The 143054-nt window shown below is 31.2% G+C and overlaps 16 protein-coding genes across 28 annotated transcripts; 7 read left to right on the forward strand and 9 right to left on the reverse strand.

The window, feature by feature from the left end:
* Positions 1-14931: 14931 nt before the first annotated feature.
* Positions 14932-20663, reverse strand: LOC113871084 (polypyrimidine tract-binding protein homolog 3). 4 transcript variants are annotated; one of them, XM_027507845.1, is made up of 15 exons: positions 20455-20530; positions 19804-19870; positions 19388-19459; positions 19211-19287; positions 18955-19033; positions 18535-18658; positions 17966-18030; positions 17829-17878; positions 17651-17692; positions 17493-17544; positions 17325-17382; positions 17214-17227; positions 16658-16765; positions 16435-16578; positions 14932-15752 (listed from the first exon to the last, which is right to left on the reverse strand). In XM_027507845.1, exons 2-15 carry the CDS (start codon positions 19858-19860, stop codon positions 15363-15365), a joined length of 1332 nt encoding a protein of 443 aa, XP_027363646.1. In that variant the 5' UTR covers positions 19861-19870; positions 20455-20530; the 3' UTR covers positions 14932-15362. The 4 variants fall into 4 exon arrangements, with proteins under 4 accessions (XP_027363646.1, XP_027363648.1, XP_027363649.1 ...); XM_027507847.1 differs by lacking the exon at positions 20455-20530 and adding an exon at positions 20606-20663 and having other exon boundaries at positions 14949-15752; XM_027507848.1 differs by lacking the exon at positions 20455-20530 and adding an exon at positions 20016-20111 and having other exon boundaries at positions 14949-15752.
* A 1970-nt stretch (positions 20664-22633) lies between these two features.
* LOC113871053 (polypyrimidine tract-binding protein homolog 3-like) lies at positions 22634-28743 on the reverse strand. 4 transcript variants are annotated; one of them, XM_027507758.1, is made up of 16 exons: positions 28457-28537; positions 28270-28367; positions 27826-27893; positions 27235-27306; positions 27054-27130; positions 26798-26876; positions 26366-26489; positions 25819-25883; positions 25682-25731; positions 25513-25554; positions 25363-25414; positions 25194-25251; positions 25082-25095; positions 24495-24602; positions 24273-24416; positions 22635-23562 (listed from the first exon to the last, which is right to left on the reverse strand). In XM_027507758.1, the coding sequence occupies exons 3-16, from the start codon at positions 27880-27882 to the stop codon at positions 23173-23175; spliced, it is 1332 nt and encodes a 443-aa protein (XP_027363559.1). In that variant the 5' UTR covers positions 27883-27893; positions 28270-28367; positions 28457-28537; the 3' UTR covers positions 22635-23172. The 4 variants fall into 4 exon arrangements, with proteins under 4 accessions (XP_027363557.1, XP_027363559.1, XP_027363560.1 ...); XM_027507759.1 differs by lacking the exon at positions 28270-28367 and having other exon boundaries at positions 28457-28743; XM_027507757.1 differs by having other exon boundaries at positions 28270-28537.
* Positions 28744-29835: 1092 nt separating this feature from the next.
* LOC113871006 (60S ribosomal protein L3-1) lies at positions 29836-33317 on the reverse strand. Of its 2 annotated transcripts, XM_027507660.1 has the most exons (6): positions 33271-33317; positions 32930-33024; positions 32540-32650; positions 31765-32069; positions 30492-30901; positions 29836-30362 (listed from the first exon to the last, which is right to left on the reverse strand). In XM_027507660.1, the coding sequence occupies exons 2-6, from the start codon at positions 33012-33014 to the stop codon at positions 30104-30106; spliced, it is 1170 nt and encodes a 389-aa protein (XP_027363461.1). In that variant the 5' UTR covers positions 33015-33024; positions 33271-33317; the 3' UTR covers positions 29836-30103. The 2 variants fall into 2 exon arrangements, with proteins under 2 accessions (XP_027363461.1, XP_027363462.1); XM_027507661.1 differs by having other exon boundaries at positions 29857-30362; positions 32930-33313.
* Positions 33318-36278: 2961 nt separating this feature from the next.
* Positions 36279-42846, reverse strand: LOC113873576 (cellulose synthase A catalytic subunit 2 [UDP-forming]-like). Of its 3 annotated transcripts, none has more exons than XM_027511745.1 (14): positions 42268-42846; positions 41372-41567; positions 41037-41275; positions 40834-40936; positions 40535-40718; positions 40076-40342; positions 39643-39988; positions 39398-39535; positions 39126-39251; positions 38812-39024; positions 38439-38709; positions 38114-38310; positions 37546-37896; positions 36279-37110 (listed from the first exon to the last, which is right to left on the reverse strand). In XM_027511745.1, exons 1-14 carry the CDS (start codon positions 42346-42348, stop codon positions 36529-36531), a joined length of 3294 nt encoding a protein of 1097 aa, XP_027367546.1. In that variant the 5' UTR covers positions 42349-42846; the 3' UTR covers positions 36279-36528. The 3 variants fall into 3 exon arrangements, with proteins under 3 accessions (XP_027367546.1, XP_027367547.1, XP_027367548.1); XM_027511746.1 differs by having other exon boundaries at positions 38114-38322; XM_027511747.1 differs by having other exon boundaries at positions 42262-42846.
* Positions 42847-49130: 6284 nt separating this feature from the next.
* LOC113871789 (egg cell-secreted protein 1.1) lies at positions 49131-49541 on the forward strand. The gene has a single exon (XM_027508896.1). The coding sequence runs from the start codon at positions 49131-49133 to the stop codon at positions 49539-49541; it is 411 nt and encodes a 136-aa protein (XP_027364697.1).
* A 2655-nt stretch (positions 49542-52196) lies between these two features.
* LOC113873629 lies at positions 52197-53561 on the reverse strand. Its single transcript, XM_027511832.1, has 4 exons — positions 53432-53561; positions 53220-53335; positions 52743-53111; positions 52197-52259 (listed from the first exon to the last, which is right to left on the reverse strand). The coding sequence occupies exons 1-4, from the start codon at positions 53559-53561 to the stop codon at positions 52197-52199; spliced, it is 678 nt and encodes a 225-aa protein (XP_027367633.1).
* Positions 53562-54872: 1311 nt separating this feature from the next.
* On the reverse strand, positions 54873-58888 carry LOC113872712 (G-box-binding factor 4-like). Of its 2 annotated transcripts, XM_027510472.1 has the most exons (5): positions 58742-58865; positions 58158-58702; positions 57983-58054; positions 56614-56643; positions 55578-56135 (listed from the first exon to the last, which is right to left on the reverse strand). In XM_027510472.1, the coding sequence occupies exons 2-5, from the start codon at positions 58686-58688 to the stop codon at positions 56055-56057; spliced, it is 714 nt and encodes a 237-aa protein (XP_027366273.1). In that variant the 5' UTR covers positions 58689-58702; positions 58742-58865; the 3' UTR covers positions 55578-56054. The 2 variants fall into 2 exon arrangements, with proteins under 2 accessions (XP_027366272.1, XP_027366273.1); XM_027510471.1 differs by having other exon boundaries at positions 54873-56135; positions 58158-58888.
* Positions 58889-62729: 3841 nt separating this feature from the next.
* On the forward strand, positions 62730-64431 carry LOC113871790 (UPF0496 protein At1g20180-like). Its single transcript, XM_027508897.1, has 2 exons — positions 62730-62766; positions 63449-64431. Exons 1-2 carry the CDS (start codon positions 62730-62732, stop codon positions 64429-64431), a joined length of 1020 nt encoding a protein of 339 aa, XP_027364698.1.
* Positions 64432-68932: 4501 nt separating this feature from the next.
* On the forward strand, positions 68933-78963 carry LOC113872102 (sterol 3-beta-glucosyltransferase UGT80B1-like). The gene is made up of 14 exons (XM_027509371.1): positions 68933-69566; positions 70296-70444; positions 70799-71038; positions 71745-71856; positions 72867-73037; positions 73564-73627; positions 73882-73939; positions 74051-74228; positions 74728-74858; positions 75716-75818; positions 77519-77595; positions 77845-77892; positions 78053-78202; positions 78420-78963. The coding sequence occupies exons 1-14, from the start codon at positions 69380-69382 to the stop codon at positions 78618-78620; spliced, it is 1869 nt and encodes a 622-aa protein (XP_027365172.1). The 5' UTR covers positions 68933-69379; the 3' UTR covers positions 78621-78963.
* A 2044-nt stretch (positions 78964-81007) lies between these two features.
* On the forward strand, positions 81008-83890 carry LOC113873163. The gene is made up of 4 exons (XM_027511166.1): positions 81008-81360; positions 81948-82342; positions 82908-83101; positions 83217-83890. Exons 1-4 carry the CDS (start codon positions 81062-81064, stop codon positions 83613-83615), a joined length of 1287 nt encoding a protein of 428 aa, XP_027366967.1. The 5' UTR covers positions 81008-81061; the 3' UTR covers positions 83616-83890.
* Positions 83891-84430: 540 nt separating this feature from the next.
* LOC113871021 (thioredoxin Y1, chloroplastic) lies at positions 84431-88314 on the forward strand. The gene is made up of 5 exons (XM_027507692.1): positions 84431-84842; positions 85408-85496; positions 85634-85811; positions 86630-86700; positions 86860-88314. The coding sequence occupies exons 1-4, from the start codon at positions 84645-84647 to the stop codon at positions 86693-86695; spliced, it is 531 nt and encodes a 176-aa protein (XP_027363493.1). The 5' UTR covers positions 84431-84644; the 3' UTR covers positions 86696-86700; positions 86860-88314.
* On the reverse strand, positions 88179-90664 carry LOC113871022 (40S ribosomal protein S18). Its single transcript, XM_027507694.1, has 4 exons — positions 90592-90664; positions 90189-90349; positions 89858-90046; positions 88179-88610 (listed from the first exon to the last, which is right to left on the reverse strand). The coding sequence occupies exons 1-4, from the start codon at positions 90592-90594 to the stop codon at positions 88505-88507; spliced, it is 459 nt and encodes a 152-aa protein (XP_027363495.1). The 5' UTR covers positions 90595-90664; the 3' UTR covers positions 88179-88504.
* A 3769-nt stretch (positions 90665-94433) lies between these two features.
* On the forward strand, positions 94434-96137 carry LOC113872025 (abscisic stress-ripening protein 5-like). Its single transcript, XM_027509190.1, has 2 exons — positions 94434-95214; positions 95717-96137. The coding sequence occupies exons 1-2, from the start codon at positions 94684-94686 to the stop codon at positions 95900-95902; spliced, it is 717 nt and encodes a 238-aa protein (XP_027364991.1). The 5' UTR covers positions 94434-94683; the 3' UTR covers positions 95903-96137.
* A 4441-nt stretch (positions 96138-100578) lies between these two features.
* LOC113873754 (17.8 kDa class I heat shock protein) lies at positions 100579-101303 on the forward strand. The gene is made up of 2 exons (XM_027512053.1): positions 100579-100726; positions 100798-101303. Exons 1-2 carry the CDS (start codon positions 100579-100581, stop codon positions 101301-101303), a joined length of 654 nt encoding a protein of 217 aa, XP_027367854.1.
* A 3437-nt stretch (positions 101304-104740) lies between these two features.
* On the reverse strand, positions 104741-107995 carry LOC113872279 (UPF0496 protein 4-like). The gene has a single exon (XM_027509708.1). It carries the CDS (start codon positions 107424-107426, stop codon positions 106212-106214), a length of 1215 nt encoding a protein of 404 aa, XP_027365509.1. The 5' UTR covers positions 107427-107995; the 3' UTR covers positions 104741-106211.
* A 19916-nt stretch (positions 107996-127911) lies between these two features.
* Positions 127912-131814, reverse strand: LOC113871340 (tubby-like F-box protein 8). 3 transcript variants are annotated; one of them, XM_027508401.1, is made up of 7 exons: positions 131668-131805; positions 131178-131253; positions 130856-130929; positions 130205-130684; positions 129997-130084; positions 128992-129124; positions 127912-128789 (listed from the first exon to the last, which is right to left on the reverse strand). In XM_027508401.1, exons 4-7 carry the CDS (start codon positions 130550-130552, stop codon positions 128072-128074), a joined length of 1287 nt encoding a protein of 428 aa, XP_027364202.1. In that variant the 5' UTR covers positions 130553-130684; positions 130856-130929; positions 131178-131253; positions 131668-131805; the 3' UTR covers positions 127912-128071. The 3 variants fall into 3 exon arrangements, with proteins under 3 accessions (XP_027364202.1, XP_027364201.1, XP_027364203.1); XM_027508400.1 differs by lacking the exon at positions 130856-130929 and having other exon boundaries at positions 131668-131814; XM_027508402.1 differs by lacking the exons at positions 130856-130929; positions 131178-131253; positions 131668-131805 and having other exon boundaries at positions 130205-130453; positions 130484-130552.
* Between the last annotated feature and the right edge of the window lie 11240 nt (positions 131815-143054).

Below are 143054 nucleotides of genomic sequence, written 5' to 3' on the forward strand. Positions count from 1 at the left end.
AAAATGTTAATTTTAGGGGTAGTTTGGCCTGCATCGGTGCATGCTGCAAAAAGGAATGCAGAAGTAGAAGAAACTGCGATCCACGGACTTCTTTCCTAATTCCTATATAAAAGGCTCAGCTAATCGGGTTATTTCAATGTGTGTCATTAATTGTTTATTATCCTGTTGTTATGAGTGCTTTTACACAAAAGCTTATGCCATGTCCCATAAGAAAAGGGACATGTGATTGCATGAAAATAAAATATAGGTATACAAGTTATCACGATTTTAAAATAGATATTTGAACATATAATATTGAGATAAAATTTAAGTACAAAATAAAATTACTAAGTTATTTGTTCTACATTATATAAGTATTTTTAAAGTTGTAAATGGTAACAAAAATTAAAGAGAAGAATAGATATTTCTATTATTAAAAATAAATATTTTATTAGGTAAGAATAAATAATGATAATATTTTCAATGAAAAAAAATGATAGATATATTATTTAAATGAAAACAATCTATCTCTATTGATATGAAGTGTTAAAATTTTAAAAACCAAACTCAATTTGGTGTTGACTATGATTATAATAATTTTGAAGTATAGTTTATCTAATTTTTTAAAATGGAATATAATTTATTAAATTTTAAAATAAATATAAATAACTTTAAGTAATGGTACTTAAAATGAATAAATTTAAAAATAAAAAAAAATTAGATATCTATCATGTGTTTTGATACACATTTTATAATTAAGTGTTTATTAAAAAACTATATGATGACTTGGATCAATTTAATTATAAATTATTCTTATAATTGTTTTCAAAGGGTCATTGTAGGAAAAATCATGTAATTTAATGAAAAATAAAATAAATTTTAAAAAATATATATATTTAAAAGCGAAGACTTTGATTTATAATAAAATATTGATAGATGAAGAAAGTGAATTAAAATGAGATCCCGAATAATTCTAGCATATTATTTTACATTTCTTAAAACTTACATTTGCAAACAAGTAAGTTTAAGATTATTTTATTAAAAATATTTAAACACATTTTTTGAATAAGATTACGTTAGGATATAAAATACATCTTAAAGAATTAAATATTTTTTCTTGAAATGATTAATTATTTTTTGTTTTATAATTAAATAAAACTAATATTAAATTATTAAACATGATTAAAATATACATTTAAATTAACACTACTTTCAAAATTTATACTAAAATATATGTACAATGTGGGAAATGTATTTTACATATAACTCGAAAAAGCACTAATGTTTAGTTGGCTGAGAAGTATTGTTTGAATAAATATAAATAAAACATAATAAAAAAATCATAAAAATTAATAAAAAATTTAATATTATTCATAAAATTAATTGTATTTTTAAAATTTGTGGAAATAATTAAAAAAATTATATTTAACATTTAAAAGTATATCTATTGTTTTTTAATTACATCCATCGAAATCCCAAACATAGTGGAAGGTAAGTTTGGTGGTGGTGTGGGGGAAGCGATGGAATTTGGTCAGGTTCAATGGTAAGGTGTGAAAGGGCCCATAACGAACCCACAGCTTGACGGTGATTAATTTTAAAACCTTGGTGGAGGCATGCCAAATAATAATCATTTTTTAAAATATATATCTAATAAAAATTTATATTTAGTAATTATTATTTTAAAATGACTAAATATAATACATTAGCAATATTGAATGTATTAAAATAATATTTTTTATTATATTGATTTAAATATATGTTAGAAGAATGGAATAATGAATTGGAAGATGTTGTGAATGAATGAAAGGGATGGACCATAAAAAGAAAGAATATAATGATTACTCGTTGGGACAACAGGATTGCCCTTTCACAAGCCGTGGAATCAAAAGTATCATATAGAAAGAAAGAAAGATTATAACCGATGGAAAATATGCTTGTAATTCATTATCCACCTAACTTTCCCTCCTTCAGAAATGAGAATAACATTACCATGTAACTCACTTACGGGCACCTTGAACTTGCACTCGCAGACATGTGTCTTACTTTATCTATGGGAAGATTGAACAGCCACCTGAACCAGCAACGATCCAATCTTTATCACCAAGCTAGTATTAATGTTAATAAGATACCATTTGTATTACAAAATACAAAATCATATTTGTTGCAGGTATGAAGCTGATATTTGTACCAAGAGAATTGTCATTAACTGTGAAACTTTGGTAGTTTATCAAGAAACTTGATAGATTTTTTTATTTTTATTTGCAACTTTTGCCATCAACTGTAAATTTCTATTTAGCAATATACTTGATAGATTTGTATATTTTCACTTGAAACGTGTGTTTTTATCTTGTTTTGGCTTTTTCTTAAGGATTATATTGTTATTTATGATTTAACGTAAACCCCGTAAATTAACCTGTAAATTTGTGGGTACCTGTAGGTTTTATATTGAACCTGCACCCGCGGGTTTGAAGTAAGTTTTAAACTCGCATGAGATTGTGGGGCAGGTTAGGGGGAGGTTAAACCCGCATCCCACCTCTAAACTCACCATCAGATCATAATGTAGACTCAAACACAATTATAATTGTTTAGGGAGAGAAATTAAGAATAATCATAGCTTGTATAAATAAATAAAAATATTAAAAATTATATTTCAAAAGGATACTTTGCCCTTTTCAAGAAAATATACAAATACCTAATCAATTAACATTAGGTGATAAATTTGACAAATTTATATCTTTAATAATTTTTCCAAATATTAAATTGTTAATTTATGTGATATTTTTTTCATAATTATCCATATTAATTTTCCAACAATTATTTTTACTTAATGAAAGCTTTCATTGTAAGGCTACACGGATAAAATTTATCTTTTTAAAAGGTTACTGATAATATAAGTTATGTATAAAATTTAATTATGGATTGCACGTACATATATCTCCTTATATACATGATTAGAGATAGAAATAGGTAAGACTGTTGAATATAAGTCTACTACTTAATTTGATTTGACCTATTTAAATAATAGACTTAATTTAGATTTTTTTATAAATTTAATTAATTAAATAAATCATGTTTGAGTTTAAGAAAATGCTTATTAAATTTATTAGAATAATTTATTTAAAACATAAAATTTATAGTAATGTATTAAATAATTTTATATAAAAATCGTAATATAATATTATATTAAATCAAATAAATTTTAAAATGAATAGAATTTTAAATAAGAAATTTTAATCTTTTTTATTGGAGTTAAAAAGTTTGTTTATTACAGAAAATTCTGTACTGGAGTCTTTTGTGTACTGTTACTTGATTTATGGTGTGTAAAAACTGATCACTGGGCAAGTGTACCCGTTGTCGAAGTAATATTATTAAAATTAAAATTAAAGTATCAAGTGTCGTATCCATAGGGACTGTTATTAAGAAACTTTTTCTTAATTGCGTAATTGTTAATAAATATGAAAAATAAACCTTGTTGATGAAATTGATAAAAGTAAAAGAATAATAATTTAAAAGAAACAGATATTCTTGTGAAAATAAATTATAGAAAATTATAACTAAAGTTATTCAATGTAAAAAGGCAAGTATCTAGACTGTAAATCTCCCTAAGTGTCCAAATAACTGAAATTCTTCTTCAACTACTTAGTTCCAAACTCTTATCGCTGCAGGAAATTCCAAATTAAATCAATACCTTTCTCAAGGATAATGATTCCTAACCCTCAGTTGATTAATCGGAATCTCTTCCTTAATTAATACCCCTAGGCTGCATTAAGTTCATTATGAATTCCATAATTAGGGTTAATCCTAATACAGAAAACTCACGTCTTTCTATCTCTAGAAATACATTCAAGTCTTTTTAATTGAGCAATGTTAAATTCATGCAAGAATTTTACTCAAATTCAAACAAGAAAACAAGATAGAGAAAATTAATACTACTCAATTAAACCCAAGAGAAAAGAACATGAAATAGCATTAGAAGAATTTCAAAAAATTTTGTCAATTAGGATTCATTACGTCTAGATACTCAAAAGAAAGTTAGAACCTAAACATCTTGAAATTAAAATTACAAAAGAGATGAAATAAAATGCTTAATCTCATCCTCTTGCCGTCTCTGAGTCTTTCGTCTCCAAAAACCGCCTCCCTTAGGTTTGAGTTCAGTTCTCCTTTTATAGAAATTATCTTAGGGTTAATTTTCTCGCAAAAGTTAAATTTCTGACGCGCGTAAAAGTACACGCCCAAGTACACGGCCATGTACTTGGCCATGTACATCTCTGTTTTTTAATAGATGCCTTTCAAAGCTTTCCATAAAAGTACACGCTCATGTACACGACCATGTATCTGGCCGTGTACATCTCTGGTCTTGATGATACATTTCAATTGATGCGACCAATGAGATACACGCTCATATACACGGGCATGTACTTGCCCGTGTATATCTCTGGTTTCTTTTTCTTCAATTCTTGATATCTTTAAGGCTTTCACTTCTTGATCCTTTTTCCTGAAATATAAATAAAATGAAATTAATAATAGTAAATTTTTATCAATGAATAGCTTAAAACTCTCAATTATCATTCATGAATTACAATGTAGGATCAAGTATAGAAAACATTTATCAATCTATATTATAACGTTAATTTGCTGTGTTGATTATATTTATCGTTATTTTGTCTCATTCATCATTTTCTTCAATACTTTGTTTATATTATATGTAACTCTTTTTTATTATTTTTTATTTTCAGATTAACAAAATATCTTTTTCAATTAAAAATAATAAAAAATTATTTATTTAAAGATTTCAATACAAAGTAGATTATTAAAAATACTAGTAAGCAGACTTCAACTTAATAAAAAGCTTACATAAATAATAAGTCAAATTTAAACTTTAAAATTTTTAAATAAGTCATGCCTATTTAATCAAAGCTTAACCTATCATAGTCTATTTCCATCCCTACACACCAAATACAAACATACATACAAGATAAAATAATATAATTTAGAGCATCAATTTATTCTACAATGGAATATAGACAGATGAGAATATACCATTTCATTAAAAAAAATTTAAATATATAATCTTTTGAGGACCAAACAATAAATACATTAGCATACAAATATTAAGCTAAAAGAAATAAGTTTAATTAAAATGTATTTACAGTGTAATTTTTTTTCTCACTATCGTCTGATCATAAACTACACATCAGCCATAATATTTGACTTTTGTAATTATATGTAGTATGAATTGATTAATACATGGTTTAAAAGACTCCATACATTGATTAATATATAGTACGAATGATTTAAAAATTCATAGACTTAACTGCAAACCTTTAAATATAAGAATTCATTTATTTATGAATTTTTAAATAATTCAGAGACTTACAGAGTACTTTAATCTCTATATTTATTAAAAATTTATTCTTAAAAATAAAGGAAAGTTTAGTAAAAACAAAGAAAATAAAATTAATAATAGTATCCTTAACTGCTTAATTTTGAATCAGAATTTTGAAAGGATTATCAACAATCAAGGATAAACTTCATACTGATAATGATAAATCGAAGATTACAATTTCTGAAAGACATATTGGATCATGAAAACTAGAACTGGTTTTCATTCGTCCAAAGCTTATGTTACACGAGTACACACCCACGCATGCACTCGCACAAACATTTGGAGAATCATGGTATATGTGTGCTTTGAAATTCCTGTGCTGAGTCACGCTTAAGGTTCTGAGAATAATTAGAATGTTTGGGATACATTTTATTAAATCAAGTTGCACGTTTATTTCCAGAAAGAAATATTCTTTTCCTTTCGTCTTTATCCGGCAATCATATAAGTTTCTCTTTCTTCTCAATTCATTCGTAATAACACCAAACTATAATATTATAGCACTAAGTTGATAATTGACACTACACGCTTTCACTTTTATGAAGTGGCTTCTATATTAATATACGAATATAATTAAGATGGACTTTGATGATCAGGTTGAGACCCTTAATGCAAATAGATGTCGTAGTTAATTTTTGTTCGAAAGAGCTTGTTGATGTGGATTGTGACGTCGTTAGATTTACGATAACCCTGTGGGAGTGCATTTCAATGATGTGGATTGACAAGAAACTTAAAATGGGGTGAAAGTCATCGACAAAAATTTACACAAATAGCAACTAATTTTGATTAACGAGATATGTAAATTGATACGAACTTTAAAAATGCGAGAAATTAACTTGACAAGAGAGGTAGCTTAATGAGAGACAAAAATAAAATTACAATACGAATTAAACAGATTGAAGCAAAAATTAAAAAATTTAAAGTAAAAATGTATGAAATTAAAAGAATTCAAAGAAAATAAATACACGGACGATATTAATAACTGAAGTGTCAAATTAGAATAAACAAGAAATACATAAATGAAATGATAACAAGAAAGAAATAAGAGGGCATAAGATGCAAGAAAAAATAACATTAATAGAAACTTTTAAAGCGCAAGATTTGTAATAGAGAGTTGTAAACAGAAAATTAAACATATTGCATAACGTTGGAAAGTTAAGAGAAATGACTAAGTTTGAAAATAAATATTCTTAATTAGTTACTGTAATCTGAAGTAGGATTTTGAGTATGTTTTAAAGAGTTGTCAACCCTAGTTACAACATAAGAATTGGCATTTGTAAATATATCTAATAACTTCTTTGAATCTTAAATTGATATCACTTATCTCGAATAATTAAATATAATTAAGTTAATTTAGACTAATTATAAAAAAAATATATGCTTAAATGAAAATTTTAAAAATAGCACATCCTAAATAATTAATTAAGAGTGATAGTTTCTTTAAACAAAAACTCTTATTAAAGATTATAATATTTAATATTATTGATTTGAGACAACTCAAGAAAGTTTAAAAATACTCTTTGTAACTTATCAAACTTGTATACGTGCATTTAGTGTTTTGTATACACTTACACAAAAGATAACAACCAAGGGTATCACAATTCATAAATTTTTATGATATGTAACACTAATATATAATAACATATCATCTGACATATATTTAAACGTTAAATTATCTTTATACGTACATCGTTCCTTGTTTGGTGAAAAATTTACACTTATCTATGATTCAAAACTCGTCTCTAAACTTTAGTGAACTCATTTTCATTGGAGTTATAGAGATATGACCAATTAATTATATTTTTCAGCATATTTTTCTTCCTTTATCACGAAGGAGCATGAGAAAATGATTTTCATCAGTAAAAATGCAACGAAACAAGAAAAAGTATGAGATTTTCTTGGAGTTGCAGTGATTTTCGGCGCACTCATGAATCAATCAATTAAAAAAAGAAGTGAACCTATGGGAACTAAAATAAAAATGGCAATCATCTACTCTTCACCGTTGATGGACCATCATTATGTAATGGTAACTAATGGTTACTAATTGTTGATTTGACAAAAAGGCCAAAACACGAGTGCAACTTCACTCGAAAATTCACTACTTTTCGAATTTGCGTGCCCCACAGTTCATATTTTGAACGTGCTTAATTGGACATTAACTCTTGTTATTAAGTAAAGTGCAATATTTAGAAATCTAATGAAATTATATTAAATTACATTTTGGCGTAAATTATTCACTTCTCATTTTCCTTAGTTGACAGGGATAAAATAATGATTGTTTAAAAGCCCACTTTTTGTGAAACTGTACAGTAACAAGCATGTATGTGGCAAATAATAATAGTTTATATTCTTCTTGTCGACTGATCATAATAGCACATTAATGTGCTTTTTCTTAACCTCATCTTCATACTTTTTTTTTATTATTAAAACTTGCTTTGCTTTGCAATATCAAAAAAATATAATTTATTAACAAATTAATTTATTAAGTTTCAGAATATTTTTCGCTACTATATTTTTTTCTCTTAACTTGTTCTGTGCTTCAGCAAACAATTCCACGAATTTGGATATTTCAATTTAGGGATGATTTCTCTGTCCATAAAGTTGGCACTTATGAACATTTGTTTATAAAGCTCGCATATTAGGTTAAGGATAATTTTTTAAACAGTTTTATTAGTTGATTAAATTGAATGTTTATGAGCAACTTTATAGTTAACGCAACAATTGGGTATATTTAAAACATAAAAGGAGGTAGCTTCTAATTAAAGTTGATCTTAGAGTCCCGATACTGAAAAGTGATTGTAGGATACTAACAAAACAAAGGGAATAACATGGAGCAATCAAATATATCAACCTAATCACTTTACACATCATTTGATTGGAGGGGAAGAATGAAAGAGAAAGAGAACAATAACGTTTGCAAGAGGAAAACAGACAAGAGAAAGAATGGGTGGGATTTATTAAAAAAAAAAACTCCTTCCCAAATTGGAGAAAAGGGAAGGTGAAATTATTTATTGATTATTTTATTTTATGATATCTTTAAATAAAATTTTAAATTAAAAATATAATACTTTTTTTTATTATTATCATTTAAAAATATTTTGTAAATTTATTTATTTTTATTTTTTATCTATTTCATTTTATTTGTACTTTTATTTTAGTTCTCTTATTATTTATTTATTTTCATTTATCTGTCATCCAAATATAGTGTTAAAGTTGGAATTGAACACTTCAACCAATAATAACTCTTATGGTAACTAAAAATAAATGAAATTATATATAAATAAAAGAAATATAAATCTAACTTGTTATGATATTTTTTAATAAATAAATCATTTAAGTTAAAACCTTTTAACCTATTATTTCATATATTTAGACATGGCTTACATACTAATTTTAATATCATATAAAATTTATATTCAAGAGAAAATATAAAATAAATAATGAAAGAAAGAAAAAGAAGAGGACTCAAGAAAGGAAAAACCAAAAAAGAATCTAATAAAAAGACAAAGGTGAAAAAAGGAAACTAATTAAACGAAGACAAACCTAAAATTATAAAAATCAATAAAAAAACAAATATAAATAATAAGTGAAATGAAAATAACAACTAAATCAAACTAGTTAAATTTAAAAGTGTTAACAAATAAGTGCTATCTTGTGATGTTAAAACAACAACAAAGTTTTATTTATTAGGTGTGTTCAATTATATAGATAATGTGATATGATTAAATGTGTTAAAAATTAAAATTTTTAAAACATTATCTATTATATTTTTTAATAATTTTTTATTTTTCTCTGACGTACATCAATCACCTTTAGTGGTGTCTGAAATGACTTTTTTCATTCATGCCTAAATCTTCTTAATTGAATTCGTTTTATCTTTTATAGATATTACTACCTCAATCTATCCTTATATATAAATATTTTTATTTTAGTTGTATGATCATCTTAACATTTTTTTTCCATTTTAATGTATTTAAAGTCTAGCATTGACTTAGATAATTAGCCGTATGACAGTTGATATTTTTATAAAAGTTAATAATATTTTACTGTTAAAATAACTTTCAATCAGAAAACACACAACATTAAGACATTTTTAAACAAATAAACTTCATAAACTAAAAGCTTATGTCGCAATCGGGCAGTCACAACGGTATGGCGAAAAATATTTTTAAAAATATCAGAAGAGTCGCCACCAAAGTTTATTTTAATAAAAACCTTGGAAAAACTTAAATATAATACAATCTTTGAAACAAAAAATGAGTTCGGGAATCATTTACGTATAAGGAAGATATTAGCACCCTACAACGTCCGTTTAAAAAATGGTTACCTAAAATTAATTGTGCAAATTCATTTTAATTTTGAAAGATATTTATTTAACCCCTAAACATTAATTATTTTATTTTAAAAGAAGAAATATTATTTATTGAAATATTATTTGAGTTATTTTAAAAATTATTTTGACTTGACGGGTTCGGTTACCGCTCCTACGTATCCCCAGGTGTAATGAAGAACTCAAAGCCATGTAGTTCTATCTAAAAATTATGAAATTAGTTGATTAAAATTAGGTTTAGTAAAAGAAAATTTATTTTAAAATTAAAATTATTTTGTAAAATTATAATATTTAGAATACAAGATAACGTAGTTATACATGTACCCTACGAGAAACAATACAGAAAGTGAAGAAGATCACACAACTATATTGCTTGCAAATCGTTAAAAATATTATATTCGTAAATCAAGTATTTGAATTTGAATTTTGATTATGATCAATGTTGAAAGAGAATTAAAGATAGCGTAAGCTATACGCTAATCTCTTATAATTTTTGGACAATCGAAGGCAATGTAAATCACACATCAACGTTATAAAAAATTATATCATATAATAAAAATGGAGAAATGATTTGTTATTTAATTTATTAAAATTAGAAATATGATTCAAGAAATTTTAAAATATGAAATTAATTTCATTTAATGAAATGAATAAATAAATTTGAATTGATTAAAAAAATATTTAATAATAATGATAATAATAAAAATTAAAACTTTGTTTGATAAATTTATGTTATATAAAACCTAAGGTAACGTTGGTACACGTAGGTTCTAATAATTTATAACATGTAAAGGTAGAGTTGCTACACATTAACATTATAGATTATTATGTTAATAAAATAAAATTATTGATTGATTAGTAAAATAATGATTATAGGAAATACATTTTGATTAGTTATTAAGATAAAATTTTAATTAATTAAAGATAACATATGATTCATTAATATTGCCAAAAACCTCGGTAACGTAGGTACACATAAACTTTATCAGTTTATAACACACAACGATAGAGAAGTTATACGGTAATATTATAAATTGATATAATTATATTTTTTATTATTATTGTAAATATATATATATATATATATATATATAAAGAATTTATAATATAAGAAAAGATAAATCATAAATATAAAATTGAATCATCATCCACATTCTACAAATATACAAAATAAAGAAATAACAACTTTAAATAATAAATAACAAACATAATAATTAAGACATAAACAATGAGATAATATAAAAAATTAGAAAGAATTTACTGCTAATGTTAGAATGAGATAAATTTTACAAATAATAAAAAAACAACAACTCAAAGATTAATAATAATAATAATAATAATTATAAAAATTATATTGCACTTAATAAATTCTTACTTTTTATTATAATTATTCTAATTATTGTTGCTAAAAAATGAAATCAATAAGTGGAATTAAGAACATTAATAAAACAAATAATGAAATAAAATAAAAGATAAAATAATACTAAAGAATAAACTGTATGAATAAAATAAAATCTAGAATATAAATGATAATCTTAAATAATAATTTCTATTTTTTTAGAAATTAAAAAAAGAGCTAAATAGGAATAATAAAAAAAAATGAATGATTAACAACGGAACAACAACAAACTAATTGGACCGAAATAGTAACAATAACAAAATAAAAAGAATAATAAAAAATCTATTTCAGCATCCGAATGCATATTGCTTTCCATACATACATAGAGTCTATTCATTTAATGCATCCATAGGTACTGAACAAAATTTTAATGCATGAATCACGTTTCATTTTTGCAGGTTGCGTGCAACAGGCCCAGCAGCGTAGATCAGCAAATTTCAAATCACTTTATATCAATGATAATAAAAAAATAAATAGTAAAAAAAAATCTAAAAAAGCTGAAAAGTTTTATCACATATTTAAATAATCCTCTCCTTTTCCACTTGTGTTATATTTTAATACTTTTTCAACAAAATTAAAAGAAATGAGGAGTCCATTTCATATTCTGAGAAGAGGAGAATACCTGAGCTACGGTAGAAGATGCTAAAATGACAGAAATGGTAATCAACGGTGGTTTGATCGGTGGTCCATTGCTTTCCTTCTCCGAATAAGAAATCTCCTTCTTGTTAAAGATTTTTGCCGCTCTTTAAGTTTCTTTCTCATTTTTTTTAAGCTATCCGTTTCCAGATTTTTCTTGTGATTTTATACCAGTCATTTTTAGAGTTTTTACAAAATATTAAAAATCTCTAATTTCCTTTCTTATATTTAGAGTTCAGATGCGCTAGGTACACAATGCAAAATTTACGTTTTTAGGGCTAAAATTATTTTCTAAATTTTATATATTTTTTGTGAAAACAAAAGTACAAAATTTTGAGAATAACCGTGAAAAAGATAAAAAAAAATAGTATTTATAGTTGTCTCTTTTTACTCGTTCATATCAATTAGAGATATTTTAAAATTAGAGTTGATTAGAACTGAATAAAAAAATGAATTAATTTTTGTTTAAACCAGATGTACAAAAAATACGAAGATAAATAGCTGTTAAAAAAAATCATAATTTAAAACGATTTGTATTAAATGAAATAGTAAAAAACCTTTAACTAAAAATAAAGGTTGTCAGGAAAATATGTAAATAAAAAAACACACAGCATTAAGACATTTTTAAACAAATAAACTTCGTAAACTAAAAAATTAAAACCTGCAACTCACTTTTTGATGTCAAATCATAAACCCACATAAAAAAAGCCATATTTTAAGGAGTCTTGCAATTTCTCCTTTTCGGCGTCTTCACGTTTAATCATTAATCAAAGTTGTGACACATTTTTTATTCAGTTCTACAAAACAACAATGACTTCTTAGACCATTCTGAACACAAAAGTCTGCAATATCTTGTAAGATAATGATAATCTATGCATGCGGTTGTGACATTAACAAGTCTCTGGTTTCCTTGATTGAAATATTATCAACTGGGAATGCTGAAATCATTAATTAATTAATTAATGCGGCAGTGCTGAGAAAAGACCACCTATATACAGTTTGTGAACTCACTTCAGAATTTGCACAAATAGACAACGGATTTAATAAAAGTTATGAATTATTTCACAAATCCAAAATTGTGATTAGTTTATAGATAGCTTTATCATTATTATATTTTTTTCAAAGACCATACTATTAGGAGTTTGCTTAACTCTAATCACAAGCACTATCAATGAAATTTGAAGTCACACGTGGAACTTGTCGAGAGTAACATAATCGATATTCAATTAGCACTTTGGCTCCTAGTCATGTATGACAAATTCAAGTTGCTTTTAACATGGCAGTGTAGAAACATTGATCCAAATGGCATTCTAAACACTTTTTCCCATTGTTTCGAGAAATAAAATTCGTAAAATTCAAGTGGAAGAAATACTATTTTACACACTTTAGCAGTCCAAGTATACACACGAAGGATTGACATTTAATCACACGATTTTTAATTACAGCCAATTGAGTTCATTAGAAACCATAATTTATATGAAAATTTCAAAATGGGATGCCACCAAGTAGACAACAAAATGGGTATTTTCACCCTCACAAGTCACTGACCCAATAATAACAAAAACGGAAACATACAGAATAAGCATTTGTGCAGCATTGTTCAGATTAGATTCTAACAAGCCTCAATGGCAAAACATTCCTCGTGTGTCCATCAATGCATTCAAGATTTTAAGTAGTGTGTCCACGGGAATTTCTAAAAGAGAATTGAAGAACTTGAACTCAAATATAAAAAATCTTTAAAGGTTTTCAACGCTATATTGCTTGTATCCACGATTGATTTGACTTTGGCAACTAATGAATGAAAAGAAAAATAGTCAATATTCCTTAGTCGGTGTTGAGTGGACAAAATGAGCCATTGGGTTGAACTTCTCATTAGCGTTTTTAAAGATTCAATTTTTAAACTCGTTCAGTCAAAAAAAATTTAAAAAGCAAAAAAAAAAAAGAACAACAGGGCAATTTAAGTGAAGGAAAAAGAATCAAACAAAAAATAAAAAAATGGAAATGCGAAGATACTGAGTTGGGGAGCAGGGGACCAAGGAAGCCCTTGGGATCAATTATTACTCACCCTAGCGAACCCAAATTTGGATTCTTTCCAACCAAACTTTCTGCAGCCTTTCTCCAGCCAAATTTTAATCGTTGATTTATATTTTAAATAGTTAAAATTAGTGAAAGGGAAAATGTGAATGAGTATTAAAATAATACTATAAATGCTTTATAGCTGCTGCACCATCTTGTTGCTGAAGAGAATTTAAATCCTAGCCAACCCTGGTGGCATAAGTATTCACCAGAGGTATCTTTTGGTCGATAATAGAGTTGTCAATATGACTAGACTAATCTAAACTCATGCAAAGTTTAAGCTTTACATTTAAAGTTCACAAATTAAATCAAGTGTTTCTAGTCTTACCTGATTAAAACCGATGTGAGTTTACCTATAAAAGTCCAAAATAGTCGAATGATTGTCAAGCTTAGATGTCATTTTGTGAGCTCAAATTTAAAAGGTCAGGCTCGGTAAAAGCCTCACACATGTTATAAGTTAGCTCAAATAAATCAAGTAGCTAGTTTTGTCACCTTTTAACTGATAATCAGATTATTTTCTTTTGAGATGAAAAGATGATTCCCATAATGGTTAAAAATGTGTGATACCAACTTCGTGGTTGGCCTATTAGTATTCTGCTTGACTTAACAGCTGCAGTTGGACCGACGAGGACAATTGAAATGAGTGAAGATCAGTATTAGCTTATGGGCTACCAACATCATCTGTTTGCTTGCTAGTTTCCAAGTGCAGGTGTGAAAAAGAGCCTTGAAATTTTGTTATAACGCATCACTAGTGAATAATGCCAACAATAATTAAAGCAAATACTTCTAATACATGAGGTAATATAATGTCAATTATTAATTTATTTTCTGTTAACGTAATTGAATTTTTCTTAAATAAATCAATATTTAAACAAGTGTTTGCATTTTTAATTCGCACAATGGCCAAGAACACAAGGTCTTTTATAAACCTCACGTTTCCATTTTTTCCATTATCTAGTTGGGGGTCAAACTGCTCGCTGACTGCGGAAGAAGGGTTGAGAAAATCGTCCAAAGGAGAAGAAAAAGTGTACATGTTCTCAATCCATGTGCATGCAATGAAGCAGGAAGATAGAGATTAGGAGGGAAATATGTAGCTACAAAAGGAGAGAGTAGACCAAAAGATGCTTGAAAAACAGACATAAAGTAGCTTCTTGCTCAGTTGGAGTAGAAAATTTTGATATGGATTGAGAATACAACAGAAAGGGGCCTACTTAGCCTAAATTACAAAACATATACAACAATGATTTTCAATAAAGGCAATAAGAAGGTAGTGATTTGCCCTCCTATCTATTCCATAAGAATCAACCTACACCTTCCCACTGCATTATGTTAACAACCTAAAGAACTAAAAGAGCAATGGAGATGAGAAGGCAAGTGATTAAAAGGGAAAAATCAAAGAGCATATCTTATCAGTAAAGTAGCAAGGAAAGCAACCATTACAAAATAATGAAGATGACCATCATCTGCATAAAAATATCCTTCCCAAATTCAGAGTCCTTGTCCCTATTGTGCATAACAACTGTTGCTCCGGTTGTCCATGAGTCCTTAACAAAGTCTCATCATATATTCTGTAACTGGGAAAAGGAGATACGGATTACTGAGCCAGAAAGTGCGCTTGCATGCTTGCACACAAGGGCTTCCGTAGCCTGTTCCTCAGTCTCAAACTGAACCAGAGCCTGTTTCTTCCCATTCATCTCAAAGACTTTGCTGTTCACAATGGTTCCGTGCTCCTCTACAAGGCTCACAATCTCCTCTTCAGTGATGTCTTGTGGAAGTGTGGACAAATGGATCATCTTTGTGGGGGAGCAGCAATACCGGTAGTTTTTAGCTGCATTGCGATTGAAACGATTGAGATTTGAATTGACGTATTCATGTGTCTCAGCACCTTGGGTTATGTTCGGATGCTTGGAGTAGTTGACCTCTAATCGCTTCCCAAACAACATGGCTCCCTACATCTCAATGTTGAAAATGTTAGTGACCAGCTTAAAGAAGAAAGAAGGTATACAGATTAATCTGAAGGATGACAAAAGGATTCAACAATCCAGTTGAAATGTGCACTTTCACAAAAATTTGCTACCAATCCAGTATAGAAAATGAAGAACAAATTTAACAATTCTATTTTCTTACTGAAGCAACACAACTGATCAATCAAAAAATTTCGTTTTCAAATTTGATGGCATTAATCAATGTCAATTCATCAGGATGTTCAAAAATGATTTTTGTATCAACGTGCATCAATATCAATAATGCAACAGAATCAATGCATGCCAAACAACAAAAACAAAATTATTCATGAACAAAAAATATAGATCAGACGTCAACATCTTTTATAGTGAAAATTTGTTTAGAATAAACACAAAAAACAAACGTTTCCACTCCATATAAAATAGATCCTTCAGTTTCAGTCTTGTTCCATAGAATCGGGGAAATAAAACCACTAACAAATGAAAATAAATTTAAGACTTGGGTGAAAGATATTCATGGACCATTGAAAACAATGAGAAAAGTCATGGTAGCAAATTCCTAGTAGAGGAAAATGTACTTTGATTTGAAGAATAACAAAATATATGCCAACTTGAGTAAGGATATCAAAAAAATATATATGGTGACAAAGGTATAAATGAAACAAACCTTCAGAAAGTGTACAGCCAATTCAGCCTGGAAACCATCTCCCATCTGGATAAGTGCGTGATCTGGTTTATTTCGGAGAAGTTTAATTCTCACAATGTTCCCATAAATGGAGAACAAGTTGAATAGTTTATCCTCATCTATTCTCTGAAATAAACAGATTTCAAGCTAAATAAACTAAAGAAATGGAGAGAACTTTATAGCGGAAGGCAGACAAAGTGCTTACATCAGGATTAAGATTTGAGACAAGAACTGTACACCTGTCATTTGTCCCAGTTATTCCAGGAGGCAAACCTCCTCCAAAAGCAGCTGCAATGGCTGAAGCATTGGGCATCTATAATTCAAAACACACTACTAAATAAGCTTATCTTCTATAAAAAAATGGAAGAAAGAAAACAGCTTGTTTCATGGGTTTCTGTTGTAAGATTACTAAAATATTATTGCAGTAAGATGTTCATATTATCATCTCATTTATCTCAAGAAGCAAAATCCCAAAACACACTCCTCTCTCCCAATCCAACCCAATTAGAAGAGCAAAATCAACTTGAAATCAAAGCCCTAACATGAAGTTCTAATTGTGAGATCAACAAAAAATCCCACAAATTGGTTGGCTACAAATATACAAACTTGATGTCCCATACCTTTCTATTTTAGGAAGATCAGAAAACAAAGAAATCAACCAGCACGCATCTCTAATGCTAGTTTCATAAGATACAAATTGAATGATAATAACTTCTTCCCATATCGAATTGGGACCTCAACTTGATGTGAAAAATACCCACCTGTGGAAATCCAACTGGAAAAGGAGAAAATGGCAAACATCAGTACACTAAAAAAAAACTCAATCCGGAAAATAAAGCAAACCAGAAAAATCAGTTAAAAATTTTTAGCACCTGTCCTGGCCCCAGAACCTTGAGCAGCATACATGTTTCCTGCATCACCGTATCCAGGCTGCTTAACAGAAGATGAAGGGAAAAAGTATATATTAGAAGCGTCTTCGCAAAGATCAATTAGAACATTTAATTATTAAATAGATAAATAAGAAACCAAAGAGAACATACTTGTGAAGGTCTGCCTTTCTGCTCTGTAGGGAGATTTGGGTTTGTGAAGTCCCTGTGAACAATGAGAAAAAAAAAATTAACAACTGTGTGAAGCATAACATATTAAAAAGAAATTAACATGTGAACGAAAACAAATACACAAGAACAGACTGAATCACCTTGAACGGTCATTGTTGTAGTTCACTTGTAATTCATCAAGGCTGCAATTAAAATGAATTAAATTTCTATACAACATAATGTGTTTGGCGGAGGGGGTGTTCAAAGACATGATAGCATAAGTTCTATAAACCCACAAGCCCATACAAAACAAATTTCCTCAGATAAAATTCAACATACTTTGAGAACTGAATGTCAAGCTGACAGCAACCATCATAAATATTGCGTCCCTATAAATTTCCAAAAGTTCCATAACAATTCAGAAGCAATGTCAGAATTAACAAGCCAAGTAAAGCTGAAAGAAAATGTCAAACAACCTGAAGTGTACTTCTTGCTATAACAGCACTCTGACGTGATTGATATTGGATGAGAGCCTGAAAGCCTACAATGTTTGAAATCACATTGACAAAACCATAAGTAGAACACACTAATTATACAGGCACAAATAAAATATTATGATAACTTTGTCCATAAAATGCAAAAATCCTCATAACAGATGACAGGGTAAGGGCATATTGATGTTGAAAAAGAAGAAGCATTGTCCTTCACAATAAAAAACCAGAGCCACTACAAATTCACTTATATTGAAGAACACTGTTCTACTATTTCCCCATTTACACACACAACACAACCAAGTTTTATCCTACTATGTAGATTTGTTACATGGATCAATAGATGAGACTATGGCGCCTTTCAAATACAAAACTTTCAGCAAAATGTTTTTCTGTTCACATAATAAAGGAAAAAAGAAAATATATTTGCATATTTCAAAACAATTAATTGCATGACCAAAATATAACCTCAATCCCCCTAAGTATAGCCAAGAAACACAAAAAGTTAACAGGGAAGAAAAGAAGAGAAATGAAGAAATCTGAGAGAATCTGACCAGCTGACTTCTGAAATGTTACAATCTTTTCCACAGATCCATGGGGAGAAAATACTTGATACAGCACATCCACTGTTATAGGATACAGCATGTGATGAATTGTAACTAAGAGAATTCTGTTTGGCTGTGCATCCAGAGAGTTCCCGACAGCAGGACAGCATAGAGAGAGAAGAGATAGAGAGAAAGGAGAATAAATAGAGAAGTACATGATAAAGAGAAAAAGAAAACTTCAGAATTTAACAATTTAAGACCCCACTGAAATGGAATAGTCTAAGATGACAATACAAAAAATATAGGGAGAATAGCATATATAAAAGAAAAAGTACAAATGCCCAAAAAAGGGCCGATCAATTCTTCTCAACTTCGTAAGCAATCAACAAGATGAAGCATATACAAAATATAAACAATAAAGGGGCCAACCTCATCGCCTCGTCCTTGATTTTGATCCATTGTTGTTAGTTCTTGATGTGAAGAAAACTGAACATACACATTCCTCCCCCTAGAACAAAACAAAAATACAGTAATATTGTTAAGGCAATCTTAATATGCATGGAATTAAATAGAGTAGTACAAATCTCTGAATATGACACCAAAAGGCAAAGATTAAGTTATCAAAACAATAGCCAATGCTGCCATGAACATTATAGAAAAAATGAAATAAACAAGCTATTTGTACCTTATGCTTGGCTGAATATTTGCATAAAATTGTAAAGCATTAACTGCAGTAGGAACATCTTGCATTTGGAGAAGAGCCTGCAAATAAGGCAGATTTACAAGTAAAAAGATGAAATGAAACAACCTTAAGTTTCTTAGGAAAACAGACAGTCTTGTTTAAAGGCATAAAAAAGAAAACCTGATTTTTTGCACGCAGCATCACAAGCTTTGTTATGACACCAAAAGGCTGAAATAGCTGAAGTAAATCATTCTGCAATCAAAGTAGGAAAGTTTATAAATCTTCAAAAACTTCGATAGTAAAAACTACTTGTAAAGGAAACATACTTCACTCTCCCACTAAGACAACAAATACTAAGATTTATAATTATAAATTAAAATACTCATTTCAACTCTGCTAAGACAGTTATTTTCAGATATACAGTTACCCCCATTTTCATTCAACCTCTTGGCCAATGAATAGCTCTCATCACTTAGCCATGCATGATCATAATACCACAGGTACAAAACACAAAGGCATCCAATAATATATATATATATATATATATATATATATATATATATATATAGAGAGAGAGAGAGAGAGAGAGAGAGTACTTCAGATATTTCGTGCCCCACATTTCGAACGTGAATGACTTTGGAAGGTTCAGTCATTGCAAATTAACTGTAAAAAGCAGGGAAAAATTAAAATAAAATCAATAATATTGAACCGTTTTCTTTTTACTTCTTCAGTTTATGGATAGCATCGAACGCCAACAGTTCTCTAATCTGAATCAACCTCAAAGCAAGCAACTGAAGTAAAAGTTCACATTTGGCATGCTCGAAAATTCTCACTCTGCAGTGAATAACACCCCCAAAAAGCTAAAAAGGTATCTTCCATTCCAATATTTTGCAAAACCCAATTGAACTGAATAACGATCGATGCCTATAAATCATAAAGCGAAGGACAGAATCGTGGGGCCTCACGGAAGAAACACAAATCAGGTACGAAGAAGAAGAAAAAAAAAAAGAAGAAATTTTTATCTGTCACACAATCAAACGCAAATGAAAGTCGCAAACCCAATTGGAGACCCGAATCAAGGGAGTGTACAGAACAAAGAACAGTAAAGAAAATCAAAAAGAAGAAAAAGGGTATATCGAAAATCGAGCTCACAGCCCTAAGGTTGCAATAATTTGTGACATCTCAGCAAACAAAACACACAGCACATTCCTCCGTTTAAAATGGAGAAGCAGATAGCGAGAACTTGCCTGATAGAGTGAGAAAGAGAGAGGAAGAGAGAGAGAGAGAGAGAGAGAGAGAGAGAGAGTTTAAAGAGGAGTGACACGCATGATGTGGTGAATGTGTTACCCTATGTTATATTATGTAACTGGCTTGGGCTTAATGTGAGGGAGAGATAACCTTTGATTGAATTTAGGGTTCCAAGTTTGAAGATTTTCCCTGCTTTGTTGGTCACTCTCATCACACTCAACCACTACGAAAACTTATCCGCCTGTTATTGAATTGGCATTTCGTGCCTATTTGGCCATTCCTTTTTTATTTTATTTTATTTTAATAGCTCAGTTTTATAAGGATTGAATCTTAAATTCAACCAAATATTTACTTAATTCGATATAATAATCACCCGATATTGAAGTTAGGAAGATGGTGAGTTCATAAAAAAAATGGAGAGTGAAATATCTTTATTTGCTAAATGGTTCGTTAAGAATAGAAAAATATACTTCATACTTAACAAAATCTTTAATTAATTGAAAAGATGTTTTTTAAATATTTTTATTGATTTAACCTTTCAATTTGAGTTTAAATATTTTAAAAAATCAAGTCTTTGATCCAAATCATGGTTTTAATAGAGGTAATATTTTGTTACTTAGCAGTGGAAAAAAAAACATCAATTTCATATCTATTGTAAAAAAAAGTATTTCCATAATTTAATATTAAAATATTACTTTAATTACATTTTGCATGATTTTATTAAAAACTTCATATCTAGAAGTAATTTTAGTAATATATTGGAATTTCATTATGTTTATTAAAAATATTTTTCTTTAAACTGACATTTAATCAAATTTAATTATACAAAATTAGAATTATCCCCGATCAAGTCATATAGGGTTATAGGACTTATCTTAGCACACACGTATAAGAAAGTTTTATAAGGCATACATAGTGAAAATATCTTATATCTTATAAGAGGAATATATCCTTTTAATTGGAACCACAAATTCATGGGTGAAACTACCTATATAGGGTTATGGGGCTATGCTCTTCCATTGGCTAATTTATTGGATAACATACTTTGAGTTGATGTAGTTAGCTGTTTCCTTGAACTTGTTCTAGTGAGTGCGTTTCCGACTTTAATGCGTAGAAATTTGGTGACTTGACATGTTGCTAACACAAATTAGATTAAGCTATGGAAGCAAAATCACCCATGGTTTACTGGAATGCTTAGCTCTCCCTCATCCTAGGGCAAAAATACCCCTTATGCACCCAAATTCATAAAGGACTAAATTACTAACCAATGTAAAAACCCTTTTCACATAAAGATTTAGTTGCAGTTTTTAAATTAATTGATGACTCTTCATCTTTACCTTTCATTTTAATAAACATATATTTTAAGGGTGGAATTCTGGTAGTCCATAAAAGAAACTGCAAACATGATCCATGTTATGTTTGATAAAACCCTGAATCTGATATAACGGAGACATTTTTTTAGATCCATCAATAAAAAGTAGGTTCTAACAATCAATATGTTTGTAATCTACCAGAATCCTTTATGTAATGTTACCATAGGAAAGTTCCTAGTGTGTCATGGATCTACAACTACAATCCTTTCTGCCGTCATTTTTAGACAAAGGTAATCAATTACAACAATTATGATTTTTACGGCACATTAAATGTCAGTGAAAATGGTTTATCGGGGTATTTTAGTTTTTCTGATTGACAAATAACAGTTCTACAAGATAAATACATTATCTATTTTATTTTATTAGCTTACCACTGCAGGCGTGACAAATAACCTCGAATTTTTCATATAAAGTGTCACGTAAGGATAAAGTTAATAACACTTTCTTTAATACTATCTCTATTTTTTTTAATTTTTTTTAAAATCCCTTTGATTGTCTGGTAAATGAACAACAATTTAAACCAAGTATTTGCTTTCTTAAGATTAAATAATAATTAAAGAAGCGTGTCAAAGTATGTTAAAAAAATGCATTGCTAAAATTGTCCGAATTCATTAATATATGAATTAAATTGTACAATGGCCAATGACATAATAAAGGCCCTTTCTTAACCTCACGCTTCAAATTTCCATTATCTAGTTAGGGGTCGGGCAACCTGCTGACTGGGAAAGAAAGGGATTGAAAAAAGCAACCAAAGAAGGAGGAGGAGAAACAATGTTCTCAATCCATGTGCATGCAATAAAAAGGAAGAATAAAAGTTGAAGTCAGAGATTAGGGGGAAGAGGTAAGTATGTAGATACAAAAGAATAGAGTAGACAAATAGATACTTCAAAAACACACACAAAAAGCAGCTTCTTGCTCAGTTGGAGTGGAAAATTTTGATATGGATTGAGAATACCAAAGAAAGAGGCCTACTTAGCCTGAATTACAAATCATTCATACAACAATGGTTTTAAATAAAGGCAATAAGAAGGTAGTGATTCCCCCTCCTTTCTATTCCTCAAGACTCGACCTATCCGCAAACACAAAATCTACACCTCCCTACCGCATTATGTTAACAACCTAAAAAACTAGTAGAGCAATGGAGATGAGAAGACAAGTGATTAAAAAGAAGAAAAATCAAAAGAGCAGATCATATCAGTAAATTAGCAAGCAAAGAGACCATTACAAGATAATGAAGATGACCACCATCTGCATAAAAATATCCTTCCCAAGTTCAGAGTCCTTGTCCCTATTGTGCTTAACAACCGTTGCTCCGGTTGTCCATGAGTCCTTAACAAAGTCTCATCATATATTCTGTAACTGGGAAAAGGAGATACGGATTACTGAGCCAGAAAGTGAGCTTGCATGCTTGCACACAAGGGCTTCCGTAGCCTGTTCCTCAGTCTCAAACTGAACCAGAGCCTGTTTTTTCCCATTCATCTCAAAGACTTTGCTGTTCACAATGGTTCCGTGCTCCTCTACAAGGCTCACAATCTCATCTTCAGTGATGTCTTGCGGAAGTGTGGACAAATGGATCATCTTTGTCGGGGAGCAGCAATACCGGTAGTTTTTAGCTGCATTGCGATTGAAACGGTTGAGATTTGAATTGACGTATTCATGTGTCTCAGCACCTTGGGTTATGTTCGGATGCTTGGAGTAGTTGACCTCTAATCGCTTCCCAAACAACATGGCTCCCTAAATGTTGAAAATGTTAGTGACCAGTCTAAAAGAAGAAAGAAGGTATATAGATTAATCTGAAGGATGACAAAAGGATTCAACAATCCAGCAGCACTCTCACATAAATTTCCGACCAATCCAGAATAGAAAATGAAGGACATATTTCACAATTCTTCTATTTTCGAACTGAAGCAACCCGGTTCAATCAAAATATTTTCCAATTTGATGGCATTAAACAATGTCAACACGTCGGGATGTTGATGTTCCACTATTATTTTTTTAACCAACATCTATCAATAGATTCAATACCAATAATGCAACAGATTCAATGCACGCCAAACAACACAAACAAAATTATTACTGAACAAAAAATGTAGAGCACACATTAACATATTTTCATTGTGAAAATTCGTTCAGAATAAACAGAAAAAATAAACTTACCTCCCTTTATAAATAGATCCTTCAGTTTCAGTCTTGTTTTATACAACATCCAGAGGCATCAGGAAAATAAAACCACAAACAAATGAAAATAATTTTAAGACTTGGGTGACAAATTTTCATCGACCATTGGAAACAATTGGAAAAGACATGGTAGCAAATTCTTTGCCCGGGAAAATATACTTTGATTTGAAGAATAACAAAATATATGCCAACTTGAGTAAGGATATCACAAAAATATAGCATCATGATATAAAATATATGGTCACGAGGGTACAAATGAAACAAACCTTCAGAAAGTGTACAGCCAATTCAGCCTGGAAACCATCTCCCATCTGGATAAGTGCATGATCTGGTTTATTTCGAAGAAGTTTAATTCTCACAATGTTCCCATAAATGGAGAACAAGTTGAACAGTTTATCCTCGTCTATTCTCTGAAATAAACAGATATCAAGCTTACTAAACTGAGAAATGGAGAGAACTTCACAGCAGAAGCCAGACAAAGTGCTTACATCAGGATTAAGATTTGAGACAAGAACTGTACACCTGTCATTTGTCCCAGTTATTCCGGGAGGCAAACCTCCTCCAAAGGCAGCTGCAATAGCTGCAGCATTGGGCATCTATAATTCAAAAAATACTAAAAAAGTAAGTTTTTTTAAAAAAGAAAAGAAAGAAAACAGCTTGTTTTCGTGGGTTTCTGTAGTAAGATTACTAAAAAATATCATGGTAATATGTTCAAATTATCATGTCATTTATCTCAAAATAGAAAGAAATTCCAGAGTTCAGAAAGCAAAATCCCAAAGCACAAACTCCTATCTCTCCCAATCAAACACAATTGGAAGAGCAAGATCAATGTAAAATCAAAGCCCAAACATGAAGATTTTGTTGTGAGATCAACAAAAATTCCCACAAATTGGTTGGCTACAAATACACAAACTTCTTGTTCCATACCTTTCTATTTTAGGAAGATCAGTAAAAGAAGAAATCAACCAGCACAAGTCTAATGCTAGTTTCATAAGATACAAATTGAATGATAATAACTTCTTCATATATTCAACAAGAATATCAAATTGGGACTTCAACTTGATGTGCAAAATACCTGTGGAAATCCAACTGGAAGGGGGTAAAAGGACAAACATCAGTACACCAAAAAAATAACTGAAGATGACAAATAAAGCAAACCAACAAAAGCAGTTTAAAATGTTTAGCACCTGTCCTGGCTCCAGAACCTTGAGCAGCATACATGTTCCCTGCATCACCATATCCAGGCTGCTTAACAGAAGAGGAAAGGGAAAATATATATATTAGAATGGACTTCACAAAGATCAACTAGAAGATTTGATCCATAAATAGATAAATAAAGAACCAAGGAAAACATACTTGTGAAGGTCTGCCTTTCTGCTCTGTAGGGAGATTTGGGTTTGTGAAGTCCCTGTGAAAGATGAGGAACAAATTAGCAACAGTGTGAATCCTAGTATGTTAAGAATAATATGTAAATGAAAACAGATACACAAGATCCAACTGAATCACCTTGAACGGTCATTATTGAAGTTCACTTGTAATTCATCAAGGCTGCAATTAAGATGAATTAAATTTCCATAAAAGAAAATGTGTTTGGTGAGAGGCAAAAGCATACTATAAGTTATATAAACCCACAAGCCAATATGCAACAAAATTGTTTAAACAAAATTTAACCTACTTTGAGAACTGAATGTCAAGCTGACAGCAACCATCATAAATATTGCGACCCTAGAAATTTCCCAAAGTTCAATCAAAATTCAGAAGCAATATCAGAATAAACAAGCAAAGTAAATCTGAAAGCAAATGTTAAACCACCTGAAGTGTACTTCTCGCAATAACTGCACTCTGATGTGATTGATATTGGATGAGAGCCTGAAACCCTACAATTTTTGCAAACACATGATTAAACAATTAGTAAAAATATACAAACTATAAAACTCAAATAAAATATAATGATCATTTTGTTCCATAAAAAATGCAAGAATCGTTGTATCTGATTATAGGGTAAGAGCATATGCATTTTATGTTGAAAAAGAAGCATTCCCTCACATTAAAAACCCAGAGACACCACAAATTCATTTAAATTAAAGAATCTTGTTTTACTATTTTCCCATTTACAAACACAATACAAACCCAACTTTTATCCTACTATGTGGATTCATTACATGTATCAATAGACGGCACCAAGGGACCTTTTCAAATACAAAATGTTCAATGTTTTGTTATTTACATAATATATATACTCAAAACAAGTTATGGCATGACTAGAATATAATTTCAATCCACCTAATTATAGTCCAGAAACAGAAAAAGTTAATAGGGAAGGAAAGAAGAGAAAGGGAGAAATCTGAGAGAATCTGACCAGCTGACTTCTGAAATGTTACAATCTTTTCCACAGATCCATGGGGAGAAAATACTTGATACAGCACATCCACTGTTATAGGATACAGCATGTGATGAATTGTAACTAAGAGAATTCTGTTTGGCTGTGCATCCAGAGTGTTCCCGACAGCAGGACAGCATAGAGAAAGAGAAGAGATAGAGAGAAAGGAGAATAAATAGAGAAGTACATGATAAAGAGAAAGGAAAAGTACAAAATATAACAATTTAACACACTGACCCCACTGAAATGAACAGTCTATGATGACACTACCATGATATAGGAGGAATATGAATATAAAAGAAAAGGTACAAATGCCCAGAAAAAGGGCTGCTCAATTCTCTCTTCTTTTGTAAGCAATCAACAAGAAGCATACAGTTCTCAATCCAAAATATAAACACAAGAAAGGCCAACCTCATCTCCTCGTCCTTGACTTTGATCCATTGTTGTTAGTTCTTGATGAGACGAAAATTGAACATAAACATTCCTCCCCCTAGAACAAAATAAAAATATAGTAAGACTGTTAAGGCAATCTTAATGTGCATGGAATTAAATAGAGCATTACAAATCTCCAAATATGACACCCAAGAGCAAATATCAAGTTATTAAAGATATAGCTGATGCTATCATGTACATTATTGAAAGACAGAAATAAACAAATTATTTGTACCTTATACTTGGCTGAATATTGGCATAAAATTGTAAAGCATTAACTGCAGAAGGAACATCTTGCATTTGGAGAAGAGCCTGCAAATATGGCCGATTTTATAACCGAAAAAAGATGAAATGAAACAACCTCAAGTTTCTAAGGAAAAACAGAGAGTCTTGTTTAAAGGCATGAAAAAGAAAACCTGATTTTTTGCACGCAGCATCACAAGCTTCGTTATGACACCAAAAGGCTGAAATAGCTGAAGTAAATCATTCTGCAATCAAAGTAAGAAAAATTTATAAATCTTTCAAGAACTTTAAAAGTAAACTCTGCTTGTAAAGGAACATAACTCATTCTCCCACTACGACAAACAGTGAGAGCTATAACTAAGAATTAAATACTCATTTCAACTAGGCCGACAACGTCAACCATATACTCTCTCTATCTCTCTCTCTCTCTCTCTCTCTCTCTCTCTCTCTCTCTCGTTCAGTGCGTGTGTTCAGAATCAATCTATTTTAGGAATGGGGCATCAAAGCCAACACAAAATGTTTGCAATCAATAATTAAAATGGAAAATGTAGAACCATTTCCAAGAAGTTCATAAACAGTTCTTTCGGGATAAACGGTTACCACCTTTTCATTCTCCCTCTTGGCTAATGTACATTTCTTATCACTTCAAAATAAAACTTAGCAATCGAGGCGTAGCTAGCCATGCATGATCATAATACCAAAACAAACAGGTACAAACTACAAAGATATCCAACAATAGAGCCAGAGAAAGAGAGAGAGAGTACTTCAGATATTTCGTGCCCCACATTTCGAACGTGAATGACCTTGGAAGGTTCAGTCATTGCAAATTAACCTGTAAAAAGGAGGAAAAATTTTAAAATCATATTAATAATATGGAACGTTTTTCTTACTTGTCCAACCTATGGATAACATCTAACCCCGACATGTATTTAGCCCGAATCAATTTGAAAGCAAGCAACTGAAGTAAAGTTCACATTCGACATGCTCGAAAATTCTCACTCCGAAACTGAATAACACCTCAAAAAAGCTAAGAAGGTATTATCGATTCCAATATTTTGCAAAACCCAATTGGACTAAATCACGATCGATGCCAATAAATCATAAAGCAAGGGAAAAAACGGTGGGACTTCACAGACGAAACACAAATCATGAAAGAAGAACAAAAAAAGAAAGAAATTTTAATCTGACACTCAATGAAAGTCGCATACCCAATTGGAGACCCGAATCAAGGGAGTGAGAAGAAAAAAGAGCAGTAAAGAAAACCAAGGAGAAGAAAAGGGGTATGTCGAAAATCCAGCTCAGAGCCCTAAACTTGCAATAAATTGAGACATCTCAGCATAGAAAACACAGCACATTTCTCCGTTCAAAACAGAGAAGCAGAGAGAGAGAACTTGCCTGAGAGAGTGAGAGAGCGGAAGAGGGGGAAGAGAGAGAAAGTGGTAGAGAGAGAGAGAGAGAGTTAAAGAAGCGTGGCACGCATGATGTCGTGAATCTGTCACCCTATATTATGATATATGTGATGTTATGTTACGTAATTTACTCCGTCACTTGGGCTTTTATATGAGGGAGAACTTTAAGGTTCCAAGTATGAAAGATTTGCTCCTGCTTTTGGTTTCATCACACTCAACAATCCCCAAAACCTATCCATCTGTTTTTGCGTTGGCATTTCGTGCTTATCTCACCAGTACTTTTTTTTTTTTTTTTCATTTTAAGAGCTCAATCGTAAATTGAACTAAACATGTACTTAATTCGTTATTATAATCACAGGATATTAAACTGAATTATAAGTATACGATAGTAACTAGCAAATTAACGGTGCGTCAGGCAGTTGTATTTTTTTATTTTATAATATAAAAGAAAAAAAAGGTTTAGAGATGATGAGTTTGCACCTGGAACGGCAACTCTTTATGATTGTATAGCTGCCTTCTAAGTTATAGGGTATTTGGAGTCTGATCGGTAACACATATATTTCACTTTCTACGTAACGTAACTCAGACTACAGAAACCAAAATTTGTCCAAATCAGAATGAAATTTCAATTATACTTCGTCTTAAACTATCGGAAAGAAGTTTATTTAGTTTCACACAAGCTTTTTCAAGGTAAAAAAAAAAAAAGTAGAGTCTATTTTTTTAATAATATTGATGTACACGTCTTCAGGTTGAAACGTTTTTTATTAAGATGCTCGCCTACATAGCAATGTTATGTCATGAAAAGAAAAGACCAAAAGTAAAATTGATAAAACCAACATAAATCATTACAAGTCTAAGCACGTCATTTATTTTTCATTGAAGATATTATGATATCATCAAGAAAAATTTGTATGAGCACGTTACTTATTAACACAATCGCTTTAAATTTAAAAAAAAAAAAAAAATTAATTATTTTTCAAAAATTCCATAAAAACATGAAATAAATAATCAGTTTTACTCTAACTGGACAACGAAAAAGTTACAGAATGCACATTATTTCTTTAGCTCCCAACTTCACAGCATAAATCAAAAGAACAATGATTGCTACTTAACTATTTCTTTTTCGTTCTTTCCCGTGTACAAGAGTAACATTCAGATACTTGCAGAACACATTCAAAGAGTCCAGTCCCAATGCTTATTACAATACTCCTAAAATTGTAGATACATCGTATGCCCTCTTTTTAAGTGTTTTATTTAATATCCTATTTATCTTTTTTAAATAAACTATTAATCCCTGAATATAAAATACTCCTCCATTTTAGGAAAGGACTTCATAATTTTTAACCGGCTTCCCGTGGCTAGTTTCAACGAAATATCAGATCATAACGTTAATTCCTTAAAAACAGAAAATATAAAATCATAAAAAAAAGGTACAAATCATAAACAAAATTTGAAGTTGAGACACCACCATCAATCTTCCTTGAAACAAAAGTTGGCACAATTATAGGGGAAAAACTCACTAACCAAGGATGGATCCATAACGTCAAACGGAAACACTACAAAGTTTAAAACAGATGGGTAACGGAATATAATTCTAAAAGTACGTTCCAGCACTTCAATCCAATTCGCATAATTATGCTTTGAGGCGTCCATAGAACTTTTGCTTCTCTTGTGTTGTCTGGAAGCGGCCATGCCCAAACTTTGAAGAGGTGTCAATGAACTTGAGTTTGATCTCCTCCAGTGCAACACGAGAAGTCTGCTTCAGCAGGGATTGGCGCAATGTAAGAACCCTCTTCTTGGGACCAACACAGCATCCCTTGACCATGAGATAATCATCCTTCACAACACCATAGTGTGGGAAACCACCCATTGGTGTAATGTCTTTCTCAGTCCTGGCTCAGAAAACAAATAAAATAAGTTTAGTTTAACATACATATTCGTGTACTTAAATGACCAAATTATTTCTTTCTATCCAACAATCCATTGCACGCCACAATTATTGATAAAAAACAATAACCCACCTATCGAACTCAGTAATAGCAGTGTGAGACTCATCTCCACCTTTGCCAAGCTTGTAGATCTTCTTGTTCAACTCAGTTCTGTGGTGGTATCCATTTTGACCAGCCCTGGCAACAGTGAAGGAAACTCTAGCAGGATGCCAGGCACCAATACATGCCACCTTCCTCAAACCCCTGTGAGTCTTACGGGGAAGGCGGGTAACACCCCAACGGGTGACAACACCTTCATAACCCTTACCCTTGGTCACCCCTATGATATCAATCATCTCATCCTTCTGGAACACAGCATCAATAGGAACCTGCTTCTCAAAGAAACTGTATGCAAAGTCCACCTTCTGAGCAATAGTCCCACCATTAACCTGAATTTCCATGATATGGGCTTTCTTTTGTTTCAACCCCTTCATTTTCCTGATCTGTAAGATTAAGACAGAAAAAGTATTATGTTAGAAAAGTAAGAAAAAAAGTCATGATGATTGGAAAATATGGAATTCAACCCACCACATAGAAGCTATGAAGCATAGACTTTCAACACAAATGTCAGAAATGACAAAGCACATATGTATGTGTATATATCGATATATCCTAATATAATAATAAGCCTCGCATAAAATATTACAAGCCATTGTATTACAGTTTAAACATTGGTCTTGTAGCTCAAATTACAGAAACAAGAAGATAGTATAATTCAACCAAGGTATATTCACCTTCTCAAACCAACGTGCTAAATCTCAACCTATTCTCAACAATAATGAGCCTTAAGAAAAATGTAAGAAGCAGTACATCTTGATTTTAAGCTAACTTTTCTAAAAGTTTAAAAAAAATAAATTTTCATAATCTTGGTTTTGCCCATATATAATGAAGTACTTCTACTCAAGTGTCCAAACCATATGGTAGCATTGGCTAGTGTCTTGCACTGACAAAACAATTGTAACTGGACATTTAATGGAGAGTGGCCAGCTAATGTCAGACAAGTGTCAAGAATTGCTTGAGCCAATAATCACAATTTCTTTTAGGCACAAATTTTCTTGAGATGTTAGAAACAATAGGAGTCAGAAATCTCGTGTGGAAAGTGCCGCTCATAGCACCTGATTCTGTGGTGCTGCGTTAGCACAAGAATTTCATCATTCTCATCTCATAAAAAAACAGGACACATAAAAAGGTGAATGGCAGGAAGATAATGCCACATACAAACAAAATCTAGAATGAATTGCTATCACATATGAAATGAAGATGGATACAAAAACTTATGCAAACAATTTTAACAAGGGAACAGTACCTGAGTGTGAGCCAAAACACGGACAACAGTAGCATACTTCTTCAATTTCTCAAGCTGTGCCTCAATATTTTTCTTCCCTTCTTCTGTTTCATACTGCTTTGAGTATTTGGTGAAAGCCTTCTTCTTGGACTTGCACCAGTTCTTGTAGAACCTTCTCTTGATTTCCTCACTCAAATGCTGAGTCCATACAGTGTTCAAAGTGCGCAGACCGCGAGGAGTTTTCACATAACCCACAACACCAACTATAACCATTGGAGGGGTCTCAATAATTGTAACAGGCTCGCAAGTCTCCTTCTTGTGAAGTTCTGATAAAAAAATACAAAATTAGATAAAACATACCATAATCATGAACATTTCTGATGAAACATGTATAAAATGTATCATCTAACAGTAACTGAATGCAATATATCATTAGCATTATAAATTTCAAACCTAAAATTGGATGAAAGCATGGATTTTAACGGAGCCAAAATACATAACAAAAACTAAATTTTATTGCAGTGAGGCAATTCCAGAAGGGCGCAGAAATTAACTGTGTATGTCAAAAAACATGATCTCAATAATCATCAATTCACTGTGATAATTTGAAGAGAAACAACTGGTTTGAAAAATGAAAAACCTGGGAAACATTATGGCAGAAACAATTGGAAAAACAAATAACACCAATAACATTCCTGCGATTGTTGACCAAGTAAGCAGCTGAGTAAAAAACAAGGTTGACAAGCTAACGTATCCAAGTAATAAAAAAATAATGTTTATTGAGATTAGGACTCACTTGATCCCGGCTTCTCGACCTCACGAACAATGTGAGTCATACCAGCCTTGTAACCCAAGAATGCAGTGAGCTTGGGTGCCTTGGTTGGGTCATCCTTGGGGAATGCCTTCACTGCACGAGCAAAATTTACACAATAACAAGTTATAATTGATAGGACAAACAACCCATTCAAAAAGTAATGAACAAAACATTTACATAAGGCTTCAGGCATGAATGTAGTAAGTACAACAGTCACAATAAACATAATAACCAACATAAAGGCAATATATTATTGGATCGCCTCAACAAAATCGTTTTTCACATAACAACCTCCAAATTTTGCTGTGCAAATGCATAACACCAATACACGACAACTGAAAGAACAAAAGATAACATATAAGTAATACTAACCTTTTCCTCTGTGACGAGCAGCACGCTTCCTAGGGAGAAATCCCAGTGAACCGTGCCTTGGGTGTTCGAACTTCCTGTGAGACATCCTTCTCCTCCTTAAAAAGAAAAACATAAGAAAAAGTGAGTAATCTATCCAATAAATAAGAACAAAAGAAGTTAGAAAACAAATCGCTTTCGTTATTGCAATTATTAACGCATTCAGGTTCGGAAATGCAAAATACTACGTGAGAACAACGAATAGAGAAATGGAGAGTGAAATCAACGAATAAATGTGAAAAGATAATGAAAATAATGGTAGGAAAAATGAGAATGTGAGATTGCAGAAGGGAGAAAAGGAGAACCTGAGGTGGCTGCCGCGAGTGAAGTTGTGAGTGGAGAAGCACTGACCTAAAACCCTAACTCTTCTGTGCCTTTTATAGAGTAGGCCTTTTCTTTTTCTATTTTATGGGCCACATGTTGGATCATTCTCACAAAAGCCCATCCTGTCACCACAACAAAAAATATTGGACAAAAAATTCTTTAAGTTATTTATTATTACTGTTATTATAAATACATTTTCGTTGGGTAAAATGAATTACTTGTTTTAAATTATTCAGTTTTTCATCCAAAAAAATTAACAAAAAATATTAAAAATAAAAATCATTTAATAAAAATTTTAAAAATGTATCATTTAAAAAAACATGTTACAACCACTCTCTTTCATAAATCACATTTAAATCTTATTCAAAAAATTTATAGATAATTTATAAAAATATTTTATAATTCCCGTAATAAATTTTTTATTATAATTTATCAAAACAATCTATTTTCAATTTATTAAAATAAACTTTATTGTTAAATTAATGACATAAATTATTATTTTAAATAATTATTTTTTGCGCTAAATACATATTTAATGTACTAATTTTGTGACTAATCTAAAATATTTTGATTTAAAAATTATATTTATTTTACTTTTATATTCTAAAAGTGATAAATTTTAAAAACTTATCATTTTTAATTGCTTAAATTTAATCATAAAAATTTAAATTAATATTTTTCTTTCATGCATGAGGTATTTTATTATTAGAAAAATTAGTATATTGTTTTTTTTTACTTTATTTATTGTTTTTATTTGATTTATTTTTTCTTTTAACTACATTTCTCTATTAAAAGTAATTTTGTTCAAATTAAAATAACCCTATGCATTTTTTTATGGTCTTTTATTTGCTTTATTTTAGTCCTTTAAATATTAATTAAATAAGTTATATTACATTAATTATGTTAATTACATCACCTAATCATAAGAAAAAAACAATAACGATAATAATAATAATAATAATTAAGAAAATAAAAATAATGATTAATAATATTGAAGTTTAATTATAATTTTGCTATCCTTAATTTGATTTTTTCTCCTATAATTTAATTTAAATTTAACTCGGATCGTGCACTTGAACGTGGTAGATTAGTCTATCACTGAAAATATTTTGCATAAACAAATACTCAAATTAAAAATTTTGTTTAAATAATATTAGACTACTTTTCACTTACTAACTTCCGTCGTTCAAATTTAGACTTTTTCAATTTAGCACCTGTTTGACAATGGCATTTAATTTGAAATTACATCATTTTAGTTTTTCTAAATTTGTTACTATTTTTTTACTTTTGTCCCATATTTATAATTGTTGTTTCCTTTTTTCTATTTTGTATTTATTAACATTAACATGCCATCCAAAATTTAACAAAAGTTAATAAAATTGTCTTTAATTATAATCATTTTGTAGCTAAATATATTGACGTGTGTATGTTAATTATGTTGGCAAGCTTATATGTCTAAGGAAGGAAAAAAAATTGAGATAATTTCATTAGAAAATATAAGAGAAATAAAAAGAAACAAAAAACATTTGAGCATGAAATCAAATAACAAAATAAAACTCATTATTCCATTAAAAAATAAATGACATGTTAATACAATTTTTTTTTTAAAGGATCAAAATTACACAAGTGTCAACCAAAATCGCACAATGACAAATTAAGATACTAAAATTCAACATGTACCAAAGTTAGAAAACTAACTGCAAAATAAAAAAGTGGAAAACTATAATAGAATAAATATCAAACTAAAGCATCATAATTACAATTAAACTTAAAATTAAAAACATTTAACAGAAATATAATTAAAAAAATAAAATAATAAAAAAATTAAATCAAAATAAAAATAGAAGAATAACTTTCTTATTATTATCAGTAGTCTTATAAGACAATGATGATCTTACAATCAAATGAATTCCTGCTTTCACGAGAGGTAGATTTAGTTTTGATATTGAACTCCCTTTTCACGAGATAAGCACCACTCCAAATACTTTTAGGAAAGAAAATAAATAAAGTGCAGACATTTAATTATGCAGCTCATATAGAAAAGCTCCCATGGTGATGATTTCCGAAAGCTTTGTTTCCACACGAATTTTGTTATAGCCGACCATTAAAGCATCTGCAATGCACTTTATTTTCATAGTTTGACTATACACTTTTATTTAAATTTGACAACTATCATGCCTTTTTAATAATTTTTTGAAAATATTAACGACAAATAATATAGTAGTGTCAGTAAACTAATCCAAAAATAAATTATATTAACAAAATATAAAAATTTATAAATATTTTATATTGTACTCAATAGAAACTATCATACCTATAGCCTAATTATTTTTTTTAAAAAAATATCACATTCATGCATTATATTATACACCTTGTACTTATATTGGTGTTCACAGATTCATAATAAAAAACATGATAAAAAATTATTTTTTTGTCATTTAAATTAACAAAAAAAAGCTTTGTTATATCTTTTGATATATATATATTTTTATAATATTTTTATCATCCTATAAAATATTAAATAAAAATACACATGTTTTTATCTTTAAAATATAAAATATTTTTAAAAAGTTACACTTTATAACTTTGAAAATCTATGAATATTGAAAAAAAAATTGTTCAAGAAAAAAAAGAGAATAGATTTGATATCTCTTTTAAAAACTGTTTTAAGTTTTTAAAAATAAAGTATAATATGAATTTGTATTACAATTTTTTTAAAAAAACTGAAAACAGTTTTCAAAAGATAAAACAAACACGCTCTAAATAATTTATTTTGATTCTCCATTTCAAGTTTTCAACCCATCCAAATGGTATTTTAAGGACAGTAAAGGGAGTGTCATAAAAATTACTTAAAATTATTAATGGAACAGAGTGAGAACAAAACCACTGCAGATCCCATTTCTCTATTTCGAATTCAAACACATGGAAATATTTATTATTACAAATGAGATACTTTATTCATAGGGAAATTATAAATTACAACCACCTTACTAATCTCGGATTCAATCTTCTGAATACACAAGTATAACAAAGAATAATGAAGCTCTAAAAACAAATGTGAAATGTGTCAGATCATAGTCCTTTGTATCTACACACGCCTGCTACAATTGCCCTTTTGGCTCCGGTGACTATCACCAAGCACTCTATTGCATGCACGAATGTCTTAGACCAAAATTTGTGCATATTGCAGTCATTTTCTGCATAAAAATATGTATCTAACCATCTAGGACTTGCATTTCCTAGTCACAATTCAACCCACAAAGTTCCAACACAATGTCACCTTTTGACAAAAATGGGTTAATCCTAACCCATAGAAGAGAAAAGATTGAAGCCAGAAGAATAGCCCAAACCAAAATTATGGTAGGAACACCTTCTTGTTTTCCCATAACTCCCTTGAGGAATGGGTAAAGATGGAGAATGACCCAAAGAGCAAAAAACAGCTTACCAAAAAGGGGACCCCATGAATCATAGCCATTGTTTATTGCATCTGAAACACCTACAACAACTCCAATTATGTTTATGATAAGTAAGGTCAAAGGAGGGATCAACAATGATGTCCACTTGAAAAGGTAGAGTTCAGCAAATTCTCCATCATCAGCAGCTTTGGATGTGACGGTGAAGTTTGTGTTAACTCCTGCCAGAACCTTGAGCAAACCTTGAAAGAGAGCAAAGAGGTGTGAAGAGGCTCCACCGATGACCCAGAACTGCTCATTCCTCCACCAGTCATGTATGCCAACACCTCCCCATTGCATTTCCAGGATGCCAGTTGCGGCTATAGAGATGAAGAGTGCCATGAAAACAATACTAGCATAGTTGCTAATCTGTTGACAAGAAACTGAAGCATTAGCTTAAAGCACCACACCATGCAACACAACATTTTAATATGTTATGCTTATGAATTCCTAGAATAAAAAAGCTGCATTAATCTAAAGACACTGTTTGGATATGTAACGAGAGGTCGAATGATATGGAATGGAACATAATAAAATTACTTTACCTTGGGTTTTTTAGACAATCTAAACATTGACAACTATAGCATGTTTGATTTCACATTAGAAGACATATGATTCCACGTTTACTTAAATGCTACTAGTTGTAGCTTCTGTGTTGAATCTACATTTACAAGCTTTCTAAACACGCACTACTATCATTTCATTCCATCCCTTTCCAGCAATCAGACATAGCCTTATATGGTAAATCAACATTCACTTCATGCCATCAAATACAAATACAAACAATAAGTGACTTGATCCTACCTCAGGAACTATGAACTTTCCAGTGAGAAGACAGACAGCTGGCAAGGTGCAATAGGCGATTAAGGGAAGTGATGTCAAAGGGTAAACGACCGAGTTTATGTAAGAAAAGCGCTCTAGCCATTTCAAACCACAACCATATCCATACCATATAGGGCAATGCTTACTCAACAAGATCTCAACAGATCCAAGTGCCCAACGAAGAACTTGATGCAGACGATCTGAAAGATTTATAGGAGCTGAACCCTTAAAAGCAGGCCTTTTAGGCATGCAGTACACAGATCGCCACCCATGACAGTGCATCTTGAAACCTGTTAATATATCTTCTGTAACAGAACCATATATCCATCCAACCTGAAAGATAATTGGAAGTTAGCAGAGTTATATAGAGATGCATACATGTAATAAACTCTAACTTAATTTAGGGCTAACTGTACAGGCGGAGTTAGCAAAGAGGAAGAGATACAACATAAGCACAAGTAAGCGGGTCACAAGGAAGTCGGATTCCAATCACAGTGAGTCAAGCCGCTTTCAGTCCTATCAAAGAGCCAAGAGATGTGTCGTATCATACCTCTTTACCCCATTCTGTCTTATCTTCATAACCACAACTGATGACATGGATGGCCTCCTTCAAGAGTGATGCATAAGTTGCTCCTTTTGGAATGCTCCCATCTTCCATAAGCGTTGAAGCTATGAAAACGGGTGATTGCCCAAATTTTTTCTCAAATTTTAGTTGTGACATTAACCATGACTTCTCACTGTCTATTCCTGAGATTGGGATTTCAAGAGGAACACAAATAAATAAGTCTCCCTAGCAAGCCAAGAAAATTGAAGTATGCAACATTTTGTTATAATAGTGACACAAAAATGCATTGCCAATTTGAGGAATCTTGTACCTTCAATTCCCTCTTCAATATTTTCTAATGCATGTATTTGCTTTGTAGCATCCTTGTTTTTTATCTTCTTTCTTGGACCTGACTTCACTTTCCTGTTCTTGTTCCTAGATCCACAACACAGGCAGCACCATTTGGGCCAACAGTTACATGTCTTCCTTGGCGGTTTTTTCTTAGCAGGGGCATCATATCCATAGAGTGCTTGCCTCCTGAAGACACACCCAGTTCCCACATATATTGGTCCTTGGATGCCATCTAAACCTTTCATGTTGATCTATATAATATATTGAAACATAGATTAGCTTTTCCTCCAAAGCAGTAAGCACAACACATACAAGTACATGTAAGCCCATATCAATAATATATTCTTACTTACATCAAAGAATACAACATTGCGATTTGAGTATCTATCATGACGATCAATCCCATCAAATCTTTGCGGAAACTGTACATAGCATATTTTTTTCCCGGACGTAGGATCCATCATGAAGCACATGGCCTCACGAAGTGCTTTACTGTTGTTTATGTAGTGATCACAATCAACATTCAGTAGGTAAGGAGCATTGGATATGATTGCTGAAACTCGCACCTTCACAATTAATCAACCAATATCATAAAAATTGGTCAGGAAAATAAAAAACACTCAAGAACTCTCAAAATTTTATGTGTGTAAGAGAGGAGATACTTTACCAATGCATTCATAGCACCAGCTTTTTTGTGGTGTTCAAATCCAGGCCTTTTCTCACGTGACACATAGACAAGACGAGGCAACTCATTCCCTTCAAGGTCACGAACACCATTTTGACCAAGGAAAACCTGTACAAGTGCATCAAAGTTGAACTTATCCAAACTAATACAGCATTTTCACAATCTAGACTTCAGACCAAAATACTATCACAATATCTTCACATAATAGTAACAATTCCATTGATTGAACAACTAAAAATAGTTATAGTACTCACCTGAATCATTCCAGGATGATCTCTTACATTATTTCCAGGCCATGGAGTCCCATCTTGCATTGTCCAACCATCCTCAGGAACCTTCTGTGCCATTGCAACCAACGCATTAATCCGCACTTTGAACTCTTCATATTCCCTCTGCCAACAAACAACATTGAAACAACAAATACAATTTATCATTGGCTTTAAGATGATGTCCACAAAGTGAAACAAAACCATAATGAGAACAGGTTCAAAGTTCAAACCTTAATAGCACGACGCTCCCTGATAAAAGTTGCATCCACTTTGTCTTTCAGATAGTCAACCTTCTGAGCAAAGTACCACTCAGGAGCCCGAGGTTCAATGCTAAACTTCTTACAGAATGGAACCCACTTTCTTGCAAACTCGGAAGTCTCTGAAAGGGCTTCAAATGTAAGCATAGCTGCACCATCATCTGAGACATAGCATGCAACTTTATCCACTGGATAATCCACAGCAAGAATCGACAGAACTGTGTTTGCAGTTATAAGTGGAGGTTCTTTCATAGGATCCACTGTACTAACAAATATGTCTATATCAGCTAATTCAGATGGCCTTCCTTCTTTCTCGTACCTGTTAGTTAAGTTGTCTAAAGATTTAACTATTGTTTATTGAATAATTAAGCAAAAAAATTCCAAGGCATCGCAGAAGGGAACATACCTCAGTGACAAACGATCAAGGTAGGTTTCTCTCTCAATTGGACACCATTTTGGGAACTGATCCAATATCCATGACACAGCAAACCAGATTTCACATATTACTGATGTCAGCCATAATGCATATGCATCATTTACTGGATGGAGAATTCTATAATGAAAAAAGAGGCCAAGAATAGCAATCCGAAGTACTATTATAATTCGATATGGGTTTATCTTGCTTGGACTAATTGGCAACTTCCTCCATAGCGGTTGCCTTCCTTCATCCATTCTGTTAACACAGGTTCAAGTCAAATATTCATAAACCAAACAAAAGGAAAGGATATGATATCAATTGATGCATTTTCAGTTGCAGCATTAACTAATCTAAAAGGTTTAAGCTCTTAGAATAATAAAAAAATAGGAGCAATATTAGCTTATAGCTTAGCAATGATAAGAATTAAATAATCGCATTAGCACCTACTTTGGCAAATCAGGGTCATCAAGCTCATCACCATTTTTCCCATCATCGTTATCCACTTCATGCTTAACCACCTCAATTTTTCCACTCTGCTTTTTCTTCCACTCCTCCATTCGTTCCTTCCATGCAACACTTCCATATCCATAAACCGCTAAATCTTTTTTAGGATCCATGGGTCTGGGTTGAACTGTATCACCGCCAGCATTGATTGTCAAAATTTGAATATAAAACAGCCTATAATAAGGCACATAACATAAAACATTGTGGACATGCAAACCAAAGCAAAAAATAAAACAACTTACCCGGAACAGATGAATCAGGAAAAGGCATAGGATGAACCCGTTTCCCACGAGGCATGCATGGGGGAATGATTAGAGCATGTTTATCAGCAGAAATCCCAACATCCTTCATTGACAAAAACCATAATTAGACAACCAAATGCCAGAAATTTGATAACCAAGGAAACTAGGCAAGAACAAGCATGAGAATTGAAAAATCAACTAACCTCGTGATCATAAGTCAGGAGGGGAATATCAGCAGCCACAGAAGCTGCATCAAACTCTGACGGTGTGGTAATCCCTGGAGCAGTCATCTGAGACCCACGGACAATGTTGAAGCGAGTAGAAGAGATCAAGGCCTCAGCAATGTGATGAGGGTCACTCCTCACGTTGCTTCCAATGTCAAACTCATTATCCAAATCATCAGTGTCCTCTTCTTCTTCATCGCCCTCAACTCTAGGACTTCCTGAAGTTGGTTTCATTGTTAGTCAAATATATGTCCATAGGTTATTGTATTTATTGAATGAAAACAAAGTAAAAGCTTTTTGAATTGAAGACACACCCTTTATGCGCTTGTATCTGGTTTTGCACTGAGGACAAGCCTGGTTTCCCTCTCTTCTTTCATACTCATAGCAAGGTCTGCACACAGGGAATGCACATTCATTGCAAGCAACAAATGGTTCACCATCCACTGTAACCTCTATCTCATCCCCACAGATCTGGCAAATTTGACCACTCAATTCTGTAACATCGTTCACCTGCAAATAATATGCATGAGCAATGTTAACCTCCACCAGATCATGAAAATTGGGGACTAGAGTACACTAACAGTAACAGAAGATGGAAGGTGCACAGGATTTTCACGGCAGAAAATATGCAGCATCAAAGTGGGAAGCCTTGAAGCAGTTAATTACGGGGCCTGAAATTGAAAGAGAGTACAAGAACAGAAGAGCGAGAAACAAAGGGAGAAAAAAGGACCCAGTTGACTCTCAGATACCCAATTGGATGAAACATTTTTGCCTGTTTCTTTCACCATGAAGCTGGAGAAGAACTAAAAAGAAAAGGGATGATTCCCAGAATATCTATGAAAAAAGAGAGGATAAAAAAATCCGACTAGTACACTTACTGCTTTGTGAAAAACTGCCACTGTGATAAGAAGAAAACATTTTCAGAAACTACTTTCAAGAAAACAACAGAAAACTCGTATGCAGGTACTACGTAGTGTCCTCAAGAATGAAATAAAGTAATCAGATGCAAAAGAAGCAAACTGTGTCGTGAATTCAATGCATGGAAATCCATGAGAAAGAAAAACAAGTGTTTTCTTTTCTTTCTTTTTCCTCTTCCATCAAAGAAAATAAGTAGCAATGAAAGATTTTGAAGGCTATGAAGCTGCAAGTTCTTCAAAGAACTTGAGAAAGCAGCAAAGTAACACAGGAAAGGTGAAGAGGCCACACTCACTCTAGCAGTCTCATCGGCATTGATAAGAACAAACTCATTCCTGTTATGTGACCCTGCAACCAATCGACCCTTGGTATCCATTGAAACCACCGCTCACCACCAGCACCCGAATCTTAAAAAATACGAGAAACCCGCTTCAAAGACACCCCTTTTCTACCTCTTGCATCCCCACCAGGCCACAAAGAACACAGCTTTACATTGAAACACACACCCTATCACATTCACAGGGAACACCACCCGCCCACACTCCTATTATACATAGTACCTAAACAATGACACACACAGAGTGAGAAGCAAGCTTAGAAATTTAAAGGCGTGGGGGCATTGGAGGATGTAGTTAAAGCTAGAAGATGAACTAAGAAAGTGATTTCCTTTGGTGGGTAGTATAATGAATGAACAAAAGAACGAATGATTCTTTTCTTGAGAAACCAAGTCTTCTAAGATATGGAGTCTCGCTGTAAAAAACGTAGTAAAAGGGAAAGAAAGAGCAAGGGTAGCTCTATGACAGACACTGCAACTTGCAACAACAAAAAATAAGGTAAAAAAATGTCCGTGAGAAAAAAGGTGGGCAACTCAACGTGTAACCGAGACACGAACGGAGAGAGACAAGGAAGGATGGGATATAAATAGTGTGCGTGTGACACCCTCTGCGTTTGTGTCAGTGCGTTTGTCTGTGTAGTGATTGGATCCATTTTGCTAAAAATTGTAGTAATTGGGTACATAAGGGTATGCTTAATTGCTTATGCTAATACCTAAAATATCATAATATACTATAGTATAATTATAACATTATTTTAATAAATAAATAAAAGTGTAACTGTACTATGTGTCAAGTCTTAACGGTTAACACCCATAAAACTGGGGGGTTTAGGTTAGGAACTTTTGGCGGGTCCCATGATTGGTTGATGGCGACGTTGACGGTGGAACCCACCCGGCAACAATAGCATGAGTACGAGAGTACCAGTAGTTTTTTTACTTAATAACGGTGGCTAGGTTTTCTTTTATATTATATTTCGACACTTAAATTATAAAAATTATTTATGTTTCTTTTTTTTTTTATACTCTTAAGTATTTTAGTAATTTTTAATAAATTTTATCTAGTAAAATTAAAAATATTGTGTTATTAACATTTGTTTATTAGTGATTATTTATTTATCTTTTTGGTGGGCAGCTGCTAAAGAGCGGGAGAAAATATCACGTGCGGCTCGTGCCGGTGGGACCAAGAGATTTGCAAAATCTCCCGATAAATTCAAATGGTCTTTAAATACGAAAGCATAGGTTAAAAAAAAAGTATACGTTTACAGCATATGATCGTGTAGCCTTTAGACATATTAATAAGCATTGTAGCCAAGCGATGAAAAGGACAATAGGTGCTTCATGTGATGTTAAATCTCATTTAAACCTTACCTTACATGAGCAGACAAAAACAATGTGAAATTATCACGACTGTTTCAGTTTTTATGCCTATGTTGAGACCTTGATAAAATAATGGTAAACATGTTCCTTGTAATTCTCTTATAAGGTTTGTTTGATTCATATTAATAATGTAGATGTTTCTTTCTAACTATATTAGTTGCATGCGATTGGTTTTGTAAGTTGGTTATTTGGATTAAATTCTATTCGTTGGCTTTTGAGATTTTATTATTAATGATTTTTTAGGTGTCTATATTCATAAACTTAAAATAATATTTTATATTTTTTTATTGTGGTTGTTTTAATATTTTAAAATTTAAAAGATAATTATATATTTTTATAATGAACTACTAATTCCCATTATTTATTATATATATTTAATATAATATTAATGATGATAGTTATTTTACTTGTAAAAGAATATAAAATGTCTTTTTTAGAAGGTGCTGTTTAGAGAACATTAATATGCTCTATCTTCGTGGGATGTTACCGATTACATATATTAAATAAAGGTAAGATCATGATTTTAGTGTTTAAATACAGTAGGATAGAACTTAGAATTGGTTCAATGCCCCTACAAATTCGGAATTTCGACCATGAAACTCCATTATACCTGGGTCTATGCTTATATTTTTCATATATACAAAGGTATATGCTTGATTTTGATTTGGCTTAATTTGCATATTTCATAGGGATAAGGTCGTGAATCATTATCAAAGTTATATAAGAAAAGAAAAAGAAGATCAGAAGACAAGCGGAAAATTCATAAAATGGAATTATAAATATTATTAGAATAAATCTTGTGGTGTTTTCTTATTTTTATACTAAGGCTTGCCCTAACAAAGTAAACGTTGCCACCATCTTGATAAACCTACTATTGCCGACAGTTTTCTATTGTCAACAATTTGTGGTTTCAGTGAAATTTTTTAATTAAACTAGTTTAATTATTGAATAATGTTGAATAATTTAGATGCATTGCTTTCATTATTAAAAAATGTATATCTCTGTTTTTTTGTAGTTCTTAATTTTACCCTATCAAATATAACCTCTCTGTACTCTCCACTTTTAATTGTTTTCATAAGTTTATTTCAAGCATTAGTTTCATAAACCATGCTAATTAATTTTGTTTTCATGACTAAATTCTTCAACGTGGAGAATGAAAACAAAAACATTGTTCACGAAATGTACAATAAAAATATTTAAAAAAAGAGAGAAAAGAATGAGTGAAACATATAATGGAAACAACTGCATATTGTTTCGGTTCTGATTTGACTATAGCCTGTGAAAGCAATTGAACAACCACAACAATAAACAAGATCATTTCTCTGTTATCTTTTAGTGAGAAATAGACAAAGCATTATTTTAACATCATATGACAGTTGTTTCATTATAAACACAACAGTTTTGATTCTGAATATGCTAGAAATCAACTCTATCACTTCCTCTGTACCAAATGTCCAAATATACCCTTCTTTCCACAGATGACATTCCACAACATTACTCAAGTTTTCTTTCTTACAAAAGGATGAATAATTTCTCAGGAAAGCAAGAGAATGCAAAGGAGGAATTTCACAGATATTTTCAACCAAAAGGGTACGTCCCTTGGACAGGATTAGGCGTGTGGGCCAATTTAGATGGTTCCATTATCCTATAGCAGATTGTACCCATCTATTAATGTCTTCAATATTTATTAGCACCAAACGTATCTGACAATATTGCCACTGTCCTGAGCAGGGTAAACTTTGTATTAAATTGTGAAAGATCCAATAAATCTTCTATACTAATCAAGTCTCATTGTATTTGATCCCTGCATTAATTTCAGTTAAACTTCATTTTTGATGGCTGAGATCAGGTTGGGTAGGTATATTAATGCTTTAAGTGAACCTTCCACCCACTAAATTTGGACATACTTAACTACTAATCTGTGATCATAATACTATAATAGTATACATTAACGAAAGAAGTATTCTATGTAGATAGCTTTTCTTTTGGTCAATTAATTAGATAGCTTAACTAATAAGTTTTTGGTGCAACATACGTAAAGTAATTATTTTGATCCACATAACTATCTGAGTGAGTTTGGTTAAAAGACAAAGTAGGGGACCATATAGTCTTTAATGTTGAGATAGGTCACATTCTCCTAGTCTATGATTGCGTTTCTTAATTAGGTGGTAAATACAGAACAAAGCTTTGGGATGGGGCACCAGTGAATTATGTCATATAAGTAACATGTATTGTCACTTTCGTGGAGATATGTAAACTCTGGTGTATGAAATAGACTAGTATTCTTCTTTCAATTTTCTATATTCATGAAATGACGGGACATTTTGTTTGGATTGTAGCGTATGCTCTGAACTTGGATTCGTTCTATGATTTTTGCAGTGATTGTAACAAAAAAAATGAACTTTTCTTTGATCTCTTTTTGTTTTTAATCTACATCGTATAGAGAAAGGAATATTTTATCAAACTAAGCAATTTGAAGTCATGTGGTAAAAATTTGATGTCTCCAAATGAAGCATAGTAAAAGGGTCAGTCAATGTTCCTTCTCTTTTTAAATTTTTTTTCTTCCCACCTTAAATATACTCTCACTTGTTGCATACAAAAAGAAACTGTCTCAATGTTCTCATAAGTTTCTTTTCATAATTGTTCCCAAGCCCAACAATAAGTTAATTTCATGTGTATATACTAAATACATGTGCAACAATGCATATGAAAAGCAAGTTTCCACCAACGTGACTCTCACTATGTTTTTATTGAAACTCTTGGTAGAAAAGGCAAAGGTGGAAAGATAAAGATTTTAAATAAGCAAAAGCCAAAGGAACAATAATTGTAAAGTATGTGGACTATAGACCATGAGTGTGATACACTATAGATTGGCTTTTTGGTTTCTTCTTTGCGACTCAATTCATCTAGCTTTGTTTTTCAAGGAAGTCTCGAGTGCATGGAGGAATAAGAGACTAAGCAAGTTTCCACTGAAAGACAACAGTGTAGTTGTTGGATCTTCAGAGTGAATCAGTTGAAAGCCTTTCTTAGTCAATTTAATAATCTTCTACCTTTAATTGAAGAAAAATCATCGTCTAGGATTGCACTATATGCACTACCCAGCTAGGATCTTCTAATAAGTCAATAAATATTTTATGTATGCACTTAATCTCAACCCATCAAATTGTAAGTGGTGAAATAGGTAGGATGGTACACTAATTAAAGATGGTTAAGTTTATTTTTACACAATAATCAATGGGCAGTTGAACAATTGGCCTCACCTAATCAGAGTATACAGAAACCGTGATAATTAGAGAACAGAATCATCTAAATTCTGGTAAATCCTCATTATCCAAATTTCCATGGTGGCAAGCATCATCTGGTAATCTTGCTCACAGGTTTACTCCAAAAAGAAACAAATAATCAATAGCCTTCAAGGCTTTTACCAACAAAACATTTATACGCTTGAAATGAACCTCATGTTACCTCAAGATTTTATATCATCATTTATTATGGTTAATTAATTTATGATTTTTTAAATGTATTTTCAAGAACATACGGTGAAAAGTTATATATGATAGTTTTTTCATAAAAAATTAAAAATTATAATATTAAATATTATATTGTAAATAAAAATATTATTCATTAATATTTTTTAATCTGTAAAATATTAGATATATGACTTTTATAAAAAAAAAGTGTATATAGATAATACTTTTACTTTTAATATAATTTAAAATATTTTAAATAAAGATGTCTTAAATAATAATAATAATAATAATTGAGAATAAACTTAATCCTAAAATAGCAACATAAAATTCAGGTCCTATATTTGAGGGCACCTGTCACACATGACGAGGCTTGTGTGATATAGTAATTAATTAAAAAGATAATGATTGGCAATTAAGCACAGTATTTGTTTACGGTGATCGCATGTTGCACGTATGCAAAATATAGAGACACGTAGGCTAGTTGTGGGTCCCATTTAGAATCGTAAGGGAACACAGACACACAGGTGCGCTAAGGCATGGTGCCATCATCCACATGACATTTCTTAATGGAGATATGGTTAAGGAGATGTTATATTAAAAATTAAAATAAAGCATTGTTAATAATAATAAACATTTCATTTAATAATAATAATTTCTAGGAATGATACTTTTCTTAGATAATAGCTGTTATGTTTTATTCCCTAAAATATTATAAAAATGATTTTGATATATGCTTGCAACATTTATAATGTTAAGTTTTCATCCAAAAGTTAAGTTAATTAATACTTTTATATCATGTTTATATTGATAGGAATGCACGTTTGTAATAATAAATATCATGTGCAACCATTGTTATAAATTGTCCATTGGTAGTGACTATTACATTAAGTAAAATATTTTATGGACACCTCCTTAAGTATATATACCTAAATAGTAAATGCGCCTGACCTAGTGGATATATAGGCTTAAAGCAATTTTTTTTTAAAATGAATTATTAATTGTATAATTTATTAAAATCATATATTTTTATCTTTCAGTTTTGTTGAGGTATAAATTACGTACTATATTATTACAGTAGATGACTAACATTTATGAATATTTGTATTTTAATTTTCTTTAATATTAAATATAATATCAATAATAAATTATTTTTTATTATTATCTGTCAATCGGTTAATAATTTGTTTCTTAGTTTTTAAATAACATCAACAAGTTTGTTTTTTTTTGTGGCTATTACAACTTGATTATTTCAAAATAAAGGATCTATATTTTAAATATTTATTCTTAACTATTGCTAATAATTCGTTAATAACTTTTTATTTACAAGGATAAAATATTAAAAACAACAGTATTGTTTAACACACAAGGGCCTTGTGGAGGCCTAAAGCCATTGAAGATTGGCTTTATAGTGTGGTGAGCCTTTTTTCAGAGACAGCTGAAAGAGAAAATAAAAGTGTAATGTAAAAATTAGCGCCTTTTTTCACTTACTATGTTAGAATTAGATCACGGATTACTAATTACTATGTCATAATTAAATTTTGAGTGGTGAAAAGTAATGAATTAGTTTCACCATTAAAAATACCATCATGCATGTAGGTGAAGACTTTTTGTTTGGTCAACATGCATGTTGTTTTGGGTTGGCCACTGTTGTATTTTTCTAGGCCTTGGGCCTCTTTTTGGCTCTGCGTTCGGCTTGGATCTTTGGACAAAAGCAAAAAAAAAAAAAAAAGATACACTAGAAACAAAACGGTTTAATAAATACGTAGCATTATGAAATAGCCACTACTCAATGAGCCGTTTTCAGTCTCGTATGTCTCTTGACCTTTCCTTGTACCAATACTTTACATTGAACCATTAATTTACAATATAAGATTTTAATCTTTTGCACTGAGGAATCTCTATATAAGGCCATTGATCATATGCCAAACGCAAACTCAACATAGAATCTCCCTACACTCTAAACATTCTTACCCAAAAATGGCTTCCATTCAGAAGCTCTTTGGTGTGACAATTCTTCTGGCACTGACCATTGCTTCACCATCCAATAGTGCCACATTAAGTGCAGGATCAAAGTACTCCACTTTGGGTACAAGGCTGAAGCTAGATGGTGAATCAACAGAGTGCTGGGACTCATTGTTTGAGCTGCAAGCATGCACTGGTGAGGTCATAACGTTCTTCCTGAATGGTGAGGCATATTTGGGTCCAAGTTGCTGCCAAGCCATAAGGGTTGTGGGCCATGAATGTTGGCCTGATATGCTTCTCTCTCTTGGCTTCACCTCTCAAGAGGATGATATTCTGAAGGGTTTTTGTGATCATCAACAACAACACCAACATTCCCCTCCATCACCTACTGTAATTCAAGACCATGCAACTAAACTGCTTCCTTAAATAACCAATTGAGCTACTATTGTGCTTTGATTTGGTTAATAGAAGATACATTTATATGAAAAATAATGGGATATATATCCTGCTTTGTTGATAAGCAACATTTTGATCTGAGATATCTCTCTAGTTTTTCAGGATATTATGAAGTTTCTTTTCTTTTAATTATTCCATTTTCATCTGCAGATTTTGATTTTTTTTTTTATTACTGTAATTATTATTTGCGGAGTACTGTTCTTATTTTTTGGTCAAAGGAATAGTGGTCTTACTTCACTCCTCTGTCACAAATTGATCAAGTAGCATACAGTACTAGGCCATTGTGAAGATGAATATTGACTGTTTGCGTTGTCAGCGTTTAGGCCTCAAATATTGCCCATTCACATTGATCACGGCCCAGACCAGAAACAATTAAAAGGAAAGTAGTTAAAAAAAGGAACTTTAGACCAAAAAATAATAATAAAGAAAGAAAGAAGGAATAACCATGGTCTGAAAAGATTTTGAAATCCTCCAATATTATTACATCACAAGTTGAAATAGAGATTCTAATGATAAAAATTAAAATGAGATGGTGGAGCTCTAATAGAGATTACTACTACAACATGCTCCAAGGTTACATCCTTAGCATGAGTCTAATTATAAACTTGAAAAATATAGAAAAAGGCAACGTTGTTTTTTTGAGGATTAACAGTGGACACTGTGTACATGCTCGTCCGTGAATATTTGTTGACCCTTACCCTCCAAATAAAATGAGTCCTCTGTCCCACACGAGCCACTGCTACCCTCTGCGCCACTAGTGATTGTCGCATTAGTGAAGTCTTGCTTCTCTTTTTCCCCTTTCTCCTTGTGGTTGTGGTTGAACCACTTCTCTCTACCCTAAATTGATGTTCTCACTAATTTGTAACTTAGTGTATTATGGATTCATGAAATTAATGATCAATACTGTGATGTCATACTAGATGATAAATAAAAATTAAGCAAATGTAAATGGGTTTTTGCCTTTTTTTATTAAAAACTATTTAAGAAATTATTAAATAATACTTGTTTATTAAAAATTATGTTCAAATATATAAAAACGGATATACTCTTACGTTTTTTAAGAAAATATTTTATTCTTATATCTTGATTAACACTCTTAAGATATTAAAAAATTAAGTTAAATACATATTAAAAATATGATAAAAATATATTAATAGCTTTTTATTTTAAATTATTTAATCAATTCATAAGACACTATTTGGTATTCATCGATTTAAATTAATTAAAATAGAAGATGTGAGGTGCTAAAAATAATAACATCCAAACCCGAAAATAAGGAGCAGCAATAGTGTCATCGATGGAAACGACTCCTCTGCCACAGTGTATTCGAAGGGGTTTGAAGTTTTTTTGGTGTCAAGTAAACGAAAAAAGAGTGAAGTTAAGGAAGACTGCGTGTGTATTGTGCAAGTTTTACCTTCTCTAAATTCACTTTAGAGAGAAAAATGGATATTATTATAAATATTAATTAAAAACACGCACACACACACACACATAGAGAGAGAGAGAGAGAGAGAGATTTACTTGCTTTAGAAGTAAGTATTAATTAACTTATTTCACTTAATGATTTTTAATAAATATCAAATTAAAATTATTTGATACTTTATTAAACAACTTTAACTTATATTATAATTTAAAAAAAGTGTAAATAAAAATCCTCACAATAAAATCAAATTCCATGTTAGCCCAGGTAGGTCCAACTCAGATAAGTCAGGCCGAACAACACTCAATTATTAGCCTATAGTTCGAGCCAGCCTGTCTAATTGGACTAATCAGGACTCCCAATTTTCAGGGTATGAAAAAGAATCTTAATTGGACCAAAATAAGAAATTATAAAAAAATTATAAACCCAATTTTTTTTGGTAGGAGTTTGGGCTTGGGATATACCTAGTGATAATGGGTCAACCCAGGTTCAACACGCTTAATGACACAAAGCCCATCGGAGGTGTTATTATTGTCAAATGTTAATTAATAGAAGAAGTCTTTTGACAAAAAAAAAAGAGAGAGTAGATAATGTATTAATAAAAAAACAAATAAACACAAAATAATGAATAAAAACGATAAGTACACAATTAATTTCATTTTAATTCTAATAGTGACATGTTATTAAAAAAAAAAAAAACTCCATAATCACTCTGAATAGTATAATAATCGCAGTTACAGAAAGTTATCACTCTATTAAGATTTTTGTCATCTAATTAAATTAACAAAACATTACTTTTAATTATAATTGTTTATTATGCATGAGTAACTCAGCAGGTGTTGCTTTAGAATATTGCATGACCTCATAGCTCCCCACCACATGGCTCTGATGCTTTAAGCAGTGGTTATCTTAGGGACCCCATAATGTACCAAACAATATGAAAAGCAATGGGGAATTAGAGAGGAAAAAGAGAAAAGCAAATGCAGCAATCGATTGCTTTCCTAATCCAAAGAACAAAAAGTGCCAACCATTCCAAAGTAGAATGTAAGAGCATCTTAATACATGGTATAATCATCACTCTTAAAGCTACTTTAGACCCAATCCACAGTCCCATGGTGCTACCTCATTGGCTTACCCTCCCTACCCCATTCATTCTCTCTTTTTTTTACATAAATTGCGCTCCAACTCTTTCTTTCTCTTACTCCTTACAGCAGCAGTAAAGCCATGGTGTGCATAGCAATATGAAATCCAATTGATCCAATCATCACCTGCACTCATCCACAATCACAATAGAATCCAACTCCCAATCAGTAACGCATCAATCCCACTATTTGTATCAAACAAACACATTTATGGTACACACATTTGGGTGCATTAACATCAATTAAAAGATCAGAACGTTTATTATTTATGTGCATGTTTCTAGCTAATAAATCACATTTAGGTACTTTAAAGATACACACATTTGGGTGCACTAACATCAGCTAAAAGATAACAAGGCATTTATGATTTATGTGCATGTTTGTAGCTAATAAATCACATTAAGGTACCTACCACCAAAACAAACACACACACACATTTAGTTGCACTAACATCAATTAAGAGATCACATAAGGTCTCCAATTTCTTGTTTCAGCAATCTCAGGTAAAGTGCATGGCAGCATAACAAAAATAGAAATACTATACATTAAATGAGTGCATGCTTTGAGAGAGAGAGAGAGAGAGAGAGAGAGAAAGTGGGGTATGGGCACCTGTCCTTCATGGCCAGAGGTGGGTAAGGGGCGAATGGTAGCAGAGTCAACTTCGCCAGTAGGGAGAGGAACTGCAGGGTTGCTGTTAATGAAGGGCATGCCACCACCTTTGTCGGGTACTAATGGAACTGTTACTGGTGAACTTGCTTGTGGTGCTGGACCTGGTGATGCTGCTTGATGAGGACGAAAAGGCCATGGAAATGAAGGGGAAGATGGCACCTCTCCACCAGAAGAAGGCGCTGGTGTTGCCATTGGAGACTGTTCTGCTGCCGAAGCAACCTTTATGGCTAGCTTTTCAGAACCTTGGCATGCTTTCAGTGAGCCATTGTGGAAGGTGAAGTAGAAGAAACCAGGGCGAGATGGATGCCACTGAGAACATTAACATGAGAATTGGTTAAGAAAAATTACAAAGCTGAACTCTTTTCACCTGTTTCTGCAGAACCCAGATATAGAATTGTTAGCTTTTAAGGGGCTTACTGTGTAGGAGGTAGTGTTCGGGTTGGTGAGGAGAGTGGCTTGTGTGAAATTGCAGAGCTTGAAGGCTTCTTGGTTCTTGAAAATGTAGAGGTTGTAGTGTTGCTTGTGCTTGAAAACTGAGATAGAGAAGAGGTAATGTTAGCAGCTAGCTATTGTTAAGCATTGCTAATGAAGATTCAATTTTTATTTTTATTTTTTGTTTTGGTACTTACTGATGTTATCACCAATGGAAACAATAGGGTTCTTCCACTCTGAAGATCCATCTACTAGAATTGTTGTGCAATGTGAAAGCTTGAACAGTGAAGGAAGGAGGAGAAAGAGGAAGAAAATGGGAAAGAACATTGTGATGGATCTGGTTTGTTTTTGAAGGAAAATTGCAGAGAGAAGGTTGAATTAAAAGAGGGTTTGTAGCTTTTGGGTTATATTTATCTCTGGCCCAGCTCTTTGGGCAATTATGGAATGGCAAAAGAAAAAAGGATTTTGAAAACTGTGTTTGGTGTGGGGAATAGAGAGAGAGAGAGGGACAGAGAGAGTGGGGAAGGAGACTGTTAAATTGTCAGGAGTGTTTGGCTTTTGATGGGGAAGAGTTTGAATGGGTGCCAGACATGGATGTTGGGGATGGTGTGATGATATTATTATTTTACACAGCAAAAGGTAGTATCATTTTGCTTCTAAAAAAAATCTATCCTCAAAATTATAACAAAAGAAGTTGAAAAATATGCAGTAACACAATCACAAGGAAATTTTTGGGGCTCTGAATTATGATGATGGGGATTATAATTCTAAAATGATTAGTGCTGTGATTACAAGTCTGCAGTCAATATACCGAATGCTGATTTCATCATTTTTCAATTCAAAAACCCTTCTCCTAGGGTTGTGAGAAATAAAATTTGCCCTTCTCCTTTACCCCATTTATTTTGAATAAAGTTTTGCCCCTTACTTTGTACAATGCAATGTTGCTCATACTTTGATGCAAGAAGGAATAAATTTTTTAAGGTATCCTATCTTTTTTCCTGCTTGTAAGCTAATAAATGGCATTTAATAAGAATACTAACAGGGAGAAAAAAGTACACATTCATAGTAAAAGGGAACGACCTTGCTATGCATTTTTATTTTACATAAATTAGGCCATTTTTGGGTTACACATGCATGCATCCTTTGTATTTCATTAAGCTGTCAACTACGGATATGATTTATGGTCAGTCCATATAATTCTTCTCGTTTTTTTTCTCATTTCCATAATACTTTTTGTCCATATGTGATATCATTTCAATTAAATAACTAATGGCCAAAGAAAAACCTTGCATGCCACATCCAGAGAAAGAAATGTCATTATCAATAATAACAAATCTATGCAAAATGTATAGGTCTCGCTAAGTAATATGCTCTTTATTTTAACTTCATTCAGTCTTACTCTAAACACTTTATGATTGTCATTATTTTACTTTCTTTCTGGGTGAGAAGACATAAAATATGACTCTACTTTTTTTTTTTTGTCAGCATATGGTTCATGATTTGAATTTCTTCTTCATTTGACAAGCGATCTTCAACCCATGAGATTTAAATCATTCATAGAGTTAAAACACTACTTAAGCTGCGAGTAATAACGTAGTTGGCAAGAAATGGCAAATTAGATAATACCTACGCATTTCCCTGTTTCAATATCTTGAAAATCATAAGATAATAACTTTTCTGTAATTACAAATATAGCGTGACATGATTTTACCTGAAATTTAGTCACACCTGTAGTATTTTTCTTTTTATGGTCAAGAATCACACCTTTAGTTTGAATAATAAAATTCAGCCATATAATTCGTTGTCGTTTAACTGATAGGTGTCCCCCAGTTAACAGGGTATCTTAACTCTTTCATCGTTATAGCTCTGGACTCCGGGGTCCTAGTAACATAACATCAATCTTTAACCTTCTTGATGGTGAATACTGTTATTGCTTTAGAATGGTACAATCCTACGGAAGGGGTCAGTCAAATATAGTGCACGATGTCTATCCCTAAGGTAGCAGCTTTACTCTCATAAGTTAATCTCAACATGTGGTCCAACACTCCAACTTACAGATAACGAAACCACAAGGATAAAAACGACAAAGAGGAAGCATCATGTTTCTTGTCTTTTGTTTATTTATATTTTCTCCTCATTCCCCTCTCACTTATCCAGAACACCCTCAATTAATATAAACATCATTAATTTTCGGGTTTCTAGTTGGCATGTGGGTAATGAAAAAAGACCAAAAAATCAATAAATTATCCGCAACAAGAACAGAGCTAGCTGGTATTTTTTCAACAAGGAGGTTGTCTTATAGAAAAGGACTGTAAGACTAAAATACCAACGGAACTGCACACATCACTGATTATATTTCACATGCACTGAAGTTTCAAGACTAAAACGCACTGACAGATGCATAAACAATTTCTATATTCTTTTTTCTCCAAATAAGTATCTGTCTAAGCCATGACTACATTATATACTCGTCTACATATCCCCTCAGCGCTCTACTATTACACATTGGCATTCTACACAGGGGTTGACACCAGGATGTCTATTTCGTATCTAAACTACATGGACCAACTCCATACTTCTGCTTTGATCTCCTATTAAATGGCAAATGTTGTTTCCTACGCAATAAGGAATTTTCCTTCACGGCTCAGGTTCCAATTCCTTCTATCTCTATATATCATTAACCATGATTGCCCTTGAGATTAACCGTTAGACTGAGAACTTCGATTTAAGAAATGATGATTAATTTCCTCATGTTATTATTTTCCCAACACGGATGTGATGGATCTTCGGTTCCCACTCTGCACCACTAGCAAATTTGATCTACCATTGACAGGAGCGAACTCTACGGAGTAATCGTGGTGGCCTTCGCTTCTCACCAATAGGAATCACTTTTTCCATTAGCTGCACAAAAAACACCCAGATCAGTTGTAATCTGATTATTTTTCGATAGCTCTGCATTTTTCAGTGATAGGCTGGTAGCTAAAAATCCAATGCTAATAACAAGCTTCATGAAACAAAACACCTAGCTTGAATACGACACTTGGCAAACTAATTTTTTTCCCTCTCTCTCAAATCACTTCAGTAGGAGCACTGGGTTAACTTGCTTATCTCTTGTTATCGCATATCATATACAAGCAACCTTAAGAATCAAAAGAAACATACATCCGTTCATGATTAATTACCAGTCAGGTTGTTATAGCAAAAACTCTAAAAGAAATATTACTAATAACATTTTGTCAGTAGCAACTAGCAAGTAACCTGTAACCTTTGGCTAGAATATCAACTGACAAAGAATTTCTTCAAAGCAATGTGCAAATTTTTCGTCATAAATATTTTTACCAAGGTGCAACACAAAACTAACTTCAGAGCAAATCAGTACCTGTTTGTACCTCTCCTTTTTTCTCTCAGCCTGCACAAGAATATGTTTGGTAAGAGATAAGGGAGCAAAAGATAATAATAAACTCTAAAGCTGGAGAGGCAAAAGGCCAACAAGAAATGAGACAGACAAAAGTTGAACCTGTATTAAATGCTACATACAAGCACCCTAACATTCCCTGTTTGGGAACAACCATTCCAAAACGTGAGTTTTTTGCAACCCAAAAGCTTGAAGCAACATTGCAAATTAAAACATGCTAGCAATGAAAACAAGCACAGTAGCATGCGTTGAGAGAAAAGAAATAGGAAGTCCATGCCTCAGATATAATAAAATGACGGATTTAGCAGCTGAATTCTTTGAGGCAGAAAAAGACATTTTCCCATTCCAACAAAGGAAATCTTGCTTGGTAGAGTGCAAATTCAACACCGTATCTTGAAGTGTTTATACACAGACCCAATTCTCACAAATAGTCCAATGGTTGGTTACCACTCTTCCTCTCCCCACCCTCGTGTGCGTAACTTGAAAAGTCCTGGGCCACTACCCACTTAACACTATTTGAACAATCAATGAACGAACATTGACATTTCCCAAAAAAAGAATTATAAGCATTCTCAATAATAGGCAATGGTCATCATTTCTGCTTATGAACACCAGTGAAGTTAGCACACTAATTACAATTATCAGTATGCAAAATAATATGCGCATCTCAGTAAACTGTCAAGGGTTAAAAGCATTGTCAAAAACTGTGAAGGAAAAGTCCTGTGCCACTAACAACTGAATTTCGTTTTTATTATTATCAAAATGTAAATGAGAGAAAAAAAAAAGGGATTAGAATTGGATGCACGATTGAAAAAGCATTCAAGAAATTACGAGTACAACCGCACAGATATTTTGCTTAAAATCTCAATGATCAGGCATACCCTGACCAGACATAACCATGATTCCAGAAACCATTACAACTACCGGATGCCCAGAATGAAGATATGTTGCAATTGAGCAAGGATGGACATGATTGAATGGGAACGATAAACCCATTTATGATGAAAGCATGGCAAAGAGGACTTGCAAACTAGTTAACAAGTATATTAATGGATTTCAAGGAACAAGATCAGGCCAAAAAAACTAATCAATGATCAGCGAAATGGCACAAGAGAAGTACAAACTTTGTATCTCCACGTTACCAGGGTACAACACAGCACTTGAAAAATGGAAAAAAAAAATAAAAATGAGCGAAGCAACGGTTTCAACTTCAACACAAAGCAACACTTAATTGTCATCTGTGATGATTACAAAAAACAACGGGCGAAATTCCAAGCAACACGAGTTATATGAAATAATGAGAGGAACAAAAATTTAAAAACACGTCAATCACCTTTTCCTTCAATAGTTTGTCATTTTCTTCCTCTAGTTTCACCGCCAAGGACTCCAATTCTACTTGATAAGCCTGAAATTCACCACCAACACACAAAAAAAGTCAAACAGAATTAAAAAAACAAAAACATTTATGGAATTTCAACGTCATATTCACATTAAATTAATACAAGTACCTGCTTGCGTTCCCTAGACCTAGCTGCAGATTCTCTGTTCTTGATCATTCTCCTCTGTCTCTGTTGCGCAGCCTTATCCAACTGTTCCAAAACGGGACGACCCCTCTTCCCCCTTCCCCCTTCCACCACCTCCACGCCATTCCCAAACCCTATCACCGACCCTTCCACGCTCTCTAATCCCTGAAACGGCGTCGTCGGAATAGGGTCGAACGCGAAGACCCCGCCGCCGCCGCTCAGCCTCTCGGTGAGTGGCATTGGCATCTTGACCTCGTCCTCGTCCTCGTCGTCGACGGCGCGGGCCTTGACGAGGAAGTCCTCCAGTGTCATCATCTCGTCTGGAGCCTCCTCCTTGCACTCGCGGCGCTCGCCGGCGACGATCTCCCGCCACACTTCGTCGACTGTTTTGGGAGTGGCGGTGGCGTCGGGCATGGGCATGAAGTTGGTGGTGGTGAATTGGGGGTTTGGAGGAGGAGAAGAGGGTGTCTCCGATTTTCTTGAGTTCGAAGAAGCCATCAGCTTCGACGACGCCATGGATCAGTCAATCTCTCTCCGTGCCTCTCTCTCTCTCTCTCTCTCTCTCTCTCTCTCTCTCTCTCTCTCTCTGTGCCTTTCTCTCTCCTAGGGTTTTGGGAATTGGGATTTGGGAGTGAGGTTGATAGAGAGTGGAAGCTGCAGAGTGGAACCGCCCAATGCCTTCTTGCCGCTTGTTTTTTTCTTCCTTCCCATAACCCAATGTTAGTTATTTTCTTGAAAACATTTTTTAATGCAATAATGCTTGACCAATGTAATAAATTGGTAAAAAAATTAACAAAAATTATTAAAAAATAAAATTATTTAATATTTAAAATTTAAAAAAATTGAAAGTACTTGATTGATACAATCAATTCAAATGAACGGATGACACATTATTTACTATATTATTTTTAATATTACATTAAAGAGTAATGTGATATATCTTGTTTTTTTGGTAGCCTTGGAACTAATTTTATTTAATAATTATTATTATTACGTTAAAAAACATGTTGCTGATAATTTATCTCGATACTCTTATGTATGTTAATTGTTAGTAAGACGTGTGTACTCGCCTAAAAATATTAATATATTTTTAATAGTTTATATCACTAGATTTTTTTTAAGACAGTTCTTAAAAGTGATCAATGTAAGATAATTGAGTTGGATTTATTTTTTTAAATAAGCTAATGAAAAAAAAATTATTATAGGAGTGTATTGAAAAAATGCATTAGTTTTTATTTACACAATAATTTAATTTATTTTTATTGTTTTATTAAAGTACCAAATTAATGATATTTTATAATTAAATAAAGAAATAAAATAACTTTGCATATATAAGGATTCACTTATTTTTAATTGGTGTTAGTCGTGATATAAGAAAGTCAAAGTGGTATTGAGTTTGATTTGTGTTTGGGGTCTTGTTAGGGCATTTATAAATATCATTACAAACTTTTATTATGAGACTTATTTTAAAAAAAGTGAGTCAACAAGAGTATACTTATCTTATATTTAAATTAAAAAAATTTATAGACTTACAATGTATTTCAAAAGATGAATATATATTTTTTTTGTACTTTTTATTTTCTTGTTATCTTAGAAGTGAAACAATTTCTTTAAAAACAATAATCATATTTTGATTCTTAATTTTGTGCAAAAATATTAAAAGAATTGTCTCCACTTTAATAATTTTATTTTTCAAAAGAGATTAAATTATAGATTACATTTTCAATAATAATAATAATAATTAGTTAAATCCTCTCAGTCTTAACTTTAAAATGAGTGCTACCTTATAAATAAGTTCAGATTATCATTTACATTTTTCTTTTACTTATTTTTTATTGTTATTTATTAGTTGATATTTTTTCATTTTTTTTAAAACGATTTTGTCTATCCTATCACTGGGTGGTTAAGGATTAAAAAAATAAAAAGTTTTTAAGTAATAAATATTTTTTTTCTACAATTGATATAATAAATTTTAACAAAAGCTTATAAGTTTTAGTCTCGTAATTATGCATCTAATACATAGAATAAAAAAATGATTTTTAAAAAACAATTCTCTTGGACTATTATGTAAGTTAAATTCAATAAATTGTGCAAGTCAACTAGAACATGTATAAATGATTGACATAATAAGTAAATTTATTTAGGTCAATTCACACAAAACCTTGTTCATGTGCGCTTCAAGTTCGCTTGCAACTATGCGTATATATATTATACATGTTAGGTCTTTTTAGACAACAGTAGATTGAGTATGCTCATGTGATTATAATAATGAAGGTTTAATTTAAAGTGATTCCTATTGTGTTTATGAACTTAAAAACATTTTATTGAAGATTTATATATTTTTAAAGATTATTAACTCTCACCGTCTATTATATATAATTATTTCATATAAAACATATAATATTATCTTAATATTCAATTCACTATAATAATTAATTTAATTTAATTTTCAGCTAATAATTCTCCACTTCAATTCCTAGGACACACATGGGATTGTAATAGTTATTACATTCTCATCCCAATCGACCAAAAAATAAATAAAAGTGAGATATACATATATACAACATTTGGTACGAAATGAATATTCCAAGTGCTCTAAATCAGATATACATAAAACCCCCTCATCGCAATTTGAACTTTGCACGCATATGCTTTTTTCTTAAGGACTTTAAATAAGACTCCCCACCACCCAAAAGCCAAAAGGTTGCTTCTAATTCTATGCATCACTCACTCACTCTCATGTCGTTTAGTGATTGTAAGTTATCTCTTTCTACATACATTTTCCTCTTGTCTATTTCTTTCCTTCTCCTTTTATCCTTATGTCGAAGAAGTTTGACACCAAAACAGAAATAAAAGAGAATATTGTACCATAGTTTATTTTGATATATACTTTGACTTCCTCTATAATTTTGATCCATTTAAACTCAACAACATAGACACTATTTAAGAAATTTAATTTTTTTATTAAAAATTATTAGTATACTTTTATTATTATTTGTATGTAATTTTTAATAATTTTTTTTTTTATTTCTTAGTTAGGAAACTGCTTAGTTTCATGTAATCGATCGACCCTAATAGTTAACCGATCAAAAGGGAAAAAAAAACGATTTCCCATTTTTCAAGGTTCTTAAAAGAAGATAATAATAGAAGGAGGATAAAATCTCAAGAGTCAAGCACAGACGTTTAAAAAGTTCCCCATTCAAGGGAAAAAGCTAGAAGCGTAGAGAAAATATTTGGCAATGCTAGCGTATAATATATTTCATAATGACGAGTATTTACGTGACAATGTTACATTTTATCTGTTTCTTCTCTACTTTGAGAATGTTCATAATTGATACCTACTCGGGCACGTAGATTAGACTTGTTGGTTTCTCAAAACTAGATAGGTTTATGCTTATTGCTTACACATCGTGACTCATTCTATGTGTACGCATGCATGGCTGTTTCAATTGGGTGAAGGCGTAACAACAGAACATGATTAGGGGTCCATGCCCACAAATAACGACAACATGGATGAGATGATCAATTAATCAAGACAAAGGGATATTCAAACTCGAAAGGAATAAACCAATGATTGAAGATGATATGTGTTTAACATAGAATGACAAATGTTGACGATGACGCGCTAGCTACTGAACTATATTTATTAAAAGGGTTCTTGAAGCTAATATATTCGCATGCATAATAATAGACAATAAACAGGTTGATTGTAAAGTTTGGAAAACTAGTGTTCAGTGCTTAAGTATGAGGCAGAGATTCGCCGATAGCTGGAGATGGGCCATGCATCAATCAAGAGGTATATCCTATTGCTTTATATATATATATATATATATATATATATATATATATATATATATAATTTAAGAGTTTTGCTAAGACATTTTAAGAAATTAGTATTTTTTTTTTGGAAAAAATATGATAAAAGTGAATAAATAATATTTGTAATCAAAGCAAGAAGATATAACGTCCACTGCATATTGATTCACATAAAAGGGGCTGGCAAGGGTATAATTGTTATTTAATCCACATTTTTTAGGAAGAAATATCGCAGCCTGTATGATACATTTGTAGGATAGAATGGTGCAAGCACGCAGAATGAAGCAATTATAATTGGGCAAAACTACATAAAATGGTGTAAGCTTGCAAGTCCAATCTACCTGATTGAATAAAGTTCTCGGGAGAAAAGCAATCTCCAGCAATTTCAGCCTTGAAGTTTGCAAAAACTTGGCAAGTATTTATTTTCTGTCTCTTAGGATGAGTTTAGAGGAAGATAAAGCTTAAATTTGAATCCTTGAAATTAACTAGTACGAGGGGGTTTATAAGCAAACATATAGGAATTTTCAATAGACCACCTAGCTGAGAGGAAGTTGATCACTAGCACTACATGGATAACCAATCTTTGTTATTTAAGATTACAAATAATAAGGATAATGAAATGGTATGATAGCTAGGCTTTTCTCCTTCTAATTTAGTGATTGAGAGCCAAGTTTGTTCGTATAATATCAGTTTCCCTTCTTAGCTTTTGCAGCGTCGAATTTGTTCATAGGATAAACCAAGATGTTGGCAAAATTAAGAGCTGGGAAAACCAGCCAAGGTATGTTCTTATGACTTCAGCCCTTTTCATTTGCGCTTTCCAATTCCCTGGCTACTTCTTTCAAATTCAAGAAAATCTAAAGCAATGTTATTAGTCTAATGTAGCGTGGCTTATTTTGTCATAACTCTGAAGAAAATCAACGAAGTTTGAAAAGATTAACCATCTTGTACATCTGGTTTATGTAAGAGATAATGGGTCCTAATTAATTGTTTATGACTAACATAAAATTTCCAAGCACGAAATGGAAATAGAAAGCATTTGCTAGACCAAAATATTTCTATTTTGTAATCAATACCCCTTTTAATTACAAGCAAATGATGAAAGAGTTTTCAAAATTACATTAATCAGGTACATCTGCATGAAATGTTACATGGAAAAAGCTTGGTATTTGTTGTTTCTCAAAATTTCCCTTTTCTTCACGCAATCATAAATTCATGAATGTAAACTTAACTCAGCCATTTGTTTATCAAGCTTCAAGTTTCTTTCTGCCTACCACTCCTCATCAGCTTTCGGGTTCTTACATTAATTTTTCCAAGTCTAAACCACGTGTAAGCTGATCGAGTTAATTTCCTAAACTTGTCATCTTTGTATATAGCATCATAAAGGTTTTGCCAAGTCTTCTATTTAGTTTCTTAATGCATTTATGATGAAATTTGACTGGCATATTTTATTTTCTTTTCAGATGTAAAGGAACATCGAGATTCACCAAAAAGCATCAACTTCCATGAGGAGTACCACAGGGCATTAAGGACAAAATCCTATGTTGATTTCTTCAATAAAGTTCAATTACTTGCAAACCAGCCTTCCATTAATTACAATCACAACAAATTATCAAAAACCCTCCTTGAACCTTGCCAAGAAACTATACCTTTCATTGTTGACTCAACAACCCTTTCAAAGACACCAGAACTCAAAAACCTTATGCTCAGTTACTTTGACATTAGTGCTGAGGCCTCACAGATTTGCAGCCAACTTCTCAAAAGCATCAACCAAGTCCACTCTAATTATCAGTTCATTCAAGGAGCACTAAACATTAAGGATGGTGACTCTTTGGAAAATTTTGAACTAATCATCTTTGAGCTAAACTCATTCATCCACAGAAATAACCCATTTTTAAACCTTCAAAACCATGACTTCAAACTCGTCAATGATAAGCACTCATCATTATTGCACCATCTAAAGTCAACGAGAAAAAAGGTGGGAAGGAAAATTCAGCTGATTAAGTATTTGAAGAAGGCGTCTAAGATTTGTGTCACAGCAGCTTGTGGCATAATACCAATCATATCCATGATTATAGCAACACACACACTGACAGCACTAATCATGGGGCCAGCAATTCTCACTATCCCATTTAAGCATCTTAAGAGGAAGCTTCAAAGCTATAATTTTCCAGGAAGTGGGTCTCTTAGTAAAGTTTATGATCAAGTTGACATAGCAGCCAAGGGAACTTATATATTAAATAGAGACTTTGACACAATAAGTAGACTTGTAGCTCGGCTTCATGATGAAATTGAACATGACAGGGCAATGGTGCAATTCTGTTTGGACAGGAAAGAAGAGAGATTCTCTTTGCAGATTGTGAAGGAGCTCAAGAAAGTGATGTTGGGTTCAGGACACAAGTGGAAGAACTTGAAGAACGTGTGTACTTGTGCCTTGTTACAATAAACCAGGCAAGGGCTTTGGTCATTAAGGAAATGAAAAGATCCATATAATGTCATGTAGATGATTGAGATAGGAATGTATTTGTACATGTACATGTACATACGAATCTTGTACAGATTAAGATTGATTTTGTATATATGATTGTGTATTAGTAATTTTGATTTGGGGTAGTTTTTATTTTTTTCTCGTTAATTTCAGTAAGGTGCCAATTTTTTAGCAATTTTTGTTTGTGCACTGAATGCATTCTTCAGCAAATATTTACTTGAATTCATTTTAGCCGCAGATTGAAGAATTGACTTACGGGTATTTTTAAAAAAAATTATTGTTTATTATGTTTTTAATTTACTTTTTTTTTATATGTACATATTGAAACATGTTTAAATTTTTTTATTGTTTTAATATATTTAATTTATTAAACAAGTCAACCTATTAACATGTGAGCTAGGCATAATAAGCTGTTCATTTTATAGGTCTATTTGTTTTACAGGTCAACTCGCGTACCAAATTTATAATGATTAGATTAAGCCATTTACGTAGTTTTAATTAAATAGGTGTTGGTAATGTTTAAATATTTATAAATGGAGTTAAAAAAAAAGGCATGATAATTAAGCTTTTAAAAAAATATACTAACGAACATTATTTTTGTGTTTTTATTCGCCATAAGCTATGATAGCTTCAGGTGCAACTTTCAGAGTTACACATGAATCTCGACATGCAGCATGAGACATAATCATAGTTTTGTTTCATTTCCCCTAATAAAAATTCATGGGCAGTATTACTCTGTCGGATTTTCTCATACGTTTACATATTAAACAAATAATATTTGTTATTATAATTAATATATTAAATTTTGTGATATTTTACTATATATATATATATATATATATATATATATATATTATAACACAAAGGTTAAAAAGGCTCTTAGTGTATTTCCTTTGACTGCCATAGACGTTGCAATTTGCGAAAAAAGCTGTTTCTCCTGCACATGCTTTCATTGTTAAAATTTAGAAAAAGAAAAATAATGATTAGCCTTAGAAAAGCTGCTTCCTTTTCTATCTGTTTCTGGGCTCCTAGCCCATAATAATAATAAAAAAATAATAATTTATGTATATTTAGATATTTTTGTATGAAGAAAAAAATTATGTGAGATTTATTATTTTATTTTATTTACATAAAATGGTTAGAATTTTGAATAGAAAGATGTGGAATTTTTTTTTATGTTTTATTAAAAATAATTTGTAAAAAGATATAAAAATAATTAAACATTACATTATTAATAATAATTTATACTAAATTTTTAAAATTATTATTTTTAAATAAAAATTTATTATTATTTTAATTTTTTTCATAAAACTATATTTTTTATTCTCTCTTTATTTAATCTAAATAAGTAAAATAAATTCTTTTTTTATCTATTTTAATAACACATATTTTTATTGTAACGCCTTATTTTTTCTTTTCTCAAATATAAGATATTTTCATAAAAGAATAAAAAAAATAAAACAAATTCCTCTGAATATTATTAAAGTGAGAAAGAAATATGAAAATAATACAAACCATAATGTAAAATTTTTATTAATTCATAAGTACTTTAGAGAATAAAAATTCTAAAATTTCATCTACAATAAAGAAAATAGTAATTTTACAACTGTTTTAAAAAAATGCTATAGAACTAAAAATATTTATTACATAACTCCAAATAACTAAGTCTTATAACAGTTCTATGCACTGTGAGCTTAGTACTACTCGTCTTAGTTTCTTGAAAATGTTGTGTGAGGGTGAGTCTTTACCCTACCACTTATACATAATACATATTTATTATAACATACATCTTATTATAATTAAAGAAAATATCGTGATATTCCATAAATTCACAACTTCTTTTCATTATCCGCGCTTACCGCGCCTTGTGGCCACAGTTATCTGATGTCTTTATCTCGAGGTCTTACACATCTATGTAAATAGTCGCCGAATGACCCAATGCAATATAGATACAACGCATGCAATAGACAGCTTCTTAACAAAGGTAATGGTCAAGAGTCAAGTCAATAAATGAGTGTGCGGCCATGTGGTGCATTCGTACACAATATTCCGTGAACAATGCCAAATATCACTCACCATCCTATATTTCTCCAAGATATCCCATATTGTCTCCATCTTCCACCACTAGTGTATCTCTGTAATTATTTATATCATGCTTATTTTCATCTCATACTCTTTTTGAGTATATTCACATGTTCAAATGTCATTTCTCATGTTCACACATATTTTTCATTATATTTTTACGTACCATTCATTATATACATCAAATCATGACATATTCACAATACACATCATTTTTTACATGAACATAATATATTCAAACATAAAGCATCTATCTCTTTGTATATTTCATATCATAAAATCACAAAATCATATCAAAATCCTCAATATACCTTGTCATGCACTATTTGAACATAATAACACATTTTCACCATATATTCATCATAAAATCGTATAAACAATCAATTATTTTCACTTTTCACTGGTTATTTTTTCACAAAACAAAGATTATTTCACATATAATCACATATATGACAAGATTTATGAGAATACAAGAAATAAACATAATAAAATGATAAAGTAAAGCCTCTTTACCTTAATATAAGGATTTCTCAAAGACTTAACCGAAAATTTTACTCTAAAATCAAAGTTTATCTTAAAAATTATAAGATACCTATAAGAAATTTGAGATGAAAAGAAATGAAAGATAAATCTAAATTCAAACTTAAAGAAATTTACTTTGAATCGCTTAGAATGAACATACAATCTCAAATATGAAGAAAAATCCAAGTTTAAAAGATTTAGGATGAAAGAAAGTGGTAGTATATAGTTTTGGATTTCTCTAGAACCTTTGAAAAGTGTGAAGAATAAAGATTTCATGCAAAATCCTCTATTTATATGCAAAATCCAAAAAAAAAAAAATTAAAATTGTTCACGTCGACTCACTATTCATAGCTAGAATAATTAGCTGACTTACTATTCACTTTTTTTTTAAATTTTATTTTATTTTATTTCAAATTCCATCTAAATTTATTATAATCACACTTAAAATCACATAATTCTTTAATTAATACTTAAAAATATTGGGTGTTACATTTATCATAATTTTTATTTAATTTAAATTATATTTTTACTTATGTATTTATTTTTTATTTCATTTGAACGCCTAAAAACGTAACGTTAACTTTTAACTCATAGTATAATATAATAACATTTTTTTAACCTTTTGTAATGTTATACATGATAATAATTTATACATAATAATTTTTATTAAATATTATAAAATTAAATATAATTTAGTATATTAATATTATTAAATGTTATAATTTTTTATTTAAAGATTTTTATATTATACAACATTGGATGAGTTGAAAAAGTGAATACAGTAATATTAATTATTTTTTTATTAAATATATTTTTGGTTTTGATTTTACGTATTTCATAATATAGTTTTTTTTATTAATTTTTATATATAAAAATATTTTAAATAAAATATTATTATTATTTATTTAATCACATCTCTAAAATTAATATTAATATTTTTAATCATTGTAAACCAACCTAAATTTAACTTACGTATTTTATATTTTTTTTGTGAAAATCAATTTTAATATTATCTTGGACGATAAAAAATCATATGATAGTGACTTATACTTTTTTTAAAGATGAAATCAAACTTATTCTTTAGATGTTTTTTGTGCTTTGCATGTAACAACAAAAAAATAAATAAGCTCTCATTTTAGTGCTTAAAACTACAAATTTTAATTATCAACTATGCTTATACTTTAAAAGATTAAAATATTTGTTTTTGAATAAAAAATTGATTTTGTTGAGCTGTATCCGATTGGATTGGGGTTTTATTGAGCCCATGTATGTTTAGACACTGAAGAAAATTGTGTCCAAAACAACAACCACTTGGAACTCATTAATTTGTTTGCGGTGGTACCGTTGGTCTCAAGTCTGAACCATAAATAAGGCCACAATAGTAATTTCACTGCGAGGACATATAATCGATTAAATTGCAACATGATATGAAAATATTACATACTATATTTTATTAAATATTTTAAAATAAATATGATATTTTCAATATAATAAGTTATTTTTTTTAACAAAAGTTATCTGTTTTTATCTTATTATTGTTACCACAAGCACACAATAAAAAACTCTTTATTAAATTTTAAGATGTATTCAAATAATTTTAACACGCAAACTTATCTTGAGCTCTCAAGATTTGATCTTGCATTAAACGATGCTTACCATATTTATAAACATAATTGATCAATAAATCAAAATATATTAAAAGAAATTTATTATATCTTTTTATTTATCATTTTAATAATTCTTTTACTATTTTGAGTATAAAATATAAAAATGTCATATATATTTGTAGTAATTAAAATAATAATACAAATTATTTTAAAATTACATAGAGCTTAAGGCGTATTTATTTGCATTGCCCTGGTTGCAGTTGCAGTAGCTTGTTCTGGGCAACTTGTGTCACTCCTAATTTTGGATTTCCTTTGTTTTTGGTACTTTGAACTGATTCTCGTGACCAACGTGAACTTCACCTTGATTCTTGAACTGGGTTGGAAAAGGGTTTGAACTTTGAACTTTGAACTTTAGGTTCACCAAACGTTCTTTGTGCTTTATGACTAGTGGGTCTGCGTGCAAATTATAATTTTTTCGTTACTAAAACTTTGTATTATTAAATTCTTGTTTTGGTCTTTGAAACCTCGCTTCCCACGTGTTTATGGGGTACCTGTGCTTCTTACTAAAGAAGAATTGAAACTGTTCAGAATCAGATTCCCAAGAACTGTTTGTTCTAATCCTTCTCAGTTCTCAGCTTGTAACATGATTGGGGCTTCTGAACAAGTGATCAATTGAAAAACACTGATTTTTGGAGATGGGTAGTGATGGGATTGAGTGTTTGTCCCAAGAATTGTTAGAAGAAGGTTTTGGTAGCCAGCAAAAGAAAGATCTCAGGCAAATAATGGACATCAAGTTTCAAGGTGAAATTTTTGATGCAGCTTCTTCTAAGGGGGCTGAGGATTGGAAGAAGTCATCACAAGTTTCTTTTTCCCCAAAAAGAGGTTTGTGCTTGTTAGTTCTATTTAAATCAGTTTCTTCTGTTAAGCAGTTGATGGCTGTGATGTAGGTATTGCTTTAGTTCTGTTGTTGCTATCTTAGTAATGAAGGTCTCTTCAGTATGTTGAGTAAGTCACTGAATTCTGTTGTTATCTGATGCATGCGTTATTGTTTTGGCCTTTTCTATTTTTTGCTTTGGGATTTGACTTGAAAGTGGAGTGGAAGGACTAGTTAGTTACAGTAAATAGTAAGTTAATCATAACAACTAGTTAGTTAGGGTTGAAGGACAGGGGTTTAGATGAAATAGGAGGTCGGTTAGAAAGAGTGGCATTGTGTTTTGTATCAATTGGAAACTAAGCATTAACTCTGTTTAGAAAGGGGAAACCCTTTGTAAAGGAGAGACTCTAGTTGGAGTAAAGGAGAGACTCTGTTTAGAAAGGAGAGATCTTTTTCCTATTTCTGTTCATTTTCAATGAAGAAATCAAATATTTTCTTTTATCTGTTTTTTATTCTGGGTTTCTAACTGTTGCACAAGTTGAAATCCAAAAGTCCAATTCATTTGAAATTATTTTCAAACTCAATAGCTTTTTTCCTTTTAAAAATAATTAAGTGCGTGCTTGCCTCCTACATTGGTTAAATGCTATTTGTCTTGTCCACGTGGATTACTGTTTCTAACCTGCTTCTGTTAAAAGATGAATTTGATATGTTTTGTATGTTAAATTCTATTCTTGAAGGTTTGGAACATTGCATCACAGCACCCATTGGAACTGACAGCAACCCACTTGTAGCTGACGATGAGATTTTGCGTTCTAGATCAATGACAGAGAAGAGGGGATTCCCTAGGCATGACATAATTTTGGACAGGCTCTCTGAACATAAGAAGGTATATGCAAGTGTTACTGCATGTGGATGTTCTTAAATCTCAAACTTCTGCTTGTGTATTTTTATTCTAGTTAGAGAAAAATTGCACTCACAATGCAGATAATAATATTTGTTTGGCTGCTCTGTTTAATCTTGTTCAAAAGATGGAAATCTGGAACACTGCCACTAGTTCTTTTGTGTTTGGACATATCTTTTGGTTCTTGACATGTGGTTCGGTTATTTGACCAATTTGGTTATGCTATGTCTTTGTAGCTTTACTTTGAAGTTGTGGTCTGTATTTTTGTATTTGTGATTTATGCATTAGAGTTTCCAAATTATTTGCATGTTCATAACAATTTATTGTTTTGCTACCCAGCAACAACTGATTGCTAACCTAGTGAAGATACAAAATGATGGGACTGTTGAAGTTGATCTAGAAAGGAGTGCATCTGTTGCTCCAGAATTGTTAGAGCTCCAATCTTTTGAAGAGTCAACAGTTAGTGGAAGTCTTATTTCTGAATCAAAAAGACACATTCCACAGTTACAAATTGTCATTCTTGTGGTTGGAACTAGGGGCGATGTACAACCTTTTCTGGCCATTGCAAAGAGACTTCAGGCATGTTTGGATATTTCATTCAATTCATTTGGCTGCACATGAGAATTGCATCATTAAATCATTGTTACTTTTGTTATTGCTTTGTTGCATATATAATATAATGGCGTAGGATTCCCCAATATCTTGATATCTTGCAATTTAATTTAATATGAAGCCTAAATAAGAACTTTGGATTGCTTTTCCTGTTAATCACATCATATATAGATTTCCTTTTATTTGCTTATTCTGAAAAAGCACTATACTGTTTGTAATGAATAGGTATCTTGATAATTTGTCATATTGGGATTGGTGAAAACAACTCGTCATTGAAGTTCTTAATGAGATTTCTAATTTCTGGGAAGGACTTGGGGCCTGCTAGTTTTAAAGTAAGATGCACCTGTTTTTAATTGTTGAATGTAATTGGAACATATACCCAAATTAATCTTAACCACAGATTTTACATTGAAATGTTTGCATGACATGGGATATATGATTCTTAATATAAAACAAACAGGCCCTTATTATGGTCTCCTGTAGTTTTAGTTACCTCTCTTTGTTTGAGTTTAAAATCCCTGGATTGCATTCACATGGTTTGTACTGCTGATCTACTTGAAAGGATGCAAAATCTTGATTTTTCACTACTATTAATGAATTGAACATCCCAGCAGTCAGTTTTGTTGAATTCATACTTTCTTGTTGTCATAGATGAACTAATATTTACTTGCAGGAGTATGGTCATCATGTTAGGCTGGCAACTCATGCTAATTTCAAAACATTTGTAAAGGCAGCTGGTGTAGATTTCTATCCTCTGGGTGGTGATCCTCGTGTATTGGCAGAATGTAAGATGTTCCTTTTTAATACTTTTATTAATATTCAATAATTCAGATATCAGTCTACTTGTACTTTTTGCTCGACTATAATCCTCTTTGACCTCTTTATATCTGTTCACCTGTTAAATTTGGTGTTTACATTAAAAACACGCTTGAATGTACTGATATTGCATGCTGCTCAAATATACTTAATTTCTCTTAAAGAGCTAATTTCTGAAATGGTCAACTTAAACATTTTATAAATACTTTTCAAGAAGCAGTGTAGGAAGATCTTGCTTTTATACCTCAAACTGTTACTATATAATGAATTTTCCAAATTTTCTAACATTAATAATGTGGTCAACAATGTAAAATAAATACTTTTAACATATCTTGTCTGCCTAGAACTGCATATGAACCTAAAACAAACCTGAAATGGATAAGATGTATAATATAATAACTACCAAGCATAAAAATATATGCCTGCTCTTGGAACAAGGATTTCAAATACAATCCTAAATAACCAATTGAATTGTAAGGTAAAGAGAGGAGAGTTCATAGAACTAAATAAAAATTCAAACCTAACATAAATATTCCCACAGGAAAACTTCAATCCTAAAAAGTCATAAGTTGGTCAAAGTTATTGTAGCCTTATAATCTCTCTTTTTTGTATACATTTGTTTCCTGGATAATTAATTCATATGAAATTTTCAATAGCAAGCTGCGAGATAATTAAAAACAGTGAAAAAAAAAAAATCCATTTCATTCTCAGCATTGTCCAATAGCTAAGCATTTGCAAAACATGCCTTGATGCCTGCGATCAGGAAAACTTAGACAATGACTGTGATATTCCAAGCTTTGACTTTGTTCCACTCTTGGCTCAGTCCCTCCTATTTTTGTTTTGAAACTTGAATAAACCTTAAACGATGACTATGATATTTCAATCAAACATGTATTTTTGTTTTAATCATATTTCATTGTCGCTCCTACTCTTTATATGTCCATATACTGATATACTAAATGAGTTGTTTAAAGCATAGATATGGCAAGAAATAAAGGTTTAATCCCTTCTGGTCCGGCTGAAATATCTATCCAAAGAAAGCAGTTGAAGGTCATCATTGATTCCCTTCTTCCAGCATGCACAGCACCTGATTTGGAAACGGGTGTTCCTTTCAGAGCTCAAGCTATTATTGCCAATCCTCCTGCGTATGGTAAGTGGTTGGGAGATTACTGTACGTATATTTCTTAATTTCGTATATTTCTAATGACTTAATTTTCTTTAAAAGGCTTAATTGGCAATAGTTTTTTTTTTTTTTTTGCAACATGATAATCATATCTGATGCTATGAAATTATGGCATTTGATGATTCTTTTGTTAGCCTTGATGCTACTCTATGTACCTGTAGATTGGAACATAGTTCTGCTACTTCACGTCAATTAAACAATATTCATGGTCTTGACTACTTAGTAGTGTTGTATTACCAGAGTGACTACCAACATTGAAGTATGAATTGAGGGGCTTTCCCATTCAAGGCATGAATGATGATTTTTTTTCCTTCTAGAGTCTGTTTACTAAATTCGTAAAAATGTTATTGAATTGCAGATCTTATATGAAGAAAATTGTTTTTTTCTCCTTTCAGCATGGTTGTTTTACAAACTTTCCTGGACATGCAATGTTCATCACATGACTTTTCAGAATAACATAGAAAGAATTATATCTTGTGACTTCGGTTTGCAGGACATGTACATATTGCTGAAGCCCTTGGGGTACCCCTTCACATCTTCTTCACAATGCCATGGACGTGAGTTTAAAGTGTTATAGAGCAGTTGTGTCACTTTTTATATGTTAGGAAGATAAGGTTTCATAACAAAATATAATTAACTTTCTAATTCTTGAATGGAAATGTTCATACCGTACAGAAATGTTGTAATTAAACCAGGAACAACAGCATTTTCAAATTTCAGATAAATGCAACATTTTTTAATCATCCTTTTTTTTACTGCATTCTTTAAATCTTTGATATCACTTACATATTTTTTTTTTCTCAATATGCAGGCCAACGTATGAGTTCTCTCACCCTTTGGCACGTGTTCCTCAAAGTGCTGGTTATTGGGTATGTCCTTTGTTTACACTATTTTTATAATCTGATTTTGATAATTTTATGAATATTTACGGAATTACCTTACCAATAAGCCTGTTTCAATATTTTTCTTGGTGTCTCTAGCTGTCGTATATAATTGTGGATCTACTGATATGGTGGGGAATGCGAGGAATAATCAATGGCTTCAGGAAAACAAAATTGAAACTTGCTCCTATTGCATACTTCAGTATGTACCGTGGATCAATATCTCACTTACCAACTGGCTATATGTGGAGTCCTCATGTAGTTCCAAAACCAAATGGTATGGACAACTATTCAATCATTAGTTACATCATTTGATGCCCTCATTGTACTTCTTTTTAAATGAGTAATCGTTTTATCATTAAAGTCATTGAAGTAGCAAATAAATTCACTTGCTGTTACTGTCTAGAACTGAATGCACAGTAACTGTTGCCTTGGATTGTGAGTATACAAAGTTGTCTGCTGTGATTAAATAATCAAACAGATTTTATTTTATTTTCTATATATATCAGAGTCCATTCAAATCTTAAGTTGTTAAACAACTTTAAAAAGACAATATGTATTGTTTATGAAGTGCGATAATTTTTTTTGGTTGATAATATCACTTAAAAAATTTTGTAGATGTAAAATCATTGATAGGCTTCCACTTAACAGCTTAAACTTTCAGAATAAATGATCCTTGAGAGTAAATAGTATACAATCTTACATGCTTGGTCAACAATGTTTTGCTCAGAGTTCCAAATGTATTACTAGAGCTAATGACATTTACAAATTTGCAGACTGGGGCCCTTTAGTTGATGTTGTTGGTTACTGTTTCTTGAGCCTTGCATCCAAGTATGAACCTCGAGAAGATTTTGTTCAATGGATTAAAAAAGGACCACCTCCTTTATATTTTGGGTTTGGGAGCATGGTATGGTATTTGTTACATTCTTGGAGGATCAAAGCTTTACCTTAATCAAAAGATGCATGATGAGATTTTGCATGCAATGAATGATTTATTGGTTACTTTTTCCTTCATAGGCATGACACATGATGCCTAATAAAACGGTGCAACTTATTTTTGTCCATTACATTTTTGGACTGTAATACCAATACAAGTTTAAATGCGCTTTTTCATCTAATGGCTGGTTGATTATTAATCAATTAATCTGCATTTAATCACACATTAGCAGAATGTAAATGGCACTAAAAATTCTGAAATTCATATTCAATAGAGGCTGAATTCTGGAATCCCTAAGATATAACCTGCTCTATTCACAACTCAAATAATCATAGTTCTACTAAGACAAGCTCACTGCTCAAAAATTCCTAACCTTGAATAGGATATAAAGTTCTCCAACGTATGGAAAAGATATGCAAAATCCTTAATAACTGCTATTATCAAATTATTGATAGTAAATACCTAAATCCCCAATTATAAACCCTAATACCCTATCTATCTCCTTGAAGAAAACCATAATCCCTAATTATGACAATACTTATAATGATTAATGGTCCTGGCCTTCCTTGACTAGTGTGTGCAGAGATGTTACTGTAATCAAAATATTTGTCTTCAATTATTTTTATGACCATCAGTGAATTGGGGTAATCCATGATTGTGCTTGATAATTATAATAGAATCAGTGTAATGATATATATTGTCATGAATAACCGTTTCAGCTATACTCATAAAATAATGAACTTGGCATTGTATTACTTGACACTATTAGCAAGATTTTCAAAATGAATTTTGGAAGTCCTCTGAATGAATGCGGTGTACTTTGTCAGCCTCTTGAAGATCCTAAAAGAACAACGGATGTTATATTGGAGGCACTTAAAGCTACCGAACAACGGGGAATTATTGACCGGGGTTGGGGCAATCTAGGGAATTGTAAGTATTCAATTCCAATTTTGTTTTGTACCAATTTTTTTCAGTTTTTTTTCAAGTACTGATTGCTGTTGCGGAAGTAATAATTAATTTTGGTTTCTTGTTGTTATTTGTTTGTATGTTAGTGTCAATGGATGAGTGAAACACATTGTTTATTATTACTAGGTTTGATCATGACCTCATGCAAACTATCCAAAACCCTCAACACTAGCCCCTTCCTACTGGCATTGTGCTATGTTTATCGTAGTTCTAATTAGTTTTTATTAATTTTCATACATGAATATTCTTGGGAAATTTTCATTTTATAGTTATATAACTGATATTCTCTTTCATCTATGTCATACATTTTTATTCTTTGGAGCTCAAAAGTTATCTTGGTGGGATGATTTTTAAGACAGTGTGTGATTTTACAAACTGATGAATATCAAAAGTCATACACATAGGATGTCTGTTAAACAAGCCATAACTGAACACAAGTACCGGCGAGGACTAAAAATGGAGATTTCAGATTTTTAAAGGATTACAACAGAAAAAAAAATATATTTTAGAGGGACTTAAAGCAAAAGAACCTAATATTACAAGGACTAAACATATTTAAGCTTATGAAATATTGTAAAAATTATTCTAGTTTGTGCTTATGGAAATTTCTGAAGCTGTCTAATCACATGCTTTGGCTCCATTGACTGATTCTAAAGTATTTACTGAGCATGGAATGATAACACCCCTTTCTTTTTCTTTTTATTCACTTACTCTGTGTGGTTTACTTTTAACGAGAATATTCACTGTTTTGAATTAGCTAGATTATTATTGAGGAATTGATTGACTTTATCCCAAAGTTCTTATCCAAGAAAAACAGAAGGCCAAGATTCCAAAATAAAATTTATGGGTTTGTTTGACAGAAAAGTGGATACATATTTTGCTTTGCAGGAGCTAAAGAATGAATGAACTGTAAAGAATATCCATAAGGAGTATGTTAGGTATCAGAAAAATATAAGGAAATGAAGGGAAAATTTCATTGTATTATTTAGTTGAGTTTTTGGGCTTTGGATACAGGCTCATAAAAAAGGATGAGCAGAAATAAACACCTAAAGGCTATATCATACTACCAATTGGCATGTAACCTAGAGACTGAATGCTAAAAGGTTGGTTGAGTGACTAGATAGAGCCTTGCATTTGACAAGCCATAGATTCAAGTCCCAACTTGTCGTCGTAACATGAGCTAAATTTAAGATCTCTATAAGTGTTCGTTAGAGTTTGGAGATTTTCGTTGCCTTGGAATGGGACAATATTATCTCCTCATCCTAAAATTTTATTCACTAAGAAAATAACCCAGAGATTGAATATTTCGTTTTACATTTATATAGCTTAATGTCAACCCTTTTAAATATGTTTCTGCATGTTATGTCATATTGTGCATCTAAGATATGCCTGCAAAATCATTGCATTGTGACTAGCGAATGAAATGTTTTCTTTAACATTATCTATCTTTTTGTTAAGCTTTTTCTTTAAATTATTGATTTAACTTGATTTAGTAAGAACTTTTTGTTGAATTTTCTGCATTTTGATGATCTTAACTTTGAAGAATTCTTAAGCTGTTTACATAATATGTCTTGTGATATGCAGGTAGAAAATTATACATCTTGTCCTGTGCATTTTAGATACTTGACATTAATAGCACCTGCATTGTGTTTTCCATTATGCAGTGGCAGAAGTTTGTGACAATGTTTTCTTTCTGGAGGAATGCCCTCATGATTGGCTGTTTCCTCAATGTTCTGCAGTGGTGAGTTTCAATTTGTTTCTTGTGGGTTTATTGGGAAATAACGAAAATGCTTTTTAGTGCGTCAAAGTGGTTTACTCATTGCTAGTTTAAGCCTTTTTTACTTTGATGCTTAATATCACTACCCAAACTTTACCTGTAAAATGTTCTTCCAAGAGGAAGCTAGGGAAAAAAGGGGCTGAGGAGTTGGTGTGGAATGTCCACTCAGATCTGGGCATGAAATGACTAAGATTCATTGGCCGAAAACTGCAGGTGCATCATGGTGGAGCTGGAACCACAGCAACAGGATTAAAAGCTGGGGTAATTAACATTAAATAGTATCGTCTGTGATATTTTTCTTTTCCAAATCCAAGGATTTGTTTGAATGTCTCAGAAATCAGAATTTAATGACATTATTCTGGTGCTTATGAAAAAAGTTCATTGCATTTTACTTTTCTAATATGAATACCATAACTTGCAGTGTCCTACGACCATAGTTCCATTCTTTGGAGATCAGTTCTTTTGGGGAGATAGAATATATGAGAAAGAGTTGGGACCAGCCCCAATCCCAATATCTCAGCTCAATGTTGAGAATTTATCAAATGCCATAAGATTCATGCTCCAGCCAGAGGTGAATTTAAATTCTATTCATCCCTCTTTTTAGGTGTCCCCTTCCTACCATCCTTTTTTGTACTTCCCAAAAGTAAGGATATTGAAAAATAATAATTCCAGACCTATTGTTTTGTTTCCTCCTGTATACCTTATAACTTAATTTAACACTTGTTCTATGCAAACATTGTCATGGTTTAGCCAATAAATTGATAGTTAATGAGGTCATTAATCTTCAGGTGAAATCCCGAGCAATGGAAATTGCTAAGTTGATTGAGAATGAAGATGGTGTTGCAGCTGCGGTTGATGCGTTTCATCGCCATCTGCCTGATGAACTACCACTGCCAACTCCATCTGCAGCGGAGGATGACCACTTAAATCCTTTGCAGTGGTTTTTTCTCCAACTTGCGAAGTGTTGTGCGCCTTGTGGTGGTGTGTAGGATTACATTTTCTTTTATTGATTATAGAATTACATTTTATAGGAGCTTTCCATTTTTTTTTTGAGAATGGTAGTGTAAGGTTTTGCTATGGTATTTGATTCATTCTGTCAAGTCTCCTATATGAGGATTTGACTATTACTTTTCGTGATTTCATGTATATTTAACACCCCCCCCCCCTCAAAAGAAAAAGAAGTAAACCTTTTGTATAGATGATTGTCACTTGAGATAGATAAACAAGAGTTGAGGAATTATTATACAAAGAGCCGGATAACTTAAGTCATATAGCGGACCTCCACATTGTTTGCTTCTGTTTGATAGTTGATAATATTATGCAAGGATTTTGTGTAAATGACCTTCTTCCATTTGTTTCTCCTGTTAATTTATCTTAGTTTTTAGTAAAATATTTGGAGGTATTTTCTGTTTTGTAGATGTGTTCACATTAATGATCCTAATATTAGAATAATGTAAATAAAATAAAATAAAGTGAACTATTGTAAGGTAATTACCATGCCATCAATTATAGTAATATTATTACCACCTCATTGGAAAAAATTCTAAGCCTGTCATTGAACCCTTTTGTAATGAACAACATTTCTTTAACTTTCAGTATTGACTAGTTAATGTTTCTAATATTGGCTGTCATCTTTCCGTTCTTATTGTTGCGGTCAAAACTGTCCCTCTACTGTAGTGATCATTATGAACCTTTGAGGATTAAATTAGTTTCAAGCCAAATTGAAAGGAAATAATTAGTTGTTTGTAATTAGAAGTCACTTCCTTCGTCCTATTGCGCTTTTGAACAACGATCCCACAAGATCTAAATATGGGTAAAAGTTTATTTTTGGATAGCTCGTTAAATCACAAGAATAGTGCATGTAGATAGTTTACAATGTTAGTTAAAATACCCAAGCTTGCATCTAAGGCACTTGGGTCGAAAGAAAAATTAGATAAAAAAAGTTCAGAGCATATTTTCACTCTTCTATTGGCTTTTACATTCATCAAGTAGATTCCTCACATAAGCCTTTGAAAACTATCTTGGAGTTTTGGAATAGGTTTTTGTAATCTAGTCACGAATCATTGCAAAACCTCTTATTTTTGCCAACTTCGCTTGTTTGGTACAATTTGTCTTGCACTGCATATTTGATTAAGAGTCATTTACTCGCTTATGTCCAAACTTCCACTTTTTCAACTATATCCACTTTCTTCCTACTTGATTTCTCTACCATTTAAGATCAGTAATTGATTTAAACATATCTAGAGGGACGGTTTTGTCCCCCTATAACATACGGAAAAAAAATAATCAGACTTTGATTTTGTTTTTCATAAGAAAAACAAAATTTAAGAGAAAACTTTTACACTGTTTTCACTGAAATTGGAAGGGATATAAATTGTGTCATTTATTTAGTTTAGTAAGAGTTGAAACATTTTCATCCCATTTAGGCGTGCAATGCAACTGTTTAGTAGAACTTTTTTTTTTCTCATTCATTTCTTATTTAACATATTAAAAGTAATTTATTTTATAACCAAAATAAGAATTTTATATTAAGATAAAATATATAATAAAAAAATATTTTTAAGTTAATTTTTTAATATAATAAAAATATTATTTATTTATTTTTAATCATCTAAATAAATGAAAGAATTTTTTTTATTTCTTTCCTTTCAACTTCTATTCATTCAAATAATACATTATTTCTTTTCTATTTATATTTTTTTTATCTGTCTCATTTTTCATCCAAAAAATAAAATATTAATATAATCTTTGTGAGCTATATGTGCCTTTTCATCTTTTTTTTTTTCTGTTTATCTTGTCCATACTCTAACACTTTTGGTTACCGCTATTTAATTTTCAAATACTTTAATTAAAATAAAATTAATTGATTTTTTAAGTCAAATTAAAATATTTTTACCTCACTTTAAAACAAAAAAAAGTAGTTTTAAAATTTGTTTGGAGCAGTTATAAGTTTTATTTATTTTTAATTTAAACTTTAAAATAAAATATGTTTGGTTAAAATAGAGTTAAATTAATTTTTATCCCAATTTCAAAATAATTTTATCTTTTTAAAAAAAATTAAGATCTATTATGCTTATTATAATTTTATTTTTTTTATAATTCCATTTCAAAACGTTTTTACCTTAACTTTTCAAACAAATACAGATTTTTTTTTCCTTTCAATTAAAACAATCTTATTAACAAATGTTCTAGATGCATCATTAATAAGCATTTAATTCATCATAATAAATTAACAATTACTTTAGATAATTTTAAAAAATAAATCTTATATATCAACAATAATTTATGAGTTGAATGTAGTTAAAACTGTGAAGATATAATAAATAACAAAGTGGGTCCCGGGCATAAACACCAACTTCCCCTAAATTGCAGCAACTGCCCATTCCACCTTCACTTCAAACTCACTTCCACATTCCCTCACTCCCACCCCATGCGGTTGCCGGCGCCGCCCCCGAAGAACGCCGGCCTGGGCGTAGCAGCCATGTCCTACGTGGCCGTCGACTACCTCCGCCACTTGTCTCCGGCGTGGCACTCGCGGCTGCAACCAGCGCTGTGGTCCCTCCTCGCACTCGCCGCCGTGACCCGCGTTCCCTCCTACCGCCACTGGACCGCCGAGTTCCGTGCGGCGGTTCCTTTCGTCGCATCCATGCTCTTTATGCTCTCTACTTTACTCTTCGAAGCCCTCTCCGTTCGCTCTGTCACCGCCGTCCTCGGCCTCGACTGGCACCGGTAACTGTCTTCTTCTTCTGCTGCTGTTCTCTTCATAGTGTTGCGTGGATCGACATTGTTTCTCTTCCTGCAGTTCTATATTTATCATGACTAGTCTTTGGGAACTGGATCTTGTTTGAAATGTAGGTTTTAAATGTATATTGATCATGATTCATCACGAGTTATTGAACGAAGTATTCCTTTGTTGAAAGGAGATCTGAACTTTTAGATTCTGTTAGTAATTCATTTCTCTGAACTAATATTTGTCTTGATGAGGACTTCTTGAAGTTCCAGATCTCGGTTTGTTAGATTTGATGATAGTCTTTGAATGCTTCCTGAAATATCTATTTGCTTAAAATAAGAATTATCATATTTATGTTAATGGAGAATTACCTTGACAACCTAATTTTTAATACTGTGATTTTCAAACTAAAATGACCAATGCCAATGATTGCACACGATTTAACTAGTGTATAATTACTATCCGATGATATACGTTACTATAAGTATGGTTTGCTTTTGGCGTTATTTGACATAAAATCTAACTACAACCTGTTGTAATTTCTATTTGAAAAATGAAAACTTATTAACTTGTTTTGTTTGGACAGAGATACAGCTCCTCTTCCTGACACGGGTCAATGGTTGCTGCTGGCATTAAATGAGAAACTTCCAAGTCCGATTGTTGAGATATTAAGAGCTCGAATCATTGGATTGCACCATTTCTTGATGTTGTTTATGATGCTGGCGTTTTCTGTCCTATTTAACTCTGTAAAAGCTCCGGGCCTCGGACTTGGTGCTAGGTACATGTTTACAATGGCTGTTGGGCGCCTCCTTCGTGCCATAACTTTTGCTTCTACAATTCTGCCATCTGCCCGGCCTTGGTGTGCTAGTTCTCGGTTCAGAGTTCCGGGATATCCTCATCGTTGGGCTCAGAAATATTATGTTCCCTATGCTTCAGATCACGATGCTATCAATCGGTTGATAAAGCTAGATAAGGCTTATGGTATGCACAATATTATTCCACTGGGTTCTAGTAACTGCTTTATTTACTACGTTCTACGAGCTGTTTTTAACTTGTAATGGTTTAATCCGGGGGTGCTTATGTTTTGGCCCTTCAACAAATTTTTAAGACTTGTCATGCCCATTAAAAGATCCTCTGGTTTTGTATAGTCTAATTTTGATTCACTGTAACTAATTAGAAATTAGCTCACATATAACTTTTAAAGTAATTATTACAAAAGTCTGTAATTTTTAATTATATAGAAATTTATGATTAAATGACAATGTAAAAAACTATTTCACTATCAGTGTATTCCAATTAAGTTATTTATTTTTCATAAACTTTATCGGACAAAAATAGTAACTTTGAATTAAAGCTGAACAATTTAGTGTTTTGGGCACTGAAATCATTTGCAGCCACTTGGGGTGGGGTTTCTCTGGTGCAATTTTATGAAGAAATCTGAACCTGACATGCTTTGTGGTTATATGAATTTTAGATTTTATTATTCAATGTTCAAGGTTATTATTCTCAAAGCTGGCCTGTAAATTAACATACTCTTTTTTCGTAGTTGACATTGGAAAACCAATTGGTGACTACCAGCCAGATTGGGGTTCGATGAGCTTTCTGATTGATTTTTTGCGACCCACTGCCTCCGAAGGGCCTTCATGGTACAGTCTGTTAAAGAAAGCTGGAGGTGGCTGCAATGACCTCCTATACAGTGGCCACATGCTTGTTGCCGTACTCACAGCCATGGCTTGGACAGTAAGATTTGAAATTCATTGCAAGATTGCACTGTCCTATCATCTTGTGACTGTTTGCATTGGATTTTGAAGTAGGAGTTAAATTTTTGACCTCTCTATCTTAATAATGATTGCAGGAAGCTTATGGGGGTTTCAGTTCAGCTCTTGTATGGCTTCTAGTAATGCATAGCGCCCAAAGAGAAATACGAGAGCGCCATCATTACACTGTAGACTGCATTGTAGCCATCTATGTGGGGATTCTCTTGTGGAAGATGACTGGTTTTATCTGGTCACAAGAAGCCACATCTAGTGATGGGAGATTAACTAAGCTTGAGAAGATTCAAAGCAGACTAATCCAGGCTTCAAAAGACTCGGACATTGATGAAGTAAGGGAGCTTCTCAAACAGATTGAATTAAGCAGTGAAGAGAACAAGAATCATACTACAATTAAATATGCACGGTTGTTTCGTTGTGCCACCATTGTCTTTGCACTCACCATCGTTGTTCTGGCTTTCATATTGACCAGTGATGGATGATCTCCGACCCCATTTTTATACAATGCCACGCATGGTTTTGAAGTTATTGTACGCATTTTACACGTATTCTGGTGTTAGTTTTGGAGTCTTGTTTCAACAGCAATTATGTACATCACGTAGTGAGGCTACACCACAAATGCCCAGAAGTGAGATTTTGTAAAGAATTACAATTGTTGTTGATCATCGTCCTCGTTTTGTACCATTAGACATGTAAGTTATTTTGTATGGATGAATTGTACCCATAAAAATAATCAAAAACTTGTGCTTGCCAATGTGCAAAACGAGTCCCAGTTTACTTGTCTTCACGCTTTGTTTGGCTTAAGGAAAGAAAATGGAGGCGAGAAAAAAAATCTTTTTTAAAAATTAAGAGTATGTTTGTTTGTATTTTTAAAAAGAGTTTTCTTTTTTTAAAAACTAAAATTATATATAATTTTAGTTTTTAAAATGAGAAAATACAAACATATTTAATCTTTTTTTTTTTTTTGCGTTCATGTTTTTTAATCAGCTAATTTGTTGTCTTTTTATTTTATTTTATTTAACTAGTATATAAGCCTTTTTTAAAAACACCTTAGTTGTATATCAAATTCATTATGTATATAACAGTTGATTTATTTTTTTTTGTGTACTGGGATATATGTGTTTTCAATCTTAATCTCTCTTTAATCAAAATTTTTTCTCCGCCTCTGACAAGAATCTCTTATATGAATTTATTTAAAAATAAATAAAAATAATACTAATACATGAATTAATAATAATAATAATAAAAAGGGTAAAACGAATTGGGGCAATGTATGTGATCCTGCTTGTAATAACCATACCCAAAGCGAACAGAAGGCAAATGACTTTATAAAAGGCGAGGAGGTTGGAAAGTCCGTTGGTAGCTCCGTATTCCTTCCTTACTCTGCTTCAGATATTTTCCTTCTCTGTGTCGCTCGATTCCAAATCCAAACAGATATTTAGGATTCGTATCATTTTCTGACTATCCGAACACACCCCAATCTACATTCCCTCTTCCTTCGTATCGTTCCCATGTCGGTCTCCGTTTCAGCCTCCAACATTCCTTCTTTGAACTCCGAACGCTCCACGCGTTTGGGATTGGGACCCTCATCCACGTCCGCATCTTCTTACGCCAACCTTTCCTCCCTGCAATTTCCGCTCCGCACTCGCTTTCTTCGCGTTGGGACCGCACGCGCTCCCGCTTCCTCGCGCCCTCGATTCCTTCCTCTGGTAACCATAACCTCTATTCCTGCTTTCTTTTCCCTTAGCAATTATTTAATTAAGTTAGAGCTTTCGTTGTACGCGAACTTCGTCAGAGTTTACTCAATTTAAGGAACATCGTGCGATTGTTGTTGTTAAACTGTGATGTTGATTATGATGAGCCATTTCTATCCTTGCTTACACTCACGCACGTTAAAACTGTGTAAATAGTCAAATTAGTTCTTGAAAAAATACCTTCACCGTTTTGTTAGTCTCTCGACTACGGAAATTATATTTGCCGTCTAAAATATGTATTTAATCGTGAAAATTCGTTGCGGAATGTATATTTCATCTGTCAAATTAATCCTCAAATTTGTGACATGAGGACTAATTTGAATGAAGAAGTGCAGATTGGAGGACCTTAAAGGCTTAAACATAATTTCAATTGAGGGCTAATTTGAGTGTTTGCTTGTTGAAATGTACTTCTGTGCTTCTGCAATAGGTTTGCCTTGCATGAGTTTCAATTTTTATTAAAAACTCACAAGCATTTTGGTTTTTTTCTTGTTTTTTTTTTTTTTTTTTTTTTTGTGTGTAGGTTCAAGCAAAGAAACAAACCTTTTCCTCCTTTGAAGATTTGCTTGCCAATTCCGAAAAGCCTGTATTGGTTGACTTCTATGCGACCTGGTAATTTTCCTCTGTGTTTGTGTTGGGTTTATACCAGTTTGTGTTAGCTGATAATATTTCAGGTTAAAACTGATTTTTATCAACTATTTATGTCATAACATTAACATCAAATGAGTAACCCAAGGCTTTGTTTACAGGTGTGGTCCTTGTCAATTCATGGTTCCCATACTGAATGAGGTGAGCACTCGTCTAAAAGATAAGATACAGGTGGTGAAGATTGATACTGAGAAGTACCCTAGCATTGCTGACAAATACAGAATTGAAGCGTTGCCAACTTTCATCATGTTTAAGGATGGAAAACCCTATGATCGCTTTGTAAGTTAGATGTATTTTCTTTCATCTGAATTTTGACTTCCTTGCATCTGGTGGTTAATTGTGTCTCAGCAAGTTATAATGTATAGAAGCTCCATCTTTTGTTCGTGCAATGGACTCCTAAGTCCTAACGTACACTTTTTTTTTGCTTAAAAACGTAGGATTTGGCATTTAAATTCGGGTCTGTGACAATGTTCTGAGATATGTTAATTGTTCAACTAGCCAGGCTAGAGTCTTCTTCAATTTTGTTCAAAATTTGAAGTTGTGATGTAAAGCTCGAAAACCATGTATTGCTAAGCCAACTCAGGAAACAAGTAGAAATCATTTTGGCATCTTGTAATGGAACTGCTTTAATGTTCACTTAGGCTTGTTGACTTTGGCATAATGAAATTGAAAATGAGGTTGCTTTGATTATAATATAAAGAACCTAATCGATGCATCAGTTCAAGGATGTTTAAGATTGATAGAGACTGTTGTCTGCAACCTATATCATAGCATAGGTTGCTGTCATTTGATAATTCAAATACTTTCTCCATCGTCTTGTTTGAATAAGTGAAGGTATATAAAGGTTGAAATGGTCTGGTGTTTGGCTGTTTGCTGCCTTTTCTTCTATGTTCTTGTAAATTGGCACTCATGTTAAATCTTTTTCCACTCATTTGGAATGAATAATATATTGTCAAAATTCATTAGCTTTATCTTAAATGAACAGATTCTCTGAGCAGAATCTGTTATTAGTGATGTTTGTTTATTTGACAAAACAAGACAATGATTTTGACTGCTATCTTGACAATTGTTATCTCCATATTCTTAACGGTTATCAGGAGGGAGCACTGACTGCAGATCAGCTCATTGAACGCATAGAAACCGGTCTCAAAGTTAAGCAATAACCCTAGTAAGTCTTATTGTTACCTTGTTAATTAAGCGCCACTGTATTAAAGATGCATAAGAACATCTTTAAGTGGCCTGTTTATCTCTCGAACAATCCCTGTCTGCTAAATTCCTTATTGTTTTGACCTTCTTCTTTTTTTTTTTTTTTTTTTTCTGTTTTCAGCTATTATAATGAAGACATGGAGATGCTTGTCTACTGGAATGTTTGTTCACATACATGATATGATTAGAGGATCACCCTGTTGTTTCAACTTCATTTAGACTTTTTTTAAGGTAGTGATCACTTTATCTCAAAATGCTTAGATTCTGCCCTGAAATATTTATTGTTTAAGTAGCAGTGGCATTTTTTGAAAAACTTCACCAGTAAACCTGGTTTTGTTTTCTGAGTTCCTTTATACATTAATTCTTGTCTCTTCAGACTCCGTCCTCTTTTTCTATATGTTACTTTCACTTTTGCGGTTTAGAAACAGTTGCCAGTGTGTGGAGAATAAAGTTGGTTTATTGTTTGCTAAGAACTGGTTTTCATTTTTTTCTTTTTGGTCAACGCTAAGAACTGATTGAATTGCATGGGGAAAACGTGTTACGTGAAGTCAGATTGAATGACCCCTGCACAGCAAACGTGATTCAGCCTATAATTGATGCAGTCCCTAACATGAGCACTTTTTTGGTTACTAGTCGTTGTTTGTGTGGTGCATGGTTAGAGGCATGTGCAACACACGAACCTTCCAGGATTTGGGTGCCGACAGAAATAACAGTCAAGCTAAACAACGTTTGCAATCAATTGACTATTGCCTGTTTCGAGGTTTTTTTTTTTTAAGTAAAACAATAGAACTTCATTTGATATGGCTTTCCGGTAATAGTTTTTGAAAACATTGTGTTACTTTTTGGCCATTTGGCAGTGGCCTATGTTTAACTACGTTACCTCTCACCCATGTTATATCGTGTTGAGAGCTCAGTCATCGACATCACACAAAAAGGCATCACTGTGATGAGAATGATACCCTACATTGACAACAGAGGCAACGTCTCAATTGGTAGGAAGACGATTCGTACCATGGCAGATTAGAAACCTGGATTGCGAGGAACCATTCTGCAAATGGAACAGTTATAATGGAGATCTAGTGGCTCAAACAACTGTGTCAGAGCACATCAGAATAAATTGATGCAAGATCATCCTTCAGTTTGGCAACCAATTGCAAAGATAGCCGTAGAGAAACGCTATGGAGACATAGTGCTTCTCAAACAAATTGTTTTCTTCCTATTTAAGTTTTTAAATATCATTTTACAAAATAAAAATTTCAAAAACCACCACAAATAAAATACTTCTCAAATAGGCCCTAATACACAAACTCCAGAAAAAAAAAAGACATTAATTGTACGTAATAATTCTTTTGTTGTTGAAAAACATGTTGCGTTTATTAAATAACAATTCAATTGAAAACTATACCAGTATTTAAACAACTTCAACCAAGACATAATTGTCTTATTCATTAATATTTTATATATCTTATACCTTTTATTCATTGTGCTTACAATGGTAATGCACATCTCAATAATTATTTCAATCAAACTCAATACTTTTTCTAAGATAGCTTTAGGTTGCTCGAGACTTGGGCATATTTAATGGAAATCAACATGGCCTCTAACCACAAATTGGACCAAAAAGACATAAGATTCGTAAGTTGAAAAATCAAACTAACAAACCCAACCACAAATAACGTTAAAATGCAACAAAATCCAAAGCATTCTGAAAATAAAACTATATCTCATTCTTCAAAAACAGTAGAGAACAAAGCGGAAGTGAGAGCTCAGCGCTTCTTAGAAACACCAACAGTTTTACCCCGACGACCAGTGGTCTTGGTATGCTGGCCACGTACGCGAAGGCCCCAATAGTGTCTCAAACCTCGATGGTTCCTGCGGGTAACTATATATGTTAGCATGGAATACTATGTTTCACAAACCAAAATTCTGTTGGCCATAAATAGCTGCTTTGATCCACCAAGAAAAGAAAAGGCTATAATATTGTCAAAAACTTGTTATGTTCACTTTCCCTGCAAATTATCACATTCATGGAGGGAGGGAAAAGTAAAGGGATGGATTATTTTCCATGAGACACTGTAAATGTTGCACTACTTGCAACCCTTCTTCGGACTCCCATATTTTTTTTCTTACATTAACAATAGTATAAGTCATTTCGGATATGATTGTGAGTTAAGGTTTTGAATTTGATAATTTTTTGCTTGTTTTTACAAACATTATATAACTCTTAATTTGAAAAAAAAAATTGTCCTCCCTTCCTTTTCCAAAACTAGACTTGAAAACAGACCCTTATGTAAATCAATTTTGTTAGAGAAAGATAATAAAGTGATTGGACATTTATTTATATATATTTCTATTGTTTTTATGAAACTAAATGAATAAAATAAAGTCTCCCTTCTGCTTCATTAGATAATACCAAACAAGGGAGTGATCATTTCTCCACTTTTCTTTCCATTTCCCTACTTGATACAACAAACACCCCGACATCCAGACAAGAGTGCTAAAGGCAAACGAATTAAATTCACATGCTATGTATATCTAACATCAGGCCCGAGGCACAACAGTAGCAAACTAACATATATCAACAGCTTTCATCAACTTTTAATTTCTTTTCAGCTATACAAGTTTTAATTAATATGTTTTCAAGCAGAAACTACTGCAAATGAATATAAATTTACTAAAGCTAAGTTTTGAAATCAAATGCCGAAGAGAATTCTATGTTTTCAATTTCATACACAACACTTGATACCTTTGCAGTTTATATGACATTTCTATTCGATGAATAAACAGAAAAAAAAAAAAAAACTAGCATTGTCACATTGTGCATGTATCCATTAAATAAAAGGCTTGTTGAACAGCTGGACATCGTATTGTTTTATTTATATGCATTTCTTTGTTGTCATTTAGAAATAGTTCAAACATAAGTGTATGCAAAAACTCTGAACAACTTCAGAAATATGTAGAGGGGAAGAACAGACATTCAGTAAGAAATCCACAATCCAAAAAATTGTTAACATGAATCACACACAACCATTGTAAGATTAAACAGGTTGATTTGCACAAAACAATCTCAAATTACTAGCTAAACATTTTTTTCCAAGAAATCCACAATCCAAAATTACCTGATTTTCTTGAGTCTCTCCAAGTCATCCCTCAACTTCATATCCAGCGCATTTGACACCACCTGCGAATACTTGCCATCCTTGTAGTCCTTCTTCCTGTTCAAAAACCAGTCTGGGATCTTGAATTGCCGAGGGTTGCTAACCACAGTCATCAGAGTGTCTATCTCAGCAGCACTAAGTTCACCAGCTCTGCCAACAAAATAACCGAAACACATTTCAATACAAAACATCAAAACCCAAATATCAAATAAACCATCGCATTCCTATGTAATAGTAAGCAAAATAAATAAATAAATAACAAAGTGAAAAAAAAGGGGATTTGAAAGTAAACCTTTTGTTCATGTCAACATCAGTCTTCTTGCAGACAATGTTAGCAAATCTCCTGCCAATACCTTTGATTGAGGTAAGAGCGAACATTATCTTCTGCTTCCCATCTACGTTTGTGTTCAAAACACGAAGTATGTGCTGGAAATCCTCGTTTGCCACAAGAGACTGTACAACACCAAAATTATAAAAAAATAAAATAAAATCTTTAAACCATATGTGAGATAAACAAGACAAGGGTCACTTTCAAAATTGTTGATTTCAAATCACAAGGCACAGATTCTAATAAAGTTGACATTTTATGATCATTCAAACGAAAAATTGAAACCTTTCAAACACCAACAACATATAAGTATGAATAATGGAGCAAAAAGAAGGAATAGAGTGAAACAGCAGAACTAAATAAGTACCATGTTGAATGCAGAGATTCAGAGAACTTTATGCGGCTCTCGGCAGATGAACACGGCTCCTAGGCTAAAACCTCAAAAGTATCAGAACAGGGTTTCAGTATTTCTAGTTACTACGAGCATTATCGGCTGGGCTTCGCTTCATCATGGGCCTCCATTACCTAATTGGGTGTGGGCTTAACTTTTGTCATTGACAAAAAAATAGTCCTTAGACTTTGGAAATTGGGGCTCGTCTGTTTTGATCATGTCAGATACGCATTACCTGTTGGAGGTTTTAAAAAAATATTAATATTAAACTCTAAAGATTGATTTTAAGTAATTGAGATGATAATATTTTATAAAAAATATTTATAGTATTAAAAATATTCAATAACAAATACTATTTAAAAATATTTAAAATCAATTGTGAGAACGGATGTTAATAAATTAAAAAAATCCTTAATTTTTTAATGTACATTACTAACGATTAATATTTTGTATATCATTCATAACTAAATAGTTAATATTTAATGCAATATTTTAATCTTATTTTAAATAAAACTATACACATTTTTTTAAATTAAATTTTCTCCCATGTAGTGTAAAGTTCACCGTTACGAAGTTTTCGAGTTAACAACAAAGGAGATGAGAAAAAAAGAATTGCATGCCCACTATGTATTTTAAATTATTTATTTTTTGTTTTAATAAGAAATGTATATTTTTATGCGAATAAAATATATTTTTCATTAACTCCTTTCTTTTGATTTGAATTCTGTGGACGTTGAAAGCAAACATTGGTAAGACGTGGCATTAAGATGTTTGACTCCTCACCCTTTGTTATAGGCACAGCGCATTGCGTTCATTATCGTCACTCATTACTATTTTTCCCATAATAACTTTCATTTTTAGTGGCTTAAATTTAAATTCATATTTTAGAATAAAACTCCTTTTTAAAAAAATATTTGTCAGTAATGTGATTAATTTGAAATTTAAGTATTATCTTATTAAATATTTAATCAAACTTTAATTATTTAATTAAATTAAATTCAAAATTTATAACTTCAAATTAATAACTTATAACCAATATATATTTATATATATGATAATATCATTTTTTTTACTATTAATTTTCAAGAATAATATTATAAACAAATAATCAGAATTTTAAAAAATGTCATTTATCATAATTTTGAAAAAAAATTTCAATTTTACAATTACATATTGTTTTATTTAAAAATATTTTTATATAGATAAAATCATCTTATATTTTATTTTTTACTCTCTAACGTAAATATATTTAATAAATTAAATTTTAAAATTTAAAATAAATTAACTTTAAACTAGCCAATGGACTTTCTTCTGAATTCTTCTTTTTTTCATCATCTTATTGTATAACCTTTGGACACCGTATATTGTGTAGCTTCAATTAAAACACACATACAGTATATTCAATAAAATGTATAAATTGTATATATTTTACATAACATATTTTTTAAAAATTAAAAAATAAAAGTTGTATATAACATATATAACCTAATAATTTTTATGTTTTTTTAAGCCATACTCATAAAATATGCTCCATTTATATTAATCACATAAATAAATAAAAACTTATACCAATCACATTATTTTAACGTAATATTATGTTAGTTGCTGTAAAAACCGATTCTTTGCACTGTGTGGAAGATTGGAAATAAACTGACAGCCATAATCTTTATTTCAGATTTTTTTATATTATATGGATATTATTAAATTAAAATAATTATTGAAAAAATAAGTTACAATATATTATATATGTATTTTTAAATTTACCAGTTTTGATATACTTACTATAAAATATGCATTTTATTTGTTAAATAAGATAAAATTAAAGAAAAGAAGGGGTAATTATCATTTGAATAGTTAATTGATGGATATATGTGGTGGCACGACGTGGCTCGACTTTAGCCACAGCCATAATGCTACCAAAGCCAAAGCCAATCAGTTAATTAAACTGTCGTTATTGGCAATCAAATATCACAAATACGCGTAACCTCGAAATGCCACCTAACATGGATCCAATCACCTGAGCCCATCTTCCTTTGAAATCAAATTTACATAAATCTATCGTTTGTGTGCAAATTGCAACCTATCATTTTATAAACTATTGTTTGTGACCAAATTAAATTCTTATCAAATTCTCAAGTCTCTTAATGCAAATGAAATGGTCGTAAAAATGGATGGATCGATGTCACATCCTTGAAGAGCCGTTCGATTAATTTGACAGTTGTGATTCGTTTTATAAACTGTTTTTTATGTACAAATTCCAACCACTGTTTGATATACTTTTTTTTTTTGAAATTTTGTTTGTTAATATTAAATTTACATATAATTAAGCCTTTTTTTTCCATTTAATCGTAATTTATTTTTATGAAAAAAGATAAATTATTGCCCCTGGACAACCCTTACTTCTTCTTCATACATATCATAGGTGACATATTTGTATTCGCAAAAAGAAGAATTTTAGAATTTAATTGAAATGGGAATATTTTTAAACTCTGGAAATGGAATATCCTTTCATGCCGACACTAACGAACTGTTCAACTGGCAACGGCCATTCAATTTGGGTCCCCCAATCACCGTCCATATTATTATCATTATCCACTTCTGTTGTCTTTCTTTTTTCTTTTTTTTTGGCATTATTTTCAACTTAGTTATTAATATGTCTTGTCTTTTTTTATTTTTTTATAAATAATATTAATGGGTGTTTAAGAAGTATTGATAACAAGAAATTGATAGATTTTAACAAAAATTCAATAAAAATATAATAAAATTAAATTATTACTAGTATTTTTCCATAGATAAAAATTTTAAAATCAAACTTAAAATTATACGTTACCGAAGATTTTTTTTTCCATGTTAGTTTTATCCTACTCTCCCTTTAGCGTCGTTATTTCCAGAGGAAAACAATTATCTTTTTTTTTTTTTAAATTTCAATTAAGTAGGTCCAAAATTGCCTTGTGCTATTTGCTTTTCGTTTAAAACAAAATAATAATAATAATAATAATAATAATAATAATAATAATAATAATAAGAGCAAAGGACAGTGTATTGAAAATGACAATGACGATCCTCTTTTGGGTGGAAATGTCTTCCCTTCTCCCTCTGGAAGATATTGATACTATTTTCAACTGATAACACTACTTCCCACAAAATTTAAAATAAATTAGTAACAGCTGTTATTTGACATTAAATATGACTTTATTCTTCGTATTTTTATATACTTATTGGTTATTTATTTATTTAGCTTTAATATGTATTTTTAAAAGTTAACACTTTTTAGTCCTTACCAACTTTTACATAGTAAACTATGAGATTGTTACATATCATTCTTTTGGTATTATATATTAATTTTTTATAAAGTCACATCAATGAGAAAGATAAAAAAATAAAATAAAAAAGCAAACAAATATATGAAATTAAAGTGAAAAAATATAAAGATACAAAAACTATATATATATATATATATTACTGATAAAATTATTTATTAATATAAATATACAATGTATCATATTATTAACTTAAGTTCGAAACAATCAAGAGTTTATTTTTTTAGATAATGTTTATAATAACGAAATCAAACCTAACAACAAAGTGTTAATAAATATTTTTTTGCAATCTACTTGACGTCTAAAATTTGTGGATATTATACACGTGTGTATATAAAGCAAAATACAAAAAAAAATATGGAGAAGAGTCCTTAAAGTTATTTCTAATAACAATTTTATTATTTAAAGTTATGAAAACATTTTAGAATTAAAAATAATAAAAACATTCTATTAATTTTGGTTTGCTTATATGCATACAGTGTGGTGATGGTCCAAATTAAAGTTAAACACAATTAAATGCACGGTAGAAAAAAAATGATAAAGCATGTGAGGACGTAGATTTTGAAATCTTGCAGATGATCATTTAAGGGCAACCCAAAAAGCAGGAAGTATGTCTAACATGATCATCACTTTATAAATAGCTAAGCAGTGTCCTTCCTTAGTATCACTACCCAAAACCCATTACTTCAATTATCGCTTTTCTATCTTACTTGATTCATCCATCAAATTAATATCCTTTACAACCACCATGGCTGAAGAGAAAAAACACCATGGCTTCTTCCACCACCACAAGGATGACGATGAGCCTACACAAACTGAGACTGGTTACAAGACATCATCATACTCTACTGATCAACCTTCTGGTGGCTATGACTCTGGTTACAACAAATCATCATATGAATCTTCTGGTGGTGGTGCTGGTGGTTATGATTCTGGTTACAACAAATCATCATATGAGTCTTCTGGTGGTGGTGACTATGAAACTGGTTACAACAAAACATCAAATGAGTCTTCTGGTGGTGGCTATGACTCTGGCTACAACAAGGCAGCTTATTCCACTGATGAGCCTTCTGGTGGCTATGGTGCTGGTGGTGGATATTCTGACACCACCGGTGGTGGCTACGCCAAAACTAGTGGTGGCTATGCCGCTGGTGCCGGTGGTGGTGGTTATGACGATGATAGACGTGAAGAGGTTGACTATAAAAAGGAGGAGAAGCATCACAAGCATCTTGAGCACTTGGGTGAGTTAGGTGCTGCAGCTGCTGGTGCTTATGCCTTGGTAATTTTCTTTACTAATATTCTTTCCTATTTTTTCTTTAATTAAATATTTCCACAAAGTTAAAGCGAAAAAGACTGTCAATTAATGTTTTGCATGGACAAAACATTTTTCAGTAGCTTCTTAACTTTATCTCTCAGTTTTTGTTAAATACAGGCCCGCGTGATGAAAAACTAAAACCATAATCTTGAAATCTCATGTTTGTATCTTTTATAATGTATATGCCGAATTAGACAGAGAATTTTTATAAAAATATATCCTCTCATAGTGCTAAGTAACGCAATATAATTAAAAAAAAATTATTAAATAAAAAATCATTATAATTAATTACAAGATCTATTAATTAAATTTAAAATAATTATTTTTTAATATGATCGGTATATATTATTACTCAACGATATAAAAGATTTTAAATCCATTTCAGTGTAATCAATCAAGTGTGAGAGAGAATTCATTCCCATATATACATTAATTGACATGAATATTTGGTGATTGGTTTTGGTAGCATGAGAAGCACAAGGCAGAGAAAGACCCAGAGAACGCTCACAGGCACAAGATAGAAGAGGAGGTTGCAGCTGCAGCTGCAGTGGGATCTGGTGGCTTCGCCTTTCATGAGCATCATGAGAAAAAGGAAGCAAAGGAACAAGATGAAGAAGCTCATGGAAAGAAGCACCACCATCTGTTTGGCTGAACATATCTATATTTGCATAATAAAGATATTCATTCTACCTTGTTTTATGCCTTTGGCTTGTGTGTGTGTCTATCTTTAAGTTAACCATCTTTCAGTTCACTTTCAGTATGGTTTGGACTTTGGGGGAGTGTTTCCTTGATGTACGTTGCTTCATCTATGTATATGTACTGTGTTAACTATTATAAGTACAAATAATATGTCGTAAAATAATTAATTTGAGATAACTTTATCTTATCAACCAAGCGTTTCTCATAGCTAGAGAGTGTACACTATGAAAAGAAATTAAGAGATAAGAAGAAAAGATTAAAAAAAAATCATAAATGTAATGAGTTATGTAATGATGAAAAAGAAAAAAAAATCAAACGCATTATCTTAATATGAATATTGTTAATGCGAGAATTTGTCTTAAAGTTATAATGTTATTAATAGGAAGTAAAATAAAAAATCAGTGACGTATACGCAAAACTCAAATGGAAATATGAACAGTATGTTCACAGAGGCAGTAACTAAAAGTGGAAGAGAGGGGGCAACTGGGGTGGGTTCACAGGTGAGGGTTGATCGAATAGTGTTGAAAAAGTAATAATTTGATTTTTGTTGAACATTCATTGGTTCGTTTTCTTCAAATATCGTTGTCGTAGGAGCATCATTGACGTGCAACTCCACCCAAGTTTCAAATGTGTTTTTATGTCAATTTTTAAAATATATTGAATAAACCTCACAAATTGTTCCACAATTATAATTTTTTAATTTAATTTTTTCTATTTTTTTAATTAAATATATACAAAAATGTATAATATTTCAAAGCATAACAAATTTTAAAATTATATAAAATATTTTATTATTTTTCGTTCTTTCTTCTTCCTCCACTATTTCAAGTGTCCTCTCTATTCCTTCCCTCTTCTTTTGAATTTTTCCTTTAATTTCTCCTCCCCTACACCATTTCCCTCCTCCTTCCTACTTTTTACTATTTTATTTACTCAAATAACTATCATTAAAAATGGTTTAAGTTATCTGGTTAAATTTATTTATATGACTGATTGAATTTATTTAAATAATATAAATAAATGAACAAATTTATTTTTTATAGACTAATAAAGTTTTATAATTAGTTAAACTTCATATATTTAAATAATATAAATAATATAGTTAAACTTCATTAATTTACTTAAAATGAAATTTTACTCCATACAGTACTTATAAAAAAAAACATCTTAATTTTGGAATACAAACATCTCTCTTCTTAAACTTTTATCAATGGATATTCTGATTTACTTTTTTTTTTCTGTGTTAAAAGCCTCTTGTCTTGATTTTGGAATAAAGCACCCTTCTTAAACCATGAAGGCAAAAATTTTAAATGAATTTTATTTTTATTAAATTACATAAACAAGTATACTAATGTTAAAGTTAATAGTTGTATCAAACATAAATAAAAACAATTAAAATATATGTTGTATATGAGTAAATATTGTACAAAAAGATATTAATATATAAATTATAAAAAATATTTAATATGAGTATTTCATCTTAACTTCTGAAAGTTTATGATTAGTTTTTCCACACAGGAAACCAGACTAGTGTTTAAAAAATCAGAAGTAAGAAACGGTCTTCATTTTTAGTGAAATGAAAGTAAAATTTTTATGATTAATTAATCTAAGTTCTTAGACGTGCCACTGGTTGGATCAAGCTCAGTATAATCAATCCAACTACAAGTGTAATAACTACAAGCTACCGATGCTTCATGCAGGAACAATATGACCTACGAAAACTGATTTAGTACCGTTGATTTCACATTATAAGATTGAAATTACTTTTGAAAAATTGAAATTAAATTAAAAAGCGCAGAAAACATTTGACACTGAGGATAGTATCATCAACCGACGAGTCATTGTTCATTAAATAAAATAACTCCTTGGCATAAGCATTTATTGTATTAATCACGAATAGTTCTTCAATATATTGTAAACGTTTAAAGTGAAAAAATCTTGAAAGATTAAAAATTTAGTATTTATTTATAATTCAAAAGTTGAGTGCAAACATTGAAATTTTGAATTCTGAAATTTGAAATTTGATGAAACATAGCTTTATGGATCGATTGCATGATTTGTTCACAGGAAAGCGATGGGGAAGTAATTGGGAATGAGTGGTACATATGCAGGAAGTGGTGACATGTGTGGCATAATGAACAAAGTGTGGGGGCAACCTGGATATTAGTGAAAGTTGAAAGCATTATATGAACCTTAAAAATAAAAGAGAAAGAGACCCTTTGATGTTAGTGGAGAGGATAAATGATCCATCTTACCCACTGATGGGGACTAATGGCCATGCTTTCTACTAAAGATATCTTCCCATGTGTCGGGGAAGCTTGTGAGTTTGAGACTAAAAAGGTGCATTGAGACTTCAAAAACACGCTATATCACAGTTCATTTCATTGATTCAACTAATATCAAACTATTAATTAATCATTATAAGGGACAACAACCAACCCCATTGCAACTGTTATTCCACATAGTACAAAATCAACCTCATTAATTTTAAAAATAAATTCCTAAAATAATATTTCTTTTAAACTAATTCTTTGTCTTTTAGTAATTTTTCTTATATTATTGGCTATTATCCCACGATACTTAACTTTTTTTAAAAACAAATTTTGCTTACCGCATGGACGATACTTCTCAACTTGTGATATTTATCACTTAGATTATGTTCGGTAAAATAAGCCAAAAGTTTAAAGCTTTTAACTTTTAGTTGTAACATTAATTGAAAGTAATAAATTTGTAACTAAAAGTTTTTAACTTAATTTATTGAATTAAAATTGTTTCACAAACAAGTGGTATAACTAACCAATTTATGTTAAATAACTTTAAATGACATATTATATTAATATTAGTATTATTTTTTTACTTATTTTATTTATTTATAATTAATTAATTATATAAAAAATAAAATTTCTCTTTATATATTTAAACGTGAAATAGTTTCAGCTATATATATTTTTAATATAAAATACATATAGATAAAAAGATATAAGAAAGGAAAAAAAAACATAAATGAAACGGTTGTAAATGTGAAGCGAACAATAATACTGTTGTATGTTTGTTAGGTGATAGTTGTATAATGATAAATTGTCTTTATTTTTAAATAAATAATAAAATTGTAATAGAAACATTAGTGTTAATTTTTAAAAGTTAAATACTACTTTAGATAACTATTTTGAAAACCCAGCTTTCAAAAGTTATAAGTTCCTTTATTTTATATTTACCAAACAGTTCTATAAATTTATTAACTAAACTACAAATTTGTAAATAAATTACAAACTATCTTTAATAAATATAACCTTCACATATAATATTTATTATTATTTTTTAAACATGTTTCGCTTGCATGTGAGATACTAAAATGATAAAAGAAAAACAATGTCATATATATATATATATATATAAGTGTTTCCTTGCTGACATTGAAAAAGAAATCAAGGAATATAGTTTGGGAAGAATATTATTTTAAAGATTTGTTTATTAAATTAATTTTTTTGGGGGGACGGGGTAAAAAGCCCATTTCGGTTTCTGAAATTGTATAATCAACCCCTGAAACAAACCCAATCGAATTGATACTTTTGGGACCAAAAGTTGAGCTAAATGATTTGCGTTGCTTTACTTTTTTTTTTTGGGTTAACATTTGTATTGCTTTGTTTTGTAGTCAATAAAATGCAAATCTTAGGCATCAGCAGTCCATTATACATAATTTTTTTGGTCAACCGTCCAATATTTTTAGGGGCCCAAAATGCATACCTTTATATTTTTCTGGGCCCAAAACAAGTATAAGAAATCCAGCATGTACATGTATTTGGTAATTTGAATTATTGACGAATATGACTGTTTGGCTTTGAATTTTTTTTTTGGTTTTATATATAATTGGAAAAATCACGTGTTATTTGTCTAATTATTCGTAAAATTAGAAAATAAAGCCAAAGTATGTTATTGCTTTCAGATTGAATAGACAAAAAAGTTGCTGAGAAATTATTATCTCATGAAGTAGTGAATCACATTTCAAATTCTTGATAACCGAGGCCCTCACACAGTACTTGATAATGTCTCAAATAGAATTACCTCAAAAGAAATTAATGCACTGAAGGAAAGAGTAACAAGGTTTACTTTGCAGATGATGGAATAAATTCCTCTGATAAAGCTGCATCCATCTGCACAACACAAGAGTTAGTCGGTGAATTGATAAATGATTTCATATCGTTGAACAAATTGAAGGGCATTTTCAATCATAGTCTGATGTATTTAGATCCTTAGAAGTTGTCTAAACTCGAGCAATTAAGGCACGAATAACACAGATTCTCAACCACTTAAGAAATAAAATTTTATAAAATTGTACCACTGTATAGTAAAATAAAGTTTTATGACAGCAATGTTTTCTACGCCTTTGATGTTTCACTTTGGTGTCTAAAAACAATAGATTCCCCCAAAGTCACTTAAAAATGAGAAACAGTAACAGCAAAGCCACAGACCAACGCTATAGTATAACCGCTTTGCCCATATACATAGGACTCTCTAACGAAGAAATGAATATGTGCTTTACTTGCACAGTTTTGTTCTTGGAAGTTAGAACCACAAAACTGTACTGTGATACTCCAAAAAAATCATCGTTATTTTCAGGAAAAATTAAAGATCATGGAGGTTGAGTTGGGACTCAAGATCACAAGAACCAGAGATGACATCACTTCTGTTTCTGATTTTCAATTTGCCAAAGACAAAACAGGACCTGTCTTCTTGTCAACAGAAACTGATGCAACCTTCAAGCTCACTGCACATCTTAAAGGTTTTTTAAAATTCATTCTTTGTTTTCTTCTTGCTTTTCTATGCTAATGCTATGTTAGTGTGTAAATGTAGGATATAAGAAAGAAAACATTGACATAACTATAAGTAAAGATGGTACTCAGATTTCAGTGAGTGGGGAGAAGGAGGTGCAAGAAATGCAAATGATACAGTTCAAGAAAGAGCTTAAAATCAAAGGGTTTGCCAAGAAGTTTAAAATCCCTGATGGGGTGGTTTTGGATCGGATCAAGGCTAAGTATAATGAAGAGGATGCACTTTTGACAATTGTGATGCCAAAAGGGGAAATGGGAAAAGGAGGGTTTGGCATTGAGGAAGTGAAGGAAGAAGCAGAGTCAAGTATAGCAGAAGAAAAGGTTGTTGATAATAGTGTTACACCAGAACCAGAGCAAAGTTTAGTAGAAAAGGTTGCAGATAAGACTGAAGAGGAAACACCACCAGTGAAGAAGCGTGGTCCCAAAAAACCATGGAAGCCTTGTCCTCCTTTGTTTCTTGGAGGATCAACCTTGCTTGTATCTCTTATATTTCTTGTAATACACTATATTAGAGTCCGAAAGAGTTGATTTAAGTTGATTCAAATATGCCTTTTTTTTTCTTAGGTGTGTCTACCTACCTATTTCCATTTAAGAATATCTTATGTGTCCGCGGATACTGTTGTATGATACATTTAAGTAGCCATGACACAATTTTTTATATTTTGACAAGTTGCTTATGGGGAGATCTTCATGAACAGGTCAAGAATAAACCATATAGTTGAACTAGACAGCACATTCAACCTAATACCTTAGGCATTAAGTGCAAAAATTATTTTCACTAATGTCTTGCCCTACTTCACTTATTTATTCTCATTTAATATAAGACTTTTTCACTCACACTTGTTACTCCAGTAGAAACCAACCTTGAATCTTGACAGGCTTTATAGATGCGTGCCTGAAGTTAAGACTCGCACCAAATTCTAGAAGCATCTCTCAATTATGTCATGGTAATACAAATATTGGATATGAGCATACATTTTAATGACAGAGAAGAAAGAAAGAGAACTGTTTTCTTGTCAATTAAATATGGATTCGCTTGAATATCAGCACAACTTGTCAAGCAGTTGAGCTGTTTGTACTGAAGTGATGAAAAGGAAATAAAGATTAATAAAAGAAAAAATGGGCAAAAAAACCATGTATCCTGTTTCTTTCCAACCATGACATTTTACATTACGAAAATTTTAGTATGTAACATGAGAAAGTCAGAAGAGTGGGGGAATAAATGGTTTGATCACCTTCAAAACAGAAAGAGAGAATCCGCTTTGATAATCATCATGGCAATAAATACGGCTATAGACTACTAAATAATTGAATCCTAAGTACAGAAGTACAGGTAGATGCAACCGGTATTTGGTGTAATTCTACCTTTTTAGGTGTGTTCTGAAACTAAAACTAACTCAAGTATGAAATCTTTTGATTTGATTTTGCATAGGATATTCTTTATGAGCCATAAAACTCAATTATTTTTGGGTACATAAAACTCAGCATTTAACTTTGTCAATCAATATACCAATGTTTGGTCACCACATACTTTACAAATTTTACATATTTATGAGACATCTGATATCAAATTTCAAAAGCATCATTTAAGACCTTGATCCTAAATGAAATTGGAATTGAGTTTAAACACACACACACATATATATATATATTAAGCTAAATATTTTTTAAAAAAATTGTCAGTTCCATGAAGAACAACAAAAGTGCCCTCCATTCCAAGCAATTAAACCATAAAGAGAACCTAATCGAATAGGAAGTTGATGTGTAAGACTATTTGCTTTTATTCGACAAAAGGAAACGGTTTGGCTTTAATGCAGAGAGTTTCAAAAGCATAGCATGAACGTGGCACCATGGGTTATTTATAAGGTTTTTTGGTATCATAGAATAAATGAATGTGCCCTTCTCATTTGCTTAATCAATCATGATGGGAGACATGTGTAATCTACTCATCATTTGCCTTTTCCATTTTACATGATTCTGCTTGTAAGAAAATACAAGAACAACAGCTATGGAGAAGGAATTGGTACACAAAATCACCAAAACTAGTCTAATTTCCAATCTTGTAATAGCCAAACACACCTTGTTCATCCTCATTGCCCATAAGGTCAATCTACCTCTCATTCTGATTCAAACATTTGACATCAAGAATTGTTCATGATGGATGAAGAATGTTCAAGAAAGATGTGGAAGTGTCATGTTTGGATGACGCTAAGGTGAAGCATAATAAAGAGGGATGAAAACAAAAGCCTTTCATTCCAGAGTCGGTGAAAGGAATTTATGGGTTAGGATAGAAGAGGCAAAGGAAGAACTTGATCGAGGGAGATAAGAACTAGACTTAAGTGAAGTTGATCGCATTGCCAATGTTTTATGGAAAATGTTTCGTTTCTTACTAAATTAATTTTCTAAGCATTTCATTCGCTCTAATAAGATTCTTTAAGATATTTGATTATTATTTAACTATTATAGAAAAATTTAGTGAATGAAAATTTTTATTTTCATCTATGACCTTTTTTTTATATGATTTTTATTTTTTAAAATATAAAAAATATGATTTTTTTGGTAAAATTACGAGAATATAGAGTTCAAAAGGTAATTTAGAAAAAAATATTAAAAAATTAAAAATCGTCAATAATAATTTTTAAAAACATAATTAAATATTTAAAAAGTATATAAAAATCACCAATGACTATTTTCGTACCAAAAGTTGCCGGTGGTGATTTTACAAAAAAATCATATTTTCGTAATTTTATAAAAAATTCCATATTTTTTGAATTTTATAAAAAATTCCATATTTTTTGAATTTTTAAAAAAAATCCATATATAAAAAAATGTTCCACTGTGGAGAATATTTTATTTTCCTATTGAAAATTTTATACTTTTAAGTTTTTTTTTGTTTAAGTAATATTTGTATTCTCTTTATTAAATATATACATATTTTATTCTCGTATGTCACGCAGTTATTTATAATCAAGCTCATCACGCATTAAGAAGAATCAACATCCATCCAAAAACATGCTCAATTAAACCAACTTATCCAAAAATCCGTTTGATCTCAACAGTCAACTCTACTTTTACTAATTTCAAAAGCACGTTACACATTGGCGCTTCACCTCTCAGTCAAACAAAAAGACACACACAAACGACCTTAGTATTGCCATGGGAAAGACATTGTCTATAATTGTCTAAGAAAGCACCACTTCGAAGCCAATTACACTGGCAAATCTGGCTTGAGATGCTGGAATAGATTGTCAATGACTTTAATTATAAGTTTCTATTTATATATATATATACAAAATTTTCTTATACTTGTATAAGTCTAAAATCTCTTACTCTTAATTTAAGTCTTTTATTCAATTCATATCTAACGAATTATAATTTATTAATACACTCGTATCAAGTATAAAAATTTTAAACTTACAATAGTGTAAAAAGATCATTATTTATATAGTTTAATCATATATTGCATATGATATTGTATACTACTAACAATATAGCATGCACTTTTTTAGCTCAATAGAAAACTTTATAAAGAAAGAAAAAATAATTTAAAAAATATTACACATGTTGAGTTTCTATTGAAAAACATTACAAACACTAGAAGTTTGTCCAAGTCTTGTTTTTGCATAATTTGACATTTTATTACAATTAAAGAGTTAACCAGATTCTTTGATGGTGTCAATATATGCTTAAATTATAATGTAAAAGGACTTCATAACGATCCTTAAATATAAGGGGTGGGTGGCGTTGAGTAGATTGATTCATCAATCAACTTCCACAGTTGAGGGGACCAAGTCCAACCACCATATGCATAACAAACTCTACGGTTGGCACTAAGCTATTTTCTAAAGCAGCATGCTAGCATGTTACAACATCAGTAGTCCTTTTGTAGCATTACTCAGAAATTTATTCTTTTACTTTAGAATAGACAATCAATAGCATAACTTTTTTTTTCTTTGTTAATTAATGCACATTGTATTGAGCTGGAAAGACAATAGTTTGCTAGTTAAGCAAAATCATCCTTTTAAACCTCCGCACAAGTTGCAGAGACAGCAGGTGCGTACAGATAGATAAACAAGTATTTGTAGAAATTATCATGAAGATACTATCCAAAAATAAATTGCATGCCCTAATGATTGAACAATATTATTTCAATGAAACTTGAAAGACAAAAATATACAGCAATTATTTAGACAAATATATACAATAACTCACCCGCTGAACTTTGCCTAGGACATTTTATAGCAAAAAATGAGAGACCACTAGAAAATTTTGGAAACCCTTTAGAGTCCTAACACAGATGTTACCCAAAAGGAAAATCCTGATGACTTTATAAGAGGTCATAAAGAATAAAGAATTCATTGACACCTGGTCAACAAGTTTTAACTTGACCAGGAACTAGTGTCACCTTGCCAAGAAGTTCAATTATGGATGGCAATAAGCCAGGTCAAAGTCCACCAACTTAAATGACTTGACTGCAAAAATCAAACGCATTAAAGATTCAGGTGTGACACTAAACAGTTTCGGTAATATTTTCATTACTCAAATGCATAAGACTGGAATTTTAACATAAGAACAGTGGGCCAAATAAAAACAGAAATATCAGATTAACTTGTGCCATCTCCAATTTCAGAGTATGTGCGAATGAATGGCTCAAGAGTGAGTGAAACAATTGTATATTTTATTTGTCGTGAAACTTTAATTTTGATTGCATCAAGTGCATTTTAAGTACAAATCGCAAAATCTTTTTAAGACCATATTTTCCTAACACAAAACTGTAGGTATGGAACGGAACTAAGTACCTGGTCATTGTCAATGTCATTCACAACAATTGAAGTCCACAAATGATAATGGAAATGAAAATCAGAACGAAGGTAGTATAATAAAGATATAAATTCCTCAGGATTTGATCAAGATTAATTTCTTCTCCAGTTAATCCATAGAGCTTAATGAAAATTAAACAATTCCCGGACTCCAAAGGAAGGCAGGATTTAATAATAATATGCTCTTCCAAATACAATTGTAAGTATATGAACCAAAAGAAGATTTATCTAATACATATTCATGAACAAAATCAGCTACAATGAGGATGCAGCAAGTTAAAGAGAAAATTGATTATACAATAGCAACATCACAAGACAAAAACAAGAGGGGAGGAAAACAAACAGCACAGACCACAAGGATCCCACATGAAATATCCTAAATTCTATACATTTTATACGGTTTCTAAGTACAAGAATCCTCCCCCTTACCACTTTATTGTTGGCATAATCTTCACGTCAAACCACCAGCCTTTGTCTTTCTTCCTCTTTTATCTCCATAGGTCACTTGCTTCTTCTTTGTAGTCTTCTATTTCTATGGAAGCGAAATTAGGCTATTATAATGTCACAACTTGTATTTTCATTTCAGCACCCACAAAAAATTACTGCGGGCAGCAAATTACTCAGCATTGCTAGGCCTGCCAAAAGAATCAAGCCCTTCTGTCCGGCTGCGCACGATTCTATGGAACACCTCCCTCACTTGGCGCTCCAAAGGGTCTAGTCCATCTTTCAAAGCATCGCAAACCAGTGAAACTTCTTCCACTCTCTGTCTAACCTCCCTTTCTTTCTCCTCCGACAATGGGAAGTGCACAGAATCAGCCAATTCATTCATCACTCTAGCACATTTCTCAATCTGATAAATCTCCTTGAGCAAGCCACAGGAATTCTTCCGCTCCCGCTTCTTCGACTCCTCCATGATCCTTTCGTGAATCGAGAGCAATGAAACAGCCCACGAGAAATTCCTAGGAATGGTAAAATGGACATGTAATCCACGGTCCTGGCATGGAATTGCAGCCACAAGAGCCCACATCACAAACAACAGAATCGAATTCATGATGAACACTGGCATTGCAAGACCATTGGAAGCCACAAGATCATTTGCTTTAGGGGGATAAATGTTGTTCCCAATTGCTTGGAGCTGTCTAGCAGCAGACCAAGTACGCGAAACACTCCATGAAAGCGATCGAAAATGCCCCAAAGACCGATGGTGATAGTTGCTATTATTGTGATTATGACTATGACTATGATTGTGATGCTCCTTGCTACCAGTGCTGCGGCCAAAAGACCGGTTTCGATGAGCAATAGAAGCATTGGAGTCCTTATCATCAAGCATCCCAATTGCCAAATCAATGAGGGCCTTCTTGGCTCTACGAAATTGGCCCTCACCAATGCTCCTTTGATGCCCCAATGCATAGAGCACAATCTCCAACAGCTTCTGCCACTGGCGAATCTGCTCAATCCCGTCACGAATCGCATTGCAAACATCCAAAGCCTTCACACTACGTTCAAAATAATCAGAGACCATGCGATCCAAGGGGGGTCTCAACACCTGTGCCTTGTGTGAATGGAGAATGGCCCTGAACTCCTCTTGGCAACAGAGGAAGCAATCTAGAAGTTTCCCAATCCACGAGAGTGAAAGCAAATCATCCTGAGCAATCGAAGAGAGTTCAAGGAACCGGTCAGTCACACGTTGCTGAAACGATTCCAACTCGGTCTCCAAGCTCGAACCTTCCATGGAGATGGAGTGAACCTGATCACGACGGAGACTCAGAATTGAACGGCCAAAATGGGTTAACGATGAAGGAGACGAACCTTGAAAGTCCGTCGCGGGCATTCTCACAAAAAAAGCAACTCACACAACCTCACTTTCTCTTCCCCCCAATACCTATCTCGCATACCCAGTTGCCAAAACCGAAATTTCTCTCCAATTTGAAAGCCTTTTCACTTCAATTTCAACACCCGGGAATCAAAAAACCAGATTTCACAGACCCGTTGCTCAAAATCCAATTTTGAAAATTAAATAAAAAAAAACCCGAAATCCTAAAATGGAATTGAAATAAATTATCTCCGGTTTGATAACTTCCACCACTTCAATTTGAAAATCCAGGAATTGAAACCCAAAAATCTCCCAATAAATTCAAAATTGAACCACCTGAAACCGGAAATCCCCTTCCAATTTGAAATCTTTGTCACTTCAATTGAAAAACCCAGAAATGAGAGGCAAAATTTTGAGTTTGAACCCAACAAAACAAAACAAGAAGGAATTGAGAATCCAGAACAAAAGTCAGAAATTTTCAAACGTTGAGAGAGAGAAAGAGACAAGGGAGAGGGAAATGCGGGGAGATGTGAGGCATGGAACCCTAGTAGGAAGGAGAGGGTTATATTGGGGACAATTAGACCGCGTTTCTTGGTAGTTGAAATAAAAAAGGGTAAATACGCAAAAACAAAAACAAAAATATGAACCCACAAAAACAAAAAGGAAAGTAATTTTCCTTAATTAGAAGTAATAAAAGTGTTAGCTTTTAATCTGTTGTTAATTTGTGAAATAATTAAGGTTTAGGGAGAAGCTTGAACGCGCACCGAACACGTATCGGACACGGTGGCAAGAACCAAGATTCTGATTTTAGCGGCGTAGATCGCGATGAACGCGTACGGATGATATCTGCGCCGTTCATTTTTGAAACAGTGACAATTCAGTTGTCTCCCCGTATGATACCACCTGAAGTGATTGAATTTAAAGCTACCAGGCTGTGAGTTAAAGAGTTCTGGAACTGCCATACATTCGACACCACGTGGTGGAATGCTGTGATTTGGTGTCACCGGTTGGGCACGTGGACAAATTTGGCTCGTTCAGAAACCGTGGGTTGGGTCATTGGGGTGTCCCATACAAATAATAAGATTGTTTTTTGACATATTTTAGGGTAATTTTTAATAAAAAATTATTTTCAATTCTTTAATAAGTCTCCAAAAGACGTTTTATTTTTATTTATTCTTAATAAATGCTTTTGGTAAAAATTTAAAGTTAAATTAACAAATATAAATATTAATTGTAGAATTAGGTCTAATGATATTAAATAACAATAAAATTAACTTACTACAAATTTTTTAAAAAAATTAACAAAATTTTAATTAAAAATATTAGAGGGAATATCAAATTGTGTAACTTTTTGTTTTCTATATTTAGTGTTTACTAGTTAATCTAATTTTTTATATAAATAATTAGTAAAGCGGCTTAGAAGTAATTAATTATCTTAAATTTTAAAATCTTACAGTATAATGAATGTTTTAAAATACATGAAAAGAATGACAAATTAAAGGTATTTTAGAGCATATTGTTGTTATTTTGTTACATTAAAAAAATCAAGTGACGAAATGAAGAAAGAGAAAAATGACTAATAGAAGAAAATTAACATTAGTATCACACTTGAATTTAAAATATTCGAGGCCATACCGATTGTTTTATAAAATTGATGGCTGAGTTACTATTTTTTAAAAGACGCATGTTTATGAATGATTACTTAATTTAATTGAAAGACACATATTTATGTGACTTTTAAAAGATTGATGATTAGTTTTTATACAAAATAATAATAATAATATTTTATCAAAACGTTGTTAGATGATAATTCTAAATTTTATTCTTCAGAAAAGTAATATAAATTTTGCTTCTGCATTATAAAATTTGAAAGAAAAAATAATAATAAACGAAGCAAAGTGTAACGAATGGGTCGAGAGAGACACAGTCTTGGGTACACGTGGCAGATGCAACTGAGTCTACGCTGGCGCGTGAGGGAATGAGTCTCTTCATAATTTTGGTATTATTCAGTGCTTTCTAGAAAATGAAATGGCGAGTGTGAAGCTCTTTAAGAGTGGAATGACGGATATACCCTTGGAAAAAACTTGCGTTTGGTTAATAATTCAAAGGTGCAAAAGTGCAATGAATCTCTTTTCTTGGCGATTGGAGATAGGGATTGGGCAAGCAACCAATTGGTAGGGTTTGGACCCTTTCATTCATAAACATTTTGTCATTATTATTTGTATCGGTAGATGTGATGTGACACTCAACTCTCACCCATCATCACTTTTTTTAATCTTTATTTTACTTTTTTCTTATAGATAATGGAGTTTAAGTGATGACTTAGGCAACGACATGTTACATCAACTTTAAATATGATTATCTTTTAATAATCAAATTGCAAAATATCTTTAACATTCATAAGTTGAAGAATTATACATGCCAAGAAAATATATAAATATATTAAAAATTGCCCTTCTTCAAAAAATTATTATAACATCATATTTAGCACATGTAACTTTTACATATATTTATGGAATTAAAGGGGTTAAAAAGACAACAGAATCTGAGAGTGAATAAACTGTCCTTGATACCACACCCAATTAACAACAGCCATCTAACTTGAGAGAGATAAGAGACTTGTAATAAATCATCCCAAATATTGAAAATTGGATCTTGACCTATAGCATAACATTGATCGATTAAAACATAGTAATTTTAGTAATTTACGTTTCTCAACTTCTTATCAACCATTTGTAATTTTTGTAGATAAATAAGTTCTTTAATGCATGTATATTGGATTTTTTGAGGTTGAGGAGAAATTTCTAGGTGGATTGAGTAGACTATTAAAGATTCATATTTCAACGCTTTAGATATGGTCCGAGTAGTGGTATACTTTATATAAAATTTATTGAGTCCAACTATACAAAGTATCTAGCCCTTGGGTTAAATACATATGTTAAAGTTTATAAAGTACATGCACCAAAGAAATTCACTAAAACAAGGAGTGATTAGGAATCAAAATTAGAGCTCTTCGAAGCAGACAACACTCCAAAACTCTACAACTTTTGTTTTTGGTATCCCAAATGCTTAGTCAGCATGCAAGTGCTCAAATCAATCGATAATCCCTCATCGTGGCCATTGTAACAGTGTTTTTTTTCTTCTTCTTTTTTTAAAGATTTTTTTAGCATATATTCACAAATCTTGTATATATACATTGTGTATGGAAGATCGATTATAGAGAGTAACCATTTTTTATAAGATCAAAAAATATATACTTCATAAAATAAACAAAGATATGCCTGTCGTATGGACTGAACCTTAAAATAGTAACGAAACTTAAAATAGAAGAAACTACTATGGTTAAGCCAAATGTTACACTTTTTTCCCCTTTTCAGGAAGATCTCTCCTCCACAAATATTCTTCAGAATGAGAGAATTTAATGTAACTTTAAGTACCTTTCAGTGACGTTTCTAGGGTCTAACTACATATGGATACTATCGATACAGACAAACGAGGGTCTAACTAATGCTAATTTGGCATTTTATGTTTAGCTTTAGGGTGAAGAAAATTAAGAAATAAAAGGATTTCATCTATTAAATGGGTAATTTTAACATAATGGGGTTGGCTGCAATCGGCTTTCGATCAATTGAATTCAACAAGACAGACATTAATTTTTATCTCCAGGTTATTTCAGGGATGTGATAATTTATCATCTGACGAGACTGTAAGTAAAACTGCACTGAATTAGAATTAAATTTTTATATTTTTTATTAAAAATATAATATTTAATAGTATCGATATATGAAAATTTATATTTTTAATTAATAATATATTACACTGCTACATTAATTCCGTTTTTGGAATGAATTTCGTTAAACCTCTTCTTTCTTATTAGAAGAGAAAAAACGATCGACAAGTTGGTAGAAGAAAATGGAAACCTGAACACAAATTTCATAGTCTGAGAAATTATGGTTCATTCAATTTAAATTTTTTGAGAGGGACATTCAGGTCTGACTATTACAGGTTCAGCTTCCAGCACTCTCTTAGTTGGTGCTGAATGGCACCTTATCTTCATATTTATTTATGCTGTATATAAAAAAGATTGAAAAGGATTAATGAACAGAATGGAGCCCCACAACTATGCGATGGAGAAATAAATTGCATTAACTTGAAAAGGGAATCTTAGTCTTTGTTTTACTTTTGATGGTCGAATAAAAAAACCTTATTCAGATTATTAAACAATCTCACGTGTGGGTTGCTCTTCCTTGGGTTATGGAATCGATAAACATGGTTTAGTCCTTGAATTAGATGTGCCTTTTCTAGTGTAACCAGTGAACAAATTGCACTGATACGAGCCATGTGATCTCTCATAATATTAATTAATTAACAATTGACAGCTCCACAATTACGATTTCAAGGGGAAGAAGACAAAAACCTTTATCAACCCGTAGCGATGAAGGCATATATATATAAAACACTTATTCAGTGGTTTAACGCTGGCAAAGTAAATCTCAATACCCCTAAGTTTGTCTTTGAACATGTATAAAATAGAAGCTAGATTTAATACTTACTAATTGTTTTCCATTGTTATGAATGTAGAGGAGGAACATGATGAAGAATTTTGTACGTTGATTATTGTTTATATCTTCTAGGAAACTTGAGATGGTTGAGATATACATAATTATACTTACACAGTATTTTATATATAAATTAGATATTGAAGATCCGTAATCAAACATTACCCCTTAAATTAATCATGTGATGCACACTGGAATAATTGTACTCTAATATATACTTGGAGGTTAAGAATTAAAATGCGGTCCCAAAACTAATAATTAAAGGAGGCGATGAGGTGTATGCACACATATGCTTATCCTTTTCCACGCTAAATTATATATATATATATATATATATATATATATATATATATATCTGAAAAAGGATTTTAATAATTAATATAAATTTAAAAAATTTACATTTAATTTAAATTTTTTAATAATAAATTATATATATATATATAATTCATGGAATATCTTTCTTGAAACAATTTTTTAGGATAAAGAAAAGTATTACAATCTACGGTACGAAAGCCTTAAAACTTAAAAAGTTTTACGTTTATTTCATATTTCATCTCAGTAAAACAAGGTAGAGTTTAACATTAAATGTGCCTTGTCAGATTGAGACTTTATTTTACTTTACTCAATTGACCTAATTTGATAAATTCATTTAACCAAATAATAATTAATCAATTGTATATATAACTTAATTAATCACAATAGAATTTAAAACTCAACTAGATTTTAACTTGAATAAAACTTAATTAAGGACTTGATAACAACGTCGGTGAATCACGGAGATTTCGTCAGACTCATCAAATCAAGGGGAAATATTCAAGATGATTTCAAAAGTCCTGAAAAGGATGGTCCTTTGTGTTTCTTTTTTAATTTTTTTATAAATTATCCTAAAACAAACAATGAATTAATACTTTATTTAAATGTTGAAAAGATTAAAAATATACAAATTTTAATAATTAAATTTTACTTGATTTTAAAAATAGAAAAATAAAAAATATAATTAAATTATATTTTTAATCAAGTTTTCTTTCATGTTCTATTTTTTCTTCATTTGAGAATACTTTTTTAAGCAATACTTAATTATTCTCGCTTCTCTCTCAATCAAACAATAATATATATATATATATATATATATATATATATATATATATATAATTATTTATTATTTTTATTTACTTTTTTACATAAAATAACGAAATTTAATGATTGAGACTCTTAAAATTAAATATAAATAAAGAAAAAATGCTTACATGAGATAAGACATAGATTAGCTAGGTGTCTATAAAGAAAAAGATGCATACACCTTTTGTCTCAAGATTTTGGGTTACATTGTAGTGTTTTGCACTTGTGAAGCTCTCCTTTCTTAAATTCTCTCCCCAAAATTAGTATTAGAGTCTTGTCTATTTAGATGACCGACTTAGATGAGGAAAAAAGTTCTTTTGAAGAGAGCTAACGGTGACACATATAGTTAAGTGTTTCGTAAATAAAAATATCATATGAATCCTGACAAAAAGCTAATGACATTCATGTGTAGAGTCCAAAAAGTTTCATTAAGCAGATGATAACTTATGTGTAAAAGAATAAAAGCTGTTCTAGTGTAGATTAAATGCTCGTGATGAAAGAGAAAAAAAATTTACAATAAAAAGAGCCATTATATGAAATTAATAAATATTCACAAGTCGTAAGCTACCAATGTAAAATAGAGGTTTAAAAGATTTTTTTTTCAGCTTCAATTTTTTTTAGTTTCACTTTTAGTCTTTATATTTACTTTTTTTTTAAACTTTTGTTTATCATAAGCAGTGTTAGACAAAGAATATTTTAAACAAAATAAAAAGATAAAATAATAGATAAGAAATAAAAACAAAAAAAAAAACATTAAAAAAGAGACTGAAAATTTTGAGAAAAAATATTTAATTTCATTTGCAAAAAATACATAAAAGCAGACCACAATAGCTTTCCAAATCAGCAGCGACCTACAAAAAAATAGTGTAGATTCAGTCACTAAATGGAATTTAGAAAACATTTTAGGGCGTAAAACACGTGGCAACGTAAACATGCTGGACCACTGTCATTTATTCCAAAATTAAATGCATGACGAGAAAAAAGAGATAAAATATGACACGCCTATGTTATTCAGGTGAAAGAAAAAATCGACTCTAAAGTGAAAAGTCGTGACAATACATGTTACTAGGCTAAAAAAGTACCAAAATTAATAGCAAATTAAGCTTTAGAATTTACAATTACAAAACCATCATTGTGGTACCATTTTTTCATTAAGATAAATAAAATATTTTATTAACTATAGGTTATTTATAATAAAACTTCAAATTTATAATTAATATTATTAAAATTAAGAATAACAATAAAAATATTTAACAAAATCAAATACCACATCAATAAATGTTAAATAACCAACCCCTCTTAACAAATAAAAGCAATATTTTAACACAGTTGAATCATCTAAAGGGAAAAAAAAGCATAAAATTAATAATAACAATTAAATTTAAACGTAATAGATATTCATAAAAATTAGGAGATTTGCTTATCAAAGGAACTTGAATATGGGTTAGGTTACAAAAATTTGCAGGTACACAGATGTTATACCATCCCACCCTACCCTTACCCGCATATCATATTGATTATACTAAAATTTTAGCATTTATGATTTTTAATTAAGTTAAACAAATTCAACTACAATTTTGTTGGTTATTATAAAATATTCATTATTTTATTTTTATTATTATTATAATAATAAAATATTTATCACATTTTTGTATTTATAAAGTATTGCTTTTTCTAATAAAAAATTATTATTTTTAAACATTTAAACTCAATATTCAAAACTGAAATTAACGAAGCCATTTTTTTATGTCAAATAAAGAGACCATATTCAAAATATCTGAAATACATTAAAGTTTGGACAAAAGGTACATGTATTGAAACCGGTACATACACAAAAATGAATCTAAGTACAAGTATTTTATTTTAAAATGGAAATATAAAAATAGATAACATTATACTTTATCCAAATCCTAACAATGTGCATTAAACTATAAATATATAGGTTTAATTAGTTTCAATTCCTATACTTTAATATAAGTCCTCTTACCTTTAATTATTTATATTTAATTCTCAAAAATTCTATTATTAAAATTATAGTCCTTACTTCAAATCCTATCTAATAATTAACAAAACGATTGGGTACTCGACATGTTATAAACAACAAAAAAATATTTAGGTAAAAATATAAAACATTGACAAAATATGCAACTATATTAAAAAAAAGGCCAGTTTCATTTATTTAAATATATAAATCATTTGTGAAATTTATACAAATTAATGTAATATCACATTTATATTACATTTTTTTTACTATCTTTGTTATAAGATATAATTTTAACAATTAAAAATCTAAATTAAATTTGAAAATTCAAACCAAGGAAAAGAAAATCGCATTGAAATTAGAGTATGTAGACCAAAGATGCAACTGCACCAAAAGTATAAAAAACTTCATATTTTATGATGGTAAGATATAAGCAAGAAACCATCTCATTCCCTCCTGCGTTATAACGTCTATCTCCTAGCTTCCTTTGACACAGTTATCTTGTAACTATTATCTTTCCTTTGTATGCATTACACGTGCAAAAATGAACGGACAATTTGGAAGTCTACAAATATGGAATCTTGAATGCCCCATCTTCCGGCTAAAAATTTGAGGGAGGGGATGCAAGAATAAGACTTTGATCATTTCTCCAATGAGAATTCAAAGGGCAGTTGATTAGTTATCTTTCAGATACAAAAGCCTGAGAGGTGGGACCCCTCTTTTGTTTGTCTCCTACACAGCCAATACCTCACAAAATCCCGAAGTTCCCCTAAAAGACAACATGATTCAATTTTCCTATTCCTATGGTAGCAAGCATCCTTGACCTTGACCTTTGAAGGATCCCAGCAAATGAAACAATCAACCACCACCCAGGACCTGAAGCATTCATCAACGGGCAAATAAAAAGCAGCAGTCAGATATTACAATGCGCATACTACAATTTCGAATTTGCTAGCTTAAATCCAGGACAATTATGCACATGAGCAGAGGAAAGTAGAATAAAGGTAAAAGATGAGATTGAAGTTTGGAATCTCACTCATGATAACCCCAAAATGGTTGACCCGCTTCCTTTTCCAAATGAATCAAACAAAGGCACGTGGAGACAACAAACCTAAATTCTAGAGAAAGATTGGAAAGAACCTCCATGATATGCGGCAACAATCCATGATAAAGGTAAAACACGATGCCGAAAGTTTAAACAAGCACACATGCAAGGGAAGACCAAAAAAATCTTTAACTCTCAGGAATAGTAAACAATGGTGATTATCGCCTCACCACTCACTATATATAGTCTGCTCAAATAGTATAATATTAATTAATTTAGCTATTTTTGTTATTAAAGTTCATTGAATTGAATTAAATGAAAAAGGGTCTAAAAAGTCAACTCACAATCAACAACTATCCCATGTTATCTCATTGCTACTTAAATGGAATGATACAAAATATATTACAACAAAAGATTCGGAATCTTAGTCTCTTGCAAAACAAGACAATCTCGCCGAGAATATTTTCTTGTCTTCCTTTATACATAAACAAGATGTCTCCTTAAAACTGTCTCTGAATGCAGGTTAGGAACAAGAAAAACAAAATTATAGAACAATAACACTTCCGGGGCACTACGTTTGGCTACAGTAAGCACCTTTCTCTTGCGTCCATATATGTAGAAAAGAACACCAAGGATAGATGCATACAACGCTGAATAATCAATCAGGTTTCTTTAAATAGAGAATTGCAAAGAAATTAAACAAACAAACAAAAAAAAATCATCACAAGCAGCATAACAATAAAACAAGTATAGCACCTCTCATTGGTTAAAAACCAATGTAATAACATATTCCTTCTTCAACATTCATGAACATTAAAAAAATCATGAGTCTGAAAAGGGAATAGACAGCAGAAGAAGCCAAATGTTGGTTTTGGAAAATCATAACGGGTAAAAAACAGGTATAACTACATTAAAAGGTTTATTCACCGAGCAATGTTGACATCGACATCCAATTATACAAAAAACCCACAAAATTACATGACTACCTGTGCAGCTCTAAGACATCATGATACACGTGAACAGCCAAGGCAGCCAATAAGTTTAGACTTCAGAGAACAGATGTGTAAATCAGAACTCCCAAATCCCATAGCTAATTAAATTGTCTGCAATTATTAAAATAAGAAATTCCCCTAAATTTCTCTCCATCTCACACACAATCACAGGCCTACAAGTAAGAAGACATGATCTAGTCTATCAATGGGCTATATTCCACAAAATTATGTAAAATGCAAAGCAAACTGTGCCCTCAGATATTGCAGATTAATATTTTTTCAACATCCATAAAAGCCTCTCAACATCCATCAAGGCCCAAGACACAACCCCTCAACCTCCACCATCTCTACCCACTCTGCCAACAACAACAACAACAACAACAATAATAATAATAATAATACTAACAACAACCACAATAGCAACAGCAAGAAGAAGAAGAAGAGCAACAGTAGCAGCAGCATGGTTACTGGTGGCAGAGGGAAGAAAGGCAGAAAAGATGGAAAGGCTCTGAATGATGTTCAGAGTAACATGGCTCACAATGAGGATTCATCATTGGGCATATCTAGAAGATATGAGAGTCATTTCATCAAGAGGAAATTGTATAAGTTAACCAGCACTCTTCCACGACAAAGCACATCTACTACAACCGAAAGGTGAAAAGTGAAAACTAGAAAAATATAGCTTAAAGAACTAACCAAAAGTTATAGATGAAGTAAAAAGGTAAATTTGCTCAAGAAAATAATTCATAGGGATACCCAACTAATTTGCAAATATACAAGTGCCAAAAAACTATAATCAAACTGACACCTAATTTAACCAGTCAAATAAAATCTAGTACTAGAAAGCATAAATGAGAGCTGTCAACCAACACTCAAGTAAGGAATTAAAAGCTGATTACCAGGCCTACCACAAAATGGGATAGCATTTGCAGCAAATGTCTGTTATTTGAATATGAGCAAACATAAAAACAAGAGCTGCAACAGTCATAGTATTGATCTATGATGCTAAATGGTTTATGGAGACAAAAACAAAACTTAAGACCATAAACATCGAAAGAGGTTCCATTAAGGGTTTAATTATAATGAACATTGTGGAGAGAGTGCTACCTGTAACACAATGATTTTTTATTCAAAGATAATAAAACACATCCATGTACATAGTAATTCTAGAGTTATTTCTATGCAAACATTTCCAACTACAAAGATCTACCTAGTTGCTGGAGACAAAATGCAATATCAGACCATTGTTGCCAATTGAAAATAGCACAATTACAGTGTTCATTTGCAATGATTTTTCTTTAATAAAAAGATCAAATAAACAAAATTTCTTATATTTTAGCCCGTATGGATGAGATCTCCAAATAAAAGCTTAAGGCTTAAGCACATCCTATAATTTGTCTAATACAGTTTAAAGTGAAAAAAAATATGGATAATACCACTGGTGAATATGAAACACTAAATCCAAATTGAAACTGTAACTCATTCAAGTCAACAATCCAAGTTTGACAGAAATCAACTGTAATTTGGAAAACGCATCAATAACTTAAATCATTCATATGTAATGTTGAAAGAGATTTTAGCTGTTTAAGGACAACAATCCAAGTGTATGTGCGTGCGTGCGCACAAGTCTCTGAGATTATAAAAGGGAAAAAAGGAAAGAACAAACATAAGTTTCACATGGCTGACAGCAGAGAGCCATTACTAAAGGGCCTGTGAAAAGCTCAAGGTCCAAGAAAGTGCAGAGTTTGACAGAGAAATCAGACAAATGCATGTTTGGAGCAAGGGGGATGAAAGCATAGCCCTAAAACTCAGCTAAATAAAATTATGGCTATTGCAGCAGGCTCCATTCACATCCTGTGTATCATCTATGCACACAAACATCAATATAGATAGATAGATAGATAGTCAGACACGAGTGATGGCACATGTCCAGCTGTAAACAAAACAGAGCAGCCAGGCACTAGTCAATTTGTCAATTATTAATGGCACAGTGGATTACATTACTACAATGCCTCCATCCAGGAGACAAGCCAAAATTTGACAAGATGTGATAGTTAAATGTGCACTCAGATCATCTATGTACAAGTAGTACAGATTATAAAATGAAGATGAAGGAAAATAAACAAGCACAAATCTCAACACCCTGCATGCTAATGGAAATATCATTTTGCATTGATAAACAATAAAGAATAGTGATTAGAACAAATGGAAGTACTGAGCATAAAGCAGGAAAAAAAAATTACAGTATGAAATAGCTTAATAGCAAATTAGAGATCATTATTAGGCACACTCACACGATTGGTCTGATATGAACATTGTGAAAGGCAGAAATGTTTTGAAGGTTATGTGTAAACCTATAAGGGAGAAGCTCCCTAACTGCCCATAATTGCAAAAGACGAAAACTTGATTAAGTTCCAACATTTGCTCATACATTTCTGCACAGAACTGAATGGAAATTGGAACATTATGGCACATCCTATCTCCTCAGGGTTTTTTCCCCTGATTATTTGAAAATTGAAACAAAATTAGAGAGGGTTCTTAGAGCATCAAATATATATAAAGTAAAAAATGTTCAGACATGAAAAAAAAGCATGTAAGCATATTTGTATAACCAAGTATGATAGAAAAATCCTTACAAAAAAAAAGAAGACATATATTGCCAAAAATAAGATATGCATAGCCCTCAGATCTCATAGCTAAATAAAGAATCATCAACGGCATTTGTCACTGGTTTCATTCACAGCCTTCTTGCACCATCTTGTACATATATATATATAGATAGATATAGAGAGAGAGATAGAAAGATAGATGGATGGATATATAGATAGAGAGAGAGAGAGAGAGAGAGGTGCAGGTCAAGTTATGAACAAAACCGTGTAACCGTTCAATACTCTATTTTTTCATCATTGGGCAGCATTAAAGAGAACTTGCTACGCATTCACCATTTAAGTTCAGAGAGCAAAAAAATGTTTTTCAAGCTCAGAATCTTCTTTGGAAAAACAACGAATTATTAGAACAGTTGATATACTACTGCTTGTCACACATACATAGATCCGGTAACTAGAGCAATGCAGGCAGCACCAACAATTATGAAAAGTGCAGAAGTGCTTGAAGGTTGAAGCATAAAGCAGCTTAAAGAAACTTATAAGTTATAATAAAATATTAGAATACCAAACAAGACTTCATCATTGGGCACACTTACGACTCTGGTCTGATATGAACATTGTGAAGGTAGAAACAATCTGAAGGTTATGCAAAACATGCAAGAGGAAGCTATTTGACAAGCTCCTAAACTGTCCATAAGATAAATAAAGAATCAACATACTTCCTCAATGCTATCCTATGCAAACACAGCAAAGCAGGAAAAAATACAACGCGGCGGTCAACATTTAATGCAAAAGATATAAAATTTTATGAAGTTCTGACATTTGTGCAGAGGGGCAGTGCAAAACCGAATGGAAATTGGAATTATGGAATATCATATCTCCTGACTCCTAAGGGGTTTTTTCCCCTCAATATTTGAAACAAAAGTAGTCACCGCTCTTAGAGCATTACTGATGCTAAAAAGTATGTAACCATATTTGTATACTTAAGCATGAATTTAAAAGGAATGCATAACCCTCAGATCCCGTAGCTAAATACAAATCATCAACGGCTTTTACCACAGGCTTCATTCACAGCTTTCTAGATATGGTTATGCATTCCTTGTATAGAGAGAGAGAGAGAGAGTGAGCGAGAATGGTGCGGGTCCAGTTATAAACAAAACCATGTAGCCGTTCAACAATTTGTTTTTCCATCGTTGGGGCAGCATAGAAGACAACTTGTTACTTTTTCCCCAATTTATTTCAACGAATTAAAATAAATATGTTTTCAGTTCAAAATCCCCTAAAGAAAAGCAACAAATTGAAAAACAGTTGATATACCGCTACTTGTTGGACAATAATACACCAGGTCATTAGATCAAAATTTCGGTCGATCAGAGCATCATATCTACCGAACCAAAACCTTCGAATTTTACCATCTCACGAATTCTAATTGGAATTTGAATCGTCAAACTATTATTGTTGACACAAATAGTAGCCATTGCGAAAGGAAAGAACAAAATACGTAAAAATCACTGAAGAATAACGAAGGCAAAATCTAACGCGATGCTAAAACAGAAACTACACAAAGTTATTCAATCATCAGGCACATGCAAACAGAAACAGAGCAAAACCTAATTCAAGTGTTAAACACAAAAATGAGTGAAGTGAGGTAATAGGAAGAAGATTCCCTCAGATCTCATAGCTTAGGACAAATCACGCAGTTCAAAACCAATGGCGTTCATCGAAATCCTTAACAAACCACCGCATATTAATGACGAATCAACAACCATGGAGAAACTGCTCAATACATTTTGAGTAGTGCATCATTGGGCATTACCATCGTGTTAGAAAAATATCAAAATATCAAACCTAAGAAAACGGGAAAATTTTATTGAAAGAGTGGGAAAAATGGAAACTGTGAGCGGAGTAGAGTGGACCAGTAAGAGTAAAGATTGAAATGCACGCAAGGGTTTTTTTTTTTTTGGGTTTTCAGTTTTTAACAGCGGCATTACTCGCGTCATCACATGGCCTTTAACTTAGGGCCAGTTCGGGCTTTTTGATTGTCAGAATACCTTTGGGCCAGTATGAGTATGGGTTTGTTTGTAACATATTTTCCAAGGGTAAATTACAAGTGTTGACAAACAAAAAGCTAATTACAAGTAAAATAAATCACGTAAAATGTGTTCGATCAAATAATTTTATTTAAAATTTTAAAATTCATTGACCAAATCAGTAAATTACTAGAGTTACTTGATGATTTATTTTCTCTAAAATAGCATTTAACTCTCAAAAGTGAGCTACCGATAACTCAGTTCTCATTTTTATTCTTACTTTAAAAATATATATTGCATAAAATTTCGTTCTTTTAATTATCTAATTATGTAGTTTATTGGTGGATAAAAAAATTGAAAAATTTAATTATTTTTTTATGATAAAAAAATAAAATGAACAACATTTAATTCTAACATATATGATCCTTGGTCATTTAATAATTTAACTAATGGCAGTCACTTTGATTAAATAATTTAAATTCAATCGGATAACTACATAGTTATAAAATTTTAGGCACAAATTATAAAATTTTAAACTACAAATTTGCAACTTTCAATTAATTTTATTAAGCAGAACAACAATATCGACTAAAAACAAAAACGAGTAAATTACATGAGCAGAAAAAAAAAAGTAATCTCTATATTCAACATTTTTTCATTTTAATTTTATTATGAAAGTACGTCAACGTTGTTATAATGTTGACAAACAACAAAAATTAATTTGTAAAAAATATATATAAATATCAAAATATAATTATGTGTCTTAATTAAATCTAATAGTATAAGATCAACTTTTAAATTTAACCGTAAATTTTTTACACTTATGTATCATATAGATTGGTCCCATAAGAGCAAGGAGACAGCAATGAAGGATATGATTTGCCCTTCATAATTCTTGTTTTTTCTTACAACATGGCCAATCAAAGTGTTTTTTGTAAAGTAATCAAAGATAAAAAGAAGGAAAAGCAAAGAACACTTGCCATGTGAACACTCATACTCGCAATAGGAGTTGCTTGGGTCTGTTAGAAAGCCAATCTATCAACTTTTTGAAACAAACATGATGCGCTTCACGTTTTTCACTATTAGGTTTCACGCAATAAGTGAAATACACTTCAATGTAGATGACTTGTTTTTTGTCCATTTTGATGCTTCTTATTAGTGGAATGGTAAAAGTGTCAACTAAGTGATAGCATTATCTTCCAAAACGTTTGCGCAGCACTACCAAAGAAGACCAACCCGACCACTGTCTGAGCCCAAATCCAATGCAATTCAGAATGTTTGTGTGTGGGGTAGCATATTATTTCTTTTAGGATATAAAATCTAGCTCACAGACTAGTGCTCCACCAAGCACCAACCAAGACCATAACATAAAAAGTTTCTTTCTTCCTTCATATATGTATGCATCAGTGTGCGCATGACATTCATTTGGGACCACTAATTATTTGACAACCCACCAAAATATGGTCTACAAGATTCACCTTTTTGCGTTATAGTTGAATGAGAATCTTGACCTTTGCAACAAGTTTCGATTCATGATATGTTTATGATTTCATGGATGTAGGTTATGTTTTTGTATATGTACTATAAATATGAAATATATCTTCTTAACACACAGACACACGTATGTTTGTCCAATTTTATTGAATAAATAGTTCCCTAAAGAAGACGGCTAGGGGAGTGGCCAAGTTAATGATTAAACTTTCACAACATATTAGTCTTAAGAACTTGTATATGTAATAAAAAGTTATGAAGGTTAATATAATTCTTAAGTTAAATTTTGAAATGGAATTAGATTAAAGTTCAAATTTAAAAAATATCAAAGCTTATCATAAATTTGATATTAGATCATCTTTAACTTCTAAAAAAGAGAAAACTAACTTCACAGATTTTTTTACTTTTCATATGTTTAATCTTAAATGTAAGAAAGTATGTTGAAATTTCATTTAAAAATACTTAATTATTTTTAAGAATAAAAACAATAAATTTATGTTATTAAATATATCTGAATAGTTAAGATATATATAATACTGACATTCCTAAAATATAAACTAATTACAGAAATTATATCCCCACTTCGACGGAATCTTGTAAATGAGACAAAGATGTTTGATCTATCCAATCCAACATATTATCTAACAAAACATATCTAAAACCCATCAAATTTCTATATTGAAACCATTTTCATTATCAATTATATATTCAATCGTTGAAAATTTGTTGGGCCAAATTATTCAGGGAGGACGAGATTTTCTTAACATATATTATCTTACAATTTTTCCAGTACAGTATATGATGGGAGCACATACCATCGTTTTAGTTTCGCGTTGCATTGTGTAAATATCCTGATTGCAAATGCAGAGAAATGTAATAAAAGTTTCTGTAACAGGAAAAAATATGATTCAGTTTGGTTGACCAAATTATTTGCATTTCTATAAACAAAAGTGCATTCTTTTAATTTTATAACTCTTTTTCTTTTTCTTTTTAAAATCTGTATAAACCAGGTATCTAGATACAGGAGTAAAAAAGAAGAAAGGTGATTTGAAGAAAAGACAGACTACCCAACAACAACGATGTACCTAAATTTTAAAGCTTAAAACAATATGTCCATTGAATTATACAAATTTGTTGGAACTTTTTTATACTATATATGTCTGCTGATTCGTCAAATTGAGTGGTGATTTGATAAACTGACCCACTTACAATCATGACCAAGTCAATTAAGAATCCTTTAGTGTAAGTTTTAAAACACAATTTTGCAATATAAATTTCTTTTAGATTCTTAAAGAAGCTATTATTTTAAATTCATGTGAAAAGTAGTAAAAAATGTTCATTAGATTTTTATCTTTTAAAAATTCACTATTACAAATTTTTTCAAACATATTTTCAGTTAAAAAAGCACCTAAAAAAGAAAGCACAAACTCTAAACATAAGTTCATATTAATTTATTTTAAATTGAAAATTATTTAAAATCAATATTCATGGAATTTAGTAATTAGCTTAGAAATGATTTTAAAATGTGAAAATTTTTCTATACACAAATCATAATTGGAAGAGATTCCTTGAATCCTTGTATATATTAACCTAACCTATAACTTTGACTTATTTTATTTTTAAATTTTCATATAATAATTGATTAATATTAAGACCCATATTCTAGTTTCTGCCTTGAACCCCATCAAACCACGTTGCCTTGCACTATACATTTATGTGTGGTAATATATACCAATCCACTCAGAAGTAGAGGCAAAGAAGGAGAGGGTGGAGAGAGAAATGGAGATGGGAGAGACATTGATGCTCATGCTTTCCCTCACTCCAAGCTAGTGTGAATCATCATGTATAGAGTTCTAAAACCTCTTTCGTTTTTCATTTCTAATGGTTTGAAGAGGACATTCCAGAAGCTGCTACAAGGGATGCACATCAACCTTCACGATGATCTTTTGCATTCAGATGAAGCACACATGTCGTATATCATGTACTACTACTACAATAGCTAGGGATGATATGCAAGCCGTGCTCACTTCTCGTAAGTCTGTCAGGGGGTTCAATCCCGTGGATCAACCTACGTTGATCTCTCTTCCAATAATAGCATATTGTAAATTCATCAGATTGTAATTATCAAATTGCTTTTATTATTTGTCTTCTTATAACAATAGTATGTTATTAAATCAGGGTATATATTATCCATGGATGTCTATGCTTCAACAGTTTTCGTATGATCTTGTCTCTTCAACTAATCAATTCTAATTTATGAACACCACACTTCTGTAATCACTTATTTAACACATTATGTTGTGTTTTTCTAATATATACACTCAAGGGAGATGTTTATGAAGCGTTTTCTTTAATTAATTACAAGCATGATCCTTTCTAAATTACTTTTATTTGACGATCAGCACAACATAAAATTCTGCGGTGTAATTAGCATTCAAATGCACATGCGGTTGATGTAATAGGTGAATAAAATACATTTTTAAAAATCTTTTGAACTTAAAATAAGACTTTTAATGATTGAGGACTGAGGTTTGTTGGTATATATTATTATAAAATGGTAGACACAATACAGGGTTTTTTATTTTTTTTTTATCAAAATAAAAATGAACTAATCGGAAGCTTGTATCTGAGATGTATAAGAGATTCTAATATTGTCTTTTTTCTGTGACTAAATGCTTGGAAGACCTCTGGGTATTTCTTTGTTGGCAAAATCTCGACAACTTGATATGACAGGGGCGTGGCCATTAATACACTCAGCATAGTAATCATGACCAGTATTAATTATTTACCAAATATTGCACCAATTCTTGACTCAGCAAGGCATCAAATAATTTGAACAAAAATTATTGCTCAACAACTTTCCATTGAATAAGGTATATACCATATCTGTATATCAGATAGGACAAGAGGATCACTATTAAACCATGTATAATAAACTAAACTGTCCACTTGATAAAAACTTATATTATCTGAATGTTATCGATAACAAAAACATATATATCTAAGATAATTTTAAATTACGTTGTCCTCTCTTCTCATTTTTAAGAATCTATTGATTAATTTAAGATTCTTTTACTAGTAATTTTAAACAACATATTATTGAATTTTTAGATTTTAATAAATGAAATAATATTTTAAACACTCATATTTATTTAATCTGAATCATTTAAAAAAAAAAACTGAACAAGCCTATTTTATAATAAATTCTTTTAAATAAATTAAAAAAGTTTATCTCTAAATTTTTAAAAACTAAAATATTATTTAAGTTTTTTAATAAATATTTCTGACGCATCTAAACCCGATATGACCTAAACCCAAGTCATAAATACCATAATAAAACAAAAAGTTTGAAGAGGAAGTTGCGTCTTCCAAGTTTACAGAGTTCTATTGGGAATTCCCATTACCAAGCGCGTTGCCGTGGGCTCTCAACGCTAACTGCTTCCATTAAATTTGATAAATCGATCACCAAACTAAAATTTGATGTCAATACAAGACACCATTAATTAGAAGAAAATTGACCCGTATAATACACTGAGTTAACTATTTTTTTATTTTTTTAATTTAAATTGTGTGTGGTTTTTATCTTGAAATATTTTTAGTCAATTATTATTTTTACCCAATTGATTAATTTTGATTCCATCATTAATCTTATTTTTCTTAACATTTTTGAATTATTATTTTTCATCCAAATATTTGATGTATGATGAATTTAAGATATATAATTATTTTTAAAGTTCAGAAATCAAGTACTTGCTAATAATTTGATAAATCTTAAAACATTTTTATAGCATGAGGTTAACTAAAAAAAATTGAGATTTCTTTTATTCTGAGTGAAATTAGACATTTTGGTTTGTGAATTTTGAGTAAAAGTAGGTCAATCTCAAAGATTGGATTTGATCCTTCATAGAACATAATAATTATTGAGCATATTAGGGATTTGCCCCATTTATTCACGTAAAGAAATCATTCTTGTATAAAATAACTCTTGTTATTTTACATGAAGTACATCAATTTTCCATGACCTAATTGTTCCCCAGTAGGTTAATAACCATTTAATCAGAAAAAGAACGATTGAAAAGCACCTTGCATTTTGGTGTTAATCTCCTCAGAGTAACCTCTTCACTCATTTACACAAAGTACTCGTTCTTTCATTGCTTAAATCATTCTAATTACAACCTAGCCCTTAAAAAAGAGCAAACCTGAAATAACAAAAATCAGATAACACTGCAATCACATTTCTTTTTTAATGTTCATAAATACTAGTCATTTACTTTGTAATACCAAGTGATCTGTGGGCTCTGAATTTGTGCAAAATCACGTCTAACTCATTTTGTTTTTATAAGAACTGTGATTAATATCACACTTTGTTTATAAGTTCACCAATTTAAATTTGAAAAGATCCAACAATCACGGCAAAATCTCGTACATTGTATAGCATAACTAAAACAAGAGCCATTTCCGGAATTTTGGTATGCTGCATTAGTACCCGTCAAAGTCCTCCAAAAAGAAATCAAGATTCTTAGCATTAACCAAACAGAAACTGAATGCGACTATACTCTCATTACATCTTTTAACATACAAAGTATGGAAGTCTACATCAACAAAGTTTGACAAAGATAGTTTAAACTTTAAAGCATACTAAATTTGACTTCAAAAGAAAAGGGCAATAGCAAGAAAAAAGGAACATGTTCAAAAGAAAAAGGTACACTGGACACAGATTGTTCCGAACTTTACAGTTTAACTATGAAGACAACAATGACTTAATGAAGCTGCAACATCCTATGAATATCTAAAATGGAAATTAAAATTCTATTTTTCTTACCACATATATCTCTTGTAACTATTCACATGCCAGTTTTGTGTCGAAGCTAGTCAAGCATATGGCAAAAGCCTGAAATGCAGAGAGGGGGTATCGATAGTCCATTGTAAACATATCCTTGCCAACTTTGCCAAATTGAAGAATAATCTTGTCGTGATCAGACTGCGTTGTTGGCTGAGAAGGTGTAGGTCCAGTTCCTGCAGGAGCAACAGCTGCAGGCTGCGTTGCAGCAATCAGCTGAAAATTCTTGACCGAGGCAACAGTCACCCTTCCTCTGAAGTTGAGGCACCAACATTGCAGCTGTTCATGCCATCTTGGAGACTTGTTCTTAAGAACCAGTGGTCTCTCCTTTCCCTCCTCTTCATTGCCAGTTCCCATTATGTCTGAGAACCTTGAGCTGCTAAACTCGGTTGAATTGTCAATTGATTTTGAGAAGGATATACTCCGGAAAGAATCCTCAAGGGCACGGGGAAGGAGCTCTGGTTGGCCTGGGACAGTGCCACCGGGCTCAAGGGATGATGCAGGAATTGAGTACATGGTGCAGTTCATCCTTCGAGGGCCCCTAGTACCAAGGACATTCAACTCGTAGGTGACCTGGGCAATATTGTAACTGCCACTAGGGACCTTTGGTGAAACCTTTGTGGAAAACCTACGGCTGCGGCCTGGTGGAGACAGCTGAGCATTATTGTAGGGAGGCTGCGTATCATAAATTATAAACTTGGTGCCAAGAAAATTTGACCTGAAACAAGGGAAAATAAACACAGCATAGGTATATGACGGAAAGTACAGAAACAATTATTTCTAATATACTATTTCTTGGATGATAGGAAAAAGTTATGCATAATCTAGGATCTTATACAAGTCAATCAAAACCAGAAAGTTGTCACACACCATGACTATTAGTGTAATGAATGTAAAAAAGCCCCAAAAATAAGTCTTACCTCAATTTTCCAATGTAAGTACTACTAGATCTTGATATGTTATCTGCATCCATTGATATAATATACTCTGTGCAAGTTGTTCTTCTGGTCCGTTTTGCAGAGAGAAGAAACTTTCCATTTTCAACAAGCAAGGCTGCAGGAACACAGATATGAGAACATGTCCCAAAGACAATGACAGGCAGGAACATTAAATTGCTAAATGAATATCTATACAGCGCAAAGCAACAGCAATTGTCAACTCACCCGGCAATGCAAACAATTGAACCAATACACTAATAAGTATGACAGACCATGAGGCATGTACTATTTGCTCATAATTATTGTTAACCTAGGCACAGGCACACATTACACACAACTAAAGCATTAGCTAAGCTAATGAGGGGAGAAAAAAGTGGAAGCTAAAACATTAACATAAGAAACTCTAAACTCAAAAGTGGGCCACAGCATAGAACTTGACCATCATAAATGACAGTAACCAGATATCTAATTAGAACCTACAGGAACTTAGTTTTAATGAAAATTTAATTTGGGCAAACAATTCCCAGTCACATGGAAGCTCTTAGTAAGACCTAGTAGCAAAGCTTACATTTTATTAGGCAGATTTGTATTCTTTATGCCATGGACATATTTCAATACCAGTCAACAACCATACCTGAATACTATTGATTGAACTCTTCAGTTTGCCTAAAAGAAATGGAAATGTATCCTCCCCATCTTTTTTTGGAAATGAACACAAAGCCATTAAAAATTTTGAAAGCAATAATAATTTTAAAACAAAATTTGTACTGTAATAATTTGGACGGTTGGAAAAGGAAATTTCAATCCCAAAGAAATGACCTTCATAAGCAATTTAGCAGAATTAAAAATAAGAAAACATAAATAAATTCTACATTGAAAGATGACCTCTGCTCAGGTTGGTACGGGAAATCAAATAAATTGCAAAAAACAAGACAATCTGATAAAATGATATTTATTATTATTAGGCATCAACAGAGGAAAGCTTACCAGGACTAAGGCAAAGGAAAAGGTGGTATGTCAGCTTAGATTTGTCTCTCTTGATGAAACACTGGATGGGTCCATCCCTATGCCCAGGCTGTAAAACCAAGCATAAGCATGTAAAATTTGGCCATGCTTCAAGCTTAATAAAATTATATACACAAAGCAATCATTAAAATAAAGTTTCGATGCAGCAAAAGAACCAAAAAAATCTCACCTGCTTCAGGGAAATGGGGAAGGTAATCTTCCCACAGAATTCAGGACTGCTGACAATCTCTTTGCACATTTCTCTCCAGGCCTTGCACACAGCAGCACATGCAACCACATGTTTACGGCCAGGCCATGTACTCTCACTTGTTTCCAATCTCTTAATAACATCGCGAAGAAGCTCAGGTGGAAGGCTAGCCCATCGACTATTCTGTATAACTGGTGGCTGCTCCTGCAACTCATGAACCGAACTTCGTGACTTGCCCCTGTGATGGCCAGGAAGCCTTACCTCAAAACTCCTCCTTGACAAGCTTCCAAATCCATCCCTTACATCTCGAACTATACTGCGGAAGGACATTTGTTCTAATATACTGACAGCCCCAGAGCTTAATATGTTATCAAAGCGTCCCTAAAAGAATAAAAATTACCCCTCCACTCTAGTTACTCAGAAGATGTCGTCACAACTCACAAATCTTAGAAGAGTGAAGAGCTGCAAATGAACAAACTTTATTTTAAATTCAATCTTCAATGCTTAGTGATCAAGAAATAAAAGAGAAGGAAGACACATAGGGTAAAGCACAAAGAGAGATTAAAAAAAAAGATTCTCATAAAAGAAAGCCCCACATGGACCTAAAGGCAAAAGCAGCCTAAAATTCCATACTTTCGTCAGAAACATGTTTTTGGCGGGTTTTAAACATGATCTTGAACCCCCTCAATCTGACTTATTGTAGGAAGCTAGGAGCGATCGAACCAAAAAAAAAAAAAACTACAGAAGGTTCTATTTAGTGTTAACTTTAACTATATATGATTGTAAAAGGGAATATAATTGCCCTATTTTTAGTTTATCTTTCTCTCTTTTCTTTAATCTTGTTGGGGAGGTTACAAGGCCAGGAATCGAATGAAATACCTCTCACACCCACCGGAGCATAAACACACGAGCACATAAAAAGAAAAGAATTTAAGGTGAAGGTGAGATAACAAACCTCAAACACCAAACTTGGGTTGATAACTAAGGGTCCTCCTCTCTCTAAAACGAAGAGATCATAGAACATAAGAGATCTGCAAAGAGCACAAAATAAAATTACAGTTCTCACTACAACACTTATATCATCAGAACTTCAACCAATAAAAAAAGACAACCATCCTAGGACCATAAAACACACTTATTATTATTATTTTTTGTTTCCACAAATAACCAAAATTACAGAACAAAAACAGCAGAAACCAGGAACAACCCAAGTGAAAATTCCACAGAACCCATAGCCCCAGACTGAAAAAAATAGAGACTTCCAGAAGAAGAAACACCCAAAGTTACATATCATACCCTAAAAAAATCCGGGTCTGGAAATTTCCCACAACCCAATCTCAGGAAAGGGGGAAAAATAGGAAAGAAGACCGAACATAAAAGATTAGAAATTGAATAGAAGAAGGGCGCATTGATGAACATAGCAGATGAAGAGGTAGCTGACTAACCATGATGTTGCAAAGTCTTATCAGAGAACAACACGCTTTAGATCCTGTGTTAGCAAATCATAACTTCTTTTTCTCTCTCTAACTTTTTTTTCTTCTCTCACACAAAGACGGAGGCTGACCTTGGACGAGACACGGACGCGATGCCTTCGTTAAATCCAACCCAGAAGCAGATTAAATAAAATGGCTTAATTTTTAACTCACTGATTATCTTTTATTGCTGTTGTCTTTAAAGCTTAATGAAATGAATATCTTTTTTAATATATAAATAGGAATTTATTTATATTTATTATTGCTTACTTAAATTTACATCATTGAATACATTAATAAAATAAATATTGTAATGTTTATTTTTAAACATATATTAAAAGATTAAATATTTAAATAAAAACTAAATTTTTATTTTTAGACATATATTAAAAAATTATTTATCTCATAATCTTTATTTCTTACATGTGTTTCTCTTTTCATTTCTTATCTATTTTTTATTTATGTAAATCATGTAATTTTTAATAATTAATAAAAAAATTGTATAAATTTTTATTCTTAAATATGCTTTTAACCGAGAAATCAAATTTTATTAAAATGTGGAGTATGAAATTATAATTTTAACCTTGACAGTTGACGAATAACTCACTTACTAAAAATAAAAAAAGGTTTTACCGACTAAAAGATGAGTGGGTATGTGGGCGCTCACACTCCACGCTTTCCCTGCAACCATAGCATGCGAAGGCTTAACTAAACTATCATGAAACACTTTTCGAATTTTTTTTTTTTATCATTTTTCTAATCTGTATCGTGTTGTTAATAAATTCTATCATATATGTAGTTTGGTTTTATTAATTAGGAAAAACAAAAATAATTACTAATATTTTTCGTGCTCGTATCTAACTATCTTTTAGGACTTCAATAGTGTTAAACGTTTGATTAATCTAATTTGAGTAAATTAAATTATTACAAATGATAACTTTTTAATCAAATATTTACGCAACTACATTTTGGAAAGCTTGAAATTATAATCACAAATTAAGTTGGAAGGACATCGTGCTAATTGACTGACACATTCAGTAGTTTTCACTCATGTTGTGTAGTGCACCTCGATTTTAATTTGTATCCCGCTTGTTGATTCTTAATATAGTTTTGCTTTTAAGGTTTCTCAAAGATCTGCGAGATTCTAGTAATTTATGCTAGCCTTATTATATACTATCAAAAAATACATGAAATCTAACTAGAAAGGTTTTAGGATCCCCTAACCTACTATTTTATTTTAATATGTACGAGAAGATATAAGTATATATATTATCATTTGGATCTGTGTTGATTATATTTTTTTGGTGATATAGGCATTTTTTCTTCTTTGTAAGTTGGGTTTGACTTTACTTCTCCCTCACACATCACAGTTATATTGTGTCTTAGATATTATGATCTTTAATAAATTTCCAGTGGTTGACATTAAAAATGAAATTGAAAATAAAAAACAAAAAGATTTTGCAACTTGTATAATGGGACTACCAAGGATTTTACATTTCCAATCTGTCACCATTTTTTAGAGATTAATTTGAGGTTGAAATATGTAAATTAAAAGGCTATTTAGACGTTAGATAGCAAATTCTCGTGTAATTTGAGTCAGACTTTACTTTCGTTACTGCATATTACCCTATGTGTCATGTAATATTGAAAGAAAATAAAGAGAGAGAGAAAAAAAGATGGAAGAAGAACAATGCAACTTGTATACTGGGACCATAATCCCAACAGTTCAATCCATTTTGAAGATGAAAGTCAACTGCATACTGGTCGTATTAACAATATAAACGATGCAATGGTGACTTTATAATTGACTTTTAATTAAATATTTGAATGAAGTGGTCACTTATGCAATATATATGTATGTGATAGAACAGTGCCATCTAAAAAAGTACACGGATAAACCCATCAAGTCATTAATTGGGTTGAAGATAAGCATGAATCATTATGAACATTTAAAAATTATAGAGAGAGAAGGTCTCTCAAACTTTGTTTCTGATTTTCACGAGAGAAATTTCTGTGGGAGCAGTTCGTTAATGTTCTGGCCCATCGTTTTCTTCCTTCATAAATAACTTTGACAAATAAATGGAAACTATAAGCAGTGACAGGTGGGAGTGGCAAAAAGACCATCAATATTTAGTTACTTTTTATACAATAATATTTTATTATTTTAAAAATAGATAAATTAATTCTTTGTTATTTTCTAATATTTTTTATCAAATAAATACATAATGTGGTTGTATAATGTTAATATAACATGATGTTATATAATATTATATGATGTTAATAGCCCATGTTATACGGGTAATTATAATTGTATAATTACATTAGATATAGACCTATTCAGAGAATGGAATTTTTTGTTGACTGGAGTTTGTCGTGGGTTTAAGTAATCATTTTTGTAAGCTGAGATTCGCCAAACTGATCAATGCTATAAGTATTTTATTTCATTTATAAACAAATTTAGAAAGTGACATTTGATATTAATAATGACTATAGCCATTAAACATAGTTTAAATAAGGCTATAAATTCAAATTCACACGCACATGTGTTGTTAAACTATCTATTTCGTCAATGAAATCAGATTTTGCCATGTTGTTGAGATGATTATAAAGACGAGGTAAATGGATTTAAGATTTTATATTACAATGTGAAGTATGTTTATATTAACTATAAGCGTTGTCTTTAATTTTGAAACTAAAAATTGAACTTTTTAAAAAATTAATATAATAAATAAATAAATCTTCTATCATAAATAAAAAATAAGTTATTTCTTTAAATTTGACAAATTAAATAAAAAAAATTCTCACAACTTAAAATAATCGAAAAGTATAAATTATTTTTAATTTATAAAAAAGTTTTATTTATTTTTATATTAATATTTTTCATATAAAAATTTAAACAAACAAACTGAGCAATATGAAAATTTTATATTGCAAAGTGAAGTATATACATTATTGAGTTCTATGTCTTGTAAGTTGTCTAAAAAAAATTAATTAATATCAAAATATTATTTTTGCTTTTTGAATTCAAAATTATAGGCAGCGTTTAGTTGAAAGACAGAGATACTGAAACAGAAATACAGAAATATGTATATCATGTTTAACTAGTGTTTCACTAGAGAAACAGACACACAAAGAATACGGAGAACACAAATATACTTCCTAAAAAAATGACATTAGTGTCTCAGCTCCAAAGAAATAGAAGATAAACTTATAAAAAAAAATAAAAAATATTATTGTCTCTATTTTTATTGTCCCAGTGTATCTGTCTCCGGGGATGGTAACTAAACACTGCAATCAGAAACCAATCAAGACACAAACCGGCCCATTACCTGGCCCATCTAGTAAGACAAAAAATATCCTCCTCTATTTTTCATCTAGATCGCTCCAACAATGGGGACAAATGTTTTTTTTCAAACTGATTAAAACATCACATCACTAAATATTGGTTGAAGGGACCAAAAATGTTAAACTTCTCAGCACAAGTACAACCTTTGTTTTGGGTTGTCCTACTCTTTATCCTGGTGACCCAATTGGTGAATGGCATCCGTTGGGCTTCAAATTTCATAGACTGGGCTTGTTTATGGGCTTCTCTGAGAATTTAGGCATCCATATAGTTGACAAAAAAAGGGGGTCTCAATTGACTTTTCTTATGTCAACTTATCTAGAGATTGATTATCTTCTGTATTTATAGACCATTGTAGTATTTTAGGACCATTTTGGAATTTTTTGTGTACAATGGGTATTGCTTCATGTGCCGAAACTTTGGGCCTTATTTTCTTATGCTTCTTTTATTAGACTAAAACAACCCTTTGACATAACCCACACCCACAACTCTCTCCAAGACCCATTAATGCAGAGTTTAGCCCTTTTCTCCTTGGGTTTCACTCTATTCTTTATGCATTTCTTTCTGAGATTTTGTTTTCAATGGACCATAATTTCTTCATTGTAAGTTGTTTGCATTTTCACTCTCAACGAGATAAGACAATTATTGTTGCTGTTGTAAGTTGTAGACTACAAGTATATATATATATATATATATATATATATATATACTTGTGTTATTGAGCAAATCATCGACCCCATGAAAGTAAGGAGAGATATGCCTATTTTATAATGTAATAATTTGTTTGCTTATTTTCTTTTAACTTTCTATAAACATTATTGTCAACAGTTAAGTAAGTTTGGTGATACACTGATTTGTATACATTATCATTATGTGAAGGTTAAAAGATCTCTAACTAACAATATTTAGTCAAGTTCATTTGAGTAGTAGCATTATTATTTCGTACGAATTAACCTAACCTGTTTTTATAAGATTTTAATTAATACCTCTTATTTAAAAGATTTATCCTTCACGCTTCATTTCATATTATCGTTTTACGGTGGAGGTTTATTTAATTTATGTTAATTGGTCTTTCTTGTGAAACTTTACAGTTATTTAAATTTATACTAGCACTTATCTGAATCGAACTTATCGTAATATGCATTTATATATTTGAGTGTTTATATATATATATATAAACAAACAAAGAGAGCGAAGATAGAAAGTGTCATTTTCTCTTCCATATTATGAAGCATTAAATTCCGTATCTCTGTGAATGAATGCAAATGTGGGGGGTGGTAGCAAAGCCCTGCTAACTAAGGTAGCTGAAAATTACTTGATCAAGTTGGCATGAAATTCCACTATATGTATTAGTGACTGCTCAAGAGACACATCATCAGCACAATATAGACCAGAGTTTGATCATGTGGATGGGTCCTAGCTATGACCTACCCATGGTTTGGCTGCAAATGGTAACCGAACAGTAACATGGTCCCTTCAAGCTTTTAATTGTTCGACACTGCCCTTGATCTACCACAAGCATCCAATTCCATCAGCTGAGAATGCGACACCCTGCGATTTTATGTGAATGGAAGAAAATAGCAACATGCATTAGAGGTCCTTAAATTATGTAACACTAGCTAGAAAAGCAATGCTATCACAGTAGCATAATCAAATGCCGTAACTATTTGTGTGTATAATTAATTTTCGTCTGCATAAGCATGCTATTGAAAGTACAAATAAATGATGCTGGGTCTGTGTTGGTGAAAATTACAAGGTAGACATCTACATGCGTATATTCATCTGTTTATGACAGTTGGTGGGCGCAAGGAGACGCATGTTATATCAACTGCTTTTTCTTTGTAAGCATAAAAATTCAGTTAATAAAAGATTTGTAGAGGTTGTTTGTAATATTTTATAAAAAAAAATACTGATTGTTATTTTTTATAAAAAAGACTCAAAGAAGTATAATTTTTATTTCTTAAAAATACTATTTAAAAATTAATGAATGATTATTTTATTAAAAAAATATGCTAAGAATCAATAGGAATTGCAAGTTACTTTATAAAAGTAATTTTGATAAGAATTATTTTACTTAATGGCTATTTATAAATATTAAATTTTATTAATTCATCTTTTAAATATGTTCACATTGATCATATATTTCAAGCTTTAAATAAATTACACATTTATAAATATATAATATCATAACAGATGTTTATTTGTATTTTAAAAATATATATTAAACGTTAAAATAAAATTATTTAATGACTTCTCAATTAGTTTTAATATGTATGATTTTTGAAAATTTGATATATTTAAAAAATTTTCATTCAACAATTGAATTAACAAAACTTGTTATTTACAAAAAGTTATGAAATGAAAAATTTTACTAGAGTAATTACTATAGTAATTTGATTCTTGGTGTTATACATTAACTGCCATGGTAAGAGTTTATTAATTAATAATATTTTTTAATTAATATCTTAAAAATACATGTTTATATTTATTATTTTCACTCTTAATTTATAAAATAATTTTCAAAATAATTAAATATTAGGTATTGCTTTTAAGTGCTTATTCACTATTCAAACCAAAATATGGATTGGGATTCAAAGCGCACACATTTGATGACTAAATTTGCTCCTTCGGGTTATTTCTGCCTATGCCTCTTATTTTATTTTTAAAAAAACTAATATCCTCCTATCCCCATTGATGTTTACAGCATACTTACCTTCTTTTGAAACCTGAACTTGAAAAATGGTCTTTCTCAATTTTCTCACACATTCTAATTTGCAGTTATTAATAGATTTAGTAATATAGCTAAGTGATAGCGTTCGCATAACTACAGGCATAATTAGCTGATATTATCCACCGCTAATAGATATCTATCTGTGATTAAAGAGCTTGAAATTAATTTTGCTATTGAAGACGAGGAAACTATGTTGCACCATTACATTAGTTTATGGACTTAGTATTTAGATTTATTTTTTTCTTTTTATTTGTCACTTTAAGTTTTTCTTTTTACAAAAGCTAAGGAATATATTTTATTTTCTCATTTTATTAACAATTACCATTTGATTTCCTGTTATATATATCTCATCTCACTTAGTGATTAAGTTAAAGGTATAATACCTAGAACTTTTAACAATAATTACAAGTCTTAAATTTTTAACTTCAAAGAATATTATACCTTTATTTTTTTTTTGTGAAAATCAAGACAGCATTTATTTATTTATGTCATTTTAAAAATAATTAATATTTCCTTTAACTTTTGAAAATGAAAAATAAAAAAACAAAAAAAATGGAAATTTTCTTAAAATTTGACAAATGAAAAAGAACAGATAGAGTATAACATTAAATATTTGTATTCAATATCACAATTTAATTATAATTAAAAGTTTTTTCTTACCAAAATTTAATATATTTCTATTTTTAAATATTTATATACTATATCACAAGTAATATTCCATTTCAGTTCATTTATGTGCTTGGTAATACATTTTAATTTATGTAACGCATCTTTTATTATTATTAAATAAATAATTAATATATAATTTAATGTTCTCTGTCATGCAGTACATCTTTGAAATTAGTCGGCTAATGTATTTTGTAATTTGTCAATCAATTTAAGGAAATTTGTTCCATCATTTTAAATATTTATTGTCAATGTAGCAGTTTCAATCATGTTTGTGTTAATCACATGACTTGAGATTTGAAACTACAACGTAAATGTACTGTATCGTCCTAGAATGGAAATTTTTTTCAGCTCCATAATGATTAATCAGTTTATATTAATTGAGGTCCAAACAAAAAATAAATAAACCAGTTTATATGTTTTTCTGGTGAGTAATCAGTTTATATTTGACATTGTTTTGAATTTAATACGACTTTCTATCGGCTTATATTATTATCAAAATATGATCTTAAAAAAGAAAATTGTTCAATAGTTATCAATGCAATTTAAACTTTGTTCGAGAATTTAAAAGTAAAAAAAGATAATTAACATCATTTTAAAAAAACTTAAAAATATAAACTTATGATAAAATTTTATTTTTTAATAAAAATTATTTTCATTAAAAACTCTCCTTCACATTCATAATAACTTTAATAAAAAAAACTTTTATATTCGATAAATTTTGATAAATCACCTTTAAAAAATGAATAAAAATAAAAATAATTATAATTTTGATTCAAATATTAACTAATCAATTAGAAAAGGGAATTAGTATACCGACTCTTTTTATTTTTCTTTCTTAAGGTTAGTACTAATTATATTTACACCCTTCCTAATTGAATAATTACGCAATCTCCACTGCACCTCTCTTATTTTATTAATTTTAGTATTATAATGAGATATGCATCATTTTTAAAATTAGCACGCGTGTTCATGTGCAAAATAAGGTTATAAGTAAATTATTATTAAATTCAAGAAAATTTAGTGTAATTATCCTTGAAAAAATGAATAGTAACATTTTATTTTATTACTTATATGTGTAGTTACATGTTATAACCTGTTGTACGCATTAAACCTACTACTATATTTTGTGGTGTTTAGGGTAAATGTGAATTTATTGCATTTGGATGCAAAATGCAAAATTAGATATGCACTACAAGTGAGAACCTATGATCTAGTGAAGTGATGGAGAGAAAAAATAATAAATACAACGTAGAATATGTTATTAAATTAATAGAAAAATGAGAGTTTTGATTTCACTTAATCACACAAAAAAATTAGAAAATTAGTAATATGAATAGCTTTCTTAAATTTATCTTTCATACTTGGTTTTAGATATGCATGGCAAAGCGATAAGGGTGGATTCAACTTTCCCAGTCTACAATCTTGATTGTCTTCCTAAGGACCTGAAATTTGTTTTAGTTGAGAATTAAAAAATAATAATAATTACAATATATTGACGGTATGAATTTTTTATATGTTATTATTTTGTTACAAATTACTTACCGATAAAAATTGGTAACATTTTTAATAATTAATTTAGAAAGCACACCTGTTATATTTTAAATTATAGAAATATTTATACTTACATTGCATTACATTAAATCCGTGATGAGGAAACCTTTTTATATCGCTGATACAAATATACACACTCAATTTAACACAAAACTTCATTGTAGTTTAATATTATTGATGAAGAACTGAATTCGGATTTAGGGAAGATATTCACATCTCAAAAAACTTTCTCTGTTTGATTATTTACAAGTAGTGAAAAACTTGCTTCTTATCTTAAATCTAATTAAATCAAGTTTTTCTTGTCAAAATCAAGACAAGCATAGGTCTTGTAGACATGGTCTGGCTTTTTTTGGCCTTATCTACCTAAAATGCTTGCTTGAAGTTTTAGACAACAAAATATTACAAGAATTGAGCTTTATTTTATGAAAATTGAGCTTTGCTTTTTGGTGCTAATACAATCAATAAGAATTGAATATTGGAGAGAACTAACCAATCATGTTCGGATGGTTGAAATTCAGGGGAAGAGAGAATTATGTGATAAAATTTCGTATTCGTACTTTCACTGTCAGAGTGATTGATTTTAATTCATAAAAATTCATACCAAAAACTTCTTAATTAATCACAATAATGAAATTAAAATGGCTAAACTACATTTCAATGCGGAATAATTAACTTGGCGTAAACACGTTTTAAACCTGTGTTAAAAAAATCTAAATGCCAATTTTCTAAAAAGATGGCTAGAGGTAGCTACAAAATAATAAATTAAATGAGGTCCTAACCAGTTGACAATGATTTTGCATACATAATTGCATGGTGAAGTCTATCTTTGCAATTGCCAACCATTGCTTGAAAAATTTAATGGTTCTAATCCCATATGCCAAGCAAGAAGCATCACTAAGCTAGGTTATACATTCGACAACACTGAGCATGCCCGAAACACAAAATTTGACATCTTAATGTGATTCTAGGTTGATGTAGACTTCTGGTGAATTTAATGTTGGCATAATTTGCACGCTGCTGGAGTACTCGTATAATTAGAGCTGATAGAACATGTTCAACATTTGGTGCATCAAGGTGCAAACTAATTATTAATCATTTCCAAACATATACTTGATTTCTATCCTATATATATATATAAACCGAGAGAAGATGAGAACCAAAAGAGTTGGAACAGAGCATAAGTGTCTTTGAAGTCTTGGTGCATGCATGTAGTGGAATTGCATTTTGTACAAGAGTGCTTCTCATATATTAAGATGTTACATGTATTATGCAATCTCCATGCAATTCTTCGCATAATTAATCATGCATATTCTACACATCCCGGTTGATCTCTTTAATTACCTTTTGAAATGTATATTTTACACGGATCAATTAATGACAAATTAAAGAAGGAGTTAAATTTAGCAGAAGGGGTTAATTAGTCTCACAAAGTAACAAATCACATTGAATCTTGACCATTCTTCTCGAACAAGATAAGATACCAAGATAAGATACCTTCGTCAAACCCAAAGAATAATAAAAGAAATCTCGTTATGACAAGCTAGCCATTTGGAGCCAAAATCACATCAGTCTCATATTTTAAAAGATGTAAAAACGTTTCCTACTAGAACAAGGACTTTTTGAGATGAGGAAACATATTTTTTTTTCCCTCATAGGAGATGCTTAATTCATACATTTTCTTCTTCTTCTTGTTATGTTTATACGTGAACGTAAACGAGTAATAAACAATTTTTTTCTATAAATCATAATTTTTTCTTTATAGAGGACCATTTTATTTGAGTAAAAAATATCAACATTATAAATAATTATCTCTTATTTAATCATTAACATTTATTATCCATAATAGTCTTATTAAACTAAAATAAAATTATTTTTTGGAGAAATATAATTATCTCTTGTAAATAATACTTGTGATCTAGATGTAAACTTTTTCTATATTGATGACTAATTAAGTAGTTGTTTTGATTAAGCACAGAGTAAAATTATTTTTCTTAATGGATTTGCCGGATACAAAGAACATATCTTTAATGTAGCTTGGGATTGGACTTAATTTGAGCTAACGCAAAACCTATTTAAACATTCCTATATGCTAACCTAGACGACGCCTTGAGACTGAAGGTAATTAAGCTAAAGAAAGGTTAAATTATGGGAATTATTGACTTGCTGGGCGGCGAATTTATATAATATTGATTTAACTTAACGGTGACGTTTTAAATTACTTCAAACGGGAGCTGATCTCATCAAATAACTTAATTTCCACGAGTTTAATTTTTTTTAATGTATAAAATAAATAATAGTAAACGGTTAATGGGTCAGTGATTACTTATTAAAAATAAAATTTATCAGTAGAGTTGAGTACAAAGGAAGGGATTAATTTCTCAAAATATTAAACAAGATTAAATTTTCTTTGAGATATCGATATATATTGAATTCAGTACCTAATTATGTCTCGAACAAAACTATATCCACCTTAAGAGAAGTTATCATTTGCCTATTTTTAAAAGTAATGTTAATTAGGTACACAATTTTAAATTGATATAAAAAGAATAAAGTTAAATAACAAATTGGTGCATATATAGAAACTCACATCTCTCTTTTCTCCTATGGATTTACTTCTAGATTTTCATATCATATTATTTTCTTACATAAAATGTTTGGTCTACAAATTTTTATGTAATAAATGCCATGAGTGCACAGTAATGTTTTTATTTGTCGAAAATCACATGCAAGCCTCAGCAAAAAATAAAAATAAAAAATACAAGTTGCTGATATGTTAATATAAATTGTTAATCATTCAATGATTAACATAAACAATCACAAAATTTCATTTGAGGCGCGTGGCTCGTGAATTAATGGATAGTCGGAACAGTCTCTGTATTGGATACGGGTTTCTCTCACGCATGCATGCAATCTGACAATAATTTGTTTCTATGTTTCTTCCAACCTAGTTCTGAATATTTTTTTAGATTTTTTCCCCTTATAACTTTAAGGTCTGGGATACCTGTTGTGTTCCAGATCATAATCAACTTCGAATTTGATAACTATTGTTATTAAAATCTGACGATT

The sequence above is a fragment of the Abrus precatorius genome, unplaced genomic scaffold (genome assembly GCF_003935025.1).
Source record: "Abrus precatorius isolate BTA unplaced genomic scaffold, Abrus_2018 Scaffold7, whole genome shotgun sequence".
In the NCBI taxonomy this organism is placed as follows: Eukaryota; Viridiplantae; Streptophyta; class Magnoliopsida; order Fabales; family Fabaceae; genus Abrus; species Abrus precatorius.

Coding starts and splice junctions, on each gene's coding strand:
- LOC113871084 (XM_027507845.1), bottom strand. CDS start 19,860: ATGACTGAACCTTCCAAAGTCATTCACGTTCGAAATGTGGGGCACGAA. Junction 17,693..17,828: donor CTTGACATTCAGTTCTCAAA/GTATGTTGAATT, acceptor TTTTAATTGCAG/CCTTGATGAATTACAAGTGA. Junction 16,579..16,657: donor TCTCAAATCTTAATCCTGAT/GTAAGCACTTTG, acceptor TGTTTATTTCAG/AGAATAGATGAGGATAAACT.
- LOC113871053 (XM_027507756.1), bottom strand. CDS start 27,882: ATGACTGAACCTTCCAAGGTCATTCACGTTCGAAATGTGGGGCACGAA. Junction 26,877..27,053: donor AATATTCAGCCAAGTATAAG/GTACAAATAATT, acceptor ATTTTGTTCTAG/GGGGAGGAATGTTTATGTTC. Junction 26,490..26,797: donor GTCAAGGACGAGGAGATGAG/GTTGGCCTTTCT, acceptor CTGGATGCACAG/CCAAACAGAATTCTCTTAGT.
- LOC113871006 (XM_027507661.1), bottom strand. CDS start 33,041: ATGTTTTTCTTTTTAAGGAGGAGAAGGATGTCTCACAGGAAGTTCGAA. Junction 32,651..32,929: donor TGCTCGTCACAGAGGAAAAG/GTTAGTATTACT, acceptor TTGCTCGTGCAG/TGAAGGCATTCCCCAAGGAT. Junction 30,902..31,764: donor GTGTTTTGGCTCACACTCAG/GTACTGTTCCCT, acceptor TTAATCTTACAG/ATCAGGAAAATGAAGGGGTT.
- LOC113873576 (XM_027511746.1), bottom strand. CDS start 42,348: ATGGATACCAAGGGTCGATTGGTTGCAGGGTCACATAACAGGAATGAG. Junction 38,323..38,438: donor TATTGAAGAGGGAATTGAAG/GTACAAGATTCC, acceptor TTCCTCTTGAAA/TCCCAATCTCAGGAATAGAC. Junction 37,111..37,545: donor GAAAGTTCATAGTTCCTGAG/GTAGGATCAAGT, acceptor TCTTGTCAACAG/ATTAGCAACTATGCTAGTAT.
- LOC113871789 (XM_027508896.1), top strand. CDS start 49,131: ATGGCTTCCATTCAGAAGCTCTTTGGTGTGACAATTCTTCTGGCACTG.
- LOC113873629 (XM_027511832.1), bottom strand. CDS start 53,561: ATGTTCTTTCCCATTTTCTTCCTCTTTCTCCTCCTTCCTTCACTGTTC. Junction 53,112..53,219: donor CGAACACTACCTCCTACACA/GTAAGCCCCTTA, acceptor TAATGTTCTCAG/TGGCATCCATCTCGCCCTGG. Junction 52,260..52,742: donor CCTCTGGCCATGAAGGACAG/GTGCCCATACCC, acceptor GGATGAGTGCAG/GTGATGATTGGATCAATTGG.
- LOC113872712 (XM_027510471.1), bottom strand. CDS start 58,688: ATGGCGTCGTCGAAGCTGATGGCTTCTTCGAACTCAAGAAAATCGGAG. Junction 56,644..57,982: donor ACAAACTATTGAAGGAAAAG/GTGATTGACGTG, acceptor ATTCTTGTGCAG/GCTGAGAGAAAAAAGGAGAG. Junction 56,136..56,613: donor AAAAGGAGAGGTACAAACAG/GTACTGATTTGC, acceptor TTTTTTGTGCAG/CTAATGGAAAAAGTGATTCC.
- LOC113871790 (XM_027508897.1), top strand. CDS start 62,730: ATGTTGGCAAAATTAAGAGCTGGGAAAACCAGCCAAG. Junction 62,767..63,448: donor AGCTGGGAAAACCAGCCAAG/GTATGTTCTTAT, acceptor TTTTCTTTTCAG/ATGTAAAGGAACATCGAGAT.
- LOC113872102 (XM_027509371.1), top strand. CDS start 69,380: ATGGGTAGTGATGGGATTGAGTGTTTGTCCCAAGAATTGTTAGAAGAA. Junction 73,940..74,050: donor CTCAAAGTGCTGGTTATTGG/GTATGTCCTTTG, acceptor TGGTGTCTCTAG/CTGTCGTATATAATTGTGGA. Junction 75,819..77,518: donor TTGGGGCAATCTAGGGAATT/GTAAGTATTCAA, acceptor TCCATTATGCAG/TGGCAGAAGTTTGTGACAAT.
- LOC113873163 (XM_027511166.1), top strand. CDS start 81,062: ATGCGGTTGCCGGCGCCGCCCCCGAAGAACGCCGGCCTGGGCGTAGCA. Junction 82,343..82,907: donor AAAGCTAGATAAGGCTTATG/GTATGCACAATA, acceptor CTTTTTTCGTAG/TTGACATTGGAAAACCAATT. Junction 83,102..83,216: donor TCACAGCCATGGCTTGGACA/GTAAGATTTGAA, acceptor TAATGATTGCAG/GAAGCTTATGGGGGTTTCAG.
- LOC113871021 (XM_027507692.1), top strand. CDS start 84,645: ATGTCGGTCTCCGTTTCAGCCTCCAACATTCCTTCTTTGAACTCCGAA. Junction 85,497..85,633: donor GTTGACTTCTATGCGACCTG/GTAATTTTCCTC, acceptor CTTTGTTTACAG/GTGTGGTCCTTGTCAATTCA. Junction 85,812..86,629: donor GAAAACCCTATGATCGCTTT/GTAAGTTAGATG, acceptor AACGGTTATCAG/GAGGGAGCACTGACTGCAGA.
- LOC113871022 (XM_027507694.1), bottom strand. Junction 90,047..90,188: donor GATGTTGACATGAACAAAAG/GTTTACTTTCAA, acceptor TTTTGTTGGCAG/AGCTGGTGAACTTAGTGCTG. Junction 88,611..89,857: donor GAGAGACTCAAGAAAATCAG/GTAATTTTGGAT, acceptor AGTTACCCGCAG/GAACCATCGAGGTTTGAGAC.
- LOC113872025 (XM_027509190.1), top strand. CDS start 94,684: ATGGCTGAAGAGAAAAAACACCATGGCTTCTTCCACCACCACAAGGAT. Junction 95,215..95,716: donor CTGCTGGTGCTTATGCCTTG/GTAATTTTCTTT, acceptor TGGTTTTGGTAG/CATGAGAAGCACAAGGCAGA.
- LOC113873754 (XM_027512053.1), top strand. CDS start 100,579: ATGGAGGTTGAGTTGGGACTCAAGATCACAAGAACCAGAGATGACATC. Junction 100,727..100,797: donor GCTCACTGCACATCTTAAAG/GTTTTTTAAAAT, acceptor GTGTAAATGTAG/GATATAAGAAAGAAAACATT.
- LOC113872279 (XM_027509708.1), bottom strand. CDS start 107,426: ATGCCCGCGACGGACTTTCAAGGTTCGTCTCCTTCATCGTTAACCCAT.
- LOC113871340 (XM_027508400.1), bottom strand. CDS start 130,552: ATGTCCTTCCGCAGTATAGTTCGAGATGTAAGGGATGGATTTGGAAGC. Junction 130,085..130,204: donor TCCCCATTTCCCTGAAGCAG/GTGAGATTTTTT, acceptor TTGGTTTTACAG/CCTGGGCATAGGGATGGACC. Junction 128,790..128,991: donor ACTTACATTGGAAAATTGAG/GTAAGACTTATT, acceptor CCCTTGTTTCAG/GTCAAATTTTCTTGGCACCA.